Here is a 121,896-nt window from a genome sequence, read left to right as displayed (position 1 = left end):
TAATCCAGTTTTTTCAGGTGACGTCACCTGACACATCCATCCACACATCCATCCACACATCCACAGACAGACAACTTATTTTTATATATATAGATTAGGAAGCTGAAGTAAAGTGGTTTTAGCAATGATATAACTAAGTATTTTAGCCATTTTTAAGTTTTTTTTCTGAATCTTATATTGTTTCTTTTGGGTAGGCCTAATGTAGACTAAGATTAGAAACAGTTTTTTTAGTTTTTGGTTAACTATTTTCCGCTGTTTCTGTAATGCGGCAGACAATAGATTTTACTACCCGAGGACGGTGAAGTAAATGCGCTAGCAACACTGACAAAAACAACCATTGTCAGCTTTTAAAAAAGAACTTGTGGAAAATTTATTTGATTTTTAGAAGCTGCTTCTCTGGCCACAAGCCCCGTTGCGGCGGTTGGTGACCCTACTCAGAAGAAGCTAGCACAGCTACAGGCTTAGATAAAATAAGGAGACTACGCTGCTTGCGTCAGCTATGGGGTAGCCATCCTTTGCTAATTTTGAGTTCAATGTCGTCATTTCACAAATGTAGCCTACAGACAGGGGGGATGAAATCTATTTTCAAAACATAGAGGGGGTAGTTCTGGATAAAATTGCAGTCTAGTGGCTCTTTTAAAGAAAGCGTGGTAAATATTCAGTGATTTGCCACTTCTCAAGGAAACATGCTAAACTAATAAAAGTAGGACCAGTAGACTTCTTATTTTAGGCTAGGCTACTTCTGGTATTGATGTATGAGCAGTCCACCACATAAGGGACATGCTAAGAAAATAATTTTTACTTCACAATATGAATAATAATCACAGTTAATGTATTTTGCAGTGGGAGAACCTTTATCTTCACTTCTTTCCTTATTTTCCAGTTTTCCAAGAAATTCATAAGTTTCTTAGAACCTTATATTAACAGAATATATACACCTGCTCCCCCCCCCCAATGTGCAAATATATACCTAGAATTCCATTCTGAATCTAAATATTACCTTCATTTGTATTGTAAATGAATTTTACCCCCACCCCCATCATTTACAAATATATACCCTGATTTGGATTTATTTAGGGGTAGGTATAAAGTCATTTGTGATGCAAATGAAGGTTATATTCAGATTCAGGATACAATTCCAGTATAAAGGCTAATTGCACATTAGGGGGTGGGGGTATATACTCTGTTAATATATGAATTTTAAGAAATTTATGAATTTCTTAGAAAAACAAGGAAAGAAGTGAAGATAAAGGTTCTCCTGCTGCAAAATATACTAATTAGGATTATTACACATATTATGAAATAAGAATTGCTTTCTTAACATGTCTCCTTATGTGGTCAACTGCTCATACATCTATACCCTATTTCCAACTATTGTGGTAACTTCTGTGACAATGCACCTCCCTGCATGGTTCTGGATATAGCCTAGCCCTAGGAATGTATAAGAAACTAAAAGAAAACAATGAAAGGAATCAGATTAGGCCTAGTATCCTTATTCTTCAGAAAAATACACTATTAAATTCCACAGTAAAATACTAGACAAGCTACTTTTTGCTATCTTTGAAAGGGATTAAGTTAGGAAAATGAAACTTTCAGTAATGAATCCAGGACCTTTACCATACTCTGGGAAGGTATTCTCAAGTTACTATATTAACCTTCTTCTGATTTATAAGTCTCAGAAATTTGCCTATTTGACAGGTCTATATATATTGGAATTTTGACAGAACAACATTATACCTCAATCTTTAGTTTCTGTTTCTCTATTTTTAGTTTTGAAAATACAGTTTGTGTTATTTGAGTAGAATTTTAAGTCTTATCACTGGGTATGACAATGAATTTGTTATATCTGACAATGAATGAGCATTATTAAAAACTGTTAACAACTTGCCAGGCCCAGTTTGAATTGTCTATAATGGAACTTCAGATTTATCAAGAGCCTAAACTATTATGCCAAGCAAGCTAAAGAATATTAAAAATGAGAAATATGCCATAGCTGAAGATTTGCTTTGTGGTTGCTTTTCTTGCAAAAAAGAAGTATCTCTTCTAACATTATTTTGGATTATCATACTGTTGAAATAATATCAGGAATATTTTGTTTAAAAAATTTTGCCCTAGCCTATTACAAAGAGGATTGTCACACAAATGTTGATTTACCTCTATCCACAACTGACATAAAATATTTCTAATAATGAATATATAGGAGCAAGTGATAACTCAGAAGAATGTCAAGAATCTTGTTTAAATTTATGTAAAAGATGAGAGTGATGATGCTGAAACTAACCAAAACTGCCATTACCAAAAATAAACTCATAAAAAATTTCAAATATTGGGACTTGACTTCTGTTTAAAAATGACACTACAAAACTTACAGCTACCTATAAACATAGATCTCAAATTTTTAGTACTAGACTGTTTGTAAAAATGGAAGTGCAGTCAAGATTAGTCTTCCAAACAATTGATACCCTTTTCTGCCTTCAAAGTTGTTTTAAGAACAGTTGTAAGTTTTGTTAATTTAATAAAATATGCTGGACATATTTTGAAAGCTGCCAGGAAATTTAGCAGGTGGGTAAGCTACTAGGCATTTAGTTTTTTTTTTTTTACCAAGATTTAGATAGGAATATTTTTCATTTTAATGTATAGACTTTTTTGGTATTATCTTGCTCTCCATAAGAGGGTAGAATATCCCCTCTTGACTTTTGGCTCTTGTCAGTGGTTGGGCATAAACAACAATAAGACTAGGCACCTCCAGTTTGACCTATAGATTGCCAGGCTTGTGGCTTCTTCCACTGGGATCCAGGCTTGGGCAATAAATTAGAATAGAGTGTCCCCTCTCATGCTGGTATCCATGCCACTCATGCCCAATGTGCATTTGTGTTTAATAAAGTGTCACCAATCCATTCTATTATTGTTTCCTCATTACAGAAATATCTTTACACATTTCCAAAATATTTCAGAATACTCAGAGATATAATCATATATGAAATGATAATTCTTAAATAAGGTTTTAAGAAAAAAAATGAGCACCATACTACTTCAGTTTGGGATTAAAATCTGAGTAAACATGTGTTTGAAATTTCCAATTTTTAAAAGCCTTAATCTTGGAACTTAATAACAAAAAGAAAAGCAGTATGCAATTGAATAATTTTGTTTCATTTTGATAGTGCTTGTAGTCATATTGGAACTGGAACTATAGAGGCTTTTTGAATTTTGTCTGTCAAGAATAGGTTCTAAGTCTAAATTATAACCTGGGAAGGTCTTTTGAAGTTTATATCCCTACCTCTCCAAAATCTGTGCTGTAAAAATTTAGTGCTACTAAGTGAGACTCAGGAGTGCTGATGAAAAAGTAGCATGACACTAGCAGTTACATTACCTTGCTGTGGTGCTAATCTTAATAGCAACATTTGCAAATGTTGGGAACCAAGGTCAAGAGGATCTATTTTCAACAGGACAACTGAAAGCCACATTTTGATTAACTGGAAAAATAGTATATTTGCTGCAATTGGTAATACCTCAAGTCATTAGACATAAGAGAATGTCACCATCATAGGAATGGTTACTTGTATAAGGAAGGTAATTAGGGTCAAAAAGAAAAGATGGGATATGATGTGTAAGAATTTGGATGGTGCTGTAGACAATGACATGGCATTTAAAAAGAACCATGATTTACACCTTGAAAAATGTGAATAACATTACTAACCCAGCTCCCTAGCCCCTTGCAAAGTAATGTATCCTGATACTACTCAATGGTGGCAATTGGGGGTGAAGTGGGCATTTGCCCCCTCCAAGATTTTCTCCCTGACAAATTTTGAAAAATATCTTATATTTTGATATTTTTGTTGAAAAATGAGTTTTTTGCACCTTTATTGAAAAAACTGAATAAAGCACCCCATCCCCTATCCCCATCCTACATTTTCATGAATTAACATCACTGATGTTACTTCCATGAATATGCACAGTATAATACAACATATAAAATAGAATATATAGCTTCCAGTATTGTTTCTTCCTTCTTATTGCCCTCTTAAGGGGTTCCAGAATGAATAGACACGTCTTTGGCTGGTATACTTACTTGACAAAGGGATGCTTCAAAATCAAGAGTATTTACCACTGAAAAACTGAATTCTTGAAATAATATAGAGAATCATCAGTGGAACAACAGGATTCTATGAAACTATACTGTCATATTACAAACTGTAGAAAAGAAAAATTCATAAGCCTGACCTGGTGAAATTACTGATTCAAAATCTTGGCTATGAACTGGTAGTCTCAATCATCAGTAAAACAGTTTTTTCATGATCCAGACTGTCAGTAGAATGGGAAGTTTATAATCCAGGGGCCCTTTTCACTGACAAACCAAAATGTATGTTTGCAATCCAAATTGTAGATTTGCTGTTCTGCTGGTAATCCAGGTTATGAAAATTCTGTTCTACTATCAATTGTGATTTTAACTTCATAATCTAGATTGGGAATTTGAAAACTATCCATGAAAAGAAGATTGTGGATTTGGATTGTTAATTTTACCCTGTTGTTAGTTGAGTTTATAACCATTATTTGTCTATGGGTTGCAATTCGACAGTCTAGCCTAATAAACTGGTTTTTAAAAACTTCTTTGTTCCACTAATAACTGTCAATCTGGTCTTAAGAATCCAGCTTGTCAGTGGAATAAGCTTCAGGTTATAATTTACACTGGGTTTGTGAGTGGGAAAGGCTTTAACTCTAGCAATGCATTTCTTGAATTTATCCATATTCTCAGCATCAATTGTGCTAATAAAGAAATAATCACTTCATGCTAATTCTCACTGGATTAGACTATACCCTGTATACACATGTCTTGCAAATGTTTTTTTTTAGGAATTCAACCTAAAACTACTATGGTCAGTAACACTTAACAGAGCTAGTGGGAAAATATCTGTAATAAATTAATCATCAGTGGCAAAAACAGGGTCAGGTAGGGTTTCTGACCTTCCTTATGTGTAGTTGGAAGTATAATTATTTAATACAAAGAATCATCTTCAAGGTAATTAAGGAATTGTCAAATGGGAGCAATTGAAGTTTACCTGGGTCAATCAATACAATTTATACAGAGGAGGCTAAAGTCAGCAAATATGACTGATTTTCTTTTGCATTTGTGAATTGAACTACCCCTACTCCTGTTTATTGTAATTTTTGTTTGTATTAAGTTGGAGTTGATGATTCATTTTAGTTTCTGTTTGGTTCAAATTTCACATATTATTATTATTACACTACCTCCACTTGTTATAATTTATTATCAGTCTTTACTGTTCTATAAACTACTTTTTTGTCAAGATGCTTTTTGAATTAATTTTTCTGAAAAGTGTAGTGCAAGACTACAAAAAAAAATTGTCTTTTGGTAATTTTTCAAGTAAGGGGGTGAGGTATTTAATTGATGTAATAGATTAGAGATATTTTTGACAGACACCCATTATTTGCCTAATTTAGATTAAACAAATTTTTCATACTTAAAAAAACAATTAGCAATGGATATCTGAATAATTTTTGTTAAGAAATCCTGTATATACCCATTGATTATATGTTCAAAATATCCAGTTTTTACTTTGGTTTTGTTTAGTTTAATCCTCTGTGTTGATATTTTGTCTTTGCTTTTACTTCATTTCCCCCTTCTTATTCCAGGTTTATCCAATCATGCCTGAAGTATTTAAAGTATTGTTTACGGATGGCATTTATTATTACAAATAACATTTACTGCATACCAACTCATTTAGCATGGATGACCTTTTTTTGGCCCTTGAAGAGATATTACATTACTCTGTGGCTTGCTATTGAATCTCAACTTTATGAATGGCTTCTCACTATGGTGTCTATTTGGTGCTACAGTGCAGGCTATAATGGTAAGTCTAGCAAAAAAAATAGGGTAAACCAGGCTTAACATGAATTGTCTTATCAAGTCAATTAAATGTAGAGAAAAGAAAAATAGAACGTTAAAAAAGACCTTATTGGCTTGTTTTGATTAAATGATATCTACCATTTAAGCATTTCCATTTTCTCGATTTTTTACTTATGTTTATGTGTTTTATTTTTTTAATGGATTTTTGTTTTTACTACCTTTTTTTATTGATTTCTGTAATTTTCGTTATCTAATTTTTAGTAGGATCTTTTTTTTCAATTTATTTTTCTGTCATTTTTTTTCTCATGGTGACATCAGTTGTGAAAATTTTCTGTTTGTCTTGCCAATAGCCATTTTATAAATGAAATAAAACTCCTTCTGAATCAGTATAGATGGTCTTCTGATGATTATGTATACCAGGAGTTGATTTCATTTGTCAACTGTTGTATTTTTTTTTATTAAAACTAACACCTACCAGTTTCATGAAGAACTAGTAATTATGAGAAGGGCCATGACAAGTGGCTCTTGTTGCATTGACCATGGCAGTAATTGTTCGGGAAGTTTTCCTAGAATAAGACTAGCATACATACGTAACAATAGGGTGGTAATTAGAGGGGAGGAAATATTACCTTTTCTTAATATTTGTCTGAAGAACCTCCTTGGAAATTAAAAATAAAATGTGCTTTTGTTCATATGCTGACCAGCAGACCCTCTCACACATGCCTAAAGCTATGTAAACCCGTACACTTGCTATTAGACTACCAACACAATTGCCACGTAAAATACTTTAGAATGACTGGGAATTTCACAAGAAATATCAACTAAGTTTGAATTTTAGAAGGAAATGTATTACCTTCTTTCTGGGGAAACTCTCTGTTGAACCCTTGCCAAAATTGATGCAACACTCGCATGAATCACCATCATCATGAAGCTTATAGACAGGATTTTTTATAAAACAACTAGTCTATAAAGTAATTAATTAAAATAAAACAGTCTTTAAATATTTAGTTTTTTGTTTGCTTTCTGGGTTTTTAGTTCTCTTTCTGTTTCATTTTTTCAGCACTAGAGATACATCTTGAATTTCTGTTGGAAATGTGTACCTTATTTTCTTTGCTATTATTTTTCTTTTGCTATTATGCTAATATGGACTTTCTCTCATTTTTCTTTATTTTAAAATCTGACATTTTTTTTATATTTTGATTGGAAAATGCTATGAGAAAGAGACTCAAAACTAAAATTTTACGGAACAGGGTAAATGTGCACTTTTTAAACCCTTCGCTCATCGTAGACTTTGAGATGTCGCAACTGATGTTTTGCACTGGAGTGACCTCTCTGTAGTTGAGGGCTCGACAGCAACCATTCTTGATCCTAGCATTGCTGTATCTCCGAAATCCCCCAAGAGGCTCAAAGTCGGAATTGATGGTAGGTAATCACGTTTTTCATGGCTTGCTTCCTCCATGACTGTAGTGGGAGACACTTTAAACATTGCTTTGACATTGCTTCGTCAGAACGTCTTAATACATTGCTGAACCACCAGAGACATTTATATTTGACGACGTTTGATTTGGGTGACTGGTTCCCAGCCCTACTACAGATGGTGCCATTGTAGGATGGCACCTTTCAGCCTGCTGCTGCCATCACCATGGACTCTTTCAGGCTGATCAGGTTGGTGAAGAGGTAAATGGTGCAGAATGAATTCTAAAATCCAAGATCTAATTCTAAAATCTAAAGAACCTATCATTGGGAAAGTTTGAGAAACCGTAAGCTATAGTAGGGATTTAGTCCAATGGGATTCAGAAAAAAATAAAATGGGAACTTCCTGGCAAAACCATCTAACACCATAAATTGAGCAGAAGAGAAAATTTTTGGAGTGGAAGCATTTCTTTATTGTTTATTAGATTTTTTCTAAATCTGGTGGAAAGAATTGGCATAACTTTTTTTCTTTCTTAATGACTTTTTTTCTGCGCGACCTTGGCCGTTTATCATTCACGCAAGAATTTAACGACTCACTGAAATTATTTTCTTTTTGACACGTAAGTCGTAAAAAGATCCTGCTTCTCGGATATTGATTATAAAAAAAAATAAAGCGAAACATTCCCATAACAAAAAATACAGTCATCAAAATTCTTGTTGTTCTGAAAACGTTTTTCATTAGTCCGTTTCGTGTCTTTTATTCGACATAAAATTTTTAAGCATCATCTGTCCTTTTTTTCTGGGTCATCAAAACATTGTACGAGTGCTGAAAGTATCCTGGATTATGACTCGTAATGTGTTTCTTTTTGCGAGGGGTTAGTTGGTCTTTCATTTGCACCGAATTGTTCATCATATTTGAAATTTCAGTAATTTTGTCTTGGGGATAACAATCTCCCTACAGCCCTGAGGGCAAGGCCTATAAGTTATATTAGTTGCCCATTATTTACATTTAAAATTTTATGGAAGGGATGGTTGTATGAACTTCAGAGGTGGCTTATTCAATTGGAAATCAGAAGTCCTAATGTCCTTTTTATGTGTCAGAGAGATTGGTGGGCAATTAGACCCCCCTCCCCTGCCCTCTTTTCCACAGTTCTTTTTCTGTTGTGTAAATTGTGGCTGAGAATTCAACAATATAGGCAAACTAATTTGACTTCTCGGTTAGTGGTTTCAGCGGATTGTGTCAAGGCGTCCAATGGTTTGGCTGGGGTGGCGAGGGCGTGAATCTGTGGAAAATTGTTCCAGATGGAGAGTGAAGATTTGAACAAAAAAAAAATTCCTGTAAAATGTCAGGTTTCTGTCGGATGTGACAGATTTTGATCTTTTTGGTTATTATTGGCCTTCCAGGGGATAGCTGCCCCCCTTCATTGAATAGATGCTGGAAACCACTCATTCTCATTCATTGTATATATGCTGGACACAAAATTGGGATTGGTTTAGATTAGTCCCCCTCTCTCTCATTATCTAATCATTATTAACATTTGTAAACTATTTAGAACAATATTACGCGCTGTTCACTAAATTGCAAAAAAAAAATTGCTTCTAGGGTGATCGATTTTTATGTAAAATTCAAGTAAAATTTCACTTCGAACTCAGTGTAAGTAAAAATTTATCTTTAGTAACATGAATTTACGAATTAACGACGCGAAGTTTAAGCTGTAACAATTTCGAGGATCTAACATAATGTCATTATTTTATAGTTACAAGCTAAAAAAAAATCCGTGTCAAAATTATTGGCAAAGGAATTGAAAGGAGCTGTATTTTTGGAGCTATATCAGGCATGGGGGAAATAATTTAAAAACAAAATAATTTTAATTTATAGTTTGAATCATGAATGCCTAGAAGTTCAAGAAAATTTAAGGTGCCGACGGGGGCTTAGCTCCAACGTCCCCGGCACCCGAGGTGCCTGTGTACGTCTCCAGGCGATTTAGCAGCAAGACATTATTTAGGGTGAGGTTAGGGGGTTTGACCCCCCCCTTCCGAAATGTTTGCCCGATTCCTAAAATCGTAACAAAATGAATCTAAACAAATTTTTGATGAGTTTTTTAAAGTTTTTCCCGCATTCCCACGAAAAAAACCCTGGATACGATACGACCATGTTTAGCAGTATTCTGTAGAATTAAAATTCTGCTGCGGAAATTTGATTTTAAACAAAAGACCTCTATATGCAGTTTTTATAGTAGAGGGCTAGAGGGCACCGAATTAAAAAAAGAAGCGTGGGGGGGGGAATCAGCCAATATAAGCTAAAATCATTTCGCACTTAACAGCTTAAGAGGATGTAGCTGCCCTTTTAAGGTGTGTTTGTCTATTGAAATCAGCAGATTGTTAATTTCTGAAATTTACGGACGAAAAGCCTGGTCAAATTTAAGTAATTATTTTTTGCTTATTTTTCCACTCTGAAAGTTGAAAACACTAGCGAAAAAAACGTCTTAATTTTTAAAGAATCAAAATAAATAGCTTAGAAAACCGTAGCTTTCAAGTTTGAATAAACCTAAGATGGATACAGAGGTTACGGACGAGTGTGGGCAAATTTAACTATTTTCCTTATTTTCCACAGTGGATGTTGAAAATATGGTACTGCTCTAAAAACTTCTCAATTTTTAAACAATCAAAACAAATAGCTAAGAAAACCGCGGTTTTCAAGTTTGAATAAACCTAAGATGAATACGAAGGTCAACAATGTTTTATTTTGACGTCCTGATATTTTAAGGACAGTTCTTTATTAAAAAAAAAGCCTTTTTAAGCATCCAAGACGTCAATTTTTTTATTTTATTTTTATTCAAAATCCATTCTTCAGATATCTCTGTGACTAAAAAAAAAAAAAAAAAAAAAAAAAAAAAAAAAAAAAAAAAAAAAAAAACTTCGAACATCTTGAGATCATCACTTTCATCACTTTTTCCTTTTTCATCCTAATCATTGGGAGAATGAGATAGAACAAAGTAGGAGCTAATATAGAAGATTGGAGGACGGACTAGATTGGGAAATTAATTCAATTTACTCAAAAGTTTTATATCTGCTACGGTTTGTGAGTAAAAAGTCTAAGAAAAAAGAATGAAATACATTGTCGATCTATCAACCTGTACTCCCAGTTTTCAAGATATGTAACAGAACATATAACATTATCGGTATATCAACATATAACATTATAAGAACATTGGTGCTTTTCGTCGGGTACATTATAAAAACATACAGCGATGGTCCTGACTGGCCTGTCAATTAAAATGCTAACTACAAAATGATGCAATAACAATACACATCACAAATTAACCTGACACATTACAATCTCCATTTATTTAAAGATTTCGACAAACGCTGGCATAAAGCTCTTTCTGTAACGCTCACATCTTGCATTGATTGGATTTAGAACTAGAATTTTTTGTGCTTTTGATCGAGGTAAACGGGGCTTTGGTGGGCAATACGGGGCTGGGTTTTTTACATTGGAAGTGGGGTTTGCGACGCAGATTATTCGACAAACGCTGGCATAAAGCTCTTTCTGTAACGCTCACATCTTGCATTGATAGGGTTTAGAAGTAGAATTTTTTGTGCCTTTGATCGAGGTAAACGGGGCTTTGGTGGGCAATACGGGGCTGGGTTTTTTTTACATTGGAAGTGGGGTTTGCGACGCAGATTATTCGACAAACGCTGGCATAAAGCTCTTTCTGTAACGCTCAAATCTTGCATTGATAGGATTTAGAACTAGAATTTTTTGTGCTTTTGATCGAGGTAAACGGGGCTTTGGTGGGCAATACGGGGCTGGGTTTTTTACATTGGAAGTGGGGTTTGCGACGCAGATTATTCGACAAACGCTGGCATAAAGTTCTTTCTGTAACGCTCACATCTTGCATTGATAGGGTTTAGAAGTAGAATTTTTGTGCCTTTGATCGAGGTAAACGGGGCTTTGGTGGGCAATACGGGGCTGGGTTTTTTTTTTACATTGGAAGTGGGGTTTGCGACGCAGATTATTCGACAAACGCTGGCATAAAGCTCTTTCTGTAACGCTCAAATCTTGCATTGATAGGATTTAGAACTAGAATTTTTTGTGCTTTTGATCGAGGTAAACGGGGCTTTGGTGGGCAATAAGGGGCTGGGTTTTTTACATTGGAAGCCTGGTTTACGACTCAGATTATTCCCGAAATTAGTGCAAAGAGTAACACGTCGGGCTGCCAAGGTAAGGCGGTGAAATAACTTGAGGAGGAGAATGTAAGGCTCTTTATAATATAATAATAATATTTATTTCTAACTCACTTACATCAAAAAGATAAATAGTGGAGTAAAAACTTGAAGAAAAACGGGAAACAAATAAAAAAAAAAAAAATGTGATACAAAAAAAAAACAAAAAAAAAACGAGAGTCAACATAAGACATTAATCATACAAACGGATCAGACCGTGGTGAGGCGACAAACGCCGATACGCCGTTTCTGAGAGCTTTTTGTGTAGATCAGTCAGCTTCTCAGTAATATTCGGAAGATGGAACTTTTTGATTATCTTTCGATTCCTATACCACAGAGAAAGATAGAGAAGAAATTTACAGAAACGGAAATAAGAGGATCGAATATCGCTAATATCTTTTTTCTTAAATATAGGGTAAAGCCCAGAAAGGTAAAGAACAGAATGATCGGAAAAAGTAGAATAAAGCTTACCAAGGGCAATACGATTGTATTTCCCTCGATTGGCTACAATTTTAGAGTAACCAATCTGGATTTTCACTCTAGCATCCCAAACAGCACGCTCCCGAAGAGTTTTAAGATTTTTTGTAAGTGTAATACCCAACCACCGGATCGAATCTACATGAGGGATAGAAAAATTTTGAAAAATTAGAGGCCTAGGAGAAGAGGGAACATTGAAAGAAAGATACTCACATTTATCAACATTAAGCGAAAGACCGATTTTAGTAAAAGAAGAAGAAAGTTTATGAACCATCTGCGATAGACTGAGTTTAGACCGGCTAATTAGAAGAATATCATCAGCATAAGCAAGGTAAGAAATATCACTCAAACCAACAAAACACATAGAAGAAATATTCTCAAGAATACCAGAGATACAAAATTTGAAAATACTAGGAGATAACACTCCACCCTGCCGTACGCCCCGACGAACAAGAACATTAGAAGATGAAAGGGCACCATTAGTTTTAATTCGAAGATAAGAATTACTATACCAAAACTTTAGAAGAAAAATAACTGTAAGGTTAATACCGTGACTATAAAGAGAGTAAAGAGCCTGACTATGTACAACACTATCGAAAGCCTTAGAAAGATCAAGAGCACAAATATGAAGACCATACCCTTTAGCCGAAGCATCTTTAAGAAGGAAAGCAAGAGCACGGTTAGCGTGCTGGCACCCGATGCCAGACCGAAAACCAAACTGATTCTCCCCGAAATTAGCATTCATACTTATGAAAGGAAGTAGGATGTGTTCAAGGATTTTACTAAAATTACAAGCAACCGTTGCGGGTAATTCAGTTCATAAGCATCCAGCTTGGTGGAAACAACCTTGAGTAGTTGTTCCACACGATTCACCTTTGTTGACAGCCTAGAATACGCGACAGCGGGCAAAACCGGGACTTCGGTTGGAGACTTGATCACATAAATCGGAGTTGATACCTCCTCAGAGTCCAGTTTCTTAATAAAATCAAGAATATCTTTCACATTGTTCGCAGAAGCTTTCGCACCAATGCGCCGGGGGCAATTATCATTAGGCGCAAACCTTCGCCCAAAATTCGCTTTTCACATCAGCAATAACACCGCATTCAAAAAAGTCTATTGCGTGTTGAATAATAGTAGCGTCTTCAATACCTTCTTCCCAGTTGTTTTGCAAAAAGTTCATTACCGGGAAATGCACATACTCTCTGTTATCCATTATCCTTTACTGGGAAAAACCAGTCAAACTGGTCAAAGAGCACGACTGTTTCATACTTATGCGTCACTATAATCCCTATTGCGAAATTTTGATTTTGATTCTCAGGTCTCACGTAAAGCTTTTAGAGCAACTCCAGCCGAATTTCGGTCAACGTGTATTCTTGTGACTTGAGTATCAACTTAAATTTATGAAAGCGATTTGCTTGCTTGAGAAGGTGGGCGTGGAAGTGATTGGTTAATTAAGCGATTAAACTTGTTCATTGCCAAATAATTACAATTTAATTATTGGCTATTGGGAATTTTTTAAGGTATTACAACTAGTTTCAGCTAAGTAGCAATTATATTTGTATTGCTGACAAAAATCAGAAGGAACAAATAAAGAGCAGTCTAGATTTCAATACTAAACTAAAATGCATAATTCAAAAGTTATTATGCATTAATTTTTTCCTTTGGGAAGCCAAAATTGTTTAAGCTATAAAATTTACGAAGCATAGTGCTACTAAGCAATTTATTTCCACTTTGGTAAATTTTGATATAGAAACATTTAAACAAAAGTTAATTTTGTGTGCCACTAGCGAGAGCCAGCTTCACTTGTGAAGCAAAACACCTGCCTTGCTTCACTTGAGCGGAAGCTTCGGTCTTGGATTCTCCGGAAGTGGCCGCTCGATTGGGTTGTTGAAGCCCTTTTAAGGCCGTGATTAAGTGAACTGATGGAGCTCGAAAATCCCATGTTAAAATTGAAAAGTTATATTTAAAAAGTACTCAAGTATTCATTGGCGGAAGATACCGCTTTTAATATCAGGCCGTAGGTTCTTGAAGATGCTACAAAATGTTTGCTAGGATTTTGCTCTATTTCCTCTAATTGCTTAGAAATCTTAGAAAATGTCTAGCTCTTTTTCACAAGTGTACTCTATGAAAGGATATTGCTTTTAGAACAAAATTGGTACTATCATGAGCAGAAGACAATAGCCTGTAAGATGATTTCAAACATTTTTCGATGTACTTTTCCTGTTTTCGAACGGTCCCATAGAATATATTCAGATACCTGAACTTCTTACAAGTTTTTTGACAGAAAGAATCGTTCCAGATCCCCCTAGAGACCAAATTGACAAGCTGGTATAATTAACCTGCTATTTCCGCCAATGATCAAGTGCTATTTGAAGGGTTTTTGACATTCGACGGTCTCTAGAGAATTGAGAGACAGAAGGCTACCCTAACTTCAATTTTGAAGCGCGATGTTTTCGAGTTCACTTAATCACGGTGGAGTCATATATCTGTATATCGTGTAGTAATGCAAATATCTCTACTTATTGATCACTGCTATAACTGCCATGGTAGGCTACCCTTTTAAATTACTGTTTTGGTTTGGATCTCAAGAACGGTGTAAGAGAATTGAATTCTATTGTTCGTAAATGCTATTAGTTTGTAGAGCACATGATGTGCGTTAAAACATAGTAAGTTACCTCAGGTTGACGTCCCTGGTAATGGTAAGTTTCGAGTCAAACATACCGGTAATTTTACCACAGGTGGTAAGCGTTGTGTGCAAAAAGGGTTTGATTAAATCCGCTCCCTCCTAAAAGAACTGTAGCTTCAAAAACATTGTATCCTCAAATTCCCTGTGTCAGTTTCTATGGGTGTAAATATTTTTTTTAGAATGCCTTTCTATTTACTATTAAAACGAAATCAAATAAAGAATGATGACCTTTAAAATTACTTTTATCTACAAAAAATCTACAAAAATTTTATCTACTTTTATCTACGAAAGTTGAATATTGGACGGTTTTAAGATATGAGTTTTTCCTTTTCATTTTGTTTTTGTGTTGAGTTTGTATTTTTTCCTTTTTTATACATGTTATATTTATGTTACTTTCTTTTCTTTTCTTTTCCCTTTGATAAAGGCTACCGGGCATGAAGCCGAGATTTTTGGACTTTTATTTTTACTAGTATTGATTTTATTATTATGTGTTTTTGTATATTCATTTTTCAAAATTACATCCATTTTTTCATATTTTTTATTTTGTTTTAATTTTAGGGGTATTGTGCCTCAGCCGTCAGTGATGCAGTAATCAATCAAAGTCGTTGTTTCTAGATTAATTTCTCTTTGAAAAGCTTGAAATATTGAAGCATTTGTTGCAATCGGTGAATATGGTTACCGGGCTCCTTATTTGACTTTCCAAGTAGCATTCTTCTTTTTGTTTACATCTTAGTAAAAAGTAGTCTATATTCTGCTTAGCAACCTAGTCCTGACTGTTTTATAATAAGTAACAAAGTTTAAAAACGAAAGATTCTATATTCATTTATATGTTTGCTTGTTAAATCCAAATAAACTTGACTTTATTTCAAATTCTAGTTGTAATGAACAAATGTTGCTTGTTTTGAATTTTTTAAATTCTGCTGGGTGATAAAGCATTGTAGGTGGCGCTAGTTGTTTTGTAATTCTTGTTAGTCCTATGTTATGTTGTGTTCGAACATCTCAAGATTACTTATCAGAAAAGCTCGATTTCTTATCCTTAGCGTTTCACGAGAAGTAAACTGCGTCAGAGGTTAGTAGTATTAGGTCCTGTCTTCATCATGGCCTTTTTAGGCGAAGTCAGCTGAGTAAAAACAGTTTTTTGCTCATCGAAAAACAGACTTTTCTGAAAAAAGCCACTGAACACGGCCTGGATTAGTTCTCGAATAAGCCACGCCGACTAACCCTATAAAATGCAGGAGTGACGTCATATAGAAACAAAAATTCAATCTTTTCAAAAATGGAAAAAAATGTGAAATTAAATGGAAAGAACAAAAAGAGACAGTAATTGTAAAACTTGACACACCTTCAGGGGTCTGTAAATAAGATGTGATTACAGGTAAGTACACGTGATTAATGTTTTTATTCGCCTAATTGCATATAGTGTTTCAGTTGACAAGTTGCCCGATAAGTATTTGTTTATGTCTTTTGCGGATTCCATCCAGGGACCTTAATATTAAGCGGATAAGGGCTGTTCTAACGCACTATTAAAGTTCCGCAGTTTTCTCTTATCAATTTCCCATATTCTGCAGTGAAAACACTAAGGAAACTATTCATTAAACTATACCCATTATGGGCTGTCAATAAAATAATTTTAACTTGCTTAAATTCTTCATTGTTTGTCTGAATATCCTCTTCATATCTGTGTCTAAATAACGGTATCTTTTTAGCAGGAAATGGGGTGGAAATAATAATAAACCGTAAACGCCTCATTTTAATTCTTTCCGTTTCTTAGTGAGTATTAAATTGGTAATAAAAAAGAAGTTGAGAATAGGAAAGGGAATTTAATTGAAACACAAATTATTCCGCTATGTTGTTGTTGAAATAGGCTCTATTCTTGGCAACTTTTCATCATAAAGATATAGCTTTAAACTAGATAAAGTTTCTTGGATTTTATTTAACTTGATTTGGTTGATAATGGGTAGAAGAGCTCTGCGCGTTTTGCGAATAATTGTATGTAAAAACCTATAAAATCAGGGCTATAAGTTTCTTTTCTTTGCATACATAGTCTTTAGAAAAACGATTTCCGTGAAGGAAACAACTAAGACAAAATACTTACTAGAATTTTTTAGAAAGGTCATAATCATGCCTGCAGAGTAATGCCAGATGAAGGGTAATTGAAGCAATTGGGCCCCGGGTTTGAAAGGGCTCCGCGCTGCTATCAAAATACATTTTTTTCTCGAAATTGTGAAATATTCTTAACAATTCCTGTAAGCGTTGTTCCCTGAGAGAGATCATTTTCAAGGCTAAAACTAATAAAAAACTGTCTGTCATCAACAATGAATCGGGAATAGATCAAATAGTTAAGCAATTATTCCGGCTGAAACTGAAAACGCTAGGAAATTATATTTTCAGACAGATTTAAGAGAATTTACAGAACAAAAACCTAGAAACTTCATATTCGATTATGTAAGTTTAAATTAAATATAAAAAAAATAAAAAATTTACCTTAAAGTAAGGAGTGACATTAAAACTTAAAATGAACAGAAATTACTCCGTATATGAAAGGGGCTGTCCCTCCTCAATACCGTGCTCTTTACGCTAAAGTTTGACTCTTTCTCTCAACTCTGCTTTTTTAAACAGAAAAAAGCTTTAGCGTAAAGAGCGGGGTGTTAAGGAGGGACAACCTTTTTCATATACGGAGTAATTTCTGTTCGTTTTAAGTTTTAATGCTGCTCCTTACTTTCAGTTAAAAAGTTTTTTTTTGAAAGTTTTTAAATTAATGCCTGTTTTGATTTTGGCTCTCCGCACATAAATAATTAAAACGAAATTTGCATATTAATTCATTTTTTTTGGTTGAATGGCTTTCTCATAGTCTTGATCTGACGATTTTGAGAAAAAAGGACCGGGGGAGGAGGCCTAGTTAACCTCCAATTTTTTGGTTACTTAAAGAGGCAACTAGAATTTGTAATTTTTGCGAATGTTTTTATCAGTAAAAATATACGTAACGTACGAATTGACTTACGTAACGAACTTCTATATTCGTATGTTTTTACTTATTCGTATGTACCCCCTCGTCAATACCTCGCTCTTTTATACTAAAGCTTAAATTTTGTCCCAATTCCTTTAGAATGACCCCTGAATCACAAAACCCGTAGAATAAATAGTTGTAATTACTAAAAATACTTCAGCGTAAAGAGCGAGGTTTAAGGAGGGGGTGAACCCCTCATATGCATAATAATTTATGTTCGTTTTAAGTTTTAATGCTGCTCCTTACTTACAGTTGAAAAAACTTTTTCATATTTAGTTTTTCATTTTTTTTTTGTTAATGCTAGAAATTCCTACGTCCCTTTCATGGAAGATATTTCCCATGACAAATTCCTCCATGGAAAGTTCACCCCCACATAACCCCCTTCCCTCCACCCCTCCTCACGCCATCCAAAAAATCCCCCTTGAAACGTCGGTATACTTCCCAATAATAATCACTGGTCAAATTTTGTAACTTGCAGCCCCTCCCACGGGGACTATGGGGGATTAAGTCGTCCCCAAGGAAATAATTATTAGGTTTTTCGACTATGCTGAATAAAATGGCTATCTCAGAATTTTGATCTGGGGACTATGGGAAAAAATGAGCGTGGGAAAAATGAGTTTTGGTCACTTAAAAAGGGCGCTAGAACTTGTAATTTATGTCAGAATGAGCCCTCTCACGACATTCTAGGACCACTGGGTCGATACAATCACACCTGGGAAAAAAACAACAACAAAAAACAAATAAACACGCATCCGTGATATGTCTTGTAGCAAAATATACAAAATTCCACGTGTTTGTGGGTAGGAGCTTGTAACTTCTACTGCATGGTTCTCTGATACGCTGAATCTGATGGTGGGATTTTCGTTAAGATTCTATCACTTTTAACGGGTGTTTCTTTATATTTTCTAAAATAAGGCAAAATTTTTCAGCCTCATAGCTTTTGATGGGTGAGACTAAACTTGATGAAACTTATATATTTAAAATCAGCATTAAAATGTGATTCTGTTGATGTAACTATTGGTATCAAAATTCCGTTTTTTAGAGTTTTGGTTACTATTTAGCCAGGTCGCTCCCTACTGCAGTTCGTTACCACGAACTGTTTGATATTCAATGATATTTTTTTGTATTTTGTTAAAGAAAAATGATTGTATATTTGTTTATTTATTTATGCATGTATCTATGTGTATTTTTTTCTCGAAAACGGCTCCATATTGTTTTTTTTTTTGGAAAATTGACACCCAGAAATTTTCTGGCATGAAAAAAACGATCTAGATAGGTCACTAGTTTGAGAGAACATCCTAAGAGTCTTAATTTTGGAAACATGTCATATGTGTAACTTCATATTATGAGCATATTTCAAAAGCACAAATATGTAATCTCCGTCTCAGGATTGGTTCTGTCGTTTCCAATATTTATGAGACATGTAAAAATACGCTAGAAACATGACTAAGTATAAATACCAACTGTAATCTATTTAAAAAATGTGTGAATTTTAATATAAACTTCATATTATGAACACATTTCAAAAGCACAAATACGTAATTTCCACCTCAGAATTGTTCTGTCGTTTCCAGTATCTATGAGGCATTTAGAAATACATAAGAAACATAACTAAGTATAAATACCAACTGTAATCTATTTACAAAAGGTGTGAATTACAATATAAACTTCATATTGTGAGCACATTTCAAAATCACAATTACGTAATTTCCGCCTCAGGATTGGTTCTTTCGTTTCCAGTATCTATGAGGCATGTAAAAATACACAAGAAACATGACTAAGTATAAATACCTACTGTAATCTATTTACAAAATGTGTTTTCAGCAGTTTCACAATACCTAGAGGAGAGAGAAGTAAACCACCAATTGCTTAAAATGAACAAATTGAACCATCAAATGAGACAAGATCAAGAGGACGACCTGAGAAATCTATGTTTACAATGGGTGGAAAGGAACGGCCTAGACTATCTTATGTTACAAGACCAATCCAAGCAGCTTTTTTAAAGACAGATGTTTAGAACAATTTTGTAATTTTTTTCTTTTTTTTTAACACAAATCCTTGTTCAACTTAAGATTTACTGTGCCTTAATTTATACTGTGCTTTACTGTGCCTTAAATTATAATATATTCATGAATGTAATCGCAATTTCAGTTGTAGAAATGGGAGACGACATCTCCATAATTTCGGAAGATGAAGCTCTTTTTATGTATAATCACCAAAGTACTGCAGACGTTCCTTTGATTATGTGCACTATGACCAGCAAGAAAAAGTCCACGAAGACTATGATGTGGATTATGGATACACTTTTCAAGTGGACGAACTTCGGCTGGGTGTCGCAAATCCATAAGGACTTCTTCATTGTTTCGGTGAGATGCTTTTCCTGTTTTTTTTTTTTTTTTTTTTTTTTTTTTTTTTTTTTTTTTTTTTTTTTTTTTTTTTTTTTTTTTTTTTTTTTTTTTTTTTTTTTTTTTTATTACAAAAAGAGGGATGAGGAAGACAGGCAAAATCAACCACGTAAAATTTTCCACGTAAAATCAACCGAAAAAGAATTTAATATCCTTGGTGTCAGATTTTGACAAAACTTGGTACGTGCTTTCTAATCAAGCATACAAGGCTTTTTTTTTCGGGGGGGGGGGTTTACTGCCGTTAACATTTTTTTTCTACTACTCAACTTTCTTGTATTATAAAAGGCAGATACTAAAGTTGAGTATCTTTGGAAAATATTTTGTACCCCTTAATTATGATTTAATTTTAATGAAAATCGGTGTTGTTTTTCACTAATATAGGAGCAGAAAAAATATTGGTTAAAGTATAAAGGTACCTCCAACACAGAATATAATTGTCAGTAAATGATCTTTTCGGGGGATCCATCTAGTTTTTCGTTAATGGGACTATTGTAACATATAGCCTTTAATTTTTTTCTTGCTCAAACTGTTAATGAAAATAAACCAAGAAAGAATTAATAGTTTCAGCTTATTTTTCTATTTTTGCTTCAATTTAGTATTTCCATAAACTCTTAAGACCTAATTTACAAGGCCAAGTAGCGTGTAAAATTTGATTTTCAGAGCTCCTCGATAGTAAAGGATATTCCAGGCGCGTACACATATATTTTTTACGTTTATTAGGCGAAGGGAAATATTTGTCAGAAATCCAGAACTTAGGATTCTATAAAGATAACTTCGAAGACCACACTGCCTTTCCATGACGAAAGTAAAACAGTTCAAAATAGGGATGATACCTTTTTATTGACAGTGAAATATAAAATTATTTAACTGGATATTTCGAACACATATACAGTGTGTTCATCATCAGCAGTTTTACTGTTTTACTTTCGTCAGGATTCTACAAGCATTTTAGAAATGTTGGTTGGAATTCCAAAAATTAGATTTTTAGCCAGGTGGCTTGGGTTCTAAGTGCACATTTGCATACAAGTCTTCTTAGTGTGATATGGTTGAACAAAAGTATATCTAGTGGACATGAAATAGTTAAATTGAGGCAAAATACTTGGACATAAAAGTTTGTTTTATCTGGAAAACCACTCTAAACAGCAATGAGAAAAGTTGATTGCTTGGTGCTAAAGTAAAGGTGCAGACTGGGTTCTATCATGGATAGTTGCAAATGGTTTTGATAAGCAAGAGTAGCCCCACTTTTTTTGTATTTTTAAAACGTAAAAGTTCGTTAATGTAAAATGAACTGAAATTAGACCCTGAGTCAACTACCTTAAACATTGTCTAACTTCCTTACAAATATACTGAATCAATGGTATATAATGTGTCGAAAAATATCGTGGCATCTAAGGCAGGTCTTTTTAAAGAACCTATGTTTTTAAAGTGTTAGGATGAACATGATGGATGTTGGAATATTTTTTGACGGTCAAAAAGACAATGTCAAACGTGTCAAAGGACGGTTATTAAGAATTAGAACATCTGGCTGTTATAAATGTACTGTCGTTAAGAATAGGTAGTTATAGCAAATTAAGTATTTTAAATGCACTAATATTAATAGTGACAAATACCACACTGCCTTTTCATCACAAACACCAAAAACAAGAAGAACAACAGGGAATTTGTCAAGACAGTGGGAGACAAATTAGAATGAATATTCCGACCCTGCGACCCTGTGGCAATACAAAAATATATAAGAAGAATTTTATCCTGTTGTAAGTTTTTTCTTCTTATATATTTTTGTATTGCTGAGGACGGCCCTTGAGCCGGAATATTCATTCGAATTTGTTTCCCACTGTCTTGAGAAATTCCCTAGTGTTTTCTTGTTTTTGGTGTTTGTGCACTAACATTAACTCTTTGTTTTTAAATTGAAATGGCTGAGTTTATCAATCAAATTTAAAGCATATGACAGAGGGGATGAATGCAAAGGAACCCTGGTTTGAAATGGAAATTTTATATACATAGGCCTACAGTGTAGACAAAGAAGTCGTCTGTATTGTTATTAGAGTTTTACTATGGGAACCCATAAAAAACTTTTTCCCCTGTCATCTGGCTTACCTCTGTCTGCAAATCAGGTCAAAACAGTTTTGGATAGATGCTGCAAGTCAGAACATTGGTAGAGTAGGGGTAGCTTGAGGACAATAGAGTAGGGGTAATGGTAGAGTAGGGGTAGCTTGAGTAGCTTGAGGGGTAGTAATAGATTTCGAAATTTGGACCAGTCACAGTAGTGTCGTAAGAATGATATTTCTGCTGAATCAAAATTTCACTTTGATTATCTAGTAATACAATTGGCTGTGTCTGTAAGCTTCATCTGGCATCATGCTCCTGGCACCTAAAGCTGTCATTTCAGGCGTCTCTCATTGATTTATTGTAGAGTAGGTTTACTATGATTATAAGGTAGGTTTAAGAAAATCAGATTTATTTGTAGTAATAATAAGGCAAAAAAAACAAACAACGTTACGAACAAGACTAAAGGCAGAAAATAAAATAAAAGGAAATGACATGTCGGTGAGGGTCGAAGGCGCCAGCAAAGTGAGCCCAAATTTGTAAGGGCTGAAGGCACAAGGGAATGGAGGAAGGTGATGAGAAGCCAGCTTTTTGCTAGCCAATTTTGGCTAGTGTCATTTAATGTGACTGAACAAACCTTATCTTAGTTTCTCTGGAGTCACTGGTGGCGCATAGTGGCGTCAAAGAAGCCTCTCCACTCGTCCCAAAACGATACTGCAGTAGTGACGTCTTCCCATGCAGGTACTAATGATGTCGCAGCTGTCCTCAGATCTCGGTCAAAAGTGTCGCTGGCTTATATTTCCCAGTGTTGCTGGCTTATATTTAAATTTCTCATCAGGCACATCTTTTTGAATGTGAGTATTTTCTTTTCAAGCTGTTCGTTCATTTTCTAGCACTAATTAGCGGAGAGGAGTGTGGATACAGCTCCGGCTGACTGACCAATTCTGCGTTTAATCTCAGTCATTATTTCACCATCACAATCGATCCAGCTACTGAGCTATTCGAAGTCCCCGACTCTTTGTAGATTCACGTACTTGCATTGCAGCATAAGTGATGAGCTTCCGACAGACATACTCTTTGATAGGTTGACGGGAGCCTCCAAATTGTCATTAAGTATACGGTCTTAACTGAAATAGGCTAAGGAAACGGAATCCTTGCAAATGAACCTTGGCGAGCGAAAGTTCCAACTCTTGTATGCTGTCAAAGAAACTAAAAGAAGAATTAGGGGTTTTCAGAAACATTATAAACGATCGTTATTCGCAACATTACTCAAAGATGGTCTTTGTTTTTTTTTTCATAATTTTGCAAGTAAATGAAGAAATTAGAACAAATGAAGGATCATAATCGGGCCCCATGCTGATTATCAAAGTTGGGGAAATAAGCAAACTTTTTGGATTTTTGGTCAAGTTTCCCTCTGAAGCTAAGCTAGAAGCTATTGATATATTTCTTTTCATTTATTGATTTTTTTTTGGCAGAAAGCTTCTTATGAAATGCGTTTTTTTTTATCAGATTTGCTTACCATGAAAGTGAAAAAAAAAATCAAATTTTTGGGAGTTTCTTTGATGGCAGCCCTGAAAGATACATTGCGCCATTAGGATAAATATCAGGACAGTCGATTTTGACAAAGTCTGATTTGCTTGACATTTTATGTATAAATACGATTTTGCCTTTATTTGATCAGTTAGTTTTCAGTCATTTCTTACCAGAGGATTTCTGAAAGTGTGATTTTTTTTCAAATAGTTTGTCGCAACGAACAGTAAATAAGAAGTGATGCGGCTCAATGGTAAAATTCTAAGCTACAGAGTCTTGGTAACGATGGATACATCAAAAGAGTTACAAATAAAATTTCATCAAGTTTAATTTTACCCATCAAAAGTTATGAGCGTAAGAAAATTTGTCCAATTTTTTGAAAAAGGAGGGAACCCCCCCCCCCCGAAAAAAATCGATTGATCTTAATGAAAATCATACCATCAGGTTCTGCATATCAGAGAACCTTACTGTAGAGGTTTTAAGCTCCTATATTCAAAAATGTGGAAATTCAGATTTTTTTTTTCTATAAGCAAGATCACGGATGCGTTTTTATTTTATTTTTTCCAAGGGTGGTTGTGTCAAACCAGTTATCTTATAAGATCAAGAGGGGGCTCATTTGATTGGAAATTGAAAATTCTATTGTCCTTTTTAAGTGAGCAAAGATACTAGAGGAAAGCTAACCCCCCTTTCTCGCCCATTTTTTCCAAGGTCTTCCGATAAAAATTTTGAGATAGCCATTTCGTTCAGCATAATTGAAAGATCTAATAGCTACGTCTTTTAGGATGACTTTACCTCCTACAGTTCCGGGGAAGGAATTGTCCTTAGAGTGGGAGATGGATTTCCCGGCATTATTAAAAAAACGATCAGAAACTAAATAAAATCACACAGGTTGTTTCAACTGAAAGTAAGTAGTAACATTAAAATTTGAAACGAACAGAAATTATTATGTACTTGAAAATGCCACCCCTCAGTACCTTGTTCTTACTCAAGTTTTTTTTGAACTTTTTAAAAATCTTATTATTCTAATTAAACGACTCTTTTGTTTCATCATTCATTCTGAAATAATTGGAACAATAAGTTCAACTTAAGCGTAAAGAGTGGGGTATTGAGGAGGGGGCAGCTTCCCTCATATTCGTAATTATTTCTGTTCGTTTTAAGTTCTAATGTTGCTTCTTACTTTCGGTTGAAAAAACTTTTTTTTTAATCTTTCGTAAAAAAAGAATCTTTAATATCGTTCAAAGAATATTTTACAAAAGAATCTTCAATAAAAATAGTCTTTTTGTATCCTGTTTGATCGTTGCTTTTTTGTGTTCTTCCTTTGCATAAAATTAGTAAAGAAAACTATTTTCCATTTAAACCTGATCAATGTAATTTCATTATTAAATTTAATTTAATATGGCACTTGAAAACTTATAAAATTTTAATATTTTCCTTGCATAAATTATTTCGGTTTTTTCTAAAGATTGCTTACATTGAATAATATCCCCGAAGTATCAAATAAAAAGAGTTTTGCCGAAAATGATATTTTATGTGATAATTTTATCATAAGATGCAAATTTGGCATAAAGAAGGTGTAATAAGAAGGTGAAAACTCTTACGAATGAATTCAGAAAAATAAGTGTTTATAAAAAAGAAATACAATTTTTTAAAACAAATCAAACAGTTCGTGGTAAAGAACTGTAGTAAGGAGCGACCCGGCTCAATAGTAACCAAAACTTAAAAAAATGGAATTTTGATATCAATAGCTACATCAAAAGAATTGCATTTTAATGCTGATTTAAATATATAATTTTAATCAAGTTTAGTCTTACCCATCAAAAGTTACGAGCCTGAGAAAATTTGCCTTATTTTAGAAAATAGGGGAAAACAACCCCTAAAAGTCATACAATCTTAACGAAAATCGCAACATCAGATTCAGCGTATCAGAGAACCCTATTGTAGAAGTTTCAAGCTCCTATCTACGAAAATGTGGAATTTTGTATTTTTTGCCAGAAGGCAGATCGCGGATGCGTGTTTATTTGTTTGTTTGTTTGTTTATTTTTTTTTTTTCCAGGGGTGATCGTATCGACCCAGTGGTCCTAGAATCTTGCGAGAGGGCTCATTCTAACGGAAATGAAAAGTTCTAGTGCCCTTTTTAAGTGACCAAAAAATTGGAGGGCACCTAGGCCCCCTCCCACGCTAATTATTTTCCCCAAAGTCACCAGATCAAAATTCTGAGATTGTCATTTTATTCAGCGTAGTCAGAAAAACCTTATAACTATGTCTTTGGGGACGATTTACTCCCCCACAGCCTCCGTGGGAGGGGCCACAATTTACAAACTTTGACCAGTGTTTACATATAGTAATGGTTATGTGGAAGTGTACAGACGTTTTCAGGGGGATTTTTAGGTTCGGGGAGGAGTTGAGAAGAGGGGGATGTGTTGGGGGAGCTTTCCTTGGAGGAATTTGTCAAGGGGGAAGAAAAGTTTCATGAAGGGAGCGCAGCATTATCTAGCATTATTTAAAAAAATACAATGAAAAAATAAATATGAAAAAGTTTTTTCAACTGAAAGTAAGGAGAAGCATTAAATTTAAAACGAACAGAAATTATTACGCATATGATGGGGCTCACCTCCTCCTAATACCTCGCTCTTTTTAAAGCTAAAGTATTTTTAGTAATTTCAACGATTTATTCTACGGCTTTTGTGATTCAGGGGTCATTCTTAAGAAATTGGAACAAAATTTAAGCTTTAGTGTAAAGAGCGAGGTTCTGACGAGGGGGTGAACCCCTTTGTATACGTAGCAAAAACATGAGAATACCGAAGTTCGCTACGTAAGCTAATTTGTAAGTTACGTATAACTTTCACTAATAAAAACATTCGTAAAAAAAATTAAAAGTTCTTGTTGCCTTTTTAAGTAACCAAAAACCGGAGGGCAACTAGGCCTCCTCCCCCGCTCCTTTTTTCTCAAAATCATTCGATCAGAACTATGAGAAAGCCATGTAGCAAAAAAAATAAATATGCAAATTTCGTTTTAATTATTCATCTGCGGAGAGCCAAAATCAAAACATGCATTGATTCAAAAACGTTCAGAAATTAAATAAAAAAAAACAAGTTTTTTTAACGGAAAGTAAGGAGCGACATTAAAACTTAAAACGAACAGAAATTACTTCGTATATGAAAGGAGATGCTTCCTCATCAACGCCCCGCTCTTTACGCTAAAGTTTGACTCTTTCTCTTAACTCTACTTTTTAAAACAGTAAAAAACTTTAGCGTAAAGAGCGGGGCGTTGATGAGGAAGCATCTCCTTTCATATACGAAGTAATTTCTGTTCGTTTTAAGTTTTAATGTTGCTCCTTACTTTCCGTTAAAAAAACTAGTTTTTTTTTTAATCAATGAAGAAACAGAAATGTCGGCAACGGGGCTGGAGTCTTGGAGAGTTCACAAACTGTCTTTATGCCCCGAATCATACACTGTGCAATTTTAAAGATATTCATAAATATAATAAAAAGGAAACCGGAAGAAAGTTTGTGTGAACTGTGAGGCAGCCAAGGCATTATCCAGGATTAGTGCGGGTAGTTGTTTGAACCCTTACCCCTGAAATGTTGGTCCGACTCGTTAAAAACGTAATATAAATGGATATAAACAAATTTTTTATGTTTTTTAAAGTTTCCCCGAAAAAAATCCTGGATACGGCCCTGGTGGCAGCTAACAGTGAAACTACAGAACCAGTTGGTGGTCAGTAAACTGAACAGTGTACTAAAGTACACTGTTCTATGCTTTCGTGTTAATTAATGTTCTTGAATTCTATTGGTCTATTTTTTTTAAGTATTTTGACAAGCCAATCATATTACTCGTTATGTGTTGAACGAAAAATAGCTCCACTTTTAAAAAATCAGGTTAAATCATTCTGAACTGCAAATCTAGACTGAAATGGAACTGTAGTTCGGCAGATAACTCAGCCTTTTTAAGAACCACAAGGTTTGCTTTAAAAATGAAAAAAAAGAAGCTCAGAAAGGAAAAAATAAGGGCTCATCCTGTAGTGAGCCCTTATTCAACACTAGATTAACTCATCAGTTTGTACATCTCTGAATGGTTATTAACTGAACCCCCCTCCTCTTATCCGCTGACAAAAATTTTTCTCCGCTGACAATTACCTCTTCGGGGGTAATTGAGCTGCCAAAAGGAAAGCATGACAAATAAAACAAAAATATTTGGAAATACAGGCAAAATGTATGGTGCAGAATGTTCTATAGCTGTAGGGCTTTTTTATGTTTTTATCGCTTTTTATTCATTTTGTTCGTGTTTCTAAGGGGTTGAGTAATCATGGCAGGGTAAGGTAAATGTCAAAGAAAACGATTTGAAAACTTAAAGTTAGCGGCAAGTGTAGAAGGGTCGCACTATTATGGAAGTACACAGAGGGTTATACTGCAACTGAACCGTCGTGTGACTGAACCTCGTACAACTGAATCTTCATACAACCCAACCCCTGTTTATCATAACCCTTGTTCAACTGAATCCTCACGCAACTCAACCACTGTGCAATTGAGCTCTCGTTCAACTCTAACAAATCTAAGCAAAAAAAAAAAAAAAAAAAAAAATAGATCCGTCGTGAATGCTTACCGGTGCAACGCAATTAATTTTATAACAGTATAGAATAGACCCTAGTGGACAATTTGATCGAAAAAAAGCATTATTTGAACTATGCGTGTCGTGATAATACCACAACACGAAATATGAATTTTTGTATAAAATGTACATTTATGTATTTTTGACTTTTTAAAATACAGTTGTTTAATATTTTGGAAGTATCTAGAGATTCAAACTATTTTATTCAGTTCTTCACATACGTTTTATCGAAATTCTCATTTAAATTCGTTTGTAAATACGAAAGATAAGCATTGTTTTCAAAAGAGAAGCAATTTTAGTATTTGTTTTCCTTGATAAAACGCGTCAAAATCGTCGGAATTATGAATAGTTGTACAGCCAAAAACAGAAAGCAATCAGAAAATTTTTAGGGCTCATTATATCCAAAACAAAAAAAAACGTACCAGGTCTTTTTCAAAAAACTATAACAATGGGTGCCATTTCCTGGCTGATGTTTATTTGGAAACACCCAAACAAAATACTTACTTGTAACTTTAAAGGTCAAACTGAAAGAGCTTAGGGAACTGGGTATAAAGTCAGAGTTTTTACTTGCCCCTTGGCAAATCCTTACCCGAGTACTAACTGGAAAAGTAAGTTTTCAAAAAAAAACTCTATCTGGCAAAGTTTCTGGTGATAGACCCATTCCTGAAAGTTTCTTTCTGCTCGGAAAAGTTCTGGGGTTATCAAAATAGGTTAGAAACTGCAAACGAAGCGAGAAGCGAATTTTTAGCTTTTAATCAGCATTAGTTTGAACTTATTTTCCAAATAGGTTAGAAACTCCAAATATGTTATCCAAATAGGTTGGAAACTGCAAACTAAGCGAGAAGCGAATTCTTAGCTTCTAATCAGCATTAGTTTGAACTTATTTTTAGGTCTTTGGTTGAGTTGAGTCAAACAGATGTGTCTTTTTTTTCTTTTTTTTTTGTAATACTTGATACGTGATCATCTCTTGCGATTGAGAACGCATGCACTAGGCATACATCAGAAGGTTTACCTGTCGGAATTACCTTTGAGCGATCCTTTTTTAAATTCAGTTTCAATAACATGGGATCAGACCCTAAGTCAGACCCGAGAAACTTTAGATGGACAGGACTCCTTATTTCAAATAAGCAAACACCTTAATTTCTTTAACATCCTTCTATGAACACTCAGCACTCAGCCTTCATTGAAGATTTAAAAGAATTAAAAATAGATCTTATAGAATACTCTGCACCATATATTTTAGAATATAGATAGAATATTCCAAAATTTATTCTTTTCTGTTTTCTTTTTATTCGTTTTCTATCCTTTTAGTGACTCAATTCTACGTGTGGGAAAATTTTCCGTGGATAAATTTCCGCCGGGGCGAATGTGACAGGAGGTGGAAGGGAAATTAACTGGACACCTTCTTTATTTAATAATTAAGAAGAGACACGATAAATTTTTCATTTAGCCGAATTCCAAACAGGCTGATAGACTCAAGCAGCAATAGCTTCCACGTCCAATATATATATAAATAAATAAATATATATGTATATATATATATATATATATATATATATATATATATATATATATATATATATATATATATATATATATATAGAGAGAGAGAAAGAGTGAGAAAGAAAGAAAGAAAGAGAGATAAAAAACTTCATTCTCCCACCTCGGGTTACTCCTTGAGAGATCTTTCCTTGCGCCATGGTTGGTGGAATTAATGAGTTGTCTCATTTGTTGCCATCTTAGCCATTACTGGCTTCAATCCATCTAATCTTAACAGTTTATACCACAAAATATCCCATCCCAGGGTCAGCTTTGGCCAGGACAGACAGCGACTGAAATTAGCAACAGTAGACCTCTAATTGTGCCTACTACTCTAAGTGGCACCGCGGGATGGTTGCCACCAACGTGTCCTTTTTTTTTGGCGAGCTCCTTGTTCTTTTTTTTTCATACTACCACCAAAGTTTTCCTACTACGTATGACTTCTTTCACTTTTTTCAGATTTGTTTAGGTTATGATTCAGGTAGAATCAGAAAAAGGTGAAGATTCTGCACTAGATTTTTCAGACACAATGGCGAGGCTGACCTTCATTTCATGGCCTTTCCATCATGAAGTGCAAGGGGGGGGGGCTATGGTTTGGCCATCCTGTGCTTTGGCTCATCCTTCCTGTTATAGAACAAATTTAGTGTGCTATCAGAATCGTACGTGTGAAATAGGTCAGCCCAAATAGCCGTCTTTGACAGACCGTACTGAATGACTAGTACAGACGCGGACTGAATTGTGTCTTCATTTGTCTGCCGAGTGATATCAACATAAATAGGCAATCAGGTCAAATTCAACTATGGCAGTTTTTGTCCCAATCTGGGGCGCATTAATTGGCCATTAGTTCAAATGTCACTCGGCTAGCTCTGCTTGACAAAGACAAATGAAGACACTACTTATACCTCAAACTTTTGATTGAGATATCATTAATCAGTTTTTTCCAGGTACTGCAATTATGCAAGATATACGAAATAAAACAACATTATCAAAGTTTTTAGAATTTCAAACAGTGACAAAAACCTGCTGCGTCTAAAAAAAGCTGCATTTGAGAGTAAAAGTTTAATAATGGTCGAACTTTTATAGGTGAGCTGTCTTTGTCCAACTCTAATAGAATTGGCCTCTTGAATAAAGATATATATATATATATATATATATATATATATATATATATATATATATATATATATATATATATATATATATATATATATATATATATATATATATATATATATATATATATATATATATATATATATATATATATATATATATGTGTGTGTGTATTTTCACATCTTTCTGATTCTCTACGTCAGCGAAGGTCTAGTATAGCGGCTCTTCAGAGTCTCCCAGGTGGACCTAATTCAAGAATATGTTGGCAGTCAAAGATTTTTAGTTTTTTTAATGACACAAAAAAGTGATTTTCAAAATCTAGGGGCAGGTTTTTTTTTCTTACTGACAAAAAAGTTATTTTTACAGTCCAAATCACAATTATTGTCCTTGCGATGTTCCCTTTTTTACCCTTTCATGGAATGGATTCCAGCATGCTTGACTAATGTAACAATGACACTTATTTTATTTGATATTTGATCAGTTGAAACAACAGTAATGCTTATGCTACTGCTCCATGTAGAAACAGTTTAAAAAGCAATGGTGAGCTTTAAGCTACAGATATTAGCATTAGTTGTTCTCAGGCAACGTTAGCATAATAACAGCTTTACCTAAATTTCGTTTAGTTCACTCATGTATGCCTAGTGGATGCGTTCTCAGTCGCAAGGGATAGTCGGGTATCATGCACTGTAGATAAAAAAAACCTGTTTGACTCAACTCAACCAAAGGCCCAAGAACAAGTGTGAACTAGGTTTGGTTAGAAGCTCAAAATTCGCTTCTAGCTTCATTTTGCAGTTTCTAACTTATATAACCCATTTGGATAACCCCTGAGCTTTTACAAACCGAGAGGAACTTTCAGGAATGGGTCTGCCACCAAAACCCGATAGGATGTTTTTTGTTTTATTGAAAACTATGAGCTTTCCAGTTAGTACTCGGGTAATTGTCAACGGACAAGTAAAAACTCTGACTTTATACCCGGCTCCCTAAGCTCTTTCGGTTTGATCTTTAAAGTTACTTATAAGTATTTTTTGGGGTAATTCCACACTAAGATCAGCCAGGAAATGGCACCCAGTGTTATAGATTCTGAAAAAGACCTGGTACGTTTTTTTTCTGTCTTGGATATAATAAATCCTAAAAATTTTCTGATCACTTTCTGTTTTTGACTCTACAACTATTCATAATTTCGACGGTTCTGACCTATTTTTATCAAGGAAAACAAGTACTAAAATTATTTCTCGTTTGAAAATTATGCTTATCTTTCGTATTTACAAACCAATTTAAATAAGGATTTTGATTATTTTAAAACATATATGAAGAATTAAATAAAATAGTTTGAATCTCTAGATACTTTCAAAACATTATGCAACTGTGCCTATTAATAAATGTATATTTTCTACAAAAATTTCCATTTCATGCTATTGTGCTATCACAAAACGCATAGTTTTCTATATTTATTTTATTTTTTTTAGATCACTAGATCACTTTTTTTTAATCATTAGATCACTTTCTTTTAGATTGTCCTCTAAGGTCTATTCTGTACTGTTATAAAATTAATTGAGATGCACCGGTAAGCATTTACGGCAAACCTATCTTTTTTTCGGCCTGTAGACATTTAAACGAGGGCTCAATTGCACTGTGGTTGAGTTGCACGAGGATTCAGTTAAATGGGGTAAATTTTTTGAAAATCAGACAAATCTTCTCAGGCTCGTAGCTTTGGATGGGTAGCACTAAACTTTATCAATCTTTTATATTTGGAATCAACATAATAAGCCAATTCTTTTGGTATGTCTACTGATATTAAAATCCATTTTTTAGAGTTTTGGTTACTATAACGCCGGGTCGCGTTACCACGAACTGTTTGAAATTTGAAACTTCCGTTGGAGTTTTTGGACAGGCATAATAGGCTTGTGTTCACCAAGGTCGGATGCGTTATAGGGTTTTCACCTTTTCCTTTTTTTTATGAAGTTTACAACTTTTTATGGAGTAACTTTAGTTTGAACAGTATATATTTTGGATCGCCATAAAAAGGAGTATTTTTGCATATATTTAATGTCATCAAAATTTTGTATTTTGGTTTTGAGTGACTGTTCATGCATGTCGCTCTTTACCTACAGTTTGCTTCCACAAACTGTTGGATCCCTCGGCAAATGACAGTTAAAAATAGACTAAGGTCATGTCTCAACTTACATAACCAGGCTAGCGGTACTATTAAATGATTGAGCAATTTTGATTTTTTTTTTTTCTTGAAAGGCCTTGTACATAGCCATCACAAAGGCGTAGTAGTCAGATCACGTTAATCAAAACACGGTTTGAGTTATTCTCTTGGTAAATTTCAGACCCGAACTAAATTAAGTTTTGCAAAAATTTTCTCTCGAATACAGCCCCAACAATTTATTCACTTACTGATGTGTTGAATTGCGCTGTGTTCAACTTTCTAACGATTCCTTTAGGATTCAGTCATCTCAGTGAGGATTTAAGGCATAATTACATTAAAAAAAACTAGTTTTTTTAACTGAAAGTAAGGAGCGACATTAAAACTTAAAACGAACAGAAATTACTCCGTATATGAAATGGGTTGTCCCCTCCGCAATCCCTCGCTCTTTACGCTAAAGCTTTTAATTGTATTAAAAAGCAGAATTGTGGCAAAGAGTCAAACCTTAGCGTAAAGAGCGAGGGATTGCGGAGGGGACAACCCATTTCATATACGGAGTAATTTCTGTTCGTTTTAAGTTTTAATGTCGCTCCTTACTTTCAGTTAAAAAAACTAGTTTTTTTTAATGTAATTTCTGAACGTTTTTGAATTAATGCATGTTTGATTTTGGCTCTCCACACATAAATTATTAAAATGAAATTTGCATATTAATTCCTTTTTTGGCTAAATGGCTTTCTCTTAGTTTTGATCAGACGATTTTAAGAAATAAGGGATGGGAAAGGAGGCCTAGTTGCCATGCAATTTTTCGGTTACATAAAAAGACAACTATAAATTTTTATTTTTAACGAATTTTTCTATTAGTAAAAAATATACGTAACTTAAGAAATATCTTACGTAACAAACTTTTATATTCTTTAATTTTTATTATGTATATGAGAGGGTTTGTACCCTCGTTAATACCTCATTCTTTACACTAAATCGCAAGTTTTGTCCCAATTCTTTAAGAATGACCCCTGAGTCAGAAAGGCCGTAGAATGAATAGTTGAAATTACTAAAAATACTATAGCATAAAGAGCGAGGTATTTATCTCCTCCTAAATACCTCGCTCTTTATGCTAAAGTATTTTTAGAACCCCTCACATGCGTAATAATATCTGTTCGTTTTAAGTTTCAAGCTACTCTTTACTTTCAATTGAAAAAAAAATTTCCATGTTTATTTTTTCATTGTTTTTTTATAGTAATTTTAGAAAATCCTGCACCCTTTTCATTGAATTTCTGTTCCCCCATGACACATTTCTCCATGGAAAGATCCTCCCACATAGCCCCCTCCCCTCAACCCCACCCCCAAAACCAAAAAAAATCCCCTGAAACCGACTGTACACTTCCCAATAACCATTATTATATGTAAACACTGGTCGAAGTTTGTAAGTTGCAGCCCCACCCCCAGGGACTTTGGGGGAGTAAGTCATTCCCAAAGACATAGTTATTATGGTTTTTGACTATGCGGAACAAAATGGCTATCTCAAAATTTTGATCTGTTGACTTTGAAGAAAAAATGAGCGTGGGAGGGGGCCTAGGTGCCCTCCAATTTTTTTGGTCACTTAAAAAGGGCACTAGAACTTTTCATTTCCGTTAGAATGAGCCCTCTTGCGACATTCTAGGACCACTTGGTCGATACGATGACCCCTGGGAAAAAAAAAAAAAAACAAAAAAAAAAAACAAACAAATAAACACGCACCCGTGATTTGTCTTCTGGCAAAAAATTCAAAATTCCACATTTTTGTAGATAGGAGCTTGAAACTTCTACAGTAGGGTTCTCTGATACGCTGAATCTGATGGTGTCATTTTCGTTAAGATCCTACGACTTTTAGGGGGCGTTTCCCCCTATTTTCCTAAATAAGGCAAATTTTCTCAGGCTCGTAACTTTTGATGGGTAAGACTAAACTTGATGAAACTTATATATTTAAAATCAGCATTAAAATGCGATTCTTTTGATGTAGCTATTGATATCAAAATTCATTTTTTTAGAGTTTTGGTTACTATTGAGCCGGATCGCTCCTTACTACAGTTCGTTACCACGAACTGTTTGATTTCTTGAAATTAGAAAAGATGGAAGCCTTAGTTATCTGATTTGCTATTTGTATGACGCGAAACAGTTGACAACGCTCGGGAACCTAATAGTATTGGCATAATAAAAACGTTTGAATAGGCTTTGAAGCCAACTTCGGCCCATTATAGTTTTCCGCTTCTGTGATACAAGTGTGAAGTTCAAATGAAGACAATCGTAAAATGAAGGAATAAACACTCATAAACCTTGGATTTTCTTGTCAACGGGTCTGACTCTGGTCTGGCTTGGACATTACACGAGCTCAATTCATACGAAATTGTAACTTTTTTATTTTTCATATATATCTTTATCTTGTCTTTTAGTAAATCTACGCATCTTCTATAGTGTTAGTGTTTGTCTAACGTTGCTTTAGATAAACAACTAAATTATCTGAACTAGATTACACTTTCATCGTCATAGGACAGATTAATTTTTGTTACACAATGCGGCGAAAATACTTGCTTAGTAGCACTAGTGAGCGCTGGAGGGAGGGGATATTTGCTACATACCGAGCATATCGCTACACTAAAATGAAACTATCCTACCTCCAAATGGGCGTCGATTCAAACTATCCTACGTCCAAAACTGCTACTTTTCAGGAGAGCTATTTGAAGTTTTTAAGATTATTTTTCCAGTGCTTCAAAAAGAGGTTTTAGGGGAACAACCGGACTGTAGAGTTTATTTCGTATTGGCTATGTATTAGTGAAGATATTTTTGACCTACTTAGGTCAGAACGTCGAAAAAACTGGATATAGGATGGTAGTTATATTATCTACATCGGAACGAGACAATCCTAAGTCCAATTTTTGGACATAGGATAGTTACAAATCTGAGAAGCCCTGCTGAAGGAAGGCACAGTCCATCCTATGTCCGTATTATATCAAATATTTCACCATATATTATTTTAATTCATATTCAAAGTATGACAAAATGAAAAATTACTATTCGAAGTATCAAAAGAGAAAAATAAAACGAAGTTAATCAGAATCATCCGACTCCGCAGAACGTTCTTTTAAACAATCGAACGGAAGGTTTCTGAAAAACTGGTGATAAGCTTCAGGAATCAAATTTTTTTTACAAAGATCTTGAATATCGCGGTACACTCTTTTGCGAATTGGAACTGGACCAGAATACAGCTTTTGCAAATTGCACGACCCAGCTGACTTCTTCACTGAAGCTTTCCCCCTTCTTGACCTCCTGATTGTTTCAATCATCTTGATGTCTTTAGCTGCCCAGCTGGTCCGAACAATAATCATGTCAGGCAATGTGTAATCAACTTTCAACATTCGGATTTCTGTGAAGTTCACTTTAACCCCGTTAATATCGACCTTAAAATTATCACTGGTCTCTCTACATAGCTTATCAAGATCATAGAAATCAGACATTCCCATTTCCTTTACTTTGTAAGGACTCTTCAAACATGCACTTTTTGCAATCTGAAACCACTGAGAAGGCACATACACTGTTTGGTTCTTAGCAAATCTCTCGATGACAGCATGGACCGAATCGTTTTGATTTTGCGTGTGCCCGAATTCAAGATACATGTGAGTAATTACTATCTTAAATTTACTGGCACAGTATAAATAAAGGGAAACAAGGTTCTTGTTCTTGTTTTGTCCTCCGCAATTGTCACTTATGAAAACGAATTCTTTTGCTCCTTTTTCTACCTTACTCACAATAAAGCTGTAAACACAACTCCCGATTTCTGACGAGCCTCTTTTAGCAGTGCCTGCATGCCACATGTAGCAGTTTCCTTCGCGAGTATTGCAGTTATAGATACTGAGATTGTAACAGTCAAGTTTCGACTTATAGTAATAAGAAGAAACTTCTCCACGCGGACACTGTAGGACCTTTTGTAAGTCAAAGCACGCTATGATAATCCTTTCAGGGTCCATCTTTCCTCTCTCTTGTTCCTCTGCCATAAACTTTCTACTTTCTTCCTTGTTTCTGATGTGCTCACTGTGCTGTATAGTCAACTGCTCTTTCATCTGAGGGCTTGCATTTTCCATCGCAACACACTTGTCACATTGGTCTTTTTTGGGAGCTCCCGTACCAGGCACTTTTTTCTTCAACGCAGTTTTCACCATCTGTTCAGAAATTCCTAGCGTATTTACGAAAAACAGTCGACAGACTTTCTCAGGTTCCTCATTAATGCACAAGGAATACGCTACTGAAAACACCCTCCTCTCTGCTTTCTCAGTGTCATTGTTCTGTCCATCTGTTCCTTCTTATGATTATCATTATCGCTTTTATGTATCCTAGAACGTTTTTTTGGCTTGACTAACTTGCTGAAGTATGTAGTCTCTTTGTCTATTAATATCACCCAATTCCCAGTAAGACCTGAAAATGCTTATTCGAGTCTCTTCCGGAATTCTTTCATAACACTTCATCCTGCACTTACAAGGCCCTTTCATAGTCCTTTCTGGCACAGTCTTTCCTTTGCTACTAATGTGTTTAATGCCACCATTCAACATCTTCTTTGCTATGTATCTTTTCCAGCTGGAAGGTCTTCTCTTCCTCTTCTTTCCCTGGGCAGTAGGACTTTCTTCTGTTACACTAAGTTCACCAGCAGACGCACTGTAATTTTTCTCTACTCCACTAAGTTTATTAGCAGAGGTATTCCCATTCTCTTTTATTCCACTAAGTTCAAAAGCAGATGCAGCACCAGTAATGCCTAGCTCACAAAAGTTCTCGGATTCATCCTGAATGGTAGTTTCGCTTGCACCTAAGGCAGAATCGTTATGCACAGAAAGATCTGCTCTAGAGCCTTGCTCATCAATTTGAAAGAACACGTCAAGATTCAGAATAGGAGTGTCTGACACATGAGGAGCGTCAGGAATGCACTGCATCATTTCCAGGTCAAGACTAGTCTTTACCGTCAAATGTGAATCTGCACGGGTTTCATTCGTTTCAAACGAGCTGCCAGCTCGTCTTCCCAACTCCCCTGAGTAAATTACTGAGGTTTCTGGGGGACTCAAATAATTTGCGTTAGAGTTGCAGTCAGATTTGTTGCCAGTAGTTGTTGTCACTGCCGAACCTGGAAAAAAAGAAATTGTTACGTCAATGTCATACATAAGTACTGTTTTTTAGGGCAGTCAAATCTTATGCTGAAGCCCCGATAACTGCAGCAGCAGTGAGTTAAATAAAATAAGCTTTTTATGTTGTTTAAATTGTTGCCAGATTTAAAGGTTGCCACGTTAGATGTTTAGAGAAAATCTGATGTCACTGAATCACAGATGTTGACAATACTGTATGGCTTTATGTTTACTATTTACATGCTCCAAATATTCAGCCTATTCAGTTCACTTAATGCTACCAAACTCTATAAAATAAACGGGCAGTATCCAGGAAGTATAGAAGACTTATATCCAGGAAGTCTAGAAAACTTGTAAACTACTAATGGACTTGTAAACCTATAAATCCTACTCTAAAAAATATTTAGACTGAAGTTTTTACAGCTACAAGCAACAATCTCACTCTCTTTTACAACATCCGAGCAATCATGGCTCATTTGAACCTATTAACGCCCCTGTCCACCAGTAATACAGGTTGTCCGGCACATTTTAGTAGTCACATCGACCATTTCATATTCCCCACTGTAGAGCTAGTGAACAGGCAGAAGGGATGATGTTAAGTTTGACCTAAGAGATGGTGTGTAACCAGTAAGACTTTATCAGTATTAGTGGAAAGGTCAGATAATACTGTAATAGTAGATCAGATGTTGTAAAATCGAATCCCTCAGTTCTAGTGGGCACAGTGCCAGTGGTGGGTATAGCTCAGGGATGGCAGCAACCATACATTTAGGTACTCTACCCCAGTCTGCCACAAATCCCAGATTTTTGGATACTCTTTGCAAAACGTTGGATATACCCAGCATTTGGCATAGATACCATATGCCAAACGCTGGCCTATTCCTAACGCTGGATACCCTATGCCAAACAGTGGATATCTGTTGCCAATAAAGTATTGATGATGTGACTGAAGCTCAAAAATGAACCAATCAGATTTCACCCATAGTGAGATAGGTCAGGTTTAGAGTGCCAACAGGTATCCAACGTTTTGCATAGGGTATCCAAAAATCAGGGTTTGTGGTTGACTGATCTACCTAGGAATGAGCTGACGTGACTGGCCAGAGTCGCCAGAGGGGACCTGAAGAAATCCACAATATCTAAGGAAAGCACAATACCTAAATGGTCTACTGTCTAATGTTATAATAACATTGAAAAGGCAAAAAAGGGACAAGAATAAGAATCAGGCAATTTTCTCTTACCTTTCCTGGCCTTCTCTCTAGCTAGTTCCATTAGCATTCTTCGTCTATTCATTTTGCAACTTCACCCTTCCTTTATAATTGCAAATTTTTACTATAAATATTGATGATGGTGAAGGCAAACGTTGCCATCAAACTATCCCATGTCCAAAAAGACGTATCGATACTTTAGAATGGCAATATCCTAAGTCCAAACAAACTATCCTATGTCCTGCAACTCATCAAAATTTACTGCTTGAAACTAGCCCAAGTCCAAATAAGGACATAGAATAGTTTCAAGGTCTGAGAAAAGCAAATTTGCAACATAAGATAAGAAAGAAAAAGCCTTTCTAGTGGCGTAGGGCCAATTCTGACTGCAAATTTGGATTCAGCACAAAATTTAGCACTAGATAGACTGAAAATCGATTTTTTCCATTTTTGGACATAGGATAGTTTGATTCGTAGCACATTTGGAGGTAGGATAGTTTCATTCCAATGTAGCGATATGATAGTCTTGAGTGCTACCAGGCTCTGCTGGTATCTGGTAATCGGGCTAGTAAATATTTCATTTGGCTAAAAAAGCATTAAAAAAAAACCTAATCATCGCAAATAACTAACTTATAGGTAAACCCGAGAAAAATATTTCATCCCGTTGCATTGAATAGACAGAAAAACCATTTAAACTGGGTAGCACTTTCATCATCATAGTACGGCTTAATTTTTGTTACGCAGAGCTCCGAAAATCCTTGCTTGCTGACACTTGTGAGCGTTGGAGGGGGGGTAGGGGGTATTCGCTACATGCTGAGCATATGATAGTCTGGAGTTCTATCAGGCTCTGCTGGTATCTGCCAATGGGGCTTGTAAATATTTCATTTGGCAAAAAAAGGCTGTTTAAAAAAACTTAATCGTCGTAAATAACTAACTTATAGGTAAACCCAGCAAAAACATCTTATCCCAAAAATTTAGTAAACACCATGCTTATATTTCTAAATGTTAGGTTTAATCCTTAAAATTCGGACGAAATTTCTTGCCAGTTTTGGCTAGTATAATATGAGAAAATCTTGGTAACCGTGGCAATCTTTTAAATTCAGCGTAGTTCTTATTACAATATTTAATCTTTCTAAAGAGTATACATAGCTAATAAAATTTGAAAATTTCGGAAAATTAGGAAAAATAGATAAAACCCAGAAAAATTTTCGTTAGCCAATTTTGGCTAACATGAGCAAATGGTTTTAGTCTTAATCGTTACGAGTAAATATAATCTTGAAGAGGGTTCTTCGAATCTTGACAAAAGGGCTTAAAATTGGCTTATTGTTATCATTTTAAAATTCTTTCAAAACTTCCTGAGAATTGTTTGTTGAAAATAGAATTAGGGAATTTTTAATGCTATGGAAATTATAAATGGCTATTTCGAAATGAAATTATCTTATATTTGCGTAATTACGAACCACGACCAATGTCTAAATACTAGAGCTAACAACTGGTCATAATTTTTGTTTTTGTGTAAAAGAAACCGCAGACGAATCTTTTTGGAATATTGAAGGTAATGTATCAAACAGTTCATGCTATTTGACTCTTAAGTTCAGAGTTCATTTATTCAAAAAAAGAATTGAATTAAAAATGGGATATTCAACATCATATTTCTTTCGCAAGGCTCTATGAACGGAAATACCGGTCAGAGAAAAAAAAAAAAACAACACCAAAATAATGAAAGAACGGTGAACTGTCATCCACCAGTTCCACCACTCATTACTCGCCGTAAACCAGTCCAGAGAGAGGTGCCATACAAAATAAGCAATACCAACGTGCATTTACAACATGGCCATTGCACATTAATACCCACTGGGATAAAAACAAGTAAATGAAAACAAAAATAAGAAATATCACTTAGAAGTCAAACATTTTTTTTTTTGTAATTTGTTTGAAGGTACCAAACAAGTGACATTCTTTGGTGTGCTCATCCAATACATTCCAGACAACATGGTAGGCAGCCAGGGAATTGATGTCTGATGTGACTGATGAGGCTGATGATGTAGAAATGTTGCCTGAATTACGAAGATGACACGAACATTGATCAATGAAGGAATTGAGCGGTTCTGAGAGCTGAAGGAAGATTGCCGTGAAGTTGAAACAAAGTGAAAGACAAACAGGAGAGAAGATGATGCAACTTCAAATGAAGCAAATAGCAGAAAATAGAAGTAATGAAAATAGAAAGTAGAAAATATAAAATATTGAAAATAGAAAATAGAAGAAAATGAAGCAAATAGCAGAAAATAGAAAAATAGAAGCAAATATTTTTTTCAAGAATGATGCTCTTTTCTTTATCGTATATCTTAGAGAGTAGTTTTAGGAAGGAAGAAAAGGTCAAATTTATATAGTAGGGCAATAAAAGACTATATGAACTAAAGAATAAGACAGAATTTTTATAACCGATCCTTGGAAAATGTGTTCAAGCTTCTTATTTCCACGATGTCTTATTTTAATTAAAGTAATATGATGCATAAAGGAAATATTTTAATGAAGAAGAATTGCAGGGAACGAGAAAACAATCTTCAGTTCTACTAACACAGCGTTTTGAAATATGGATTTCAAACAGTTGAAGGCATGTTTGAAAAATCTGATGTATCGACTCGCCTACATTCAGTCAGTTAGCATCGACCTGAAAATTACCTACTGAAAACTAACAGATTCGATATGGATAGCAGACTCAGTTCTGACCGAAAAACCGAGGGTACCATTGCCAGCGGAGGTAGATAAAATATTCTCATCATGTATATATATATATATATATATATATATATATATATATATATATATATATATATATATATATATATATATATATATATATATATATATATATATATATATTATGTTTCGATTGGTGTCCATGAGCCTTTTGAGCGGAAAAATAGCCTATAACTGAAAATGAAGAAGATAAAATCCTAATTTGTGTGCTGTGGAATAGGAGAACTCTAAATATACTCGGCGATCCTTGGTATTTGAAATTAGACTCATCATTAACCTTTATATATAAATGTATAAAATAGCAATTTTATATGTCTTTTTTACAAAATGTATTTTTGATTTCAGGGGAAACAAGCTAGGGAAGATGCTATTTCACGACTCAAAAGCCATCTCTTGGAATTCTATGTACCTTACAAGCTAAAATGGATAGTTCTTTTTCCGGAAGGAGGATTTCTTCGGAAAAGGAAATTAGTTGCCCAGAGGTAGGCTAAGCTTTTTCTGTCCTTTATTTTCTTCATTTATTCCTCAAGCTGTATTAGACAAACAACATGTGCCTTAATCCCTGAGTATAAATCCGCTCTCTTTTCCCACCGCCTGTGGTGTGTGTATAGAAGTATATAGTTGCAAACTGTTTTTGTTTCCCTTTTTTCTTTTCGCAAAAAGTTACTGAAACTTCTTTTAAAGGAGTTTAACCATAGATTTCTTAGGTATTTTTTCGAAGACCACCTTTCTATGACGAACAAATAAAAGTCAAAATAGAGGTAAGTCCTTTCATTAGACAGTGAAAAACTAAAGGATTCAAGTAAACTTAGACCTTTAATTCAATATAAATATCAATTGACAAAGAAATTCGTTCCTCCGTATCTTTTGTTCTGCGCAGCATTTTCATTGATGCTGGTAGTTTGATTTCGAGTAAGCTCATGCTAAAGCTCCAAAAATCAGAGGAATGGGAGGGGGCTACTGGGGCTTATATACTCATGTACTTAGTTTAAAGCACACACCTACATGCATCTTTATTAGAGTCAATATTTTTTCTAACGATTTTGGTCTTTATTGGAATATTTTACAATGAATAGAAGAGGAAATACTAACGAAGAGCTCCAAACTGAGAGGACTCTAGACTGACAGGGCTAGCCATTATAAACATTCACCAAAAAAACATTCACCATTCAACAACAGACAAATATCGTTTCTGGGACGCAAGATGGAAACACTTCAATCGGTAGAACACTTTTCCTTGTGTTTATAAGGGAACTTTGACCTTTACCACAAAATTACTAGTTAAATAAACCTAGTTAATTAAATAAATCAACATTTGATTTCAATTAACGCCTTTGATTTCATCATATTATCATCGAGTAGTCGTATCGTAAACTTCGTGCTTAAATTTCAGTATTTATTTGTAAGATTTCATTCAGCAGACCATCTACTTTCATTTTCTCTTTGTCAGAGAGGATTTTGATGGAACAGATTGTGAGCCTGGCCTTGATAATGATATGAGCGATGAAACGGAACATAAATTTCTGAGAAATAATCTAGAAATATATAGAGAAAATTTATACATATATCTAGAAAATATATAGAGTATCTAAAGCAGACTAAAGCACTCGAGTAATTTTCCTTTATAGAAGAAACTACAAGATTACCCTACGGAGGTAAATATGCTTGAACAACAGCTTTTTTGGAACTGCACATGCGTCTAGAATTCTTTTCTGGGGGGAGGGGAGGATTTTTCCTCGGCATCTGTTGTCTTCTCTAACCTCTGGTTCAGTAGATGAGGAAGTCAGTGAATTGAACTGGATAAAGCTAAAGGACTAGCAGAATTGGGAAGTTTGCCTTTGAAGTTTACATGTTGTGTATAAATATTTAAAAAAAAAGGACATCTTTAAAATCTATGCTTTTAAGAGCTCAGCGGAAGCAAAATGGAAAATACCTCAACTGCTAAGTGGCTTGGTAGGAGTCTTTAAGCTCTTTTTATTTTTACTGAAAATACCTTGATTTTAACGAATCACTTCCGTGTTTTTTCAAATTATTAAGTACAACAAGTTAATTAAATTCAATAGACTATTTAAATTCAATTAGTTGAAATCCTGAATGGCTATTTTGCTAATAAAAATGCAAAGGGACAATAGTTGGTAAATGATATATCATTTCTTAATTTGTGATGTAAGCCTTTAAGAGGTTTAGGAGTATTTTAGGGATCCTAAAATATGTTGTTTTTTGGCATGAAATTTTGGGTTTTCTATGTTGTTGTTTTTTTTACTTTGAAATTTTGGGTTTTCTATAATTCACCCCGTCATCCTTTATGGTAATTACTCAAAAGTGAAAGAAATTGTTTTTTAGTTATGGTACTTAGAAAAGGCAACAGTTTAAAAAATTTATTAGGCAGTATCTGGGGAGGGGAGGGCTACTGGGGTTGAACCACCTCACTATCGAAATATCTAACTCTTAATTATAACTAAAAACGCTGGTAAAAAGATTTTTTCTACTTAAAAAATTCCTTCGATTCTTAAATTGGTCCTAAAATGCAGATAAAAAAAACTCTCCCTGAACAAAAATTTTTTGGTAATCCTCCTTAACATAAAATTATTTTGGTAACCCCTTCTCTGAGCAAAAGTTCTTTTGTTACCCCCTTCCCCCATCCCAGGGTAAAAAATTTTGATACGGTCCTAGGTTTTATGTACCGAAATTATGTCTTATGTGCCAGAAAAGTAATAAAAGATGAGCATATTTAAGTGAAGAACAACTACATAATTATTCAAAAATTGTTGGAAATCTATCGGACTTATTATCCGAAAAGAATTATTTATATTTTAGTTCACCATAATCTAATTAACCTTATTTAATTTTTTTTTTCAGCTTTATTTTTGAAATAAAAACCATAAAATCAAAATAAGCTATTTTGGAGGAACTATAAGTCTAGGACTGCAAACTGCTTATAGAAAAGTCACTTTTTTTCTTTGTACCTTTTTCTTGCTCTAACACCTTTCAACTGTGAACACATGCTGTTCTTATTTGTACCTTGAGGAATGTGCTCTCTTTGGGGTAGAATTTGACGACCCGTTCATCGATCGACTAACATCTGCATTACGAAAGCGAAGCTTCGCTTTTCCTATCATTTCTGCTCTGGAATCATAGCTATCGTTCGTAAAATTTATGAAGCTCTCGTTTCTATTTGGTGCATATAGCTCGCTCTCGTATATTCGGTTATCGTTTGTAGACACATTTAGATTTTCGTTTGTGGAAATAACCGAACTGTTCGAACCCATATTCCTTGGTGAACTTGAAGGTGGATTTGAAGCAGTTCTTTCTAAGTCTCTTGAATTTCTTCGGTTCGCTTTTCTTCTTAGAAGCAAAACCGTTATGATTAGTAGCAGTACTACGGCTATACTTAATAGTGAAACAATGACAATTAAAAATATTTCGTCTTCTGGTTCGTTATTGCCTGGTTTCTCACTCGGTATTTCAATAATCTCGGTCGTAGGTGTTTCGCTGGGTTTATTTTTTGTCGTACTTGCTGTTGCAGACTCCTCCGTACTTTCAGTTGTTTTGAGGTTATCAGTTGTTTCACTTGTTGATTCTGAATTTTTGGACCATGTGGAATCCGATGATCCAACTTGTGTGGTTGATGTGTTTGTCCCTGTTGAACTCGGATTAGAAGTTGATTGCGAAGCTGTCGCCACCGAGGATGAGGTACTGCTTAAAACAGTAGTTTCCTTATTAGAAGTGGAGGAGCCTGTCGCTTCTGATGATCCAGCTTGTGTCGATGATGAATGGAACGTTGTTCCTGTTGAACTCGGATTAGAAGTCGATTGTGAAGTTGTCACCACTGAAGATGAAGTAGTGCTCAAAATCGTTGATTCTTCACTTGTGCTTGTACCCTCATGTGTATTTGTTGTGGTTGTGCTAGATGAAATCGAAATAGATGTCGTTGTCTGACACGTAATTGTTTCGTTAACATTTGCCAGCAAAGGACGACAACCTTCATTAGGAAGAGGCACTGGTGGATTTATACTTTCTAGCGTTGATGCTTGTAAAACAATTTTCTCCACTTGAGTAACTGTTTCTGGGGGAAACGCATGAGGTCTTCCGTACAAACATAATCGAACAGGAGTATTTGTTGGAATTTTATCTGCTGGTATATCCTCTATAAAATCTGTGTAAAAATCTGCGCTAATAACGTCATCAGCACGTGTTATTCGGGTATGGATTCCATCGTCCGTTACTATGTGTGGGATAATCCTTGATAGCTGGAAGCCAGGACCTAGAATAATTCTTCTCCTTCTAATCACAAGCTTTAAATCAGAAGCCGCTTCAACTGTGAATTCAGGGCTATGCAAGTGGGCTCCTGGTAATGGGGGGTCACTTACAATAGCTTCTGCTGTATGATGTAATTGAAATGAAGATACATCTGGCCGATACACCCATGGCGTATATATTGTCTCACAAATTCGTGTCCAACACCCAAAACCATTCTCAGCTATGTCAAAAAGATAAATAGGTTCAGAACCTGAAGATACTAGCGGCGCCCCATTCTTAAAAAATTCGCCTCCTTCCAATTCATTGTATGTTGGTTTTAGGCTATGTACAACAGGATCTAAAAAAAATTAAATTGGATTAAATGAAGCAAAGAATTTGGCAGCTTTTCTTTTCGAAACTAACCGTTGATGCCCCACCGACTTTGAAAGACGAGGGTTCGAAAAGAAATGTTTGAAGCATTCTTCTCTATGGACTCTTCTAAAAGAAACGGTGTAATAAAAAATTCCTACTTTATAGTACGCAGAAGGTTTATATCAGAATTTTTAATTTGCTGCTTTTACTTTAATTCACTTTTTTCCTACTTATTATTTTTAATTTTTAATATGTTACTTTCCATTGTTCGATTCTAGCGTGTAACCGTATTTGAAATAACTGCGAAAGAATACCGTCTATTTCTTTGTCAACAAAGATTTGCAAAAGCCTGCTTTCTTATTTAATTTGTTATCTCTGAAATTATTTGTCAGGTTATAAAAATAATTCAATCTGCATATATTTTAAACACGAGTGCATACATAGAATTTGACGGTAGTGTTGAAAATAAGATAAAAATAGTGGAATAAAACGTGTATTAATGTGGAAACTACCTAGAAAATATAAGTTTCTCATATTGTAAAGTATTAATTTGCTATTTAAAAAATTCCAGAGAAAAGATTAACACTCAAATATCTTCTTCAATTAGAGCTTCGTCGTTGAGAGGTTAGTAGCTAGTTTCGTATTAAATCAGGAGCTAAGCAAGGTTGTGTTCTATCCCCATTGATATGGGCCATTTGGATGGACTTCATCTTAAGGAGCATAGAAAAGGGGATTGGAGAACCTGGAATGAAATGGGGAAGAAAAACTTTCCTGGAGATTACGCTGATGATTTAAGCATCCTTGATGAAAATGTGAGCAAAATGAAAGAACTTTTAAAGGCTTTGTGAGTTCAGGGTTCTAGAAAAGGTTTGAAAATTAATGTTTAAAAGACGAAGTCGCTAAGATTAGGATTAAGTTAAGATGAAAAGGTGATTTTGGGTAACGAAAACATCGATTAAGTGGATAGCTTCACTTACCTTGGTAGTTATATTAGTAAAGACTGTGGGAGCAGTTAAGATGCTAAGGTAGAATAACCAAGGTTCAGGGTGTTTTTTACAGTTGAAGAAAGTTTGGAAGAATAGGAAGATAAGTCTGCAAACCAAGATTAGAACATCAGAAGCTACACTAATGACAGTGGTCAAATATGGCTCTGAAGCATGAGCGCTCCGAAAACGGAGGGAGATTTGCTAGCATGTTTTCCAGAGAAATTGCTAATGGATTGTTTTGGTTATCTGTTTGACTGATCATATTTCAAACAGTAGGCTTTATTAAAAATGTGGCTCAATCCCAATTTTTAGGGTTATAATGAGATAAAAGTTCAGATGGCTAGGGAATATTCTGCGAATGAAGGATGACCGATTACCAAAGGTTATCTTTTTTGGCCGACCGTCTAGGACTAAGTGGAAAACAGGTCGTCTGCTGTTGGGGTGGGAAGATGCGGTAAAGAAAGATTTAAGGGAAATAGGAACTTCTTTGGAGGGAGTAAAAAAAAGGCTTTGAATAAGTTAGGATGGAGGAAGAGCGTACGTAGCTGTGTTGGCCTCAGGCCGCTTGGTGCGGCGGTGAGTTGGTAGTTGTAGTAGCAGTAGTAATTCAAGAGATATAATATTGTATTTTGTAAAATAACCAGTCCCCTTGAACTAAGCAAACTGTGTTGACTAATTCAGCGCCCTCTCTCCTATCTTTTCTGATTCGCAAGATATTTGGAAGATTCTGTTGTTGTTGTTGTTGTTTTTTTTGTTGTTTTTTTTTTTGTCACACAGAAATTTAAGTCTCGTCTAATGAAAATAACTATCGTGGTTATATACGCCGAAACTAATTTACGGTTCTTTTGACAATGCTTAAAACACTGCGGTTAACCATACTAATCATACTACTAAAAGAAGGTAGTATCCTCGGTGTAAAAGGGGGAAAAGCTTTTGGATAAAAGGGCCTTCAGACCGTGTACCTGAATGTAGACCGAACTGCTGGGAATGAAGAAGATTTTTTTTTTTTTTTAGTAGCCCGCAGAAAATGGAACGACAAATGAGATTTGCGTGTTTTTTCTTTCTGTACAGGCTACTTAAAAAGCGCCCACGTTTCGGTTTCGTCTTTTTATTAATTTTTTTGTCGTACTTAAATATATTATTCAGTTTGTTTGCTCTTCTGCAGCATCTATGTGACTTTCACAAAGCCTGTCGAACGACTGACTGAAAAAAGAAACAAAAAACGTATCCTTGACTCTTTTGTGAGGATCGGAGAAGAATATTCTCCCGCTCCTAAAATAAGTTTTTTTATATTCCTGTGTATAATAATAAAAAAATGAACCGAAATAGTTCAGTAAATCTTTGCGTAAAAACTATTGTTGTTAGAGAAAATCTAATGACGCTTACCGATTTGTTTATGTTAAACTGGGTAAGAAACTTTTTCAGCAATGATTTTTTTTTGTTTCCTTTTTAATACAAAATACTCAAATTTTGCGCAAAAAAAAGTTTAAAAAGCGAGAGCGTAAAAACTGCAGCTGATGAGAAATTCCTGATTCCATGTTTTAGCCCGGTGTGGAATTTATTTTACAACCAAATACGTGGTTCCTTTACCAAGAAATTACCCCCGAGATTTTGCAATCCTGAGCTTGTGATCTTGGAAAATTATTATTGGTTTATTGCCTAGCCGTAAATAAAACATAAAGACTGAGACGGTGACATTGAAAAAGAGAAAAACAAGAAAAATTTACACTTCCACAAAATGCGTAAAATTACACACTAATTTATTTCACTGGGTTTAAATTTTATAAACAATAGATCAAGTAAATGTCTTAGCTGATTTTCTACTAACAATAAAAATATTGATACCTTGAAAAGGGATATTCCTTTCTTGAATTTCATCAGTACTGGAGAAATCAGTAAAATATATCAATAGTGAGATCACCAACTTTGTTTTCATTCTTTTGAATTAATCATCCAAATTTTATAGAATTTCAAATCGGCCTGATAAATATTTCCCAGATTAAATTTGTTATCTGATATAATTTATTGCCCCTCGGAAAGCTAGTAATGCTAAAATCCATTTATGATTTGGGTTTATTGTTTTCTTTTATGTTAATCTTTTGTTGGCCAAATTCTAAGAATGTTGTCATATTTGCTTAATGGATGTATCATTTGGGGTTTGATCGCTACCTAATATATAAAATAATTTACGATAAAAACAATATAGCTTGGATGAAAATACAAGGCTTGTAAATGAAGTTTAAAGAATGATTTTATTGCGAGTTCCCTGATAAGACTGGTGGATGGAAAAGTGACATATTTGCATTTCAACCAATGCTGCAATTACTTCCGGTTTATTTTTGAAACATCTTCGCGAATATAGTCCATCTCTGTACATGTCAAGATGAGATTTATTTCAGGAAAAAACCTAACACAAGCCCAGAACTGGTGCTGAACTCGCACTTTCGAGTCAAAAACACAAATAAAAAGAAGCAAATATAATAGGGCTAGTCAGAAAACAATTCTTTTTTAAAGGTGAGTAAAAACTGTAAAAAAAAACAATTACAACTCATAAGGTTAAAGGGAAATATACCAAATAAAAACACAAAGACAAAATTAGTCTTGTGACTAAAACAACAAAGCAAATAGTTAAAAACACAATTTTGTTAAAAACCAAAAGAAGACAACTATAAAAAGAAAGTTAAAGATTTGCGATATGATCATTAAGTAATTGTAAAAATAAAATAAAAGTGGGGGACAGGGATCCACTCATTTAACATATCAAGTACGCACGGGATGAAAGTTTTTCGACATCTTGCAGTTGAAAATATTGTCAGTGGAAGAAAGGGTTTTTTTAAGCACACCGAGGGATGCAGGGTCGATGGGGGGGGGGAAATTGACTAGGGAAAAGGGAATTTGTCCGGGTGTTATGGAGGATATTGCTAGTGGAACGCAAGGAATGTTAATTCTCCTTTCTTAGAGCTTGATCAGATTGACTCTCAGAAGAAGAGATACAAGGGACTTCATTTTCATTGAAGATACTATTTCAGCACCTTTTTTTGACTATATCTGTCCGACAATTGATTGAAGAGGCCAAAATGCTTCAAAGGACAGGTATCCTCGGGGTTTGAGCGTACAATTTAGAGAAAAATCCTCTAGCAGTGCAATCTAGGACATTTCATTTTTCTAAGCGAGATTAAGGAGGGAAAATATGACATTTGATTTTTTTTAATATAATTATTATAGTAATCCTATTTTAAGTCGCTTGAGATGGTGACAGGTGACACCAAGTGATTTCGTAGTAACAACTGACATTTCAGACGGAAAAAGCCGTGTGTAAGAAGGAGGAGTCTTAAGAGATGACGGATGCGTGTTTCTTTGTTTGTTTTTGTTTTCCCAAGGGGTGATTGTATCGAACCAATGGTCCTAGTAGATTGGGAGATGGCTCATTCGCCCAGAGTTAAAATATATTAGGATAAAGTGATAGAGATCTCATAAATAGATTAAAACCGGAGTCTAGTTAGGTTAAAAGTTCTAGTGCTCTTTTTAAATCACCAAAAAGATTATAGCTCTAGAAAGTGTTGTTTTCTGCCGTTTTGTGGCAGCAAATTACAACTTTGTCCCAAAGAGGACCAAGTTGCTATTGACTGAAAATTCTGAAATGGCCAATCGATTTAGAAGTATCAAAAAACTGCTTATTGAGCTTTCTAGTTGCAGAGAAAGTAATGTCGTATGATTGCGCATTTGTTCCTGTAAAGCCACGTAATCTATACCATATAAACGTTTAATACGGACATTTATCTTAATGCTTAAGGTAAATCAGTTGACTCACTAGATTTTAATGAAACTTTGTTTAGTGATCTATAATTGTGCATCAGCTTTCATGAAGGTTGGGTGGGGGGGGAGCAGATGCCATAAAACGCATATCAGAGCCCAAAAAGTCCAGCTCTCCATGATTCTTCAGATAAACATAAAACAGGCAGGGGGGGGGGAGTTAATCTGTCACCTTCCTTTATTTATAGCCTGAATGAAGGTGCTGCGGGGTGATACTTCTTATTGCAGAAAAATGTTTCTACCATTATTTTACTGTTTCATTTAACTAAAATAATTTGGTTCATATTTCATAAAATTGTACACAGCGATGAGTAAGCGCGCATAAACTATTATGAAGAAGGTCGTTTTGTAGGTTGTTGGGCAGGTGCCTCAAAGAATGCGTTTAGATACCAAAGAGTATACCGCACTCAAAGAGTGCGTTTAGATACTTAAAGAGTGCTTTAAGTATAAGCACTCTTAAAGAGTGCTTTAAGGTACTTAGATACTTAAAGAGTGCGTAGATACCGCACTCAAAGAGTGCGTTTAGATTCTCAAAGAGTGCGTTTAGAATATTCTAGCTCGTTGGGCTCTCAGATAAATACAGGATGGATTTTCGGGAAGGGAATGGACGAAATGGATATTTAATCCCTCTCGAATCCCTAAATTGTTTTGATTTACGCCTTTCTTACTGCGGATAGGGGGGATATTGCCCCTTCCATTGCGACAGTCTTTTTCTGTGTAGCATAAATATTAAATTTACTTGCCCACTGACACATACATGGAAAAGGCAAGGCAACATGAGGGAGGGGAGGATGGTGGCAAGTGCTACCAGGAGTTTGGTCTTTAGCGATTGTAAATGTTATTATTTATCTTGTCCTATTTATATGAAATGTTTCAATGTATTTAAACACGTGTATAAAATATACCGTATGTAAACATCAGAAAACCAAAACCGTGTACGTCTTAAAAAAAGGGAAACCGAGTAACTCAATTTTTAATGCAAAATATTTCGATACAGGTATACAGTTTAAAAAGTTAGCGGGCGCCAAGTTCAAAAATTAAAAACATTCGGGAAAAATCAGCCGAAACAAGCGAAAAAAAAGTCATCATGAAGCTGTAGAAAGTATAACTTTCCTCATTGCTGCTGCAAAAGACAATCACTGTCATCTGCAGTAATCTGTGTAAAAAAAAAGCGACTGAATAAATAAAACTGTTCAAGAATGTAAACGTAACATCTTGTTTCCAAATAGGAATTGAAAAGAGCTACATATATCATTGAACAGCTTAAAATTTAAGATTTTCATTATTATGTTAATTATCAAAATAGTTCAAGATTAAACACTTCAAATTAAGAACAGGAGAATGTTTTTAGAAAGGTCCATTAAGCTATCCTATTTTATTGTATTTTTCTTTTCGTTTGAAGTAAAGCATTTTTCATATCCAATTATGACAGATTCATTCATCATCTATCTATGCTAGAAATCTTATAATAAAAACAAACAAATTGTGTGTAGTTTCCAAAGCAATTCGAAAAGTGAACCGAAGATCTTGAAGACTTTCAGTCGTAAGGAAATATAAGGAAGTACGTTTAGAATTATAATTCATTATAGCGAGAATTCAGGATTCGGGGGGAGGGGGAGGGCTGGGTATTCAATCGATCTTCGGGATAAAGTGTTATGTGAGTTGAGTCGGATTAAAATACATTTCAGTGCTAAGAAGATGTTATTCAGCCCATAAAACAAACAAAACTTAGAAGAATTATCCTTTAACATTCCGTGCTGATAGGTCCATCCCGACCCCTCTACAAGCTGGCTCGCCGGTCTGGAGATACAGACGAAGGAATGAGCTTTTGGCAAAATGGGAACCCTAAATCGGTTCACAGTACTGCAACGTCTCGGAACTATCTACCGTCTTTATCAGCAAAGATGGTGGATGCAGTGACGATATAAAAAGTAGAATAGCTAAGCTCGCTTAAAAAGGTTTAGAACAAAGGAAGTTAAGTCCGTGAACTAAGATTGGAATATAGGACAGCATTGACAGTGGTCAAGTATGACTGCTAAATACGGGCGCTTCGTAAGGCTGAGGAAGTTGTGTACACTGTTTGCACGGGAATTGTCTGAAAATAGTTTTAGGTGCTCGTCTGACTAACTATATGTCAAACAATTAACTTTGAAAAAAAAAATATGGTTCAATCTTTTGGCGGTCCTGGCCTCACTTGGGCCCTGGGTAATATCTTGATTAAAGCCCCTTCCCCTGTCTCCTAAAAATTTTCAGACAAAATTTTAACAAAACATTCATTTATAACCCTTGTGTGTGTGTTTTTTTTTTTGTTTTTTTTTTGCCATAAAGATGTTGATTGATTGATTGATTGATTGATTAACAAACTTTTCCATTTATTTAAATCTGGCTTTTCTTCCTCTTTATTTGTTTGATTACTTATATGAAATTGTGCACCCTTAAAATTTTTTCGCCTGGGCAAGTGCCCCTCCCCTCCCCTAAAGCTGCCTCTAGTTCAATCGTACTTTCAGGGACTGTAATGAACGACAGGTTATTCGTTGAGGAAGAGTTTTGTGGTTGAACGATGATTGGATGTCAGAGATGGGGCTTTTTAGCCATCATTCTAGTGTCAAACCAAAGACAGGCCTTCCCCGAATGGGATAGGAAGAGATCATAAGGACTCAAAGGAAGTTAGAGCTTCATGGGAGGGGCCAAAGAGGCTTTGAATTGGTTAGATTCGAAGAGGATCGTGTGTCGCTGCGTTGGCATCAGGTGACTTGAGTGCTGCAGTGAGTTGTTAGTAGTAGTAGTAGTGAAAATAAACTTCTCACCTAAAAATGTCTTGTTATAAACTAAAGAGCTTTCATCCTGCATAAGAGTCCAAATGGTTCTACCGTGGAGCAATTTGAGAATTGGAATCGTTTTGCTCTTCCATGCAAATAAAATAATTTGAAAACATAATAAATCATACCACAAGAGCACAAGTAATTCATTTGTAGTTTGTAGAAAATGAAACAAAATCGGTATGGTTTTTTCTTTAAAAACAAAGCTAAGTACACCACAAGACGACCGATTGATCCAACCATTCGGCTTTATTCGCCTTTGCTAGACCATTTTGATCGAAGCATAAACTGTTTGACTTCAGATTCATTTTGGCCACTGAGGCCAACTGCATATGCATTACCGTTCTTAAGAGCTCACGAAAGTGCGAACAGACTGCCACCAGTCTATGTCCTACATATTCAGGAACACATTTTACCATACTTTGATACTTTTTTATGTCAGACCATTGATACCGTAGTCTTTGCCTCATTCTCAATGAAAGATCTTATTCCGTTCCTTCTGGTAAATATGTAAATTTAGCTGGCTTGGAGTTTTAAAGTCCTTTAACTCCTTGCCTACGTCAGTAGTGTCTGATCCCTAATCCGTATTAATCGCGTTTTTATTATTTTGACCAAAAGTTTTAGTTTTTGTTTCAAAATGGCTGACTATGCTCTCTTCGATTTGCCAAGTTATTTAGCTTTCCCCGGAATAATCTCTAAAACTTATTAATCTATAAATTGTTTCAATTGCACTTCTTTCTAGTTATGCAAAGAAGAATGGACTGCCACATTTGGAAAGAGTAAGTTTGCCCAGGGTAGGAGCTTTGCAAACGATCCTAGAAACACTCAATACCCCAAAGACGATTGAAGACAACAACTTGAATTTGAAGAGTTCTGAAGGTATAGTTTCTTTTATTCAGCTGATGGGACCAAGCACGTTCCTGGGAGCCTCTTGACTCCTTGCAGAGGTTACTAAAGCAAAGAGTAGAAAAAAACTGCTAATTTTGTCAAGTTAAAACGACCCTTGATGTCACTATGTTGCCTTCAGCTGATGTGTTTGATCAAAATCGTTTTTTTTTTTAAAAAACCAAACAAAATTTAACTTTATATGTCTTCTACAGTTTTAATGTTAATTTTTAGCCGAACTGGACGCCCTTCAAATCACCATATACCAATAAAAACGAGTTCAAAACCAACGAAATATGCCTTTCCGGGGTGTCCTCTCCCCCAAGAAGCACTTCTTACGGTGGCTTTTCCTTACCATCTCATATTCACAATGAGATATTACTAATTTCGAGAATTAACTAGCGGTAATTTAAGCCAATCAGAATTTTCCCAAATATCTTTTAGCCAATCAGAAAATACTGTGTAAAATTCTGATTGGCCACATTGGCGCAAGCTAAATCTCCGTATTAGTAAAATGTTAATTTTCTAATACGGAAATCCAGAATTTTCTAATACCAGAAAATTCTGGTAATTTTCAGCCCCTTTCTTTCCATATTAAATTGGCATATTGTCATTCTATTATATGTGTTTATCATCATTTTGTCTTTCCATACTAATTTTTGTAATTGTCCTTTTATCATATCATCATATTAGCTTTCCATTTTAAATATATGAAGATACAAATCTTATAAGTTTCCCATTCTCGTCGAAGCAACTGCTTTTTCCATGTTAAATTCTATCTGTTATATCATCGTTCTATTATATGTCTGTATCATAATTTTGTCTTCCATGTTAAATTTTTTTTATTGTCCTTTTATTATATTTCTGTTATACTATCATATTATTTTTCCATTTTAAATATCTGAAGATCAAATTCTTATAAGTTTCCCATTCTCTTCGAAACAACTGTGGACTTTAAACACTACGAGTGCACAATTCTTGCTGAGAATTGCTTGCTTCAAATTACTAAGCAAGCTTCAGACACAATGTTAAAATTCTTAGAACAATGGGAATTTTATGAAAAATAAAAGAAAATAGGGTGGAAACTCCACAAATCTGGATTTTTTTTTCTTATAGTGCTGCTTATAATTAAGTCCACTTTAAAGTTAACCTAAACCCAATTTTTAAAATTGTCACGCATCTTATTTGAATTACTAAGAGCAATGAAAATAAAATCTGATTTTTTGATTTGGTGAAAATAAAACTTACACATCCCTGCATATAATTAAAAATTAGGGCGATTATGAATTCAAATTTTAATGAGAAAACTTGAGGAATCAATAGATTGTTGGCATATGCGGACGAAAAGCGGTATCGATTTTAATAATTAATTTGCTTATGGATTTTCACGACTCAACGTGGCAACACTGACAAAATGTGATTTTCAACGACCTAAAGAAAATCTTGGGGAATCGTGTGATTTTGAGGTATGAATAGACCTAAAATGGGTACAAGGATGATAAAAGTGTTTATCCCGATGTACTTGGTACTTCAAATGTTGTTGTACAACCTGCAGTGACGCCGATTCACGAAAATCCTGGGGAGGAAGGGGGCAAATGTATTTTTCAAAATTTAAGGTGGTTAAGGTGGTTAATTTAAGTACCCAAAAAGGATCTTTTTTCAGTTTAATTATCCGAAAAACGGCATTTTTTAAAATCTAGTGGTTGGGTAATCCCCTCCCTACACAGAATAGATGCCACTGACAACCTTACTAAATTATGGGTGTATTCGACCTGAGATGCTCTGTAGTTTAAAGTGCCGAATTGTTGGCAACAAAATTGCTAGTGTAGGGAAGTCTTTATGTGTGACATAAAACTTGATTCAGAAGCTAATCATAATATTTTTGGTTTCTTCCATTACACATACTGATTATTACTGATAAAAAGACGCGGGGCTGTTTCATGTAGTCAAAATTAATTTATGTCTTTTTGGTTTCTGGAACGCCAGCATGCTAGTTGTAATGACTTTACGCCTAAATAAATCTTAGCTTGACCACAAACCACTTCCGGAAAGCTCTTGTAACCCACTCTATGTAGGAGCCCATTTGGAGGGGAGGGGAGGCGGCTGCCAAGACTAAATATTTTTCTTCAACAGATTTTCGTAAATATAAGCGAAAATACCCATAATTAAATTGTATTCTCTCCGGGGGGGGGACCCTGATTATGCCACTGACCTCAGCGGCCTCCTTATCCCACTTACATATACTCTTTTCAGGGAATCTTTAGGGAAGTAAAACCTTGGTATTGAGACACGAATACCTTTATCAGTGCATGCACTCATGGAACCGACTACACAATTCTGTTTGTTTTCAGAAAGTTTTTTTTTTCTATTTTTGTGAGGTAAAGCTATGTTCCATTCCAGAATGTCACAAGCATATGAAGTATATTGTTGATGTGACTATAGCCTACACAAATGGAAAACCTTTGGATATTTTTGATATATTGATTGGTAGATCTGAACCCAGGGATACTGTGTTCCACTACAGAGTTTACTCAGTATCACAGGTATTGTTTGCTTATTATATTTCAGGATGACCTCAGGTAACATTTATGCTGGAAGTAAGAAAGGCGATACATGATATACTCTAACAATATACCCGGCATGTATAGCATCTACTATGTTTGTAAAGGTCAGATACAAGGGACGACTCATAAACTGCTGTATATAAAAGAATAAAAAAATCCTAAAAACAAAATTGTGGTGTTATGATGTTAGGCGAGCATAAGCCACTAAACACTCTAGTTGCACGTCGTAGCGAGTAGAGAGAGGTGACTTTAGGCTACATTTTCGGGGGTAGAAGGTCTGAGTGGGTGGGGGAGATGAGCAAAAGCCAACTAAGTCGACTTTCGTTTTATAATGGACCGGCGAAGGCTTTGTATGGTCTGAAAGTTTTGGCTGCTGCCCATAGCGAGCGAAGAGAAGTGAATTTAGGCTGCGTTTTCTAGAGTAGAAGACCTGAGCAGATGGGGAAGGTAAATAAAAGCTGATGAAGTCGAATTTGCTAGCTAACAACCGGTAAAGCCTTTGTCTATAAGGGCTGGAGAAGCTTACTCTTTTCCTAGTACTTATTTATAAACTTGGCATTGTTTCAAAAGGATATTTAGAACGATGAAATGGGGATAGGCTATAAAAACTCGAATCAATGAACGCCTAAAAAAGGCAATCAGAGAGACCCAAAAAATTGAGCTTGACGGACAAGGAAGATTGAAAAAAAAAATGCAGGGAAAACAGAAGAGTGGAAGGGCTTAAGGCCTGAGCTTCTGACCGTGGTGAGCAAATGGAAGGAAATGATATCAGGCTGTATTTGGATAAGTCAAAGCTTGGAGTGAGCAAAGGGAAGCTAGGCCTAGAGCCGGCTCTGAATAGGCTGCAGGCCCGAGCGAGCATGGGAAAAACTGCACATTTACACACACTTGATTTTATAGATGTAGATATAAGAAAGACTGTTGAATATCTAGTTATCGGATTTGGTAAAAACAAAAATACACCCCTCAGTGGGTAAAAAAAAACGACCAAGGGTTGTAGACAAACGTTTGTGACCTCTGTTAGGCAATATCGACAACCATTTTCTTGACTTTTTTTAAATATTGCCTTAGGAATTAAAGTTAAAAAATCAAGCCTCATTTTCTCTTGTATACCTCCTATTTTTGTAAGAGATTATTTTTACATGGTTGTTCTAAAAAACTGAAGACTAAAACTCCTATTTATATCTTTTTTCATAAATGTTCTACAATGATTATCAAACTAAAGTAAAAAATAAAGTCTGCTTTTTCCCTAAAGAATTTCTTAGAGAGGCGTTTTGCACTTTTTAAATAACAAACAAGGTAATAAAACAATGGGGAAGCATAAATTTAACAGTTAGGAGGTAAGACCCCTCTTTCTGAGCTGTCGGATTAAAGTTTGCCTGTGGTTTATATGCAACCTGTGACCTTTGTGGGCTTTTTGCTTTCTGACTGTTTCAAAAATTGCATGTTTGGACGGAACATAAACCCTAAATTGTCAAATCTATCCTCTTCGGTTAGAAAAAGCGCGTACAACAGCTGCCACCAGAAAAGACAAAAATAATGTGTCTTTTCTTGCTCGCTCTGTGTTGTCTCTGATAGAAGAAACGCAATGATTGAATTACTACTTTTCGGTAATTTTCTAAAGGAAATTTTTATATAATAAATTTGTTAATATCCCTTTTTCGAATCAATGGAAAAAGACGGGGCACAAACATCAAAAGAAGAAAATGAAAACGAAAAATGAATACTAAACACATGCAAGCAGTTGAACTCGTTTCATTGAAGAAACTTTATTTAGCTTCTGTGGTGCTCAATCACAGTAGCAACAATTGTATATGGTTTTTTTTTCTTGATTTTAGATTTTATGTGGTTTTAGGTTAGTCTGCATTTTTTATTTGTTTTTAGTCTAGAAGACGCCTTGTTTTATACAGGCGAAATATCCGCATCGCTTTAGTTTGTGTTTTTCTTATGCTTGTCGTAGTCCCATTTGTTTTCTTCATCTTGGTATTTCTTTTTCTATTTGTTTTTTACATGCAAGCAAAGGCATGTTACGTATTAATGCATCTGTTTGGGGAGTTGGACCCCGTCTTGGTCTAGTAACTCTAATTCTAGTTATTCGTGGTAGACCAGAGCTGTTTTTTTTATGTGTAACATACGTCATATAACAACTGTCAGGGAATAGGGAATATCGTCGACTACATTTTGACTCGGACAATAAACCGCCTCCAGTTTGGGTTGCATTACGGCGATAGAGTACTTTCAGACGTTGACTATGCCGATGACCTTGCTCTTGTCTCCGATTCCCCGTCGAAGCTCACAGAAGCCCTACAGATCCTTGCTGATAAAGCCTTAAAGATGGGGCTGTCGATTAATTAGCAGAAGACAAAAGTGATGTTTGTTGAACCCCGTAACTCACCGAGTCCCCCGCCAGTCCTAATGGTCGGTGACGAACCAGCTTATATTGTTGAGGAATTTACATACCTTGGCTCTATCCTTTCAAATGACGGATCAATCCTTAAAGATCTAATGCACCGAATTGTCAAAGCCTCAGCAGTAGTGGGAAGACTAAGTGCCCTTTTGAGGAAACCTTCTATCAGTCGTAGGACCAAGATGCGCATATACAATGCTTCGGTGGGATCCGTGCTTCTTTACGGAGTCAAAACCTGGCCAGCCACTCAGTCTGTGCTTAGCTCCGTAAATATAGCCCAAACAAAACATCTTCGCCGCATTAAAGGACTACGCTGGCATGATTTTCTTAGCAACAAGAACCTCCTGGCGTTAACTTCTCAAACGCCCTTTTCAGTCCAACTCCCCCAACGAACACTACGCTGGTACGGACATCTCCTTCGCATGCCCCCCGACACTCCTGCACGAACGATTTTTGACTTTGTGACTTTGATCCCGTGCGGCACGGCGGGAAACGCCGAAGAGGTTGTCCCCCAACCAGATGGAAGGACACGGCAGGTTTCCTTCTTAGCCATGTTAAATATTCAGGAGGACGTTCACATCCTTGCAAGAGACCTGTCTAAATGGAGCCACCATGTAGCATCACTCTCGACGCCGGAAGCATTTCGGAAGGAGCATTAAGTCAAGTTAAGTCAAGGAGTAGCTTAGACTCCTCACGCCGTGTGATATGTATCCGGTATGTGGCTTGCTTTTTTTTCCGGGTTGCAGTTGTAGCTAGCAGCCTAGTAATCTACAAAAAAAAAAAAAACAATCAATCAAAACCAGTGGCTTACTGATGATGCTACGGTAATACCTAGGAAGGAGTTTTCGATCCAGTAATTATCCCTACCTATTTTTAGCACTGAAAAACATAACTTCAGTTTTCTAAGGTCTTTAGAGCTCTTCTTTTGAGGTTCAGCGTAGGAACATGCCAGATATCTAAATTCATACCACCCAAATTGGTGATATGGTGCTGCTGGGCTGTTTTCTTTTGAACAAATTAGATTTATGGTCCCCGGCCCAGATATTAAGGTGTAAGTAGTTTCTCTGACTTGGTACAACTTAAGCCCAGGGGTATATAACATGTAGTTGAGACATAACTGTGGAATGTCATTCATCCTTAATACCAGCATTTCCACAAGAGGAAGATTGTGCTATTGTAAATTGGGCCTAAGGATTTGTGTTAAACTTGGTTAATTGAGTCTGTGACTCGTTTATGTTTCCAAATTATATCAAGTATGTAAGGTATGAAGCAAATTTTGAGGCTGAGGTTGATTTTGATAATCTGATAATAAGGACAATTCTGATTCTGATGATTTGATAATATGGTTAATTTGTGAAAGTTCTCACTTCAGAGCTTGGTTTTAATACACTTATTTGAGTTGAGTTGTTTTTAAAGTTGTTTTTCAGCGAATATCCTTTTCCCTATTCTAAGGGGCTATGAGGTATAAGCCTAATTTAGGGCTGAAGGTATTAAGAAAATTTGGAGGCTGAGGTTGATTTTGGTAATCTGATAATAAGGACAATTCTGATTCTGATAATTTGATAATATGGTTAATTTGTGAAAGTTCTTACTTCAGAGCTTGGTTTTAATGCACTTGTTTGAGTTGAGTTGTTTTTAAAGTTGTTTTTCAGCGAAAATCCTTTTCCCTATTCTAAGGGGCTATGAGGTATAAGCCTAATTTGGGGCTGAAGGTATGAAGCAAATTTGGAGGCTGAGGTTGCTTTTGATAATCTGATAATAAGGACAATTCTGATTCTGATAATTTGATAATATGGTTAATTTGTGAAAGTTCTCACTTCAGAGCTTGGTTTTAATACACTTATTTGAGTTGAGTTGTTTTTAAATTTGTTTTTAAGCGAAAATCCTTTTCCCTATTCTAAGGGGCTATGAGATATAAGCCTAATTTGGGGCTGAAGGCATGAAGCAAATTTGGAGGCTGAGGTTGATTTTGATAATCTGATAATAAGGATAATTCTGATTCTGATAATTTTATAATATGGTTAATTTGTGAAAGTTCTTACTTCAGAGCTTGGTTTTAATACACTTATTTGAGTTGAGTTGTTTTAAATTTGTTTTTAAGCGAAAATCCTTTTCCCTATTCTAAGGGGCTATGAGGTATAAGCCTAATTTGGGGCTGAAGGTATGAAGCAAATTTGGAGGCTGAGGTTGATTTTGATAATCTGATAATAAGGACAATTCTGATTCTGATAATTTTATAATATGGTTAATTTGTGAAAGTTCTTACTTCAGAGCTTGGTTTTAATGCCCTTATTTGAGTTGAGTTGCTTTTAAATTTGTTTTTAAGCAAAAATCCTTTTCCCTATTCTAAGGGGCTATGAGGTATAAGCCTAATTTGGGGCTGAAGGTATGAAGCAAATTTGGAGGCTGAGGTTGATTTTGATAATCTGATAATAAGGATAATTCTGATTCTGATAATTTGATAATATGGTTAATTTGTGAAAGAGCTTACTTCAGAGCTTGGTTTTAATACACTCATTTAAGTTGAGTTGTTTTTAAAGTTGTTTTTCAGCGAAAATCCTTTTCCCTATTCTAAGGGGCTATGAGGTATAAGCCTACAGATAGGAAAAGGAATAGAGCAATAAGCTTTTCTTAGTAGTTGATTCCTATTTGTCCATTCTTCTGACACAAATATTTTATTCTAAAATATAGTCTGACCCAAGGTTAACGTTGAAATATGTAAACAAAATTTTGTAGAGTCTGCCCACTTTTCTGGCCTGTATTTTCAACACTCAGGTCGTGAATATGACCTAATCTAAGCAGGGGTGTATATTCACCGAATTTTCGGGCTGAATGGGGCATTTTTTATTGGAATATATACAAAAGGGTATTTTCAAAATTGATTGGAAGAGGGGGGGTGCAATTTCATTTTTGTTCGATTATTCTAACAAAAAGGGCCAAGAAATAGGTATTTTTCAAAATCTAGAGCATAGCCCCGTAGCCATCAATTGGAATCTGTTAATACATCTGAATTTCAGACTCAAAGGGACAGGGATCTGAAAAAATCTGGGAATACCTACACCAAGAATACAAAAGTGGCATAATTAGATTTTTTTATACTCTTTTTTAAGGACATAAAAATTCATTATTTTTTTCAGGAGAGTGCTGTGATGTTCTAGAAAACGAATTAGTTCGCTAATTGACTATTTTTAATTTACAGCTTCCTGAGAAAAATTCAGAAATTGCGACATGGATGTATGACAGATATGCTGAAAAAGACGAAATGCTTGAGAGTTACTACAGAACAGGGGTATATCCGGACAAAGATTACACTCAGTTTAGGAAGATGAAATCGAGGAAACTGCCAACGGACTATACCTACTTTATTCTTCTTCATCTTTTCTTCATTGCGTCCTCTTTATTTCATCTCTCACTTTTATCTAGTTTATGGAGTCTGTTCGTTGCCTAATTGAGTGAATAAGAACTTGATCCTTTTGTAGGTTAGTTTTAACAGGAGTGTTGCTGTGGTCTGTTTGCGTGGAATTGTTGTTTTGATAGGATATTGGTGTTGTTCATTTGAAATAGGGTAAGTGATGTAGGTTATTAGTGTTATTTATTTGTCGTAACTGGATCTAGGTACAGCCTGTTTTGCTGCCTTTATTCATGGACGCTATTTTATTTCAAATTTTTATTCTGATCTTCAATATTCCATTCTGATCAAGGAAATGCAAAAACAGAGAAAAATTAACAAGCATAAAGGAAAACAAATATTTAAAAGAAGACATATAAAACAAAAGTTTTGCTTGCTGTTCTCCGAAGTATCACGCAATTTTTGCTAAGGTATATTGAAGGAGAGGTTGGAGCTGAGTGGTTGTCGTGTTAGACTTACAATCTTATATTCTTCGGGATGGGGGTTCTAGTCATGTTGTTGCCGATTTTCGGTTTAGAACGCGGGTCAGTGGCGTGACTCAGTGACCTTGGCCAGAGTCGACCCAGCTCCAAGTGGGTACCTCGAGAAATCCAGGGAAAGTAATCAGGAAGGGTGTGTGAAAGCAGAGGATGGTTGGCTCCAACCTCCCATTGCACTTCCAGGCTGAAAGATTAAGAAGCGGGGATCAGCACTGACGGTAGGGACTCTATAGTACAGCACTGTATCTTTTACCTTTTTTCTATTGAGGGGGGGATGGGAATATCACCCCTCGGAAATTCATTGTACTTGAAAAGAGTTTCTTTTTATAATATGAAGTTGTACCTCACCCATAAAACAAGTTAAATAGTTCTATTCTTCCTACTTATCTTAATAAGCAGTATAGCATTGCTATGATCATTTTCAGTTGTTTCTGTGGAATTGTTCGGCCTCTAATCCTATTGTTGGACATATAACTAAATACTTGTAATATGCTACAATGGTCAAAGGAAAACCAGGTTTGTTTTATTGAAAAGTAATCATATAGTTTACTACCCCCTCCCTTAAAATCCAACAGGGTTGTGCATCTAAATACCGGATTTTCTTTGCTTTCGTCACCTTCCTGTGTGTCTGAACTGTTGCATGTTTTGAACAGATATTTTAAGTGAAACTTGATTTTTTTATTTTTTACTATTTTGGTGATAAAGTATTCAGATTTTTGGGAAAATTATTTTAAAAGTGATATTCAGTTTTGTTTACCCAAAGCTGTTTATTTAGTATTTTAATAGAAATTGAACTTGGAAAGGCCGACATGAAGGCCGAAAGGCCTTAAAGTGAAAATCTGGCCAAAATATCCTTCCTGAAATAAATGTTTCTAGTCCATTACAAGGGCATTTTTCTTTCAGAATCTAAAGCAAAGTTTATTACTAAATGAAAAGTTGAGAAAAGAAGTGTTGTATGCAAAGTAGGAAGGATTGAGTTTAGAGGTGTAATTTGTTTATTGGTATAAATGTTAATGGCAGTTTTATCTCTGTTCGGCAACCTTGGTCAGTAGACAGGTTTTATACTTCAGTAGACAGGGATTCCTAAATTATCTTGTTTAGCATTTCTCTACAAATTAAAAATAGCTAGTTTTTCTGGTCTTTTTTAGAAAAAAAGGATAGGGGTAAGAGGGTTGCTAGTACTGTGTCAAGTAGAGGAAACTCTGTGAACATCGTGGGGGAGGGATTGAGTCAAATATCAATGGGCTTTTAGCGTTGTTGACTTTAAGAGCCGCTCAGAGTCAAATTTACTTTAGATCATTAATTTGTGTCTTAACTCGCAGTGCAACATCACCAATGTAGGAGCCATATGTGGGGAGATATCACGTCTACACACTTTAAATACTCATCAGTATCTTAAAAACGGGTCTAGTTCCTATAACTAAGATTTTAGGACTGTATTTGAGGTTTGGGAATTTGTTTGTTTCTCTTTCTTTCTGTCTCTCTCTCTCTCCTTTATTTCTCTTTTCCCTCTTTCTTCCTTCTATCTGTTGTTTTTCTTCCTATTGAAAAGACGAGAGGGATTTCTAAAACTATGAAACAGAGATTCTAGCTAAAATGCCGTATTTCCTTAAGGTATTAAATTGAAGATAATTCAAGGGCTTCTTGTAAAAATAATAGAATATAACTGGAAAATAGAAGATAACTAGAAGATAGAAGATAGCTAGCAAATAACTAGAAAAAAAGACAACTCAAGGGGATCCCTTAAAAGAATAGAAGGTAGCTAGAAAATAGAAGATAACTAGAAAATAGAAAATAGCTCTACTGCTTCTTGTAAAAAACAAATAAATCTGCTCTCAGACATTTAAGACCATGTAAATTACATTTTGAAAGGATACTATCATAATATCATATTATATTATGAATATCAGTAGATGTTTATATAATAGTCGGTCTTTAAACGTCATTGCAATTAGAAGTATCGTTTGTAGATACTTGCTAATGTGCAGTACATACAAAACACACCCCTTCCTAGAAGTCTATAACAGACATATTAAGTTTGTGTCTACTACTGTGTATGTATGTATTATTCTCGCGTCTTGCGTGCAGTCTTTCTCTTTGGCCATTGAATGGATCCTCTTAGGCATGTTTTATTTATTTATATCCTTGTGAAAAGTAGTTCAAATTTTTGGTGTGCAATATGTGTATTTATATAATAAAATGTGAAAATTAATTGGTTCAAATCTTTGGGCCAATGAAACGGGTTGTAGTCTTTTTCTTTTTTTGTTTCTTTTTAGAAACCCTTCATTTGATGAAAGGTCAAACCTAGAAAGAACGATTGACCATATTCTTTGGTGCTGCTTATGATACGAGGATCTCTCTCCATCTCTTCCTCTCTCTTTATTTCTCTCTCCCTCCTCTCTCTCTTCCTCTCTCTAGTATGTTAAGTTGTGGAAAGCAGGTTTTGAAATATTTTTTGCTTTGACAAGTTCCAACCATTTACAGGTTTTAATCTAACATTTAATAAGGTGATTGGTCTGAAAGACTGTTTTCGTGGTCTGCAAGGTTAAACAAGAAAATTATGAACAATAAAGTTTTGGAAATCATGGTTTTGGACAGTTAATGAAAAGAGATTGTGCCTGCAAAATCATATTAACAGTTATACGGCCTTGCGTCTAATTAGGGGTGTGGGTCTTATAGTCTGTTTTAGTGTGTTGGAAGTTTAAGAAATAAAATTATAGTAAAAGAACACAAATATACAGCTTCGTCAAGACAACATTTTTCTGGTGTAAAATGTTACCCTTAGAAAACTAAAAAGAGTCTACTCCTGTCCTAACTTGGAAGAAAAAAGCTTCAAGTTCGTCTTAGAATCGACTCAATTCTCGCAAAGATCTACTTTCAAAAAGACAAGCTTTAAGCCAAACTTTCCAAAGAAAAAAAAGGCTTATATAGACTTCTTCACAAAATTTATCAACCCCTTCCTGTTATTTAAAGAGTGTAGATAGGAACGCGGAAACAACTTTCCAGGTGCTAATTTGAAATGCAAATCAATTTATAAGAGTTTCATTAAGCTAGCATAAAGAATTTTAAGGCCAATGAAAAACACTATTCCTCCATCTTTACTTTCAATTTTCTGCTTGGTTAAGTCTATAGGTCCGAAAATTCTTCAAAGCAGTTGTAGTTTCACCTTTGTGTTTGATTTCAAATCAAAAAGCATCTGGAGGAATTAATTCAGTCTGTAAAATCGGCGGTTAATTGTTGACGCTTAACTGACGACCGATTGTTCGTAGAGAAATATACGCCCAGGTTTCACCATCCACGTGCAATAGCCATACGCCATCGGCTGGGCTAGCAGAGTCACACCAATGATTCCCACACCAAGTCAAACGATTTGCTACACCAGGACTCGAACCCTTGTCCCAGAGGACAGGAGTACGATTCCAGCGTGCCATCAACTCCGCTAGGGTAACTAAACCGATCATCTGTTTGGTGCTTTGAAATCTTAAACAGAAAAACTATGTACAAATATAAACATTAAAAAACAAGGTTTAATAGGATTATAGTCTCTTTATGCTCCGGAATCTTTCACAAGAAAAGTATAAATAATAAAGTATGAAAAATTTCTGACAATATTTAAAAAAAGATCGGAGAAACTGAAAGAAAAAGATGAAACTCAAAGAATAGATTAAAGAGACGAAGAAGGTTCGTCTCTGACAAATAAAAGAGAACCAAAAACGTCTAGCGTCCCAGCATTATCATAATGTGTATTAATCGTTAAAAAATGGTTTAAATAACAAAATAATATGCCTACGGTCAGAAAAAGTTAGGTTGGGCCAAATTAAATAGAGCTTTAATTGAAATGTAAATTTGGGATTGGTTAATACTGCATATGTTTCTTTTTTTTATTAGGCTGGATAACGCTGTGTGGTCACTCGCGTTACCCTCTACATTTGCGTAAATTGGTGCCACTGTGGCTTTGGCCTTATTGCCTACCTGGGGTCATTGTCCCAATGAAAGCGTTATCAAGTGTGGTCCAAACATTCTTTCCTCGAACTGATGTCGTCATCTAAGCCTTCCTGAAGTTTTTTTTTTACTATTGCGCAATTTGTGACTACAAAACCGGCTCTTGCCGAAGTCTGACAGTTTATCGGCTCGTATTTTTGAACGATTTTTTATGATATCAGGTATCCATTGAAAATAGTATGCCGGTATAGACTGAAGCCTTGGAGCCCAAAACGTAGTTTTGCAAAATAAGTTCTTGAGACATGGATAAACTTTCTATCACTAAGCAATTCATGAATTAAATTCGAGATTTTAATTTAAGCAAAGAAACCAAGGAGTATGAAAATCAAATTGAAAAAAAAAACGGCCCTAATTTGGCCCCTTATCCATCATTTCAAGAAAGAGGTACTAATCTTAAATAATACATCCTAGATAAGAGGTCTCACTTTGAGGCTTTGCTTACCTTAACATAGCTGTATAGCACCTTTGCTGAGGATCCCAAAATTTGGCTTGCCTAGGGCTTCTAAACTGAAACCCAAGAGTGTATATGATAATCTCAATTTTGGAAAATAGCAAAAATGAGGTTTTTAGGCTTTTCCTGGGAATTTTATTTTTGAGGTTATTGGAGCTTGAGGTTTTCAAGATTTGTATGGGAATTTCTATTTTTAAAATTATTTGAGCTAGAGGAATATAGGATTTTCCTGGGATTTTTTTATTTTTAGGATTATTTGAGCTAGAGATTTTTAGCATTTTTCTGGGAATTTTTATTTTTCAGATTATTTGAGCTAGAGGTTTTTGAGCTCTGTGTGGGAATTTTTATTTTTAAGACTATGCAAGATAGCTACACAGAGTCTTTGTCAGGTATTCATTGAGCTAGGGGATACAATATTCAACTTGATTATGACTAGTTTTACCTTAAAGGGCTAAATAAGCCCCCTTGCATTGTGCAGGTTGAAAGGATCGTTGAAACTAACGCTAAACAATACCCATAAACATTATGCTTTCCCCTGTGAAACTGCTGTATTTCTATTGATCTATATTTCTTACTTTGAGTTTGAAATCCCCTGTCTTCTGAAAAATTCTCTTTATACCCTAGGCTGACTCTAGTCGCACCTGACGATTTAAGAAAGTCATTGATTTATAGATGGCCCGCTTTTTCGTTCCTTTTAAAGTCATATTTGCGCTAGAGAAGCAGATGAGCTTTTTTGAAAAATTCTGTTCCCAAGTATTTCTTATTTGTATTTTTACGTTGTACTGATTAGTATTTAGTATATTAATTATTAAAAAGAAGTATTAAGATTAGTAATTAGTACATTAGTAACTGAATCTTTTTCTTTTTTTAATTCAGCATGTATATGAGGAAACTGTTTTTATTAGCTTTCATCTTTCCTAATTAAAAAAAAAAATTGCTTTCGGCTTATATTTTAACTCGTCATTTGGTTTTAAGTGGAACAATTTCCAACCGATCAGATTAATGCATGGAATACGCTTTGTGGCTCTGTCATACGACTCGCGACAAAAGAATTGGAAAGATGCCATTTCAGATTTATGGTTTCTAGCACAATAGCATCGTATATTTTATGAGATATTTAAGTTGTTTTATGTTTTTTTTTTCAGATGGATTTTGGAATCCCTGGGGTTCGAGGGGGATTGCTAGCATTTTAGTAATAATTATAGCGTGTATACTACTGCGTGCTGAGATTTCTTCGTTTTATTTATCTGTAATTTATGCCCTTCATGTAAAAACAAAGATTATATGTAACAAGATGTGTAAATGCCTATGTCCTAATGTTAAATAAAAACCTCAAGCGATCCAGTGTGGCGCTTAAAAACTATTTTGCTCCTTTTTTATATAAAGTCATTTTGATAATTCTTATGACTTTGCTATTAACAATGTGCAAATGCAAAATTTCAAAATTTTTATTAAAAACAGTTTTATTAAAATGTTAGCATCCAAAAACTGTGATCGACTCCTCTGTAAGGGTTTTTGCTTTGTGGTTGAGAGTCCAAACCAAATGTTTGGTTTTGAGCTCATACCAGGGAACCGTTGCATCGAATATGTATTTAGATTAAAAAAAAAAAGTTGTCTTGAACAAAGAAATTATTGAATTCAAGGGGCAAATTCAGAATGGAAGGTGAATTGATGTTGTTTTTCAAAAATTGATGGTTTGTTTGTGTTTAAAAATATCAAGGAGGAATAAAATCAACTAGTTAACTCAATAAAAGATAACTGCTGGTTAATTTTGTATTGAAAACGTTTATATTTGAAACAGTATAAAGTTTAATATTGAAAATATCAGAATTATTTTTTTCAATTGGAATTGAAAATTTTAAGAAAATAATTTTTCAATTTCAATTCAAAATTGGTTTGATTGAACTAATCAGTTGAGCATTGACTAATTGAATTTGGAATAGTTTCAAAAAATAATTTTTTTTTTTAATTTGAACAAATTTTAATGTTTATTCCAAATTTTTAAACTTTTTCATAAAATGAAAATTGAAAATATATTAAGGATTTTTTATTAAAACTGCTGCCAAAAATGTTTTTAATTTGCTACTCCGAGCGGACATAAAAGGCATAAACCGAGTGCTAAAGAGCAAAATGTCGACTTTTCAGTGCTAGCTCAAACGTGGTCTAATATGCTAATTTCCCAAATGATTACTGAAGATTTCGCAAATTTAAGACTGGGAAAATCTGAAGAGGCTTGGACCCATGGCCCTCACAATTAAACCCTTCAATTATGCAATTTAAAAACCTTTTAATGATTCCGATCAACAAGGTGAAAGATGTTCGTCTTTCAATTACAATAAATCTTGAAAGCCTCTATAGATAATCTTTTTTTAGAATATTAAATCTACTTTACTATCTTATAATCTTTGTTTTTAGGAATTTTGTTTATTTATTTATATTTCTGTTGTTTTCAATACTCAGTATTTCAGTGCAGTTTTATTCATTTTTGTGTAACAGGAATTGCTCGAAATTGTAAAAAAAAAAAAACATAAAAAGTTCAGTTAATTCCGGTGAAATATTCAATTATATTTATGTGCTGTTAACACAAAAAATGGTCTTCTTTATCAAAAGATATCGACTGTGTTTTAAATAGCATATTACAGTATTCAATCATTCTAAGTGGGTATATGAGCTCATATTGATTCGTCTTAAGCTCCAAACGAGTTTTATTTCATTATTATTTTCATGTATTAGGATTGATCACGCGAAGGAGAAGTTTTGTTTGCACTGGTAGGTTCTCTAAATAAACCTGACTTTTAGTTTTAAAAAAAGTTTATAAAGTTGACAGAGTGGTCATTAGCCATTGTTAGTGCATAATTCTAATTTTTCTTCTCCCATCTGTCGTTTTAAGGCAATTTACCCCAAAAAGTGAAATTTCCCGCTAGAACTTGGAATATTCACTGAAAATGGTTAACTAGTTTCATGTACTATTAATTTCCCCGGTTTATTAACCTTATGTATCATGTTAGTTGTGTTTTTCTGTGTCAGGCAGATTGTTCCAATAAAACGTATGTAGTGACATCTAAATATTTTAAAATTTTTACCTCTAATATATGCATGCTCGCTCGTAATTTGTTTGTTAACGATATTTAACTTTGTCTGTCCAAATCCATCCTAAGCTGTACATGCACGTGTGAACCTTCCTTGATTACCAGTTGCTTATTTCTTTTGTACTAAGGGCCTAACATGGAAAGGGGGTAAGACCGACAAATAACGAATATTCTCAATCTGTCTATTTTGTAAACTGTTGTTTTTTCTTTGAAATATTTACTTTTTTTATTGTTTGTTTTGTTTTCTTTGTTCTGTTATCCTTTCATTTTTAAAGTCAATTTTAGTGCTGATATTGATGCGCTTTTTTCTTTTAAAACTATGGAATTATGAAGAAAATATATTGGCTACACACACAGGCATTTAACCAAAAAGTGCACTTTAGAGCTACTAACCTTAAATTTTATCCTATCCATCACTCTTTCTTAGAGTTGCACCATGCTCTTGCGTTTTGTTGGCTTTTGCTTTTTTAATGAATTTCTCTCCTTCCTGCCCCCCCCCCCCCCTCAGAGAGAGAGATATATATATATTTAAAAACTATCGTAGCATAGCTAAATTCAGCCTTTTTTTTTTACAAAATCATACATTTAAACAAAAATCACACACTACGACTCAGCATTGAAAATTGATGCGAAGAAAGGCACAAATGAGGTGGCGCAACGATTAGTTCGAACTTTAGAAGGTAGAAGTTTGTTTTGTAACCGAGTTCGACTATTGGGAGGGGCTTGTTCGGCTAGTTGTGATCGGTGGCTCGTATTGGCTAGGACGGATTTTCCAAATTGCTAAATCAGGTGTTTAAGCCGGACAATAAGTGGGGACAAATTTAGTTCCGCGAGGGCTTGATCATAGGGTATGTCGCGGTTTCGGAGTATAATCCTTGTTGCTCTTTTCTGGACGGACTCTATGCCGCGTAATAGGTACGCCATGCGGATAGAAAATGGACCCCACACCGAGCACGCGTACTCGAGCAACGGGCGAAAATAACACATGTCCATGTCCTCAAAAAAAGATCCTGTAAATGTGTCTGATTTGTCTGTTATTCTGAAACCACTTTCAAAGACAAAAAAAAATCCGATTGTGCGCTTTTCCTCAAATGAACAGATATATTTGTAGTTTAAATAACGAAGTGTCAAATTTAATTGTAAAATTCTAACTAAAATATCAAACTTAATAACAAGTTTTATTAATATACTTTAAATACAAGACCATAAAAACACGAAGTTATGTATCTTACCACTTAAAAGAATTTTTTTTGCTACTATAAATGTCACTCAACAAATAGTCACTTATATTAAAATTGCAAAGGGCAAGGGTAAACAACAACAAAAAGTACACCTGGACGTCTGTCAAAACGATGAAAATCGTTCAAATGGTAAAAATAAATTTTTACCATTTGAACGATTAAAATAAGTAAAATAATGGTAAAATAAGCGAGCGTAAATTATGCACTGAGGGCATATATGGTTCTTATGGAAGTGATGCTCGTATAGATTTCAGAGAGGACTCATTTGATTTGAAATTGAAAGTCCTAGTTCACTTTTTAAGATTAAAAAAAAGCGTAGAGTAAGTAGCCCCCCCCACGCCCTTTATTCCCCACATCCATCCGATAAAAATTTTGAGATAGCTATTTTGTCAAAAATAGATCGAACATCAGATAACAAAACTCTGGTGTTGACACACACACCCAGATCCCGGGGGCATAAATAAATAAGAGTAGTAGATATCCATGGATGGACTATAATGTTTTGTTATGTTTCGTAATGTTTTGCTTTGTTATGTTTTGCTGCTTATGTATCAGGATATAGGTCCTTTACTAAAAGCTGGAAAATATATACAGAATACGCAAGTTAAATTCGTAAATTATTTTTTAAATTGATTACCCCTCCTCCTCTCGTCAAAAACTCCTACCTACACCTCCGCACCACCTCCGTCTTAGTCCCATTAATAGTGTGTATGCACCTATGAATTGGACCCCTCCCAATCGTCAAAGCCTTTTTTTTTCCTGTTCTTGGGACTTTGAGGAAATATTTCACACTACTTTTTAAAATTGTTTAAACATACAATATCTCGCATTGTCATATACCTGCCAATTGTCATTTGTCATATAGCACAATGGCAACTGACAGTTGTACTATTACGCAATGACAATTGACAGTTGTTATATTATCCACTATTATTGCATCACACTTTAACTCACATTTTAATTTGTTGTCGATAATATGTAATGAGACCTGTCATCTAGTTTTTTTTTTTTTTTTTTTTTTTTTTTTTTTTTTTTTTTTTTTTTTTTTTTTTTTTTTTTTTTTTTTTTTTTTTTGATGGGAATGGTGGCGGATACTTAAGTTTATTTAGTTTTGTAAAATTTTAAGTGGAAATAAGTGATTAAAGTCTTCGCTGCTATGTCATTCTTTTGTACTTAATTTTTATTCTAAAATGTTGTCATTTTTGTTTAATTTGACACTGTTTTTTTGTGTTTTTTTTAGTTTTTCTTTTGGAAATGTCTTCGGTTTGGTTTTAGTAAATTTGTAAGTTTCTTTTCTATTTCTTTGCTTTTGTTCATTTTTTTAGCTAGGCGATGACGTTAAGTTGAGCTGATTTGGTTTAACTTTTTAGTTTAGTGACTTATTATTAACTTCTTTGCTTATCTTAATATTAAGTTTAACACTTTAGGTGCTAACTCATTAAGTTTAAAAACTAGTCAACTTATAATCCAGCAATGGGCAAACTTCGACCCGAAGACCGCATTTGGCCTGATAAAGGATTTGTTTACTTCAAAAATTTATATTTTAGAATATTGACTAATATAGATTTAACTTCTCTTCGGCCTATCTTTCCTATTTGTAAATACAAAAGTTTTTTTTATCCCTTTTTTTCTATCGCAATCCATTCTCTAAAGAAAAAAAGTTGTTGGAAAACTGCTGAGTTCTAATGAGAAAAACATTGAGACGGCTAGGTCATGTTTTGCAGATGAAGGATGACAGATTGCCAAAGATCGTCCTTGTCGACTATCTATCTAAGACAGTGGTCGGGGAACCGGGGTAAATTATCCCAAATGGGGTAAAAATTAAATTTTTGCTGGTAAAAATGAAACTTTTGTGAGTAAAAAGAATATATTTTTAATTTGCTATTTCATAAATCTGTTAGTATTTTTTTCAACTTAAACAATTAAGCGACATGCAGGCTACGCCATCTCACTCCCCACCACTAGAGTGTTCTCGAGTTAAATCTTTGCGCAGTAAAGCCCAGCCCAGGCTACCTGGTCAGTCTCCAGTTTTCCCTAAAATTCACTCTCTTAAGGTTTGATTTCTCCCTATTTTTCTCCTTAGTAAAAACCGATTATTTTCCCTTACATTTCCGTACAATTTACGCTAAAAGAAAACATTGCACAGCATCAAATTGTTATTTTTTACTTAAAATAATGAAATGCATAACATCTTTCACACTACCTAGAACACATAAAAAAGTTTAATTAAGTGTTATCTCTGCGCTTCATCGTAAGTAGTGTCTGTCTCCGTCTTGAAGCCAGCAGTAGCTTTCGGTATGCTGACAGTTGATGAAGTTTTATCTTCGTTTTGCAACCAGTAATTGATTCGAGTAAGTGAGGCTAGTGTGACATTCTTGACACTATTTCGGATGTCTGTTTTGACCAACTTCAGGAGATCTTAGAACAGGAAATTTCGAAAATAGTAGCCTTAGAGATTTTGACTTCAAATTGCTTGCATTTCCTTGGTTCAATCATAGCCAAAATTTATTAAATTTCGTCTTCGAGCTTGAAACGGTCATAGAACTGCTTGATTTGGACTGAATAGCATTTTCGACAAGACTGGTAGCAGAGATCGATATTATCACTTGGTTCGATATTATCGATATTATCACTTGGAGTATATACGATTCTCGTATTGAATTGGTTGTAGCTATTCCCACATATGTTTGGTCTAAAGACAGGTTCTCACTTGAAAGGTAAAGATCCATTTTGGTAAACAAACCAACACTGCGAATACAGCCCAGTTTCATGAAATTAGACGCAATATCATTCACAATTTGCTGACAGTTGCCTTTAGGGAGGGAAGAAATGGAAGCTCATATTGGAAAACTCTTTTAAATTCGTTGGAAGGGCCAAGAGAGCAATCTTTGAATTCAAGGTATGGCTTTCTCAACTTGCTTTGTAATGTTGGCAAGATAAGGTCATTGGTTGCAGTTGTGTCGTCAAACCTAGTTTCTGTAAAATACTGAGTTAGAACAAGCCGACGCTCAGTAAGCCTCTTTATGCAGGCGTGAAGGGACAACCAACGGGTCTGTCCTGGTGTAAAAATATAGAGTCCTTTGTATTGAAAGAACTTCTGAAATTCAGCATACTGCAGTATCTCGCCCAGAAGCGCCTCTGGAAAAATGGACATAGATATAGGGTGCCAAGTCTTCTAGTGTCTTAGGAAATGACAAGCATGCATATGATGAGCATAAGTGAATAAGATGACATAAGCATTTCACATTCATAACATGGGGCTCCATGTTTTCATTTGCGTTGAAGCAGATATACTGGCTCCAAACAAGTTGTTAGAATTTATCCGCATAAAATCCTACAAAATTTTGTGAGAGAATCGAGTTCTTTTTCAATGACTTGTTTGATGCTGGTAATCAGACCCTCAGCCGATCTATCACTTCACTTAACCATGTCCAATACTTCGACATGAAGTTTTAGATCTTTCTCACTAAAAAATAACACTCCAATAGCTAGTTGCTTGTCAACAGTAAAATCAGTGGTCTTATCAATTATCACAGAGAAAATGTAGTTTTGAGCAACTCAACTAACTGGTTGTGTTATCAAAAGAAAAATATGTCGCAAAATGTTTGTAGCCTTCTGATTACCGAGAGTGACTCATGCTAGAGCCTGGTCTTTTGGAAATAATTTTCTTAGAAGAGGGATCATGCTGTCTGCAAGACGTAATGGCAGATTATGCTCTGCCAAAAATATACAGATGTGCTGTTCGATTTCTTTGGAATTACTGCTCACAGTCAAAAGTTTTTCAATGCTGCCACTGCCAACCTTCCTCCCAATTTTATTGCTTGCTTTTATATGCTGCTTGGTCAGAGCATGCCTGGTCATCTCTGATTTCCCACAATATTCATATTTCAAACAGAACCTACAGTATGGTACATAAGTATTTTATTGGACTTTTTTGACTCTCTTTTATCTATCCAATTTTTAAACATTGGTAACTGAAGCCACTTGTCAGCTAACTTTCGGTCGAATTCTTTCTTTTGAGAATTCTTGAAATCTTTATTTTACCCTAGATTTCCCTGAAAATCCTTACTTTACCCCATATTTCCCTTTGTCCCTAAATTCACAATAACTTTCCTTAAAAGAAGTGATTTCTCCCTAAAATAGGGAAATCTCCCTAGAAGTGAAAGCCCTGCCAGTCTCTGCCATGCCGTCAAGATACAAATACATTGACGAGTCACAGAGTCAGTTTTTCTAGTTAGCTGCTGACAAGACCACCATTTTATCAATAATCATCACTACATCGGTAAAGGTTAGCCGCAATTTGAAAATATAATTCAAGTAATTTAATTGTTATATTCTGATTCCCTTCTAATGGCAGCAAATAGAAAAAGAACATACCAAGACGAATTCTTCAATTACGGTTTCACACAAATAGAAGACAATGGTACAATGAAACCACACAGTGTTGCATGTATGAAGATACTAACTTCAGAATCTCTAAAAAAAAAGTCAGCTGAAGAAACATTTAGATAAGTTGCAGTCAGACCTGTCTTCTAAACCGCGAGAATACTTCGCAAATTTAGAAATATCTGTTAAAAGACAAAGATTGAATAGCAACTTGTTTGGTACATCTGATCAGCGTCAAGGGCTAGCTTTGAAGTAGCCTGATTGATTGCTCGAATAAGAAACCACACACTATTGGTGAAAATTTGGTTAAACCAGCTGCTGTAGATGGCAGAGATTATGTGTGGTAAAAAAAAGCAAAGAAACTGAATTCAGTGCCCTTGTCTGCGAGAATTGTGAAAGAACGAATTTCTATATTAGCAGAAAATGTAAGGGAACAGGTTATTTTCGTATTAAAATAGGCTAAATATTTTGATATTCATCTTGATGAGACAACTGATTTTAGTAGCAATTCACAGCTAATGGTATATGCTCCTTACAAAGGTGCCCTTGTCTGCTGTCGTCCTTGTCTACTGTTGTCTGTTGTTGCCCTTGTCTACAAAGGTGCCTTGTCAGTGTCCGGGTCTGCGAGAATTATGAAAGAACGAATTTCTATTTTAGCAAAAAATGTGAAGGAATAGGTTATTTTTACATTAAAATAGGCTAAATATCTTGCTATTCAGCTTCATAAGACAACTGATTTTAGTGGCAATTCACAGCTAATGGTATATGCTAGCTACGAAGATGCAGATAATTTTAGAGAAGAATTGCTGTTTTGTTCCCCTCTCGAGTTGAGATCTTGTGGAATTGATGTTTATAATAAAGTAAATGAGTACTTTAATGTGCAAAGTTAAAAATTGGGAAACTGTATTTCTATATCTTCGGATGGAGCTCCAGCTATGCTGGGTCATATAAATGTTTCTTCAGCTTTCATTAAAAAACAAAAACAAATATTGAAGCTACTCACTGTATGATCCATCGCCAGGCCCTTGTGGTCAAATATTTGGAACCTACACAGGAAGCCGTCATGCATGATGTCATCAAGATTGTAAATTTTACCAAGGGACATGCACAAACACGCGGCTATTTCGCGAATTATGTCAGGATTGTGAAGCTGGATATGCGGATTTACTCTATTATACAGAAGCAAGCATGGTTGCCAGGTATTCAGTAGAACGTATAGCCTAAACCGGCGTAATCACTAGCCCAGAAAACGCGAACGCCATTATTTTGCCCTATTATAGCGCTGTTATGGCTAAAATGAGGAAAAAAAACAATCGACATAACATGTAACCTACACATAAGTATAGATCAAAAGCAAAACGTAGCTCTGTGAACGAACGAAAATAACACCCCCTCACCCCGCGTATGCCATCGTTAAATTGAGTATTGCTTCACTGAAAGCAAATATTATATAAAAGCAAACGGGCAAATTATCATCCCCAAAGGCATGATTACCGGGCCATTCGACTATGCTATACAAGATGCCTATTTCAAAATTTTGATTGTTCTATCTCGGGGAAAAGAAGGGTGGCTGCCCTCCATTCTTTTTTGTCACTTAAAAAGAAAAATAGAACTTTCGATTCCCGTTCGAATGAGCCCTCCCCCAATCTCCTAGGACCATGGGTTGGATACAGTTGCCCTTGGAAAAAAAAAATAAACATACACCTGCGATCGTTCTTCTTGCATATAATGCAATCCAAATTTTTTCAGAAGGGAGTTTGAAACCTTTACCTTATTAGATCGTTTTAGTGGCCAGAAATCTCAATATGCCGCTTGAGAAAAAAAACCATGTAGCCAATTTCGTAGCTGGGCCCGGGCACTCGGTAGGTGGTAGGTGTGAATATATTGATTCTTGTTGTAAGTAGCAACCTCAAAATGAGTCAGCTTTGTTCCGGTACTCGGGAAAATGGAGGCCTTCTAAGGGAACACATAGAACTTTGAAGGGCTTTGTCATCTAACAGAATAATTCTTTGTTTTTCACTGCATTTTTTACACGTTCTGATGCTCGCTTTCTCGCAAATGCTGGTAACCCTCATTGCCGCTTATCCTTTAACCGCATATTTCTGTCTGTGTGTGTCTGTTTGCACGTGTGCCTGCGTGTGTATGTGTAAAGTTTGAGCCGTTCTTTATTTGGCTTTTTTTGCTTATGTTTAAGTTTGTTTAGAAGCGTTGTAAATAAATTTTCCCCGGACACCACCAACCCTATGAACAACTCTGTGCACAGTGTCAATTAAGCTAAATTATCTTAATTTAATTTCTGTTTGACTCAAAGATCCTTCTCAAAGATTGAATTTTTCAAACTAAAAAAATGACCCTGTTGGTCGGCTAAGTTTGTTGTGATTCATATCATGAATTATGTTGTGATTCTCCATTCAGAATGCAGTTTCATGATGGTATATTTTTCGATAACTTTTCAGTCTGAGAATGTAGTAAGGATGAATTTCTTGCGTCTGGCATTTAGAGGCCGGAAGTGGATGCTCAGAAAAAAGGTAAGGTGTTACGGTATTATGCCTCTATATTATTTTTATTGGGGATGGTAATCGGTCTACATGCTTTTATTTTCAAGGAATGATAATGAAGACACGGGAGGGCGGTACCCAAAAATTAGAAGGGGATAACCACAGTCCAAGACACATTATAATTATGTTGTGGTCCAAGACTCCAAAGAGCATAAATGACCAAATAGAAATAACAAAATGATTTTTTGGTGGTTTCCAGTGAATTAAATTTCTAGCCCAAAAGTAGCGAGATTTTAAACATTATACCCCAAAAACCCGCATCACGGGTGTTTAGTCAATTGTCCCGTGAAGGTGAAAATTTTATAGCCCAGCTGACAAAAAATAGCCCAACCTTGCAACATAGCAAATAAAGTAACTCTCTCGCGGAAATGTACCAAATCGAGTATGGACTCTCAAAACTGAAGTCAAAATTTCTTTGGTTGATGACAAAAATATTCTCGCAGATAAGTTTAAAAACTCTTCCTGGGTTGTTTATCTTGAAAATTTAGCGGACAGGGTATAAATATATTAGATTCAAAATTGCACATGGAAAGGTGGTTAAAAATTTCTGCCATTTAGTAACAACATATTTGTGCGAACCAGGCTTTTCGGAACATAAAAACGAAGAATAGAAATCGATTAAACGCTAAAGACCGTATTCAAATCGCTATTACATCAAAGAGTCCCAATTTTGAAGTAATTGCATCGAATGTGAATCAACGTCATTTCTCCAAAACGTGAAGGAAGAATGTTTTCAATTACTCTTTTTTCTAATTTTTTCAATTAGAATTTTTATTTGTACCACCATTATTATTATTATGATTTGTTACCCACGTCAACCCTGAATTGTACATGAATAGCTTTCAATTTACTATATTTGCTATATTACTTATATTACTATTATTACCGTTGTGCATTAGTATTACTAGGTATTACATTGATAAATTGAATAAATGATGTTTAAATAAAATTTTTAGTTATTGATTTCTTTTCAAAATTATCATGAGGGGCTATATTATGAAAGATGCTAAAAGGAGGCGATTTCGTTTTTTTTTCTGCCCTTCGCCATGGGGTAATATCAACTTACACAAAAATATTTCGGGGTAGTGGTTAAAAAAGTTCCCCGATGGCTGATGCAAAATTAAACAAAAAATATATCGTTCCTGAATGCGATGAGAATAGGTCTAATGAAGGATGGAAAGAAAACTGTAACCTCTTGAGAAGGGGCAACGAGGACATTTTTGAATAGACTGGGGCGAGGAGAAGTGTTCGCGGCTGTGTTTGCTTCAACCTTAGTGCTGCAGTGAATTGTTAGTCGTAATCAGATTATTCCTTTTTCTGGAGAGACAAATCACCCCGCCTTTTTTTTTGGTTTTAAAACTTCATTTGCGGAAGTTTTAAACTAGTAAAAAAAGCAAAAAAAAGGATTAGATCCGGTTGACTCCGCTGCTTGAAAATTTGAGCCAGTAAAAAAACGAGAAATTTCTTACTCACGAGATTTTTTTATGCGTAGTCCTTCTGTGCTTTCAATCTATTGCCGTTTTATTTGACAGCATTTACATTCTGACAGTTTTTTTATGCACTATTTTGATTGTTTGCTTTTTATTGAGTATTTTATTAATTTACCTGAACATTCACTGAATAGCCTCATTCATGCTCTGTCACCAACTCTCCGCTATGAATGTATTAAGGCCTGAACAGACGTAGCCAAAATCACTGCAGATTTTTTTTTTTTTTTTTTTTTTTTTTTTTTTACTATAGTGTCCAATAAGTGTAAAAAGAAATGGCGCTGATCCAACCGCCATTTTTGAAATTGAACAACATCAATACTGATCAGCTGATCAGCTTACACTTGTCAACCTAACCATTGTTACAGCGCAGTGGAAGAGACAATGGCTCTTGATTAAAGGCTCAGTATCTTCTCAGTATTAAAAATTGGAGCGTCAGGCTCTGATTTTGTAACAGTTAAAACTTTAAAGTATATTTACCCTGTTATTTTCGGTCATTTAGTGTATTTATTTAATGAATGTTTAAGGACTGGAGTGTTTCCAAGTTGTTTTAAAATTGCAAAAGTTATTCCTGTCTATAAAGGTGGAGATGAAAATGTATTAGGAAATTATAGGCCCATTTCTTTATAGACCAACGACTTTGAGAAACATGGATAGTTTTCTTGAATTTCGGCGGGAATTAAAGCTATTTTGCCTTAATATGTATGGTTTTGATAGTTGAGTGGACCTCAAGTGGAGGTAAGATGTTGGTTTTGATTTTGGCGATACTGGTAAAGTTGTTTTAGTTTCTTTTTGTTTTGTCTTTTTTGAAGTGTAAATCCGTTTCGATTGAAATGCAGGGTAATTGATTTTTTTTTTTCTTCTTCTTTCTTTCTTTTTTCTTTTCCTTTTCTTTTCTTTTTATTTTTTCTTCTTTTTCGTATTGTTTTATTTGTATGTGTATTGGGGTTGTAAGCCCAAACAAGCTTTGCTTCGGGCCATTTGCTTGTTTTGTTTTGTTATTTATATTAATAAACCCATCTTTCTCTCAAAAGGATAGAAAATAATTCAAATATCGTTTGTGTGGATACGCTTTTAAAATACAAAGCTTCTAAAATGTTTTTTTTTTTCTTCGGTCCTTAAATAAACATACGTCTTGGCAAAACCGTTGTGGGAGGACCGGTCATTGAAAGAGGAATGTATTGATAACGATTTTCTCTGAAACAAATTTTATATGACATTTATTTATCAACAAAATTTAATTAGGGATTAAGCTAAGTCAATTTAATCCCTGTGGTATTTTACTAAGTGCAAGTTATCTTATTATTAGACAAAAGTTTGCATAATATTAATACAAACGCAGATAACTAGGATGATTGGGATTGTTTTAGTTTTTTCGCAGCTCATTGGTCGAAATAGCCGTTTCCCAGTATTTGGATGGAAATTTTTCATGCGTCATAAATTTTTTCAGCAATATTGACATTCTAGAAAATTCCCAAAACTAATCTTATTTTCGGCATTTATGGATCAAGACCATAAAATGAAGATTTTGGGGGGTGGAGCTCCCCTTCTTGAAATTTTGAAGATTATATAGTAGCCTACTTTTTAGCTATGAGTATTTGTTCAGCCATGAAAACTACGCAGAATGGACTTATTTGTTGTTAAAGCGTAGGCCCTATGGTATACGGAAACAAAGGAAAATCTTTGCAAGTTGTCCTATGCCACAGGGTTTGTATAGGACAACAAAAGAAACTCTTTGCAAGTTGTCCTATGCAACAGGGAAACAAAGACCCTGTGGCATAGGGCAACATAGGATAACTTGTAAAAAAAATTATGTGTCTTGCGAACTTTTCGTTCTTTTAACTGTCTTTCATGCTCCCACAGAAAAACTAATGAAGTATAATTTGAATTTTCATTCGCTTTACTCGCCTGAATTTTCCACGGAAGGTTTTAAAAGCAGTCAGTTTTTTTTTTTTTTTAATCAATGCTATTTGTCTCTGTGTAAGAAATAAGTTATAATACGACTGCTTTACTTTTCGCGGGAACCAGACGATATTCCATCCTACCCGGCACCAATAGATGACCGGATGACAAATGTAGTCCAGCCCAAGCTGTCATCAGCAGCCTCTTATGCAATTTGGTGCCAATCCTTGTCGCTACGACGTCCGTGTCGGTGGAAGCCGCCCCAAGGATACCGATCATTTCGGAATTTCTGTCAGAGATTGTTACTCTGGTCACCCTGTCTTCATTTCTAGATTGAGAGGGGGTCGCAGGTGAATACATCTCTGGATTTGATTCCAGGTGACTGTTGTAGCCTGCGTCCCAGGATAGTTATCTTCGTTTTAATATTGTCAAGAGGAGTTTTTTTCTGGTCACAGAGTCTTCAGGCCTCAGCGTAAAAGACACGAGATAATCGACTGACTTGTAGTATGTGCCTCACGCAGCGATAGTTAAGTAATTCCATAGACCGTTTTCTTCGGCCTTTAAAGGTCAGATTTCGCAAGCGTATAGCAAGATCGACTAGATAGTTGCCTTGTAGACATCCGTCTTGATTTTATATTAATCTCATGTCTGCTCAATCAATTCTATTGGAGCACCATCTTCCGCCATGATCTTCGAAAGATCAGTCTTTATGATGGAATTTGAAATAGCAATGAAATCGCTGAAGGCAATGATGACAGGCAGGTGAAATTTATTGATCTCTTATTGAGTAAGGAGGAGTTAAAGAATATATTCTTGGCAGCCTCAACCTTACCTGCAACTTGCCTGTCTTGGACTTGTCAGCTTGTCTTGGATGTCCTTTAAACGGTTGCAGAGGATTATGCAAAAGCCCGTCATTGCTTTGTCTGATATAGATAGTGATATAGATAGATATAGATATATTCTATTTTAGTGATATAGATATAGATGGATATAGATACATGGTGTATTTCAAAAGCCCAAGAGCTATATACATACACAATTTTATAAAAAATAAAGAAACCACCTACAAAACAAATTACAAAGCACACAGAAACATAATACATAGCGAAAAAATACCTAATGGTAATTTAGCGAGAAAACCATAGGTAGGCGTCCCTTGTTTACCTCTCATTCCAGGTTGTCTAATGGTCCTATCTCAGTTTTAAATTTAAATTCTCATGTCATCTTTAGATTTTGCCACCAATGCGATGTCATCACCAAACAAAAGTATTGAAAAGGGCATATTCCCTAAATTTATTGTTGGGGCTTACCAACTCTGCAAAACACTTACCATATCGTTAATAAAAAAATAAAATAGCTTAGGTGATAGTGAGATACCTTGTCTCAAACCTGTATTACTATAGAAAATCCTGGAAATACCATTCCCCAAACCCATTACTCTGTTTTTCGTCCTTTCATAAATGTGTCGGACAAGCCTAACAAATTTAGTAGGTAATCCTAATTTAACCAAAACTTGGAGCATAACCAAAGCCTCCCTATTCTCCTTCCAGTAATTTTTTTTTATCCACCCAATAATATGATTTTTTATCTAAAACTCTTTCAAATATCTTGCTTTAACTATTTCGAAAGCCCATAGACTTGTAGTTATTACGTAATATGGAGCTCCCTTTTTATAAAGTAGGAATATTAGAGATTCGTTCTATGGCTCAAGCCAAACCATGTTAACCAGCACTAAGTTAAATAAACTCGCAATAACTGGCATCAACTACTCTTCAAAAGTTTATATGTTCTTGCGGGTATCGGAGCAGATGCCCAGGTATCTGCGGGTATGCCCAGGAGCAGAATATCGAGGAGATTTATTAATTTCTTCATTCATGTCTTATTTTGTTATTGTATTAAATAGCTATTAGTCCTCTTCTTATTAGTGATTAAAAACAAGTTTTTAACGGAAAGTAAGGAGCGACATTAAAACTTAAAACGAACAGAAATTACTTCGTATGTGAAAGGGGCTACTTCCTCATCAACGCCCCGCTCTTTACATTAAAGCTTGACTCTTTCTCTTAACTCTGCTTTTTAAAACAGTAAAAAACTTTAGCGTAAAGAGCGGGGCATTGATAAGGAAGCAGCCCCTTTCTATACAAACTAATTTCTGTTCGTTTTAAGTTTTAGTGTCGCTCCTTACTTTCCGTTAAAAAAACTTTTCTTTATTTACTTTCTGAACGTTTTTGAATCAATGCATGTTTTGATTTTGGCTCTCCGCAGATGAATAATTAATACGAAATTGCATATTTATTTTTTTGGCTAAATTGCTTTCTTATAGTTTTGATCGAACGATTTTGAAAAAAAAGGAGCGGGGAGGAGGCCTAGTTGCCCTCCGGTTTTTTGGTTACTTAGAAAGGCAACCAGAACTTTTAATTTTTTACGAATGTTTTTATTAGTAAAAGATATACGTAACTTATAAATTGGCTTACATAACAGACTTTTGTATTATCATGTTTTTATTACGTATATGAGGGGGTTCACCCCCTCGTCAGTACCTTGCTCGTTACATCAAAGCTGAAATTTTATCCCAATGTTTTAAGAATGACCCCTGAATCACAAAAGCCGTAGAATAAATAGTTGGAATTACTAAAAATACTTTAGCGTAAAGAGCTAGGTATTAGGAGGAGGTGAGCCCATCATATCCGTAATAATTTTTGTCCGTTTTAAGTGGTTTTAATTCTGCTCCTTACTTTCAGTTGAAAAAACTTTTTCATATTTTTTTTTCATTGTTTTTTTTTAAATAATGCTGGAAAATCCTGCGCTCCCTTCATGGAAATTTTCTTCCCCTATGATAAATTCCTCCAAGGAAAGTTCCCCTAACTTATCCCCTCTTTTCAACCCCCTCCCCCAAATCCCCCTGAAAACGTCTGCACACTTCCAAATAACATTACTATATGTAAGCACCGGTCAAAGTTTGTAAATTGTAGCCCCTCCCACGGGGACTGTGGGGGAGTAAGTCGTCCCCAAAGACATAGTTATAAGGTTTTTCGACTACGTTGAATAAAATGGCTATCTCAGAATTTTGATCCGGTGACTTTGGGAAAATAATTAGCGTGGCAGGGGGCCTAGGTGCCCTCCAATTTTTTGGTCACTTAAAAAGGGCACTATAAATTTTAATTTCCGTTAAAATGAGTCCTCTCGTGACATACTAGGACCACTGGGTTCATACGATCACCTCTGGAAAAAAAAATACAAATAAACACGCACCCGTGATTTGTCTTCTGGCAAAAAAAGCGAAATTACCCATTTTTGTAGATAGGAGCTTGAAACTTCTACAATGAGGTTCTCTGATAAGCTGAATCCGATGGTGTAATTTTCGTTAAGATTGTATGACTTTTAGGGGGTGTTCTCCCCTATTCTCTAAAATGAAGCAAATTTTCTCAGGCTCGTAACTTTTGATGGGTAAGACTAATCTTGATGAAACTTATATATCCAAATTCAGCGTTAAAATACAATTTTTTTATGTAACTATTGGTATCAAAATTCTATTTTTTAGGTTACTATTGAGCCGGGTCGCTCCTTACTACAGTTCGTTACCACGAACTGTTTGGCAAAGGTCAGATGAGATAATAACCGGTTAGTTTGCTTTGACTAGTGATAGAATATAGTGCTTCACCATGACTGTTCAACTCAAGATTTGGGATTTGCGATTTGAGAATATGGGGTTCCGTAAAGTGGCATAATAAACGGCACCGAGGTACATCCTGCCATCATTTACTATCATACTTTGTAGAGTACATATGGCAGGTGGCAGTAAAGGCAGAAGGAAGACCTCCTTTTAATGCGATTCTTAACGACATTTCTGCGTTCTGGGTACATAATTCTAAGTTGTAATTTCACAATTTTCCAAATGAAGTATAATATTTTCATCGTATTTTGTTTTATTTCATTGCCTTTATCAAAAGTTCGCTTTTCGAGTGTTTACTACATAACCGATAAGTACGGAATATACTTATAAAGCTGTCATCTTTTGTGAAATAATATGTATCATTGATAATGAAGCTCGAAATCCACTTCTAAAAAAACAAAAAAAGACCTTAGACTACTTTCCGTCTATGGCCATGCAATGGCACCCATCTTAGTGGTAGCTCTTCGCCTTTCAGAAGTCTTATCGGAGATTCTGACATTCACTTTCTAGAACAGGAATCTTAGCAACGACTCTGATCATGGCTAATGACTAATATTAAACATTAACTTAGAACGACATCATCATAAAAAAGTCAGTCATAAAGTATTATCCATCAGTATTGACATTCGAGAAAAATTTCTGAGAAGTTACGTATTCTGTATTATCACAACAATTTCTTAACGCACATGTAATGTGTTTGAAGTAATAAATACATTCCACCGATAAAAACTTCCATATCTGACTTGTGAAACATAACTACAACGCAAAATCAGGGCTTCCACTCTCGAATCTCAAAATTCGGGGACAAGTTTTAAAAATTTGGGGAGTTTTCGGGTACAAGTGCTCAAGATTCGGGGAATTTTCGGCGGCAAGTTCAAAATGGAATATCGTTGCAAAAATTTGGGAGCCAAAATTGGTTATAGCTTCTTAAAAACTTCCATATCTGACTTGTGAAACATAACTACAACGCAAAATCAGGGCTTCCACTCTCGAATCTCAAAATTCGGGGACAAGTTTTGAAAATTCGGGGAGTTTTCGGGGACAAGTGTTCATGTTTCGGAGAATTTTCGGCGGCAAGTTCAAAATGGAATATCGTTGTAAAAACTTGGGAGCCAAAATTGGTTATAGCTTCTTAAAAACTTCCATATCTGACTTGTAAAACATAACTACAACGCAAAATCAGGGCTTCCACTCTCGAATCTCAAAATTCGGGGTTAAGTTTTAAAAATTCGGGAAGTTTTCGGGGACAAGTGTTCAAGATTCGGAGAATTTTGGCGGCAAGTTCAAAATGGAATTTCGTTGCAAAAATTCGAGAGCCAAAACTGGTTATAGCTTCGTTTTCAGGTTCAAGTAGGGCTTGGATCCGCGTAGTAAATCAAGTTTTTAACAAAGTAGGTCTTAGAGCCAGAGTACGGGATTGGAACCCGTAACTAAAAGCGATTATTGCTGATATTGCGGACAAAACCTCAAAGCAGTTTTCAAATAAAAAAAAATAGGCTGAATTACACTCTGAAACTTTGTTGCTTTAAGTTTTATATTATCTTTGCCGCTTTATTCTCTTAGCCCGAAAATGAGACTTTTATGTCATTTATTTTTAGAAAGACGACAGAAATAAAATATAAAAAGGCAATAATCGCATACAGAGCAATAATAAGTGCAATGATTTCTCCAAATTAATGAGTATTCTTCGGCAAGCAAACATGAACTTATACCAGGAATTTAATAAAAAAAAATTACATGAAAGCAAGGAGCAGAATCAAAAATTAAAACGAATAGAAACGATAACCTACTAAAGGGTGATTATCCTCTAAACACACGACTATTCACGCAGAAGCTTTTTAGTACTTAAGCTTCTCATTGTTCTATTTAAACTACAATAATGTTTCGGGAGTCGTTCTTACAGAATCGGGATTAAATTCAAACTTAAGCGTAAAGAAAGAGGGGGCAATCCCCTTTATATATGTAATATTTTTTGTTCATTTTAACGTTGCACCTTAGGCTTACTTTCAGACGGAAAAAAAATATTTTATTTCAAACGACTTTTTAAAAATGCCAGGAAATCCAGCTCCACATCCACGAAAAAACTAATATCTTATACATTTGGTACTAGCATAATAAGCCAATCCTTTTGATATATCTGTCGTTTTTTAGAGTTTTGGTTACTATTGAGCCTCGTTGCTGCTTACTTACAATTTGCTACCATGAACTATCTGATGACTGCCATATTTACATAGAACCTTAAATGCTGAATAGAGATAAAACTATCAGATATTTGGTCTACTATCACATAAAATAAAGCAATGAAAATCACTTCAAAGAATTTTTTTTTGGTGAACCGAAATCAAAATAGGAATTAGCAGTTTAAATACGATAAACAGCAGGAAAAATTAGAAGAGTGAGACAAAACTGGCTTACTATTAAATGGGAAGTCTAGAGATAATCGTAGCTTCTTCTTTGGCAGTCGTATTAGCCTTAACGCATGTCAACCTTTTTGCCATTTCTATATTCACAATAAAAGAGGAGGAATTGGCATCCAATCGTTTCAATCCCATTTTGGTTTGCAAAATGAAGTTTTCAATATCATATGTTCGCCAGCGTACGATAATCAAACAGTTCGTGGTAACGAACTGTAGTAAGGAGCGACCCGGCTCAATAGTAACCAAAACTCTAAAAAATGAAATTTTTATATCAATAGCTACATCAAAAGAATCTCATTTTAATGCTGATTTTAAATATATAAGTTTAATCAAGTTTAATCTTACCCATCAGAAGTTACGAGCCAGAGAAAATTTGCCTTATTTTAGAAAATAGGGGAAAAACTTCCCCTAAAAGTCATAGAATCTTAACGAAAATCACACCATCAGATTCAGCGTATCAGAGAACCCTATTGTATCAAGATCCTATCTACAAAAATGTGGAATTTTGTATTTTTTGCCAGAAGGCAGATCGCGGATGCGTGTTTATTTGTTTGTTTTTGTTTTTTTTCCCCAGGGATGATCGTATCGACCCAGGGGTCATAGAATATTGCGATAGGGGTCATTCTAACGGGAATGAAAGTTCTAGTGCCCTTTTTAAGTGACCCAAAAAATTGGAGGGTTCCTAGGCCCCCTCCCACGCTAATTATTTTCCCAAAGTCACCAAATCAAAATTCTGAGATAGCCATTTTATTCAGCCTAGTCAAAAAACCTTATAACTATGTCTTTAGGGACAATTTACTCCCCCAAAGTCCTCTTGGGAGGGGCCACAAGTTACAAACTTTGACCAGTGCTTACATATAGTAATGGTTATTCGGAAGTAGACAGACGTTTTCAGGGGGATTTTTAAGTTGTGTGGGGAGGGGGTTAATAAGAGGGGATATGCTTGGGGAACTTTCCTTGGAGGAATTTGTCATGGGAAGAAAATTTTCATGAAGGGAGCGCAGGATTTTCTCGCATTATTAAAAAAGAAATAATGAAAAAATAAATATGAAAAGTTTTTTCAACTGAAAGTAAGGAGAAGCATTAAAACTAAAACCGAAAAGAAATTATTACGCATTTGGTAGGCTCACCTCCTCCTAATACCTCACTCTTTACGCTAAAGTATTTTTATTAATTTCACTATTTATTCTACGGTTTTTGTGATTCAGGGGTCATTCTTAAGGGATTGGGAAAAAATTTAAGCTTCAGGGTAAAGAGCGAGATACTGACGAGGTGGTGAACCCCTTCATATACGTAATAAAAATATGAGAATACAGAAGTTCGTTACGTAAGCTAATTTGTAAGTTACGTATATCTTTTACTAATAAAAACATTCGTAAAAAATTAAAAGTTCTAGTTATCTATTTAAGTAACCAAAAAATTGGGGGGCAACTAGGTCTCCTCCCCCGCTCCTTTTTTCTCCAAATCATTCGATCAAAACTATGAGATAGCCATTTAGCCAAAAAAAAAAAAATGCAAATTTCGTTTTAATTATTCATCTGCGGAGAGTCAAAATCAAAACATGCATTGATTCAAAAACGTTCAGAAATTAAATAAAAAAAACAAGTTTTTTAACGGAAAGTAAGGAGCGACATTAAAACTTAAAACGAACGGAAATTACTTCGTATATGAAAGGGGCTGTTTCCTGATCAACGCTCCGATCTTTACGCTAAAGTTTTTTTGGTTTTTTAAAAAGTAGAGTTAAGAGAAAGAGTCAAACTTTAGCGTAAAGAGCGGGGCGTTGATGAGGAAGCAGCCCCTTTCATATACGAAGTAATTTCTGTTCGTTTTAAGTTTTAATGTCGCTCCTTACTTTCCGTTAAAAACTTGTTTTTTTTATTTAATTATGTAAAGCAGTTACTGCTTACTCTATTGACCTACTACGCAAGAAACCAAACTGATTGGGAGAAAAAAAAATTATTCTTTACCAGAAATGAAGTAAATCAACTCTTTTATTATTTTCAAAACTTTTAGGAACAGGTGATAAAATAGAAATAGGACTTCTTTAAGACATTAAATAAAAAAACAAGTTTTTTTTAATTGAAAGTAAGGAGCGACATTAAAACTTAAAACGAACAGAAATTGCTTCTTATATGAAAGAGGCTGTTCCCTCCTCAAAGCCCCGCTCTTTGCGCTAATGTGTGACTTTTTCTCTCCAATCTACTTTTTAAAACAGTAAAAAACTTTAGCGTAAAGAGCGGGGCGCTGAGGAGGGAACAGTCCCTTTCATATACAGGGCAATTTCTGTTCGTTTTAAGTTTTAACGTCGCTCCTTACTTTTAGTTAAAAAAGCTTGTTTTTTTAATTTAATATAAAGGTGTAAAACAGTATTAAAATTGTGGAACGATCAGTGTGCCTTCCACTAACTCTATTTTCGGGTAGATCAAGGGAAAAGAAAGATATTCGGGGAGTTTTTGGGGAATGCCATTTTTGGGGGATTTTCTAGATTTTCGGGGAAATCCCCGAAAATTCGGGGAAAGTGAAAGCACTGCGCAAAATACAAGCTACCCTTCATTGCCCAAGAACAATTTCAACTTTAAAGTATTGTCACTGTCACGCCTAAAGGTCCTGTCTGTATAGTCAAAACCCCGGATGATTTTTGAAAACTGGTTTCCAAACTGTTCTCAAAGGGATGACCGGCTGGGAAATGTGTTTGCTCAATCACACTTCGATCTTTCTGATCTACATTATTCTTGTGACCCTCCCTTTGAGAACAACTTAGCAACCAGTTCTTAACAACTACCTCTGAAATGTGAAATTGTCAGACTCGACTTTTGCACGTGACTGGGCCTGGATTTACCAAGAAGCCCGGGTCTAGGGGCACACAAGCCCAGGGAGCGTAACAAATTGTCACTGAGTGGTTTTTTCCTGACAAAAACTGGACTCTTGGCTCATCAGTTGCGCTCTGTTCATTACTTCCACTGTCCCTGAATTTGCAAGAACAACCTCACAAAAACAGGGTAGCTAAAACACTTTGGTCTAGAAGCATCAAAGCTTTAAATCCGGCCCTGTGCGTGACAGTGACTGAATGGTTTGCAGAAAGCAGCTACGATATTCAAATACTAAACAGATGTTAAGAACCAAGATGTTTAGGGAATCTTTTCATTTCAATTGTTGTCATTTTTCATGTAGTATGGCATGTCGTTATTTCTGATGTGGCTCAAACCACGCCACATTGACGCGTGTGAATAAAAGAGTCAAAGTTTGAGAACGATATTTCTTTGATTGATTTTTAGCGCCACACAATTACTGCAAAGGTGGAGGAATACTTTGTCAGATCTTTGATAGAGATGATAGAGATCTCTATCAAAGATCTTTGATAGAGTTTGATAGAGATCTTTGATCTTTGATAGAGATGAGAAACCTGCTATTTAGAGCTTTGCCATGTTTTTGATCGCAAAGAAGAGCATCTGCCATCGCTATAGCCATCTTTTCAAATTTCTTAAAATCAAGCCTTAAATTGTTATTCTGATTGGTCAATCATAAGCTTTATGCTTGATAGTTGAAACGGTATTTAACTCTCTGAATTACGTAAGGGATAATTTATAATATATAAGTATTGGTTCTGTAATCGTGGGTAGCTATTGATTTTATCCACAAGTGTGATTATAATATGACTTGGGTAGAATTGTATCTGAATGTTTCTGGCCTTTTTACACCTGTCTGAAGCTGTATAGATAGGGTTGCCACCCGGCGAGGAAAAAATCACTAGATTTTAGTGTTTTTTTTCTTTTGGGGAGGGGGTATTGATAGATTTTCTCCCTATTGTAGTGATTTATACGCTGATTTAGTGATGCTTATGAATAGGCAATATAAAAATCACTAGGGGTGGCGACTCTGTATATAGCCTAGAATTTACTTAGGAGTCAATCCTTGTATAACTACAGTAATATATACTAAAAGTACGTATTTCGTCAAATTTTACTTATTTTACTAATTTTACTTACATTTAGGTCAGGAGCTGAAGTTTAGCAATCCTAGCCCAAGATATGTCTACACGATTGGTTGTATTTTTTCAGCTTATCTTAATATGAACAATAATTTTGTTTTCCTTGTCAATCTTCAGCTAAATTACAAACTTGTATATATACAACATGTTTATTAACTATGGAGTAGCTGAGTATAACACTGTTAGCATGACAATAAATAAATACAGTAATAAAGTAATAATAAATAGAACCTCAGATCTCATTCAAATCATCAAAATTTCAGAAAAACAACTAAAAGGTAATAAGTAAAATTCTACTTTACGATTCTACCATAGTATTTTAGGGAAGTAGAGGAGGGGGACTAAACTATTTTAGAAACAATATTTCCCACTTCGATATATATTACCAGAAGTCACTATTTGACGAATTATGTGATGATTTAATATGCAAACTGTTTAAATCATGAATATCAAAAATAAATATGTAAAGTTTTTGGTTTCTTAGAAATTCTTTTTAAGATTATCACTCATTACCTTCCGCTTTGAAAAGGGTAACATACCTATCATACACATATTGCAACAATGACAGTCTTATTAAAGTTAAACCTGATCATTTATAAACAGAGCCGTGCCCATAGGTTGTCATCTTTTGTTTTGAAAAGTTTTCAAAAGTACAAAACTATGTGGAATTCAAAAATCCCTGGATTTAAGCCATTCGCTTCAGCTATTTATGAATAAGCCCCTGTTAATAACTTTCACAAAAGTGATATTACTAAAATATAATTGCATTAACTAATTAAATCTATGCCCGCGTTTCCTGCATTAATAAGCAAAAGTTGACATTCTTCTCTTTACTTAGGACACCAGTGAAAAAATGTAAAACATCATCCTCCTTGGGAAAAGTATTTTTGGACCATTCACACTAACAAAACCTCTTGCGTACTTTTAGCCATTCTTAGTCGGGGCGCTTGTTCGTCATAGTCATAACCTGTCCTAAAGCTCTCCATAGGTACTCTTTTTATTGCAGTCCCCATCAATGGATAGCTGAGTCTTTTATTCTGATATTCCCTGTCTATTATAGGGATAGGATTAGGTGAAGATCCTTCAGAAACGATGTCAATCTGGTTTTCATAGAACGTTTCTTTATATAACAAATCGTTGTCTTTAATCGAAAAATCTACCAACGGTGTAGGAGTTACTTGGGCTGCCTCTATGTACGCTTTGGGTTGCTCCTTTATTTTTCGTCTTCTTCTTAGTAAAATACACAATATAAATAACAAAATCAACACTATTACACTAAGAAGGATGGTCATTATTAAAAAAAGGATTAGTTCTGGTGTTGTGACAAAATCACTGAAATTAGGTGTCGTAGCCTCTGTGGATATAGTTTCAGTTGTTGATAAAGGATCAGAAGTAATATCTGAAGCATTTGGTAAGGTGCTGAAAGTAGGTAATGTCCCAGTTGTAGTAATTACTGAGCTCATATTATTAGTAGTTTTGGTACTTCCGCCTTCGATTGTATAATTGGAGCTGATTGTGCTCGAAACAGGAGTTGTAACTACCAAGCTTGTGCTAACAGTAGTTTTAACAGTTGAAGTTTCTTTGGTTGGATCGACTGTACTAGACAGCTCAGATGTAAGACTTGGCACTGTGTGCATTTCAGTCCCAGTGGTTATATCAGTAGAAAGGACTGAATGAGTTGTTAATACAGATACAGTTGAAGACTGAAAATTTGTCACGCTAGAACTTTCAGTTGACAGCTCGTAACCTGTTGAGTAACTACTATGTGCTTCAGTGTTGTTGAGGGTTGAACTAACAATCGTTGTTTCAGATACTGATGTACTTTCCGTATTTTCTATTGTTTCAGAGACACTTGACTCAGTTGTTGAGGTTGTCACAGAACAGTATCCCGGGTCTTCTGTAATTGGACTTCTACAGTCATCAACAAGCTGGTTGGTTGCTCCGTTCTCATAGAGCTCAAATCTTTGTATTTGAATTCCATGGGGGTCTTCTCCAAGAGTTTCTGTGTAAAGACAGATGGAAACAGGCTTGTCAGTAGGAAGTTCACTAGAAGGCAAAGTCAATGTTGTATTAAAAACGCTCCAATCATTTTGAAAAGGGATACCAAATGCCAAAGGACGGTAATGAGAGTTTTGACTTGGATCATAAACATGCACTGAAAAGTGTACACGGCCGTATAAATTTCTTGCAGTTAAAGCTAAATTTATCTCATTTGTCTCTTGTAATGTTATTAGATTACTATGGAAATGGGCGCCTTCGTACATTTTAGATACTCCTTCTGTTTCCAAATATATATAATTGTTACGATCGTCATTTTCATCAGTATTTACGTTCCAGTACCCTTGGGTAGAATCACAAAGAGGGTGCCAGCACCCAAACCCCTCTAGCACAGTATCGTTGAAGTAAACTATGGCATCCTTTGTACTGAACTTTGGATCTACCTGATGTTGAGTTCCATCACCTGTAAAAGAAAAAGTAAGGTTACTTAATACGGTTTATATGAATCAAGCTTAAACCGATGAAAAATTAATGAGCAAGTGAAAATCAGAAAAACAGACAGTAAAATATTAATCACGTTAAATATAAAAGTAATAGATACTACAACAGATGAATAAAGGAGGGAGTCAAAAAAGAAATAAAAATAAAAAAGTACTCGCTTTTTAAATCTTTCCGTTTTATGTCTGAATTATTATAATCAATTTAGACTTAAAACTACCAGGAATCAGTAAAAACAGCAGTAGGAGTATCATCCCCCGGATCTTCTAAAGGACAGAGCGTCATTTATCCTTTTCTGAAAATGATTTGTATTTCGAGCTTTGTGTTTTTTTATTTATCATAACATCAACGCGGCAAACAACTACAATTTAAAAATTAGTTTTGATTTACTTTAGAATTTTATGTGTTTTGAATAGTGTGAGTTTTATGGTCGAAACTTGAAAAAAAAAAAAAGACTAGAAAGAAACAAAGTCCCAATAATAATCAAGAATACTGGAAGGAATTTATGATAGTAGACTGACTTTTAAATGTATAGTTACTAATATACATAATACAATAATTATTAAATAGATGTTAACATAATATTAATGCATATTATTAATGTATAATTAAAATATATAACTAAAATTATGTATAATACATAATGTACTAATCTCTGGAAATTTAAGTAGTTTTTGGTTTTTCAGTGTTGTGATTTTAAAAGAGAAATTTTTAAAATATACTTTTTGTTTTCAGTAAGGTTTTAATATGATTAAACAAAACCTCTGGCCTTTATAACTTTTAGCCTGTGGTAGTCCTACATCTGTTTTTGTTAATTTAAGTTTGTTTTAAGATTAACTTGATTATTCGTTGTAATTTTGTTTGTTTTAAGGTTTCCTTACTCATATTTTTAAGCATGTATTATCTTTATATTTTCCCTGCCCCACTCTTTTCTTCTCGTCCACCGTATGAAAGTTTGACCCCCCATCTCCAGAGCCATTCCCAAAATAAATCAGATATAGTATTCTGAAAGCCTGGATGTGCATAATACCGTTTTTAACTCTAGCACCTCCCCCAAGTCATGAACCAACGTCCACTTCCCTCTTCCCTCAACAAGATATTCACCACATGGCTAATATGGGGGTTAAGTTCATTTTTGGTTCAAATCAATGTTGTATTTAGATTCAGGATGCAATTCTGGGTATAATTCTGGGGATGGGGGTTTAGACTCTGTAAATAGATAGATTCTAAGAAATTCATGAATTTCTTAGAAAAACAAAGAAAGAAGTCAAGATAAATGGTCTCTCCTTGCAAAATGCATTAAATACGACTTCTGCATATTATAGAGTAAGAATTGCTTTCTTAACATGTGTCCTTATGTCCAGCTGAGCTCCTAGGCTTAGAATACTGGCTAGCTGGTTGGCTAATTTATGTATATATATATATATATATATATATATATATATATATATATATATATATATATATATATATATATATATATATATATATATATATATATATATATATATATATATATATATATATATAAATTGTCCAAGTAGCTATCTGGTGGTATTCCCTTGAGTCCCTACATGTTCCAAATCGATCCCCAAAGCTATTCCGAAGATACTGAGATACTATGGACAATTTGAACTCGGATACCCACTGAGTCTACTCAAGTGCGTGTGTGATTTCACCTGTACACTTTTGTGATATTCTAGAAATATTGGCCTAGCAAACGATCCCTAAGAACCCTTAACTGATCAGACAACCAACTAAACATGGCCACCTATTCTACTAAAGCCTACCTATAAGCAATGAGTAGTTTCAATAATTAAGGGTTGTGTCCCCTAGGGCCGAGGGGGTCATGTCAACCCCAGAGGCGTGCTTATTAGACCATTTGACTTTCATGAGTAAAATACTTACCTAAAAATTTCAATCACATATCCGAAGGGGGGCCACCCATTCGATAAGCAGTTGCCGGAAAGAACCTATATTGCAGACAGAAAATATTGCAGGAGAGGCAAAGATTGCTTTATGAATATACAAACTATTTTTGCAACAGACGAAGCAGCATATTTCGTTTGTTTTTTTCATTGGAGAACAATTTTTAGAATCTAAGGGGGAAAATAAAATATAAGGAGGAGAAAATTACTCCCCTCCATTTGGCACCCGTAACAGCAGGCAAACAGCTTTTTAATTAGGAATCCTTAGAGCTCTGCTTCATACTCATCCTCATTTCTTAACATCTAGAAACTATTAAGGATGGTAAACAGAGAACGTATTAGTTCTTAATGGTCACCCAAGGTGTAGGGAACATTTTTAGAAGTTACTCGATTTTTTGTAGAAAACACTCAGACTCGATTTGCAAGAGCTTTTTTTTTTGTTCATCTTCACTTCTAGGAAATACTACATTCTCTAAGAGAAATGGAATAAGAAAAATTTTTAGGAATCAATCGTTTTTTTTTAGGGAATTACTCATCCTCGTTCTTAGGGAATATTTTTCTGAATTGCGCATAATTTTAACGTTTACTTATCCTCGTTTTGTAGAAAATCATTATGAATGAATATAAGGGGGGCAGGAGATTTGAACCCGCTCCCCCAGATATATTTGGTCGACTCTTAAAACGTAACAAAATGCATATTAACTATTTTAGACGTGTTTTTAAAAGTTCTTTTTAATAACCCCCCCTCTAAGAAAACAAACAAGAATGGCGGATACGGCCTTTCATGAAGGCAATAGGCTTAGAATCAATCAGGTACATTCACAGTAAAATCTAAATAAACATGAACAACAGGCTGGAAAGAACCAAAAGTGGACTAGGTCAAAGCCAACGCACAATCGAGTTATATGCCTTTGTAGCAAAAGCCAACGAATTACCTCCAAAGCTGAGATGACTCGGGCAGAAAACATGTCCAGGACTTATAGGACAGTTACTCTCAATATTGCTTTATCCCCCCACCCCAAATAAAAAGTATCACATGGGGGTGTGAATTCAAGACAATTTAAAGAGTAGGGCAAGGAATTATTATTATTTGTTTAATGGATCGAATGAATTTAATAAACCTTAAAAATCTATTAGGGCTTTTTTTTCGATTTTTATTTTTTACTAAAATACAAGGGTGTGTTTTTAGAAGTATAGGGGGGGATTGTCTCCCCCTAATTGATTCTCTTGGTATTATAGAAAGAGGGAATGATGAGAAAGTAATTGCAAATATTGATGGTTCCTACCCTCAGAGTAAATATCAAATAATCCTTCAATTTCTTCATGAGCTATTGCAAACTGCATAGGAGACCACAGCAGAAGTACATAGAACCACATCTTAATAGCGAATGACTTGGCATTTGGAAGATGCGTCCAATAAAAAAAATGTTTGTTAGTTCATTAAATACGATAAGCCCCATTTAGTGACCTACAGGAGATAATTATAATGTAACTCTTCACAGCAAGCACAAGGTTTCATTGTTTACATATTTATGGTGACGAAATTAATGTCTTGCTTGTATAATTGATAGTGGAATCAGGTTGTTTATTAAATACAAATTGACATTTTGAGCTTGATATTTGTCAATGATTAATTATAATAATACTTTCAAAATAATTATGGTTTTTCATGGTAATTAGGCTTCCAAGGGAATACTTATGCGTATTGATTCAAATCATGTATTTCTTGCTGTTTATATTTATTTCTTCGGAGATACAGGGGTGCAAATTGGGAAGCTGGGGCATTAGTCCCCTAGACTTTTTATTTTCTTCCAGATTCAAAAAAATACTTTTTTGGGTATTTTCTTTGAAAAGAAACGGAAAAAATTGCTTGTCTTTCTTGTTTTTCAAAAATGTTTTTTTTTGCATCTTAGTTTTTAAAAATGACTAAAGAAAAAACTCCTTTCTCCTCTACAATTTTATAAATCGTCGCCCTAAAACGAAAACAATACCTCAATTCAAAGTGTAAGACAGAAATTGTTAAAATCTGCATAACGTTTTTTATTGGAGGCTGACGGAACTTCCCATTCAAACAGTTATGTTTAATAGTTATATATATATATATATATATATATATATATATATATATATATATATATATATATATATATATATATATATATATATATATATATATATATATATATATAATTTTATTTGAGAATTTTAATTATCAATATATTTGCAGCTGCTATTTTCCCCTAGGTTTTGTAAAGTACCTTCTTATGCATTTTAATCGAAACAATAAAAGACACCAAAATTGCCTTATCCCTAGATTTATAAAAAATATGAGATTGAAATATCTTCCTTATAAGAAAAATCCTTGTCCCCCATTCCCCATATTTAAGTGAATTGGTACCCTTTGGAAAGCATGATTTGATGCCTTTCGAAGTCTATCATCATATTAATGAATCCACTCTGAGGTCCATAAAGATCACAAGCTTAATCTTTACCACTTTCACGCAGTTGTATCCAAGTTGTATCCCTCTTCCTACTCGCCCAAAGAGAGCGGATCCGGTCCGGTTATCTCAATCACTTATCTAGAACTTCGTACTTATTCTTCCCACCAAGTTTCATCCCGATCTCTCCAATCTAAGCGATTTCCAAGATTTCCGGTTTCCCGGAAATCTGATTAAGAAATTTGATTAAGATCCGATAACCCGTTCGTAAGTTAAAAATACCTCTTTTTTCCGAATTAACCGTCCTTCCCTCCCCCCCCCAGATGGCCAAATTGGAGAAGCGACTATTTCTAATGTAATCTGGTCGGATCTCCAATATGCCTGCCAACTTTCAGCGATTTCTACATTGATCACGTATCTAGTTTCGGATCTTCTTCATGTAAAAATTGGGGTTGTCCGGGATTCGAGGCTGGGACCTCTCGCGCCCTAAGCGAGACTCATACCCTAAGCGTACTTAGAAAAAAATCATTTATTTTATCCCCGAATAAAATTCTTCTCAACTATCTTGTCGCTCGTTACCCCCCACCCCCAGATGGTCGAATCGGGAAATAGACTACTTCTAATTTAATCTAGTCGGGTCCCTGATACGCCTGCAGACTTTCATCGCCCTAGCTTATCTGGAATTGTGCAAACTAGCAAATCCTCCTAACTCCCCCAAAGAGAGGGGATCTGGTCCGGTTATGTCAATACCGTAACTTGGACATTTGCTTATTCTTCCCACCAAGTTTCATCTCGATCTATACACTCTAAAAAGTTTCCAAAAATTTCCCGTTTACCCCTCCAACTCCCTCCAATGTCAGCGGAACTGGTCACGATTTAAAACAATAGCTCTAAGACACGAGGTCCTTCTAAATATCAAATTTCATTAAGATCTGATCACCCGTTCGTAAGTTAAAAATTTATCTTTTTTTCTAATTTTTCCGAATCACCCCCCCCCCAACGCCCCTAAGGAGAGCCAATCCGATTTGGTTATGTCAATCAAGTATTTAGGACTTGTGCTTATTCTTCCCGCCAAGTATCATCACGATCTCTCCACTCTAAGCGCTTTTTAAGATTTCCGGTTTCCTCCTTCAGCTCCCTCCAATGTCACCAGATTGGGTTACAATTTAAAACAAGACCTCTGAGACGTGAGGTCCTTTTAAATATCAAATTTCATTATCATCCAATCATTATTTCGCAAGTTAAAAATACCTCATTTTTTTCTAATTTATCCGAATTACCGAATTAGGTCTCCCAACTCCCCCAAAGAAAGCAGATCGAGTCCGGTTATGTCATTCACGTATCTAGGGCCTGTGCTTATTATTCTTACCAAGTTTCATCCCGATCTCTTCGCTCCAACCGTTTTCCAAAATTTCCGGTTCTCCCCTTCTCCAACTCCCCAAAATGACACTGGATCCGGTCGGAATTTAAAATAGGAGTTCTGAGTTACGACGTCCTTCTAGTTATTAAATTTCATTTAAATCTAAACACTCATTCGACAGTTACAAATACCTCATCGTTTCTAATTTTTCCGAATCCACCCCCACTCCCCCAAAGAGAACGGATACGTCCCGGTTATTTTAATCCCGTATCTAGGACTTTTTCTTATTTTTCCCACCAAGTTTCATCCCGATCTCTCCATTCTAATTATTTACCAAGATTTCAGGTTTCCCTCTCCAGCCCTCCCCCCATGTCATCGGATCCGGCCAGGATTTATAACAAGAGCTATGAGACACGATATCCTTCTAAATATCCAATTTCATTAAGATCTGATCACTCGTTCGTTTGTTAAAAATGCCATATTTTTTCTAATTATTCTGAAATAACCGACAGACCGACAGAAATTGCGATCGCTATATGTCACTTGGTAAATATCAAGTGCCATAAAAATGACAGACCATAAATATTACTCTCACAACACAACTAAGCTGGTATTTTCAAATACATGAAAATGGCTCTTTTAACATTTGAGCTAATGCATTTGAGTAAATATTTTCACCTTATTCGGGCTTGGCTTTTTTTTAATTGATGTATGGCTGGGATTAGAAAAGTTGGTATTTTGGAAAGTTATCGAAAATGGCTTAGTATACTCCAATTAAATATTTCAATGAGGATCTAGCAAACACCCAGAAGTTCTGTGTAGTTTTTTTTAGTTTTTATGTTTGAACAAAAAATCAAAAATAAGATAATGTTACATATAATAATTGAACAGAAACTATGAGTGAAATAAACTAATTATATTTTGAATTTACCATGCAAAAGTATGTCAGAAAACTTTTTTTTTGTATTTTTTCATTTTAATTATAAAATAACTAAAATTTTTCAATAAATAATGTTTTCTAACTTATCAAACAGTTCGTGGTAACGAACTGTAGTAAGGAGCGACCCGGCTCAATAGTAACCAAAACTCTAAAAATGGAATTTTGATACCAACACCTACATCAAAAGAATTGCATTTTAATGCTGATTTTAAATATATAAGTTTCATCAAGTTTAGTCTTACCCATCAAAAGTAACGAGCCTGAGAAAATTTGCGTTATTTTAGAAAATAGGGGGAAACGCCCCCTAGAAGTCATAGAATCTTAACGAAAATCACACCATCAGATTCAGCGTATCAGAGAACCCTACTGTAGAAGTTTCAAGCTCCTATCTACAAAAATGTGGAATTTTGTATTTTTTGCCAGAAGGCAGATCACGGATGCGTGTTTATTTGTTTTTTTGTTTGTTTTTTTTTCCCCAGGGGTGATCGTATCGACCCAGTTGTCCTAGAATGTTGCAAGAGGGCTAATTCTAAAGGAAATGAAAAGTTCTAGTGCCCTTTTTAAGTGGCCAAAAAAATTGGAGGGCATCTAGGCCCCCTCCCACGCTAATTATTTTACCAAAGTCAACGGATCAAAATTCTGAGATAGCCATTTTATTCAGCGTAGTAGAAAAACCTTATAACTATGTCTTTGGGGACGACTTACTCCCCCATAGTCACCATGGGAGGGGCAACAAGTTACAAACTTTGACCAATGCTTACATATAGTAATGGTTATTGGGAAGTGTACAGGCGTTTTCAGGAGGATTTTTTGGTTGGGGGAGGGGTTGAGAAGAGGGGGATATGCTGGGGGAACTTTCCATCGATAATTTGTCATGGGGGAAGAAAATCTCCATGAAGGGAGCGCAGGATTTACTAGCATTATTTAAAAACACAATGAAAAAGTAAATATGAAAAAGTTCTTTCAGCTGGAAGTAAGGAACAGCATTAAAACTTAAAACAAACAGAAATTATTACCCATTTGAGGGGCTCACCTCCTCCTAATACCTCGCTCTTTACGTTAAAGTATTTTTAGTAATTTCAACTATTTATTCTACGGCTTTTGTGATTCTGGGGTCATTCTTAATGAATTGGGACAAAATTTAAGCTTTAGTGTAAAGAGCGAGGATCTGACAAGGGGGTGAACCCCCTTATATATGTAATAAAAATATGAGAATACAAAAGTTCTTTACGTAAGCTAATTTATAAGTTACGTAAATCTTTTACTAATAAAAATATTCGTAAAAAATTAAAAGTTCTAGTTTCCTTTTTAATTAACCAAAAAATCGGAGGGCAACTAGGATTCCTCCCCCGCTCTTTTTTTCTCAAAATCATTCGATCAAAATTATGAGAAAGCCATTTAGCCAAAAAAAAAATATGCAAATTTCGTTTTGATTATTCCTCTGCGGAGAGCCAAAATCAAAACATGCATTGATTCAAAAACGTTCAGAAATTAAATAAAAAAAACAAGTTTTTTTAACTGAAAGTAAGGAGCGACATTAAAACTTAAAACGAACAGAAATTACTTCGTATATGAAAGATGCTGCTTCCTCATCAACGCCCCGCTCTTTACGCTAAAGTTTTTTACTGTTTTAAAAAGAAGAATTGAGAGACAGAGTCAAACTTTAGCGTAAAGAGCGGGGTGTTGATGAGGAAGCAGCCTCTTTCATATGCGAAGTAATTTCTGTTCGTTTTAAGTTTTAATGTCGCTCCTTACTTTCAGTTAAAAAAGCTTGTTTTTTTTTATTTAATAAAATACAAAACACCAACTTTTAGAAGAAGGCATGCTTAGAAACATTTAGTGCGACAAAACCGTAGGCAATGGAGAAATTTTGATTGGATATTAATTTCAAATTAACTCAGTTTCAAATTAATTCATATTAATTTCGAATTAATTGTAAATTAATTCAGTTTTTCGCAAAACGTTGCGAAAGTTACAGCGAAAATTTATCAAACAGTTCTTGGTAACGAACTGTAGCAAGGAGTGACCCGGCTCAATGGTGGACGAAAATCTAAAAAAAGGAATTTTGATACTACAAGATTCATCAAAAGAATTGAATTTTTATGCTGATTTTAAATATATAAATTTCATCACTTTTAGTATTTGGCATCAAAAGTTACGAGCCTGAGAAAATTTGCCTTATTTTGGAAAATAGGGTGAAACACCCCCTAAAAGTCATATAATTTTAACGAAACTCACACTATCGCAAAAAGCGTATCAGAGTACTGTAAATCTTTCAAGCTCCTATCTACAAAAATGTGGAATTTCGTGTTTTTGCCGGAAGACCGATCACGGGTGCGTGTTTATTTGTCTGTTTTTTTTTTCCCAGGGGTCATCGCATTGATCAAGAGGTCCTAGTGTCACAAGAGGGCTCATTCTAACGGAAATGAACAGTTACAGTGCCCTTTTTAAGTGACCAAAAAAATTGGAGGGCACCTAGGCCCCCTCCCACGCTCTTTTTTCCCAAAGTCAACGGATCAAAATTTTGGGATAGCCATTATGTTGAACATAGTCGAAAACCATGGTCGAAAGTTTTTTACTGTTTAATAAACTAAAATTGAGAGAAAGAGTCAAACTTTAGTGTAAAGAGCGGGGCGTTGAGAAGGGAACAGCCCCTTTCGTACACCGAGTAATTTCTGTTCGTTATAAGTTTTAATGTCACTCCTTACTTTCAGTTGAAAAAACTAGTTTTTTTAAATTTAATCAAGAAAATATATTCTGGGTTCCTCACAATGTTATCTGCCAACGTCATCAGAGTGTAATGAAATCCAAGCGCGCCAACGTAAAAATTAAATAAAAAAAGTAAAAGTTTTTTAACTGAAAGTAAGGCGCGACATTAAACCTTAAAACGAAGAGAAATTATTCTGTATATGAAAGGGGATGTTCCCTCCTCAACATCCCGCTCTTTACTCTAAAGTTTTTTATTGTTTTAAAAAGTAGAACTGCGACAAAGAGTCAAACTCTAGCGTAAGAAGAGGGGTGTTGAGGAGGGGACAACCTCTTTCATATATGGAATAATTTCTGTTCGTTTTAAATTTCAATGTCGCTCCTTACTTTTGATTAAAAAAACTTGTTTTTTTATTTAGTTTCTGAACGTATTTGAATTAATGCAGGTTTTGATTTTGGCTCATGATTATGAATAATTAAAACGAAATTTGTATATTGATTTTTCCTTTTTTTTGACTAAATGGCTTTCTTAAAGTTTTGATCGGATCGAAAAAAATTTATCGAGAAAATAAATTTTGGATCCCTCATAATATTATCTGCCAACGTCATTAGAGAGAAATGAATTCCGACCGCGCCATTGTAAAAGTAATCCGTATTAATTGATTTTTAGTTTATTTCGTATCAGGTTGTCAGGGGGAACGCAAGTGTGCTGGACCCAGGGATACTGTGTTGCACAGTAAACACATTAAATTTGAGGGATGTTTGACTCGGTATGCTTTTACTAAAACAACTTTTTGTGTTGTGCTCATGGCAAAGGATTGTAAGTAAGGAGCAACTCCTGCTAATAATAACTGGCGTTATACAAAAATCAGCTTTGATTACAACATATCATACGTATATGTTATAACAAACTGTACGTAAGGAGCGACTCAGGCCAATAGTAACCGAAACTCTGAAATAGGAATTTTGATAACAATTAACGCATTAAAAGCATTGGCTTTCTATGCTGATTTTAAATATATAAAATTAATCAAGTTTGATGTTACTCATCAAAAGCAACGAGCCTGAGAAAATTTACCTCATTTTTGAAAAGGGGGGGAACATCTGTCAAAAGTCCAGTGATTTGAATTAAAGTTAAACCAGTAGATTCATCATATCAGAGAATTTCATTGTAGATGTTTCGAGCCCCTAGCTTCAAGAAGTTCCATATTTCCCATGAGGAAAGTTCACAGGAGTGTGTTTATTCGTTATATTTTTTTTTTCAGGTTTGATCATATCAAAACAATGCTCGAAGAAGATCGGGAGAGAGAATTTTCGAACACAAATTAAAGTTTTAGCACCCTCTATAAGTGACCGTAAAGATTGTGCTACCTCCCCCTCCCCCGGAAAATGAATGTATACTTCCCAATATTAAATACTGTACGTAAGCAATGGACAATTGTCATAACTTGAAGACCTATCCCCAGGGATCGGGGGGAGGGTCATGTTATCTCTAAAGGTTTGGTTTTGGTACTTTTCGACTATCCTGAACAATATCACTACCTCAAAAATTTTGATCAGACAATTTTTTGGGAAAAAAGGGGGATTGGAGGAGTGCTAGCTGCTTTCTAATATCTTTAGTCACTTAAAAAGGACACTAGAACTTTTCATTTTATATTACCTGTGACGATGTTTTAGTGCTATTGGTTCGATATGATCAACCTGGAAAAGAGCAAAGAAAAAAAAAAAATGCTTCCGTGATTTTTCTTCTGACAAAAAATACACAGCAGGATTTTTGTTATGCTGAATTTGATGGAGTAATTTTCATTAAGGTTCTTTGACTTTTAGGGGGTGTTTCCCCCTTTTACTAAAATCGGGCAAATTTTATCATGCGCGTAACCTTTTCGGGTAGCACTAATTTCAATGGGTCTTATATATTTGGAATCAGCAAAACAATACAATTCTATTGATTCATTTATTGATATCAAAACTCCGTTTTTTATATTTTCGGTTAACATTGAGCCGTCTCGCTCCTTACTTATTCTTTGTTACCACGAATTGTTTGATTATGCTACAGATGTGTAATTGCGCATCAGCTATTATGAAGGAGGGGTGGTAGTCATTATATGGGTGTGTAGGGGGTATAAGCCTAAAAAAGCGCATCTTAGTATAAACAGGTATAAAGTGCTTTGAATTGTCAAAGCACCAAACAGACGTGCTACCATTATAACTGCCCGTTAAGCAAGAACTTGAAGCCAAAAAGTTAATCTCTTAGAAATGATGGAGCCCTATATTAAAAACCACATACGTGTCATGGAACGTAAATGGTAGTCTCAGCGCAAAAATCGCCAAGGTGGAACAACTTTGCCTTACTGAAGAAATTAAATAAAAAAAAAGTTGTTTTAACTGAAAGTAAGGAGTGACATTAAAACTTAAAACGAACAGAAATTACTTCGTATATGACAGGGGCTGCTCCCTCCTCAACGCTCTGCTTTTTACGCTAAAGTTTTTTACTGTTTTAAAAAGTAGAGTTAAAAGAAAGAGTCAAACTTTAACGTAAAGAGCGAGGTGTTGAGGAGGGAGCAGCCCCTTTCATATACGAAGTAATTTCTGTTTGTTTTAAGTTTTAATGTCAATCATTACTTTCAGTTAAAGAAACTTGTTTTCTTTAACACAAAAGGATGATATTAAGTCTTTTTTTTTTACAAAAAATCATGCCGACTTCTTTAGTTTGATCGACTAAGTTAAAAAGATTTTCTCTTGTAAGGTTTATTGTGTATATTAAAACAAGAAAAAAAAATCAATAAAAAAATCATATGTGAAGTAAAGAGCGTCGAAATTACAAAAAAAGTCAGAATCTGGTCTGGTCCCTGATACGCATGCCAAATTTCATCCGGGATTTCAATAAAGGGAAATCCGGGATTAAGTTCTGTTTTTCCAGACCTTCTTTCATCTTCACCTGAAGGCTCCTGGAGGGCCCCATATTCTGGCATAAAAAACACTTTTTGAGGTATCAGGCTCGGCCCCCCCCCGCACAACCTACTAAATGATCAGTCATCCCTGCTCCGTAACAGCTTATACACAATTATATATTACAGTTCACAATTTTATCAGAATAATTTTTATTATTTTTAATTTTTAATGTTGCTCCTTATTTCAGTTGAAAAAACTTCTTTTTATTTCTAACTATTCTTGAAACTATATCAGGGAATCGTCCCGCACCTTCTTGTAAACTTTATCCAGGAAAATTCCCTCCAAAAACTTTCCTCCCACAGAAAATTCTCCCCGTAGAAAATCCATCCCCCTCGCAGAAAATTCACTCAAAAATATTTCCATTGAGGACACTAGAACTTACAGGACGATCGGCTCAATACGGTTACCCCTGGAAAAAAGAAAGAAAGAAAGAAAACAAATTAATGCCCATCTATAATCTTTTTGGTGGCATATTGGAGCTGCAAACTTCTCTAATATACTCTTCTTTAAAAGTAGGATTATCTGATAGGCTGAATCTGATGGCATGATTTTCATTAAGATCGCTTGACTTTTTGGGGGGTGTTTTCCTAGTCAATAGGAAACAAAACCCTAAAAACCAAAATTTTTGTACGATTTTAACGGCAATAGATTTTGATTAAATAAAAAAACAAGTTTTTTCAACTGAAAGTAAGGAGCGACATTAAAACTTAAACGAACAGAAATTATACCGTATATGAAAGGGGTTGTCCCTTCCTCAACTTCCCACGCTTTACGCTAAAGTTTGACTATTTCTCAAAAATCTACTTTTTAAAAGAATAAAAACTCTAGCGTGAAGAGTGAGGCGTTGAGGAGGGGACAGCCCCTTTCATATACGGAATAATTTCTGTTTGTTTTAAGCTTTAATGTCGCTCCTTAGTTTCAGTTGAAAAAAACTTTTTTTTTAATTTAAATTTCTAAAGAATTATGTTGACTGTGCAAGTCTTTTAAGGAGTTTGAAGGTGTGTTCTAAGCAAATTTACAAGGTGGGTATCTCCGCATACTGTATATTCAGTACATAGATTATCTTGATAAATAGTACAAAAAACTATTAAAGTCTTTTGTTTGCATATTAATTAAAATTAATTGAAATTAAACTAAGAGTAATTAAAAGTCTATTATTTGCACATTAATCAGAAAAGAACGGAATAAGGGTGACAGAAGTGTCTTGGGGGAGGGTCATCTCCTCCGAACCCATGGATCTGTATCTGGCCTAAATTGCTTTTAGATCTTTTATTGATCTAATTTCAACCAAATTAGCTATACAGTTAAAATAAATTGATAGATATATCTATCACAAGAATGCCCTGTAGGGCCATTTGCTATTTAGTTAGTCACAAAACTAAAATTAAGGATTTTTTTGAGTGGGGGTGGGTAGGGGCAGTTCAAAAAAATACTCTTTAACATGAATTTAGAGCTGTAAGTTGCCTTATCATATCCTCATCATTGACGCCCAGAAACCGGACCCTAAACTGAGGGGCTCTTAAGAAAGAGAATAAAAAAACCTGCAAAAAAAAAACAAAAAAAGAAAACAAAATCTGAAGATGAAGATCTAGCAAGCAAGTTTAATTATATGATTAATTTTTCCTGAAAACGAGGTTTACCTTATAATTTTATGACGAAATGATTCGTAAATTGATCATGTGAGCAGTTTCATGTCTGAATCTCTAACAGATCAAGAGCAAAATCTCAGGCACGGGGGCCACTGGAGCAAGGGCGCCAATGTGACTCAAAGTGGGCAACAAATTGACAAGTTTACTTTTAAAAAGATTAAAAATAGAAAAAAAGAACGGAATAAGTGGGCCGGAAGTGTCTTGGGGGGAGGGTATCCCTCTCCAACCCCATGGATCCGTTCCTGGCCTAAATTTCTTTTAACTCATTCTTTCATCTAATTTCAACCAAATTGGCTACATAGTTAAAATAAATAGATAGATAAACTTATTCACAGAGAGCCCTATTGGGCCATTTGTTATTGAATTAGTCACACAACTAAAATTAAGGATTTTTTGAGGATGGAGGGGGTTATTATTAGTCAAAACTTAACTTTCGATTTTTGGGTATTTTTGGAGTTTTAACCAAAATATCCAGAAATATTCTTCGATCCCCTTGTACATTCAGCCATCAGTCTTCGCCTCTTTTCCATTCTATGCTCGTGTCCATATTTTTATTTTTATACATTTTGAACTTTTAGCTACAAGGTTATTTTTCAATATGTTATTGTGAATAGACAAATAGCTGTAACTGTGTTACAACATATATGAAACGTGTTGAAAATACCACTTTTATTTTCAACAGGTGTTTCCATTTTCGTGAAATAAGGGAAAGTTCCATGCTCGTACAAAAATCTTTGCAGCAATCAAAGGTTTTTATGCCAATTTTGCAGGTACATACTGAACCAGTTGACGATAAAATTTTTGTTCGTTTTAAGCTTCAACTTTGCTCTTTACGTTCATTGAAAAGCTTTGCTTTTTGTTGTTAATTGAATAAATCACCTAGGAATAATTGATCAAATTGACAAGTGTACTTAAAAAAAGAGTAAAAAAGAAAAAAGAACGGAATGTGAATGAGGGCACCAGAAAAATCTTGGGGGGCCTAAGGCCCTTTGCCGACCCCTGGATCTGTACCTGGTCACAAAGGGGATTTTAAGGGAGTCCGTGAGAAGTGTAAAAAATATGTGGCAAGTCGTTGAGTTGAAGCCGAGACGAATATCCTTTTACCCGTTCACGGAGGCTCATACTTCACTTAAATTAACCAACTTATTCCTTAAAAGAAGATATTCCATATATAAAGGGATTTTTGACCTCTCCAATACCCTGATTATTACGTTAAAGTTTTTCAACTTTAAAAGAAAAACTTCTTATTCTAATTTCTTCTTACTCTTATTCTAAACGACATTTGTGTTTCAGGGGCTGTTCTTAGAAAACTTGGATAAATAGTCAAACTTTAGTTTAAGAGGAAATTATTGTGGAGGGGGGGGGGCATTCCCCTCATATGAAAATTAATTTGTGTTTGTTTTGAGTTTTAATCTTACTCCTTACTTTCACTTGAAAAAATTTGTTTTTTTATCTAGCTCCCTCCCCATGAAAAACATCCCACCCTTACCGGATACTCTGCGGGATAAAGTTCCTCTCACTTAAAATACTCATCCCTTCGTAAAATCCCCTCCTGAAAATTCTGTCCTAGCTGAAAATTCCACCTCGTGAAATTTCTTGCTGACGATTCCGTCTGAAAAATTCTCCTTAGCATAATTTCATTTAAAAGAGACTTAAATTTCTAATCACTTCAGAAATTCCACCAACTCCCAGTGCGAAGTTCCTTCCGTGGAAAATTTTCCTTGGAGAATTTCCTGCAAAAAATTCTTCCATATAGAAATCATCCCTCTAAAAATCCCCCACCCCCAAAAAATGAGCCAGACAATTCCAAACTGGCTGATAATTTCCCCCGGAACTTCTCCACGTACGAAACTGAGTCGGTAAAAAGAAAATAAGACAAATAAAAATAATTTTGTATAAAAATTCTGTCAAATCCCCTGGTGCGAAAATTCCCCAGGAAGGTTTGACCCGGAAACTTCCCTCCTCATAGAAAATTCTCCCCATTGAGACAAATTCCCAGTGTAAAATCCCCCCTCCGAAAAATGTCTGTATACTTCCCAGTAACAAATACTGAACGTATTTGTTTTGATAATATATACTGTGCGTATATATTATTAAAAATACGTTCTAATAAAAAAAATAGTCCACACCTAATTTAAGGGAAACGTAGATGTTTAGTAAAGCATAAATTACCAACCTAATCTATATATATATATATATATATATATATATATATATATATATAAATAAGTTGTATGTATTTTTGTATGTTTGACGACTGATCTCATTATAAGGATTGAGCATTATGACGTCATGGGTGTATTTTGTATGTTTGTATATGACGTCATTATAAAATGACGTCATTGTAAGTATATAAGACTTTATATATGACGCCATTATAAGTATATAAGATTGCGATTCAAAGAGAATATTAGTATAAATCCTACAATGGCAGATGAAACAGTCTAGGAAGCGGCTCAGAGAGATAATACCAAAAGACTTGCGGCTAAAGAACGCAAAACCGCGCAGTTAAATGAAAATCAACCTGGACAGCGAGAATCAAAACGTATCAAGACTGGAAATGATAGCGATGATGATTGGGTTTTGGATTTTGACTTGGATAAGGTCATCAATGCCTACCAGATTTTAGATAAAAAAACAAAGGTTTGGTGGTATGAATTTCATAGTGACGAAAGACAAGCCAAGGTAGAACAAACCAAACAACTTGAAAGTGATACCGATGATAAAAAAAAACGACATTGAAAGGACTATCGTTTCCCAGTTGCAACATCTTTTCCACAAAAATAATAATTTAGTGCTTCTGTTCAAAACAGCAATAGAATTGATGCCTACTCATACGCATAAACTTGTTATTTTCGCTGACAAAGCGCCATAAATATGCGTGTCCAATTGGAAAACAATCACTCTGGCGACACATTTTCAGATCAGTTGCTGACAATTGAAAACGGAATGTTCCCACTTGACTCAATTTCAGGACGTATACAACTGCCTCCTGAATTCTGTAATTTAGTGACATCAAAAATGATTTGGTTGAAAAGGTATTTCCGAATATTCTAACCAATTATAAAAATCATAAATTTCTAAGTGAACGAGCGATTCTGGCAGCCAAGAACAAAGACGTCCAACAATCTTGACAGGGCTTTCTGAGGGTGAGGCTGTTCTTATTCCTCGCATTCCCATGATTCCAACGGCCTTTCCAATTTAAAAGATTGCAATTTCCAATTCGATTAGCAACTACAAAAAAGAAAAAACTGAAAAAAATAAAAAAATAAAAGAGGAAAATAGAAAAAAAAGAAAAATACACTGCTCAATGGCAATCATTTAAAAATAACTAAAAAAAAAAACATGTTAATACAGATTGTATTATTGAATACTTGATCAATAATAGAGTGGTAGAGAAAATGGAAAAGAACTATCTATATTCACAGGTGGGACACAGGGACGCAATTACAATGGAGTGTAACTAATATGGCACGTAACGACTTACGCGTGCAGGGGGGCTTGGAGGGGGCCCCCACGAACTAGGTGTTGGTGTGGCGTGACGCACCACACCAACAGCTAGTATCCTTATAAGAACATCGTAATTACTTGCCTACGTTTGACTACAGCTAATTAGCGTTTCCAACAGTTGTCATTTAAGATTGGCAAATGAGTTCCCTTGAAGAACCAAATCCTGAATTCTTAAAGTGTACCTATTCTTGAACCCTTGAGGGGCCTAAAGCAAGGACTTCGCATACTTAAAATAGCCCTTTCATAACACTCGCCTATCAGCTTCAGTAAAAATGTCCCAAAATGGGGTCAAATATAAATTATGCGTTTAATTAGCATTACCCAAGGTTGTCATTTGAGCTTGGCAAATGAGTTCCCTTGAACCACCTGTTCCTGAATTCTTCAACCATTCTTGAACCGTACCTAGTCTTGAATCACCGAAGGCCCATAAGCAAAAACTTTGCGTACTTGAAATAGCCCTTTCGTAACACTCGCCTATCAATTTGAGTAAAAATTTCCCAAAATGGGGTCAAATATAGAATATACACGTAATTAGCATTTCCAAACTTGTCACTTGAGCTTGGCAAATGAGCTCCCTTGAACCACCTATTCCCAAATTCTTGAACCATACCTAGTCTTGAACCGCTGGAGGACCATAAGCAACAATTTTTCGTACTTCCGAAAATTTTTCGGGGCTCACCTCCTCCTAATACCTCGCTCTTTACGTTAAAGTATTTTTAGTAATTTCAACTATTTATTCTACGGCTTTTGTGATTCTGGGGTCATTCTTAATGAATTGGGACAAAATTTAAGCTTTAGTGTAAAGAGCGAGGATCTGACAAGGGGGCGAACCCCCTCATATATGTAATAAAAATATGAGAATACAAAAGTTGTTTACGTAAGCTAATTTATAAGTTACGTAAATCTTTTACTAATAAAAATATTCGTAAAAAATTAAAAGTTCTAGTTGCCTTTTTAATTAACCAAAAAATCGGAGGGCAACTAGGCTTCCTCCCCCGCTCTTTTTTTCTCAAAATCATTCGATCAAAATTATGAGAAAGCCATTTAGCCAAAAAAATAAAAATGCAAATTTCGTTTTAATTATTCCTCTGCGGAGAGCCAAAATCAAAACATGCATTGATTCAAAAACGTTCAGAAATTAAATAAAAAAAACAAGTTTTTTTAACTGAAAGTAAGGAGTGACATTAAAACTTAAAACGAACAGAAATTACTTCGTATATGAAAGAGGCTGCTTTCTCATCAACGCCCCGCTCTTTACGCTAAAGTTTTTTACTGTTTTAAAAAGAAGAATTGAGAGACAGAGTCAAACTTTAGCGTAAAGAGCGGGGTGTTGATGAGGAAGCAGCCTCTTTCATATGCGAAGTAATTTTTGTTCGTTTTAAGTTTTAATGTCGCTCCTTACTTTCAGTTAAAAAAACTTGTTTTTTTTATTTAATAAAATACAAAACACCAACTTTTAGAAGAAGGCATGCTTAGAAACATTTAGTGCGACAAAACCGTAGGCAATGGAGAAATTTTGATTGCATATTAATTTCAAATTAACTCAGTTTCAAATTAATTCATATTAATTTCGAATTAATTGTAAATTAATTCAGTTTTTCGCAAAACGTTGCGAAAGTTACAGCGAAAATTTATCAAACAGTTCTTGGTAACGAACTGTAGCAAGGAGTGACCCGGCTCAATGGTGGACGAAAATCTAAAAAAAGGAATTTTGATACTACAAGATACATCAAAAGAATTGAATTTTTATGCTGATTTTAAATATATAAATTTCATCACTTTTAGTATTTGTCATCAAAAGTTACGATCCTGAGAAAATTTGCCTTATTTTGGAAAATAGGGTGAAACACCCCCTAAAAGTCATATAATTTTAACGAAACTCACACTATCGCAAAAAGCGTATCAGAGTACTGGAAAAATTTCAAGCTCCTATCTACAAAAATGTGGAATTTCGTGTTTTTGCCAGAAGACCGATCACGGGTGCGTGTTTATTTGTCTGTTTTTTTTTTCCCAGGGGTCATCGCATTGATCAAGAGGTCCTAGTGTCACAAGAGGGCTCATTCTAACGGAAATGAACAGTTCTAGTGCCCTTTTTAAGTGACCAAAAAAATTGGAGGGCACCTAGGCCCCCTCCCACGCTCTTTTTTCCCAAAGTCAACGGATCAAAATTTTGGGATAGCCATTATGTTGAACATAGTCGAAAACCATGGTCGAAAGTTTTTTACTGTTTAATAAACTAAAATTGAGAGAAAGAGTCAAACTTTAGTGTAAAGAGCGGGGCGTTGAGAAGGGAACAGCCCCTTTCGTACACCGACTAATTTCTCTTCGTTATAAGTTTTAATGTCAATCCTTACTTTCAGTTGAAAAAACTAGTTTTTTTAAATTTAATCAAGAAAATATATTCTGGGTTCCTCACAATGTTATCTGCCAACGTCATCAGAGTGTAATGAAATCCTAGCGCGCCAACGTAAAAATTAAATAAAAAAAGTAAAAGTTTTTTAACTGAAAGTAAGGCGCGACATTAAACCTTAAAACGAAGAGAAATTATTCTGTATATGAAAGGAGATGTTCCCTCCTCAACATCCCGCTCTTTACTCTAAAGTTTTTTATTGTTTTAAAAAGTAGAACTGCGACAAAGAGTCAAACTCTAGCGTAAGAAGAGGGGTGTTGAGGAGGGGACAACCTCTTTCATATATGGAATAATTTCTGTTCGTTTTAAATTTCAATGTCGCTCCTTACTTTTGATTAAAAAAACTTGTTTTTTTATTTAGTTTCTGAACGTATTTGAATTAATGCAGGTTTTGATTTTGGCTCATGATTATGAATAATTAAAACGAAATTTGTATATTGATTTTTCCTTTTTTTTGACTAAATGGCTTTCTTAAAGTTTTGATCGGATCGAAAAAAATTTATCGAGAAAATAAATTTTGGATCCCTCATAATATTATCTGCCAACGTCATTAGAGAGAAATGAATTCCGACCGCGCCATTGTAAAAGTAATCCGTATTAATTGATTTTTAGTTTATTTCGTATCAGGTTGTCAGGGGGAACGCAAGTGTGCTGGACCCAGGGATACTGTGTTGCACAGTAAACACATTAAATTTGAGGGATGTTTGACTCGGTATGCTTTTACTAAAACAACTTTTTGTGTTGTGCTCATGGCAAAGGATTGTAAGTAAGGAGCAACTCCTGCTAATAATAACTGGCGTTATACAAAAATCAGCTTTGATTACAACATATCATACGTATATGTTATAACAAACTGTACGTAAGGAGCGACTCAGGCCAATAGTAACCGAAACTCTGAAATAGGAATTTTGATAACAATTAACGCATTAAAAGCATTGGCTTTTTATGCTGATTTTAAATATATAAAATTAATCAAGTTTGATGTTACTCATCAAAAGCAACGAGCCTGAGAAAATTTACCTCATTTTTGAAAAGGGGGGGGGGAAATCTGTCAAAAGTCCAGTGATTTGAATTAAAGTTAAACCAGTAGATTCATCATATCAGAGAACTTCATTGTAGATGTTTCGAGCCCCTAGCTTCAAGAAGTTGCATATTTCCCATGAGGAAAGTTCACGGGAGTGTGTTTATTCGTTATATTTTTTTTTTCAGGTTTGATCATATCAAAACAATGCTCGAAGAAGATCGGGAGAGAGAATTTTCGAACACAAATTAAAGTTTTAGCACCCTCTATAAGTGACCGTAAAGATTGTGCTACCTCCCCCTCCCCCGGAAAATGAATGTATACTTCCCAATATGAAATACTGTACGTAAGCAATGGACAATTGTCATAACTTGAAGACCTATCCCCAGGGATCGGGGGGAGGGTCATGTTATCTCTAAAGGTTTGGTTTTGGTACTTTTCGACTATCCTGAACAATATCACTACCTCAAAAATTTTGATCAGACAATTTTTTGGGAAAAAAGGGGGATTGGAGGAGTGCTAGCTGCTTTCTAATATCTTTAGTCACTTAAAAAGGACACTAGAACTTTTCATTTTATATTACCTGTGACGATGTTTTAGTGCTATTGGTTCGATATGATCAACCTGGAAAAGAGCAAAGAAAAAAAAAATGCTTCCGTGATTTTTCTTCTGACAAAAAATACACAGCAGGATTTTTGTTATGCTGAATTTGATGGAGTAATTTTCATTAAGGTTCTTTGACTTTTAGGGGGTGTTTCCCCCTTTTACTAAAATCGGGCAAATTTTATCATGCGCGTAACCTTTTCGGGTAGCACTAATTTCAATGGGTCTTATATATTTGGAATCAGCAAAACAATACAATTCTATTGATTCATTTATTGATATCAAAACTCCGTTTTTTATATTTTCGGTTAACATTGAGCCGTCTCGCTCCTTACTTATTCTTTGTTACCACGAATTGTTTGATTATGCTACAGATGTGTAATTGCGCATCAGCTATTATGAAGGAGGGGTGGTAGTCATTATATGGGTGTGTAGGGGGTATATGCCTAAAAAAGCGCATCTTAGTATAAACAGGTATAAAGTGCTTTGAATTGTCAAAGCACCAAACAGACGTGCTACCATTATAACTGCCCGTTAAGCAAGAACTTGAAGCCAAAAAGTTAATCTCTTAGAAATGATGGAGCCCTATATTAAAAAGCACATACGTGTCATGGAACGTAAATGGTAGTCTCAGCGCAAAAATCGCCAAGGTGGAACAACTTTGCCTTACTGAAGAAATTAAATAAAAAAAAAGTTGTTTTAACTGAAAGTAAGGAGTGACATTAAAACTTAAAACGAACAGAAATTACTTCGTATATGAAAGGGGCTGCTCCCTCCTCAACGCTCTGCTTTTTACGCTAGAGTTTTTTACTGTTTTAAAAAGTAGAGTTAAAAGAAAGAGTCAAACTTTAACGTAAAGAGCGAGGCGTTGAGGAGGGAGCAGAACCTTTCATATACGTAGTAATTTCTGTTTGTTTTAAGTTTTAATGTCGATCCTTACTTTCAGTTAAAGAAACTTGTTTTCTTTAACACAAAAGGATGATATTATGTCTTTTTTTTTAGAAAAAAAATCATGCCGACTTCTTTAGTTTGATCGACTAAGTTAAAAAGATTTTCTCTTGTAAGGTTTATTGTGTATATTAAAACAAGAAAAAAAAAATCAATAAAAAAATCATATGTGAAGTAAAGAGCGTCGAAATTACAAAAAAAAGTCAGAATCTGGTCTGGTCCCTGATACGCATGCCAAATTTCATCGTCCTAGCTTATCTGGAAGTGCTTAAGGTAGCACAACCGGGACTGACAGACAGACCGACACACCGACAGAATTTGCGACAGCTATATATCACTTGGTATACCAAGTGCCATAACCATTTTTTTTTCAATAGTTTGTAACGGACAAAAAAACTTTTTTTTATCATAGATTTGTTTTTTGGGAAATAGTTCTATTATTTTGAAAAATATTCAGACGATTCTGGGGAAAGTTTTGAACCATGAATGGGATAGTTAAAATAAAATATACAGAGAAAACGGTTGTAATATTCAAACAAAGCAGTGAACAAAAAAACGATAAATTTTAAATGATATAAATCTGACTTTCCTTATCGTTTTATTATATTTTTATTATTTGAAATTAGTTTTTATTTTCTTGTCCCCTGCTTTTTTTAAAAGTATTATACCAATTTTCTCTCATTATTGTAAATTCTATTAAATTCAAAGTGACTCAGACGGAAGGAAAAAAAAATTATGAAACCGAAGACATACTTTTAAATTCCTTGCGACGCGAGGGATTGAACCACTGACCTGTCGATCATGAGATCAGCGTTTATCCACAACGCTATCACAAGGTATGAAAATGTTTTATTTTTCTAATAGTTCACAAAGTTCAAAAAATTTCTACAGTAAATTTATAATAGCTGATTTGTTTGTTCCTTTGGGAATTGGACTGAGGGTTAAGCAAAGCAATGAATTATTTTCCAATCATGGATTTGATCATTTTATTTTCTTTTTTACTTAGTTATGCTAGTTTTCTTAATATGTATCTTTTGTTCTTCCGATATATGACTTATTTTGCGTTATCACTTTAATTCTGTTGTATTTTTTTTCTTTTTCGATATTGAAATATTAGCATGTATTCTATATTATATTCTGATTTGCTTTGTTTCTTCTTTTGAAAAAAAAAATATGAATTGAATTATCGATCTGTACGTAAAAATATGTCGAAATCACCCCATGGTAAGCAAAAAAAGACATTCTGCTATGGCACATACAGAATTTTACAAGTTTTGGGTTTTTATGGTATTTCCGTTTATAGAGGGATCCTCTGTCATGTCTTAATGTGAAATAATTCGTATCTCTGCATGCATGGGATTTACCTGGGGGTTTCAGATTTACCCCAAACCTGGGGTAAGTTCGATCTTCTTGAGATAGGTTACTTTGATGCCGTAACTCACAGAAACAACAGAGATTGCGAGCTTTCTAGATTGGGAAGAATATTACTAGTATGATTAAAAGCAACATCAAATAGTTTTTATTTGTTTACTCCTAAATAATTTCAGGGCCAAATTAAGTTGAAAAAATTAGATAAGGGTTCAGGATTACTTTACATCATCCTAGCTTTTGGTTAGTTCAAAATACACCTGAACGTATCCTGAAAGTTTCAACTTAATAATCTAAACACTTTCTGAAATATTGCTAGTACACCCTTTTGACAATCTGCATCTTCATTGTACGTTTTGATCAAGTTCAACATACCTCTTATCATTCCCTGAAAGCCCTACCTTAATACCCTTAGGTTCAATAGTACCAATAGCTACAGTAGCCGTAGTAGTAGCATTAGTAACACTATGCACATAGCACCTTATATTTTTTTCAAAATCCAATTGCTGTTACGTCCCTTTGACAGCATATAGTATATTCTGATTTAGTTCAATACTGTCTCAACATTCTTTCAAATTTTCAGCTTAATACCCTTAGATTTGGTTGCAATACTATCGGTAGAAGCTATAATGATAGTAGCAATATCAGAATTATCAATAGTTGTGGTAGTGGTAGCAGTAGAACCAGTAGTAGTAGCATCCAAATCTTTGCCTGTTGATTAGTTCATTATCTTGTACAACTAGGCCTGTATGTTTTAACTTCATACTGCAACGTTTCCTAAAAAATTGTTTATACGCCCTTTTGAGAACCTGCATGCACATAGTGTGTTTGATTCAATTCAACCTCCTCCCTGAATATCCCCTGAAATTTTCACCTTTATACCCTTAGTCTTAGGTGTAGCAGTAGTGACAGTAATAGTAGTAGGAGTATTATTTCTAGTTGTAGGAATAGGCTACTAACAGCAGCAGCTGTACATCTAGTAGCAGTAGTACCATGTTACCTTTTGGTCAGTTAAACACCCCATCATAAAGCTCTGGAAGTTTCAACTTAATATATCAGGTGTTTCTACGATATTGCCAATATACCCTTTTGATAACCTGTACAACCATAGTGTTTTTAATTTAGATTGACTTACTCCTTCGCATTTTCTAAAATTTTCATCTTAATACTCTTAGTATTAGTTACCATAGGAGTATTAGTTGGAATAGCAGTGATAGTAATACTGGTGGTAAGTAGGGGCGTAGCTCCAGCATTTTTATCGGTGGCAAGAGGGGTCTCTATCCTGAGGGTCAAGGAGCATGGGCTATTTAATAATTTTTCTCTAAACTACTACCTCCTCCCGAAACAATGCCTTTCGGTCATATTGCTTTTAGATCAATTGGTCTTCCCCCAAGGCATTCGCAGAAAGTTCCAGCTTAAAACGCAAGGCCATTACGACAGCCTTAATAGTAGTCGCTACAAAAGCAGTAGTGGTAGAATTACTAGCAGTAAGAGTGGTAGTACAAGGAGTAGTAGTAGTGGTAGTATCATACGAATTTTTGGTCAATTGATCTCATCAATCCCCACCCTTATCATTCCATGAAAATTCCAACTTAATACCCTAAGCGATTCCAGACCTACGCCGTTTTGAAAACCGCTTTATAAATAATGCGTTTTGATTAAGTTCAACACTCCCCTTAAGATTCTTTGAAAGCTTGACCTAAATATCCTAAGTCTTTTTGAACACTAAAGGTCAACCATCGCCTCTTTCTAAATTACAGATACTGTATGTAAACAAAAGGTGAATTGAATAACTTATAGCTACTGCCCCGACGGCTCTAGGGTGAGGGTATTTTCACCAAGTGCCATGGTGAAAAGAAAGTAATAAATAGGTAATACATTGTGTCCATTTTGCTCTTTACTTAGAGAGTGATATTGCGCTGCTTATTATTCCAAATTTATAAAAATCATTGAGTTGAATATTACCCATCAAAGCTAAGATGCTGAGAAAGTTTGTCTGATTTTAGAAAAATGAGAAAACACCCCCGGAAAGTGAAGCGATCTTAATGAAAGCCACGCTATAAGATTCAGCCTATCAGAGAGTCCTACGTTTAAAGAAGGGCATATCGGAGAAGTTTGAAGCACCAATGTATAAAAGACTGAATTTTGCAATTTTTTTTATTTTTTTATGCCACCAACAATATTACAGATGGGTATTTATTGTGTTCTCTCTTTACTTACAGTTTGTTACGACAAACA

General features: G+C 35.0%; 3 protein-coding genes across 3 annotated transcripts; 1 reads left to right on the top strand and 2 right to left on the bottom strand.

Annotated features, from left to right (window-relative positions):
• The first annotated feature begins 332 nt into the window (after positions 1 to 332).
• LOC136028736 (acyl-CoA:lysophosphatidylglycerol acyltransferase 1-like) lies at positions 333 to 66,350 on the top strand. Its single transcript, XM_065706607.1, has 7 exons — positions 333 to 504; positions 5,653 to 5,870; positions 19,828 to 20,042; positions 42,511 to 42,647; positions 55,137 to 55,273; positions 57,680 to 57,822; positions 63,450 to 66,350. The coding sequence occupies exons 1-7, from the start codon at positions 500 to 502 to the stop codon at positions 63,696 to 63,698; spliced, it is 1,104 nt and encodes a 367-aa protein (XP_065562679.1). The 5' UTR covers positions 333 to 499; the 3' UTR covers positions 63,699 to 66,350.
• Positions 44,993 to 49,767, bottom strand: LOC136028735 (uncharacterized protein DDB_G0271670-like). Its single transcript, XM_065706606.1, has 2 exons — positions 49,608 to 49,767; positions 44,993 to 46,762 (listed from the first exon to the last, which is right to left on the bottom strand). Exons 1-2 carry the CDS (start codon positions 49,696 to 49,698, stop codon positions 45,177 to 45,179), a joined length of 1,677 nt encoding a protein of 558 aa, XP_065562678.1. The 5' UTR covers positions 49,699 to 49,767; the 3' UTR covers positions 44,993 to 45,176.
• Positions 66,351 to 93,464: 27,114 nt separating the features above from the next.
• Positions 93,465 to 99,140, bottom strand: LOC136028734 (mucin-3B-like). The gene is made up of 2 exons (XM_065706605.1): positions 99,040 to 99,140; positions 93,465 to 95,790 (listed from the first exon to the last, which is right to left on the bottom strand). The coding sequence occupies exons 1-2, from the start codon at positions 99,128 to 99,130 to the stop codon at positions 94,226 to 94,228; spliced, it is 1,656 nt and encodes a 551-aa protein (XP_065562677.1). The 5' UTR covers positions 99,131 to 99,140; the 3' UTR covers positions 93,465 to 94,225.
• Between the last annotated feature and the right edge of the window lie 22,756 nt (positions 99,141 to 121,896).

The sequence above is a fragment of the Artemia franciscana genome, chromosome 7, assembly GCF_032884065.1.
Source record: "Artemia franciscana chromosome 7, ASM3288406v1, whole genome shotgun sequence".
Lineage (NCBI taxonomy): Eukaryota > Metazoa > Arthropoda > Branchiopoda > Anostraca > Artemiidae > Artemia > Artemia franciscana.
Note: the sequence above shows the minus strand (reverse complement) of the source record. Positions and strands in the feature narration are given on the sequence as shown.

Excerpts from the sequence above, each read along its gene's own strand:
- LOC136028736 (XM_065706607.1), top strand. Across the intron at positions 20,043-42,510 it reads AGGACTTCTTCATTGTTTCG|GGGAAACAAGCTAGGGAAGA; the intron begins GTGAGATGCTTT and ends TTTTGATTTCAG. Across the intron at positions 57,823-63,449 it reads GAGTTTACTCAGTATCACAG|CTTCCTGAGAAAAATTCAGA; the intron begins GTATTGTTTGCT and ends TTTAATTTACAG.
- LOC136028735 (XM_065706606.1), bottom strand. The coding sequence starts at position 49,698 with ATGAAAACAAAGTTGGTGATCTCACTATTGATATATTTTACTGATTTC. Across the intron at positions 46,763-49,607 it reads AAGGAATATCCCTTTTCAAG|ATCCTGTTGTACATAGCCTA; the intron begins GTATCAATATTT and ends AATTTTTTTTAG.
- LOC136028734 (XM_065706605.1), bottom strand. The coding sequence starts at position 99,130 with ATGTGGTTCTATGTACTTCTGCTGTGGTCTCCTATGCAGTTTGCAATA. Across the intron at positions 95,791-99,039 it reads ATTTGATATTTACTCTGAGG|GTGATGGAACTCAACATCAG; the intron begins GTAGGAACCATC and ends TTTCTTTTACAG.